We start from the raw sequence: 144,179 nt of genomic DNA, 5'->3' as shown, positions 1-144,179 counted from the left end.
ATAGATTATTATGCATGCATTGTAAGATTTTAATAACCCCTTTAAATAAAACACAATTCATTTTTTTATTGCATGTGAAGCCTTGTTTTCCTTTTGAACATTGATTTTCAAATATATAATTCAAAGCCCCGGAAGGCGAAGGTGGTAATACCCCAACAAACCCATCAGACATACTGGCAGAATTAACTGAATTTGTGAACAGCTACTTTATATGAGAGCATTTACAATTTGTGAACATACACAATAGGGATATTCCTTTGTGTTTAGTAAATCAGGTCTTCTGAACTTGTCTGGTTAATTCACAGTTATGTTTCTGGTTTTTGTACTGTCAGATCAAATATGAGATTTAATGGAGTCAATTAAACGAAATAATAAGGGGCGCATGCGTGGCGGGCTCCGGGGATGGATGCTCACTGACTGGAGCTCCGTCCACCCACCAGCGATAAACTGGCACAGTCCGGTCCCAAAGGCTCCACGGCACACAAGCTGAACAATAAGGGTCACAGCACCCTCCAAGGATCATGACCTGCCGCCGCAAAGCTCCGGGGCACCCGGGGAAGTTAACAAACGTCTTCCCTGCTCTCAGCTCCTGCAGCCAAGATGACGCAGGCTGCATGACAAGCAGCCTCCTCACACAAGCAGGGAGAACACGGCACAGACTCTGAATCCCAGGCTCAAGGCACCACTGTACCCAGGAGACCCGGGTGAGTCCTCTCCTCCCCTGTCTCCCTCTACCAGCAGTCCTGCTAAATCCAGACCTAGACTGGACACAGACACCATTCCTGACAGACAGGCTTCTTTTCCAACTACAATTACTGAGAATACTTCTCCATCTTTAATTGAAACCTTTCTCTCTGACCAACCTATCATTATTATTATTATTATTGTACAGTATTTATAAAGCGCCAATAGTTCGCTCAGCGCTGTACATTACAAAGGGGGACAGAACATGTGACAGAATAATACCAATACAATGCAAAACATGAGGGAATTGAGGGCCCTGCTCTTTCGTGCTTACAATCTAGGAGGGAGGGGATGGTGGCACAGGAGGAGATAGCTGTGGGGGATGGAGTGGTAGGAAGAGTGGAGGAGGTTGGCAAGTTAGTAGGGGGTGGGGTAGGCTTCCCTGAAGAGATGGTTCTTCAGGGTGCACCTAAAGGAGAGGAGAGTAGGTGATAATCTGATGGGTTATGGCAGGGAGTTCCAGAGGATGGGTGACACCCTGGAGAAGTCCTGGCGGCGGGCATGGGTGGAGGAGACTAGGGAAATAGAGAGAAGGAGGTCTTGTGAGGAGCGGAGTGTGCGTGCTGGGCGGTACTTGGATATTAGGTCAGTGATGTAGTTCGGGGCAGTATGGTGGACAGCTTTGTACGTCAGTGTTAGGATTTTGAATTTGATCCGTTGCGCAATCGGAAGCCAGTTTAGTGATTGGCAGAGGGGGGTGGCGGAAACGGAGCAGTTGGAAAGGTGAATGAGTCTGGCAGCCGTATTCAGGATCGACTGAAGCGGGGATAGCCAGCGGCGAGGCAGGCCAGTGAGGAGGCAGTTGCATGGAAATTTCTATGAAAAATATGCTTCTTTCTCTGCGACAAACGCTGCACAATGATCTGACAGCAACACTATCCCAAATCTCAAACACGGTACAAAAACAAGAACACCGTATTCGTCATATTGAGAACAAAATGGGAGAAATGTTCACGGCACACAATGATCTAATAGATGCACATGCAGACCATGAAGCCAACATAGAACAAATAAATCTTAAACTGGCAGATCTAGAAGACCGCTCCAGGTGGAATAACATCAAATTCTGTGGTATCCCTGAATCCATCACTATGGACGCCATAGTTCCTTATATCCAACAATTTATGAAGCACCTTATCCCTTCACTTACGGTCGTAGAGCTCGCAATAGACCACGCACACAGAATACCCAAGCCGTCATTCCGACCGACCGCAATACCCAGAGATACATTGGCGCGCATACATTTCTATCACGTGGAAGAGAAAATAATGATAGCTGCTAGAAATCCTACTTCAATTCCAGCATCCCAAGAGAATATCAAATTATTTGCTGACCTCTCAAAAGCTACACTCCTCAACCACAAGAAGCTTGTCAACATAACGAAAGCATTGCGGAATCACGGAATTGGATACCAATGGAGTTTCCCCAAGAAGCTCACCATCAAATACCAAGGAAGGCTCTACATGATCAGAACCCTGGAAGCAGTCATCAAACTCCTGAAAACCTGGAACATCATACCAGTGGACTCCCACCAATCCACCTCTAATCGTGCACAACAAATGGATGCAGAATGGTCATGATCCAACACCTACTTACACCACTAACCACCCAACAAACTGGGCATTACTTCACAAACCACTAAAGACTGGCAGACGGCCCCTATCCGAACATTTCCAGACCCCAAGTCTTCTTCCAGCATGACATCTCTCACGAGTCATGCTTGTTCAAACCTCCCCGCTATGCAGTAGCAAAATGTGCTACACATTGTAAGTGTTTTTTACCCTCCTCCCCTCCATGCACCACCAGTCAATCAAGTCAATCTTTCTCTCTTAAAAGACCTCCACCACAAGATGGAAAACCTCCCTCAAACCAGCAACCAAACCAAGCCCACAACATCACACTTCTAAAAGTTCACCACCTACGACAGAAGAAAACCTATTTTCCCTTACAATCTAAGAAACAACTCCACTACCCCATTCAACTCATCAACACTCAACAAAATGCTTAACATATCATCTTTAAGCATCTGTGGCCTTAACTCGTCTTACAAGAGATCTCTACTTCTGAAAGAAGCCCGCTCCCTACAAGCTGATGTCCTATTCCTACAAGAAACCCATATACATATACATCACTTTTCTCCAATATATATGGCAACAAACTCCAAGAAAAAGAATGGTGTCATCACAGCCATAACAGACTCCCTTCAATTTCAATACATTGTGAAAGCAGCAGACCCCCAAGGCCGCTACCATATTCTGATATGCAAAATCAACGAAATCCTATACACCCTGGTCAACATCTACGGTCCAAATACCAACCAACTCCAATTTTACAGCAAACTCAACTCGATCATCTCATTTCAAAAAAAAGGCAGACTACTCATTGGCGGAGACTTCAACATCATAGGCAATCCACTCCTGGACTCTTCCTCCACCAAACGCTCCTCCAAACACACTTTTAACCATTTTTTACATACTAACGACCTCTGACGATGCCAACATAGCACAGAAAAGGATTATACCTATTACTCCCCATCCCATCTATTCTACTCCATAATTGACTTTTTCATCACGGACAAATGGACTTTACACCATATCACTTCCTCAAAGATCGGCACAATAACATGGTCGGACCATGCTCCAATCACCATCACTCTCGACCACAATCAACACTCTCCGATCCCTCAAATATGGAGATTGAACTCGACTCTTCTGAAGAATCCAGACCGCAAGAAACACATACTGGTCGCACACAATACGTTTTTTTAAATTAACGATACATCTGATATCTCTATACCCATACTATGGTCCACTTATAAAGCATATATGAGAGGTATTCTTATACAATTGAATTCCTGCATTACTAAACAAAGAAACCAACAAATTGACAAACTCTTCATTTCAATTAAATCAAAAGAAGAAATAAACATAAAATCCCAGAGCCCTCAATTTCATCATCCTTCACCACAGACATAACCAAACTTAGATCCCTCTTATTGTATAAATACGACCTTAATCTTCAAAAAATTTAAGTAAAATTTTACTCCTTAAGTAACAAAGCAAATTCTCTACTAGCTAAAATGATAGGTCAAAGACGCCTAAAATCCAAAATATCCTCAGTCCAACACCCAACCAACTCATACCTTAACCACAAATCCACAAGAAATAGTCAACGCTTTCGCGAACTATTACCAACACCTATACAATCTCAAAAACGATCCTGACACTATCCAACCAACACTCACATCCATACAACAATTCCTACACACAACTAAACCTCCACAACTCTCCTCATCTCAACTTGATGCTATATCTATTTCGATCTCTCCAAAAGAAATAGAAATAGCTATCAAAACACTCCCACTCAATAAATCTCCATGAAACGATGGATACACAAACAAATTCTACAAACAATTTGCCCCCGACCTATCACCCTACCTGACCAAACTTTCTAACCATGCCGCCACCACAGGAACATTCCCTAGACATGCTACAGTCTATCATTACGACTATACCAAAACCTGGCAGAGACCCACAACTCACAGAATCCTCCCCTATCTTCCTACCTTAATACACCCAGACCAAGTAGGATTCATCCCAGGCCACCAAGCACCTGACGCCACCAGAATAATTATATCCCTTCTCCACAACCTAGAACTCACCAAACAACCCTCTCTATTCTTATCTCTAGACGTAGAAAAAGCATTCGACCGAATACATTGGCAATTTATGCAATTGACCCTACACAAATTTGGCATCACAGGATGGATGCTAACAGCCATCTTATCATTATACTCCCACCCCTCAGCCAGAGTACTAACAGATGGAACATTATCAGACCCGTTCAATATTACAAGTAGTACTAGACAGGGCTGCCCACTATCCCCCATAATATTTGCATTGCTCATTGAACCCTTAGCCTCTAAACTTAGAGAAGATCCAACGTTTACTGGCATCAAACACCTTAACACAGAACATAAAATTAGCCTATTTGCAGATGACATCATACTGATGGTGACCAACCCAAACAGATCCCTCCAAACAATTCGCACCCACCTCCAAAATTACTCGTCGGTTTCCTACTATAAACTTAACAAACCCAAATCTTTAATTCTAAATCTCCTTATACCATCCCAAACCCAAGTACTACTAGCCAAACAAATCCCCTTCTCCTGGGAGAAAAACAATATCCCCTATTTAGGAATCAGACTTACCGCAACAACAGACCAATTATACACTTTGAACCACAAGATGCTACTCGAAACTATCCCCCAAGAAATTGCCACCCTTCGCACCTCCAAACTAGGCCGAGTAGTGACCTTGAAAATGTACATTCTACCAAAAATTCTATATATTATGATGTTAATGTTTTATATACCATTATCAGTCCCAGCCAACTGGTGGGGTAAATATTCAATACTATGATGTATTAACATGTTTACCAATGAACCGAATATCCTTACCCTGTTATGTTCTCGAAAAATCTCAATAAAAACTATTGAAATATAAACTAAATAATAAGATGAAAGTTTTTACAGTTTGCATTAGAAGCTACAGCAAGCCAGATAAATCCCGCCCCATTTCCTAGCTAAAGTCATCCAGCATCATCCAACGCTTTTCTCCCTAGCTTTACTTTCACTTGCCTGCCATTTCAGTTCATTATATATAGCTCCCTGCTGACCCCTCCCACCTGCACTGATTCATTTGCCTTGCATAGAGAAGCACAATGAGCTAATAATGATGTTACTGGGTCTAAAATAAGGTATATTATGAAAACAGAAATGTTTTGTGTAATAATGTCATTAGCATGTTGATGGGGAGGCAGAGCCATATTCATTTGACCATTAATTTCTTAACCAGATTCCAGTTCATCAGTTTTTCTGTCTACTCAGACAAATTGAAATCAATTGTTATCCAACAAACAGTTATCCAACAATGTTTTTGACCACATTCCCATATACACTCAAACAATTATAGATGGTAAGATTTTATTTATTTTGGGTACTTATATAGAGCCGTCAATTTACGCAGCGCTTTACATATATATTGTACATTCACATCAGTCCCTAATCTCCAAGGGGTGTACAATCTAAGGTCTCTAACTTACATTCATACATACACATACTAGGGCCAATTTAGACAGGAGCCAATTAACCTACCAGCATGTCTTTGGAGTAGGATATATTCCTATGCTGGTACCAATAGCTGCACTGGGAACATCCTGAAACAGAAAGCAATTGGCCAGGCTAGCTACTAGATTTCTATTGTTTTGCCTGGGATAACCATGATAAACATGCAAAGCTGAAGAGCTCAAGAGAAGCTCCCTGTACTAACTATGCAATGTTAGTACAGCAATCTCCCTGCTGAGCTATTGTGTTCTGACAGGGGGACTGCCCCCGCCAGAACACACCAGTCAGCACTTGCAGCCATTGGCTTCCTGCACTGATTGGATGTCAGTCAGATGCTGGTTTTCCAGCATGCCATTTGGCTGGCTTCTGTTGGACTGGCTAGTGTACACATGGGCTGAGTGTCAGCTGGTTTCTATTTAACCAGCCGATATTTCCTGATATTCGCCCAGTGTGTACGGGGATTTAGGTCTATAGGCAGCTGGCAGGTTTAGGGCTCTCTGCTGCACAATATATACAGTACAATGGACTGGAAGGTGTATTATTAGCAAATATTACTGTCTTAAAGGTTTTCTTTGTACAGAAATGTCCTAGAATATTCTTGAGTATTCTTGGCTATGTGCTCTGATTGGTTGAGTGGTACGTGGTATGTGTTCACCCAATTAGACCAGAAGGTGGTATGCTAGAGAAGTTAGTCAATCACCTGTGTGTAGGAAGCAAAACCCAGTCCTGAGTTTAAAGGTAAAATCCCCAGACATTATGACTGTGCTCTAAGGATGTAATGGGCCACCCGGTGAGCAAGAATACTACGGAAGTTCTGCAGAATCTCTTCCCAGTGCTCCCACAAGACTGTCTTATATATCAATCAGAACCATTCTGGTAATGACACACTCACTCACTTCACCATTCATCGCAGAGATTGCAGATGTAACCTTCAGATGCGTTATCCTGCTGTGGACCTGTCACAGTGTGTTTCTGAGACTTCAAGTTCCACGTAGAGCATATCAATAAGACACAACTCTGTGAAGCTAGTCTAAAATATTCTGCTTAAGAAAAGTACCCCATTGAGAGGGTTTGTGGGTGAGCTGCGGTGCATGATGATCATTCAATGAGGAACAGGCAGGTAGAGCCACTGTGTTTCAGTAAGCCCAGTGCAATGCATTAGGAACTTCAGCCTTTCCACCCACACACACATTGTTTCCCCGCTGCTCACCTTATACTGTTCTGCAGAGTTAAGATACTCACCTAGCCACCAGATCCAGCATTGAGCTGCTGGGATCCTCCTCTCTGGAGCTGCTGCCACCATTTTTCCTGTCACAGCTGTTCCGGGTGCAGGTACCCTTAGACCCACCGCCCTGCTCCTTACTAAATGGGACTGCTTGTCTTGCATCGGAGGAGGCACAGGGGTCATTCACCTATGCAAATGCTGGAAGTTGGAAGGAGGGCCGAGACTTTCAAGCAAAGAAAAAAACAGTAGGTAAACAAAACAAACAAACAAACAAACCAAAAAAACTCAATATCAGCCCTGAGGAGAGGATGCTGCAAGGAGAGGAGGAAAGAGCAACGGGTGGAAGAAGGTCCGCTTTAAGCACTAGATGCCTGTGCCAGAGGTAATGGAGAAATGTAGTCAACATATACATTCTCCTGCAGTATACACAATTAAACAATCAAAATATTCCTGGGGCCAGCGATCCATTAACTGTATTTTATCATTTTACATTTTATATCAGTAGCATACATTTCATCAAGTGCTTCTTCTTCATATTTCTACATCTAACCACTGTGTTTCAGGAAGCAATGGCAATACTGATGTGAAAAGCCTGAGGCAGCAAGGAGCATCTGATGAGGTCAGTAACACCATAAATCTGTCTTCTGATTAAACCAAATTGCTCCTTTAGCCTACCATTATGCTGATTTAGTTGGCTCTGGGATAGTGAAACGATTTAAATGTTTTTCCCCCACTGATGGATAATTGAAAGTTTCTTTAAGCAATGAAAATCACCTTGTTACATAAGTAATTCAAAGTAATCCATACAAAGGTCTGCTCATCTAAAACATTTGATGAAAGGATTAGACTGCTTAAATAGCTACCACATTCTGTAGTCTTTGATGTAAGTCAAATAAACAGGCTGTCATACTGCATAGGAACATAAAACAAGATGTTTTCTGTGATTTTCTTGTCCAGTGCTTAAAATTTTGCACTTCATACAGGTGAGCTAAAGTTAAAGGATAAGTTCACCATTTGACAAAAACTAATAAATGCTCATTTTTTTGCAGGTAAAAAAAATGTATATTTATTATTTTTTGTTTTGGGAGCCTAGAAAGCATTGCGCCAGTGATCAGCAAAACGCTGGAGCCTTGCAGGACTCTTGCTGACCTGTCAGTATATGTCAGATTAAATAGGGGGGGGTGGACTCATGCACTGCCAACTATACTCTCAGAAGATGAAGTAACTGCTAACACCCGGCTTTAATATGATGTATAACAAATTGATAAAATAATGGTGTAGCGCTATGTGTACACTGTGATGTACTTGAAATGAATAATGAAAGGCAATAAAAATGTAACAAAAATTGTGAATAAATATAAATTAGTGATGTGACACTGTGTGTGATCAATAAAAAATGTTAATCAAACAGCTTAATTTCAAATATATATAAAGTATAGCATGATCCAAATAGTTAAAATACATACTTGTGACTAGGAGACAATTAAAAGTGAAATCAATAATGACCAAATCATACACTGCGACAATACATAAATTGCAAAGTCCCAAGTGTAAAGATAAATAAATAAAAAATCCAGATTTCAATTCTTCAACTTTATATATTTTGTGTGCTCAGAAACTAGTGCCAATCTATCCGTCACCGTCTGGCATGTGCGCTCACCTCAAAAATTTGACCCTCAAGGAGTCATAAAATATATTGTAGCACCGGATGATTCCAGGCAGGATGGATTTCTCCCTCAGACTGGACACAGGATCAGCTCCCACCGTGATCAAAAATTGGTCAAACACCTTTAGGGAATCTTCAATGGCTCATATAAAAGTAGTCAAAAAGAGAACTTCCACAGTGAAGTATTTATGTATTTATTAGCAAAATCCACAATGCCAAAAAGCTACTCACAATTTAAAACAGGGTCACAGGCCCATCAGGCATTTACTCTGTAAACCCACAGTTAGGTGTACAATCATGGAGACCAAAGATGGCAACTGCCGTCCATATGTAATGACGTCACCACGCTCTAGTCCGATGCGTTGCGTCACACTACCACGTGACTTCTTCAGGACCCTGAAATTAAGCTGGTTGATTAACATTTTTTATTGATCACACACAGTGTCACATCACTAATTTACAGTTGCAAGAAAAAGTATGTGAACCCCTTGGGATTACGTGGAGGTTTGCATCAATTGGGCATAAAATGTGCTCTGAACGTCATCTAAGTCACAACAATAGAAGAACACAGTCTGCTGAACATAATACTACACAAACATTCGATGTTGCCATGGTTTAATTGCACATAACATGTAAATATTCACAGTGCAGGGAGGAAAAAGTATGTGAGGCCCTAGCTTAACCTCCCTGGCGGTATGATTATTTCAGATTTTTGGTGCTGAAAGCGGTACCATTATTTTGCATGGAAATATGTAGTTTTTTTATTGTAGGCTGTAATATTTAGGAATAACTCACTGAAATCTGTCCAAACAAGAGTCTAGTAAACATCCGGGTATGATAAAATTTGAAACACAAAATCATAAATTATAATTTAATAAATAATCATAAAAAATAGTAATATAATAATAATACATTTAATTCAATAATATAATCAAACCAAAAACACTGAAATTTGAAATATAGTGCCATAATAAGTTTGCACATTGCTGAGCAAAGTCACAAAATCGTTTTCAGTGTCTGATGACGAATTTCCCCACAAATCATTATCACTCAATTCTGCAAGTGGTTCTGATTTACTATCGCTGTTCTCTAGCTGATCTAAACCCGCTTTTGACCTAAAGGGACACTTTTTGGACGCCATGGACGTTTCTCAGTTTCCAGGCAGAAAGAACAGACAAAATGCAGGCGGGGCGCAGGACAAAGCACTAGGGACAAAATGTATGTGAAATTGGTTGAGACAGCAATGTTTTACTATGTAAAATGTAAAAAAAAAAAAATGACATTATTTAAAATTTTTAAATTTCCCGCCGCCGGCGGCGCCCGTACGTCCCGACGTCACAGGGACAGGACACAGAAGCCGGATGCCGGCATCGGCCGAAGAAGATGGCCGGGGACGCTGCAGGGGACACATCGCGGGAGCGCTGGGTAAGGTAAGTGAAGACCAAATGCCGGAGCAGTGCCACATGGTATTCCCGAGTGTAGCTCGGGGTTACCGCTCTTGGTACTGAAATGTTACCCCGAGCTACACTCGGGAATACCACCAAGGAGGTTAATGACTTCTCCTAGAGCTAATTGGAGCCAGGAGTGAGCCAACCTTGACTCCAATCAGTGTGATGATATTGGATGTGTTGCTGACAGCTGTCCTGCCCTTAAAAAACACACACCTGTTTTGGGTATACTGGTTTCAAGAAGCACTGTCTGATGTGAACCATGCCTCGCAGAAAAGAGCTCTCAGAAGACCTACGATCAAGAATTGTTGACTTGCATGAAGCTGGAAAGAGTTACAAAAGTATCTCCAAAAGCCTTGATGTTCATGTGTCCACGGTAAGACAGACTGTCTACAAACGGAGAAAGTTTAGCACTGTTGCTACTCTCCCTAGGCGTGGTCGTCCTGTAAAAATGACTGCAAGAGCACAGCGCAGAATGCTGCATGAGGTAAAGAAGAATCCCAGAGTTTCAGCTAAAGACCTACAGAAATCTTTGGCACATGCTAACATTTTTGTTGACACATCTACAATAAGGAAAACATTAAACAAGATTGGAGTACATGGGAGGACACCACGGAGGAAGCCATTGCTGTCAAAAAAGAATATTGCAGCACGTTTGAAGTTTGCAAAAGAGCACCTGGATGTTCCACAGCACTACTAGCAAAATATACTGTGGACAGATGAAACCAAGATTGAGTTGTTTGGGAAGAACACACAACACTATGTGTGGAGAAAAAAAGGCACAGCGCACCAACATCAAAATCTCATCCCCACTGTAAAACATGGCGGAGGGAGCATCATGGTTTGGGGCTGCTTTGCTGCATCAGGGCCTGGACGGATTGTTGTCATTGATGGGAAAATGAATTCCAGAGTTTATCAAGACATTTTGCAGGAAAACGTACGACCATCTGTCCGCCAACTGAAGCTCCGCAGAGGATGGGTGATGCAACAGGACAATGACCCAAAGCATACAAGTAATTCAACAAAACAATGGCTGCAACAGCACAGAATACGCCTTCTGGAGTGGCCCAGTCAGAGTCCTGACCTCAACCCGATTGAAATGCTGTGGCATGACCTTAAGAGAGCGATTCACACCAGACATCCCAAGAATATTGCTACACTGAAACAGTTTTGTGAAGAGGAGTGGTCCAAAATTACTCCAGATCGTTGTGCAGGTCTGATCTGCAACTACAGGAAACGTTTGGTTGAGGTTATTGCTGCCAAAGGAGGGTCAACCAATTATTAAGTCCAAAGGTTCACATACTTTTTCCTCCCTGCACTGTGAATTTTTACATGTTATGTGCAATTAAATCATGGCAACATCTAATGTTTGTGTAATATTATGTTCAGCGGACTGTGTTCTTATATTTATCTTGTAGTTTTATTATTCACAGAGTGACACAGCAGTGTGGGTGGAGCCCCACATTGCCGCATTTTTTGTTTTTAAATTTTGACAGCTAGCAGCTACAAAAGAGAAGATCCCCCACGCTATCTGTCAAAGTGGTGGGGGGAGGGGGGCATTCATAACATGTTACACCCTGAATATGGTGAATTTGTCCTTTAAAAACGTACCTGTAGATTATACTATCATGCGGGTGAGATCACCTATAGTTAATAGTGCCCCTCTGCATTGTTTCCTTTTAAGCAAATGGGGCATTATGTATTAGAGGTATTTCCTTAGTGCCATCAATTTACACAGTGCTTTACATATATTCAGTAAATTGGACATTCACATCAGTGCTTGATCTCAAAGAGCTTCCAATCTAAGGTCTCTAACTCACATTCATAGGCATACTAGGGCAAATTTAGACAGGAGGACATTTACCTACAAGCATGTCTTTTGGAGTGTGGAGGAAACCCACATCTGAACAAAGAGAGCATGCAAAATTCATGCAGTTAGTGCCATGGTTGGGATTTGAACTAACCCTAGTGCTGCTTGACAGAAGTGCTTACCATTTAGCCACTGTGCTGCCTATGGGCACATGTGTAGTTAAATGTTGACATCACAGGATACCCCATGGGAGAAAGTTTGAGGTGCAGCTCCAAGTCAAGAAGCAAAAGGAAATCACCCTACTGGTACTGAAAGAGGGAGCAGCATCTGTGAGTTGTTCCAGTGACTAAGTATGGTAGAGAAATGGATGCCGCTCTGACCAGTCCCTGGAGTCCGGTGCCCGTGGCGGGAGTGGTGGCTGAGGCCATTCTGCACACTCCGGACTCCAGGGACTGGTCAGACTTCTCTGCCATTCTGGGCAAAACTTTAGCTGTCTGGCAACACCACTGAACCACTGACTTGAGAATGTTCTAAGTGGTCATTGGACTGGCACAAGTACATGAAACAGTAAAGATGGCTTCACATCTTTGCATTTTACTTACTGAGTTTTTCATTGAAATGAATGGAAACGTATTAAGACGTATGTCAATGCATGTGTTGACAGGTGTCTTGGTGCACATGTCAACACGCTTTGATGTGCATTGTGATGCATGTTGACATTCAATACAACGTGCATTTCAATGAGAGAACAAGCAACAGCATATGTTGACCTTTGTAGACAAGCATTTTGATGTGTTTCTATCGATTATAATGGAAAACACATCAGGATGTAAATACAGCCTAAAACAAAAATAAGGTACTAAATTATTAAAATAGAATCGGGATCCACTGCAATAGAAATGTACATATATTATAGCCGACTCACTCAAAATTAAGGGGGCGTCCTCAGTATCCATAGGGTACGTAACAAAAAACTGGCAAAAAACTCAATTTACTTTTGAGTTACCTTTTTGATAAAGCACCTGAGACTGAACTTTTTCCTCATAACTGACATTGAAGTTTTGACTGGACTTGTGTCATTTGTGTCATGCACTAATTGACCTGCATTCTCAAGTATTTTGCCAGATGCCAAGCTAAGAGACATTCTATGCCATCTCAGTACCAAGACTGAGACATGGTCAAGCAGCACTTTGTGGAGCCTCTGCAGCCTCATTCGGGAGGAACCTCACCAAGTCTTGCTGACTACTGCTTTGTCAAGGGTGAAGGTAAGTCACTTGGATTCACACCTCCCATTCTGGAAAAGTTTTACCCCTTCTGAGATGACAGCCTCCAGGAAGTTTTTGCTATTGGGTCACCTGCCAAAAAGGAAATGTCACTGTTTGGTAAAACAAGCAGCTCCCTGAGCTAAATGGGGCCTATCAACAAAAAAGTTATTGTTGTTGCTGCTGCTTATTTACTGCCTTTTAGCCTGACAAAATTGCTTAAGCCCAGCTGGACGATTATGTTTCATGTTGCCCTCTCTCAAGCAGGCCTTCCATCGGGCGAAGAATGAATGTCCTTATTACCTTGCTACAGTGTTCAACTGCTGCTGGAACATCAATGCTTTGGTGCAATTAGACATATCTGTATGAACTCGGACTATCGGCCTAGTGTGTAGCCATTTTCCAGCAACTGGGCAAGTGGATTTTCATCATGTAGTAGGAACACTTCACATTTCTGGAGAAACTAGCCTTACCCAAATCCTTAATATTTTACTGGATGCTCAGTTAGATGATCGCAATAATGAAAGGTTAGGTAAATGGTTTTTTTTTTACTTGTAGTGATTAGAGATGAGCGAATCGAACCTGGCGAAGTGGAATTCGTTTCGAATATCAGGAAAAATTCGATTCGCATCGAATCCGAATTTTAGCAAACTTCGGGTGCACGAATCAAATTTTTCCCGATCAGCCGGCAAAAGTGTCACTGCAGAGAGCTCCGCTATTTCTGACAGTTCTGACAGTTCATTTACAGCGGTTGAAACATTGTATCTATTTGTTTCCATTTAGGATACAGATGTTTTTATTCGGAAATAAATAGATACAATGTTTCTACCGCTGTAAATGTGAAGGAACTGTCAGAGAACTGTCAGAAATAGCGGAGCTCTCTGCAGATACACTTTTTGCTGTACTGGAATACTTCTTCTTTTCATTCTTCTTCTTCTTTTCATTCTTCTTCTTCTTTTCATTCTTCTTTTCATTCTTCTTCTTTTCATTCTTCTTCTTCTTCTTTTCATTCTTCTTTTCATTCTTCTTCTTCTTCTTTTCATTCTTCTTCTTCTTCTTTTCATTCTTCTTTTCATTCTTCTTCTTTTCATTCTTTTTCTTTTCATTCTTCTTTTCATTCTTCTTCTTCTTCTTTTCATTCTTCTTCTTCTTCTTTTCATTCCTCTTTTCATTCTTCTTCTTCTTCTTTTCATTCTTCTTCTTCTTCTTTTCATTCTTCTTCTTCTTCTTTTCATTCTTCTTTTCATTCTTCTTCTTCTTTTCATTCTTCTTCTTCTTCTTCTTTTCATTCTTCTTTTCATTCTTCTTCTTTTCATTCTTCTTCTTCTTTTCATTCTTCTTTTCATTCTTCTTCTTCTTCTTTTCATTCTTCTTCTTCTTCTTTTCATTCTTCTTTTCATTCTTCTTCTTCTTTTCATTCTTCTTCTTCTTCTTTTCATTCTTCTTTTCATTCTTCTTCTCATTCTTCTTCTTCTTCTTTTCATTCTTCTTCTTCTTTTCATTCTTCTTTTCATTCTTCTTCTTCTTTTCATTCTTCTTCTTCTTTTCATTCTTCTTTTCATTCTTCTTCTTTTCATTCTTCTTCTTTTCATTCTTCTCATTCTTCTTTTCATTCTTCTTTTCATTCTTCTTCTCATTCTTCTTTTCATTCTTCCACTTCTTTTCATTCTTCTTTTCATTCTTCTCATTCTTCTTTTCATTCTTCTTTTCATTCTTCTTCTCATTCTTCTTTTCATTCTTCTTCTTCTTCTTTTCATTCTTCTTCTTTTCATTCTTCTTCTTCTTTTCATTCTTCTTTTCATTCTTCTTCTTTTCATTCTTCTTCTTCTTTTCATTCTTCTTTTCATTCTTCTTCTTCTTCTTCTTCTTCGTCGTGCCCCGTGACTGCCCAAATGAGTGAAGTGTGCGGTGATTCTAAGATCGACGGCACTCATCTGCATGTCATACTGACTGACAGTATTATTTCTCTTCCCCAGCAGACTCCAAGGGCATTTAAATTAAAGGTACAGTGTTCTGCACTAATATAAAGGCTCTCTGAAGCCTAGAAACCCTTTTAATAAGTTAAATTCGCGGCGAATAAATTCGCATCGAATCGAATTTCTCCCGCAAATTCGGCGAATCAGCCCAATCGAATTTTTGAATAATTCGCTCATCTCTAGTAGTGATGTGATAATTTCTTTGCCCATTTTCCAGTGTATACTTCTGTTATGCAGTGTTTGTTTTGCCCTTTTCCAATATGGCTGCTATGCTCTCTGGGCAAAGCGAGGAGTGTGTTTTTCCTGCAGAGAGAGAGAGCTCAGACTGTAAGTGTTGCAGCCTCCCCTCACTGAGACATGCAAAAAAGACTGTTAATGCTTTAATGTTCCTGTTTGGAAGATACTTTATGTTGGATGGTTCACTGAATGTTATTTCTTCAATACACAGACTTTCATATACAATGCTGTGTGGATTACTGTCTATGTGGACGATACGTTTCTCAGTTGGGATTTCACTTGTTATCCACAAGCCCCAATTGGCGCTTGTTAGAGATCTTGTCCTGATCACACAGATTATAAGGACTCTGCTCCTAAATACTATACAGGTGGCGCCATTACACCCCAGTAGCTGCAAAGAGTGTACAAATAGTGCTACATACTGATATGGAAAGTCCTTTGGTTTGAAAAGATAAACTCACTGTTTGAAAATGTATTTCTATGTGATAAACAAATTTCCTCTCTGGCAACTGTGCTGCTGCTTTAGCAGGACTATGGGTAGGTAAGAAGGTATGTCATTCCATAGAGGAAAGTTGCCAGGAGAACTCTTTGATGTAACTGAGGACCACAGTTGACAAACTTAGGAAAGACACGATTGTTGTATGAATGAGTATTAGATGTTTGATTTGCAAACAAAGGGGGAAATGTCAAGGAAGCAGGCCTCAGAAATCAAATAAATACATAACTACACTGAACTCACCAGAACCTTTTAAGTAGCTAAAACAAGCAAGCTAAGAAGGTTTTATGACATGAACATTTGGGAACATATGTCAAAGCTTGCACTGCACCTTGTTTGTTGTCTAGTTCAGGGCTTAAAATTTCGAGTGTAGACCTACTAGCCAGGCACAAACCTTGCTCTCCACCAGTTGCCCCACCCAACCTTGCCCAGGTCCACCTCCACCCCCACCCTAGGTCCATTCCCCAACTCCGCCCCCAGTCCTGCCCCCAACCACGCCCCCTTAAAGCGTGGTTGGGGGCAGGACTGCTGAAGTAGGATTGAAAAGTAGATGTGTTTAATATACAAGCATGTAGTTAGACCTTACTGTAGGGAGAGCAGAACACTACATAGTGTTGGATTCAAAGTAGTGCTCTAACTGCCTTGGAAATCTAATACAATTTATATGACCTAAGATGGGTGGGAACCTAGCTATCTGACTGCTTTGAAGTTTCATTCTGGTTTCCTGGGGAGTTCATTGAAATGTAACTAGACATTCACACAGGTATGCTACTTCCAATAATTCCTCTAGATAGAGATTTTCCCAGCTGGAGGTGTAAATAGCATTCTAACACAAGAAATACAGCTGTTACACAATAAGACTTCTAATAAAATATACATTCAATATATCCACTTAATCAAAACTAAATGTTTGATATATTAAATGGCTATTCCATTTTCCCTCACAGTGCTGCTGCTGCTGCCTGTCATTCTCTTTAAGTGTATCATTGTTAGTGTAGATCTACTAAGAGTTGACCCTGATGGGAAGGCATACAGTGAAAAACATGTATACACATCAGGATTGGAATTTATAGTTTTCCAGAACCTCAAAGGCCCTTGGTTTCTCAGTCCTACTCAGATAAATAATATAAGTAAAAAGTTCATCCATGCTTTCAATCTGGCATTAAAGAAAAGAATGTGAGCATTACCTGAACTTCCAGTAAGTATAATCATACAAATGTGGCATCAGGTAAAAGATTCCTATGAAATGATTCACTGGATGAGCGTCATGTAACAATATCTAGGTGTCTGTCATCTGAGCCTTTGTGTGTGGCCTCATCCACTGTGGGCTTCTCATTGAATATTATCTCTTATGGACTGCTGATAAGGAATTTACAGAATGATCTGCAATGATGAAGTGAGAATATACTGTATGACTTCTAGTAAATGCCATTTAGTCATGATATAACAGATTAAATGAATCACTGTATTGTGTAATGGGAGCTGACATATTTACTTTTGGAGTTGGCATCTGAATGAAGGAGAATTCATGCTCATAAGCCTAATGAATATTGTATTTAATTGATAGCACTGATCATATAGATAATAAAATGTATGCAGCTCTATATACATTAAAGTGATACTAAAGGATAGTTTTTATTTGTTTTGCTACAATAAATAAGAGGTTATACTTACCTGCTCTGTGCAACAATATTGCATAGAGAGGTCCCTTCCATCGCTGTCCACTCCTTACTCCCAGAACCCCCTTAGCAAGCCAGCTGCTATGGAGGCACCTGTGCATGCACGCTCCCGTCTGGACACACACAGTGCTGCTAAGCCACACTTTGGCTCCCTCCTAACAGAATTTTGACTGACAGCAGCAGGAACCTATGGCCCCCCTGCCTTAAGTGCCTCCTATGAGACCAGGAACAGAAGAGAGTGGTGCTGCATCCGGGACAGAGCTGAATCTGTGACAGGAGTCAGGTAAGTGTTTAGTGATGGGGAATAGAATAGGTAGTGCGGTGCTTTTTAAATAGATAAACCCACATCATTAAAAACTATCAATGAATGCTGTATTATATGCTGTTCATGGTCACTCAGTCACTATGGGAAGCAGCCAGCCATCCCCAAAGCCAAGCCCAGTATCTTCCTTGTGCGGGAACTCTGCTTACACCCTCCAGCAGTGCACAGCCTCCTTGGATTCCATGGCAGAGCATCGGCAGTGCTTCATCAGATCCCCGTTGCTGCCACATGTATCCCTTAAAAATTGCCTCCCCTAAGTCTGACATATGTAAACAATTGGTCAGAGCTAGCCGTGGCATCACCACTAGCTCCGCCCAATGGTGCTGTGATTGGGTCAGGTGCATTGCTTTGGCCAATCATGTCTCTCACAATGCACTGTGAGAGTGCATTGTGGGGCACAGCAGGTGAACAGCTCCCCAAATGCCCTTGCCGTTCATGTGTTCGGCAAACACACGAATGGCCAATGTTCGAGTCGAACTTATGTTCGACTCGAACATCAAGCCCATCCCTAGTAATCAGGTCTTACTGGATACATGCAGACTGTGTGAGTGCACAGGTGTGCAGGTTAGTTATAACCGGGCATGACCATAGCTGAAGGCTCCCATTTTGAGATAGAACCTTTGTGTAGAGATAGTTGTGTGTTCCTGCCATGGGACTACACCCCATGTTTGGGGGGATTCCTTGTCTACAGGACTTGGAGAGTCAGGACAGCTAAAGACTGAGAAAGATGAGGAGACTAGGAAGTCCAGAGAACTGGAGGGAGTCTGTAAATCTTGCCGGAGTAAGAGAGCCCAGGGTGTCAGGAGAACCCCTATCCAGAGGCCAGTAGGGGGCCCTTGCAGTAAGGTACTGTAATGAAAGGATGAGTGAGCCTGAAGAACCTATTGGTTGGGAGACCATAGATGATAGCGGTGGTGCTGCTGACAAGAGAGCCAGATCATGTAGTATTTTTGGTTGATTGTTATTGCTGGATAAAATCCCATGCGGGGTCAACTTTTTTTAGACTTTCCTTTCCCAATAAAAGTTTAAACAAATAAAAAATAAAAGTAAAGCCCTTAAACTGCAGTTCAGATTGGCACGACTCATTAAAAAACGCTCACAATCGCTGAGATAAACATCCCTCAACATCACAATATATATATATATACAGTGATTTTTATAGTATGATTCTTTTTTTAGGCGTTGGGGAACAGAGCTACACAGCTTTGTCAGAGTTTATCCAAAATGACAACAAACATATCAGCTTGGTTGTGATAAAGGATCCCAGAAGGCACTGCTTCTTTGTGTTTGAAGGCCTGAATATTGTCATGTCAGACAGCAGGGAATCTGCACACTGATAAATCTCTATTCCTCTTATCTTATATATTTGTATCTTAGCTGTGTAGTGTTTTGTGCATTCACTATAACAAAATAAGGACACACACTTTATATGTTTGAAGTTGAGAAGCCTAGGGAGCCTGATAGACCCTGTACCATAAAGAACACTGAAAGTCTTCCTTTCTGAACTTTTTCCACTGATACGGCTTGTTTAGGCAGTTATACAATAGAAGGTAAAGCATTCTTCGTGTTCTCTCTTGTTAACTGTGTGATGTCATTAAATAGCACTCCATCAAAGTTCGGGAAGTGGGTAGAGCTTTTTATTTACAGCAGACCAAAGTAGAGTTATGCAGACACAAAACACTATCTTTACTCTCTCAGAACTAATCTAATCTGTTTTATTTCTGTTGTTTTAAGGCCCCAGAAATGAGCATACCCAGAAGAATACAGAAGGATAAACAAACAAATAAATAAATAAAAAAAATTCAAATAATTCCTTGTTCATTTTTTTTAACAGCCACTTTTGTCCTTCAAATTCTGCATTGGCCAGTCTCATCTTTCATTTGAGTATAACCGAGGGGGTTGATTTACTAAAGAATTACATCATTTCAAGCTGAACACCAGTAAAACATATAAATACACATTAATGCAAGTGTATATTCATTAACACATTCTTAATTGTGTTGTGTTAATGCAAGTAGTGTAAATACCTGAATTTGTGTTGGCATCAGACTTCTGCAGTACATTTACAGCAGAGCTCAGACTTGGGGAGGGAAGAGCAGCACAAGGAGCAAATCTGTTGTTCTGCAGTTCAAGTAGCATGCTGACAGAAAGAGAGAGCATAGTGACAGAGAGGTGACATTGTCAGTCTGCTGCTTCTCCTTTTTCTGTCCAATCACTGTCCAGTTAAGCCTTACATGCCTTCTATGCCTTCTAGCCTTCGAAACCAGACAGGACTTTGCTGTGTCAGAGCTTTAAAATATCAGGACTGAATGGACATAAATACAAATCCTTTGGCAAGTAAAACATCTCTCTCGCGTAAAAGAACAAAATTGTTACCTAATATGGTGTTGGACTACCTTTGGCATTCAAGATGGCCTGAATTCTCCTGGGAATTGACAAATATAAGTCTTGGATGGTGGATAATGGAAACTGATACCACTCGTAATGCAAAAATTATTCCAGTTTTTACAGATATGCAAGAGGCAGAAATCAAGCCCAAACCTTCTTCTTCAAAATTGACCATAGTGGTTCTATGCTATTGAGGTCCGGCAACTGCAGTGCCCAGGGGAGGTGCAAGACTTTGTCTGCATGCTCATAAAACTATGATTTGATAACACCCGCTGTGTGAATCAGGGCATTATCATCTTGGTAAATGGCTCTGTCTTTGAGAAACAGTGTCTGCATCATTGGTTGCACATAGTTGGCTTTTCAAGGTGATTATGGGACCTGCAGAATACCAAGGTATGGCTGCCCAAACCATGATTGCACTACCCCCATGCTTTACTGTTGAAACAAAACAGTCCTAGGAATATGTTGACCAAACAACACATAAATATGTCTGGTGGTTGGGAACATTGTGAAACTGATTCATCTGACCATCTTCCATTGATCGATAGTCTATGATTTATAGATGTTGCACCACTCTCTTCTCTTCTGAACATTAATATCAGTCATTAGTGGTTTGGCAATTGCAGCTCACCCTTGAATGTTTTGCTTATGGAGTTCCCTGAGCAAAGTTTTTGTGGACACGGGCTTTGGAAGACTGAGATTGAGCTCTGCAGTCACTTTTGCAGCAGTTGTTTCCTTAAACCGGGTCACAATCCTGCTCAATGTCCTTTTGTCTTTCAATCAGCTGACCATGTTGACCCCGATTGCGCTTATCAGATGAAATTTTTCCAGAAACGGTACTTTGATACGGTACCTCGTGACACGACAAATAAATTGGCAACTTCAGTGACAGAGGCCCCAGCTAAGCGGGCACCAACAATTTTCCCTCTTTGGAACTCAGTAAGCTCTGACATGACTACGTATTACTAGCAGCACACGCAGTGAATGTCAAAAGTGAGACTTCCCACCTGTCAGCTAGGTGTCTTATCACACAGCAGAAGCAAAAGAATGTTACAACACTTCTGCTTTCAACGCAAAAAATATCGTCACTTTCACACCTGCAAATCATGTAGTGTTTCCATATTTTTGTCTCACCCCTGTATTAAATCTGTGTAGCTGTTTGCCTTTTTGCCTCTGGAGTTTAGCTATAAACTATGCAAAGTAAATGCTCATGTAGCCAAGTAAATAAAGTGAAATTGCATTCACTTCAATCATCTAACTACATGCACATGATTTAATATCCAAGGTGAACTTGATGTTATCTGAGCTTCACTTTATGTTAATTCACAAGCATTGTCAATTTTCAATATGTGCACTTATAGTTGTACAGCTAATGGCAAATTAAATCCATTAACGTTTATATGTTTAACAGCTGAAATGTGTTCCTATTTACTGGTAAAATGTAGTGAACAGTTTGTGGTGTGATCTTCACTGCTTCGTAACATTGCCCACATGCTCCCGCCATTACATTGCCAACCCCTAAAGATGAACACAAGGCAGATATAAAGACAATAACTTTTAGCAGCTCTGTAATCATTAATGATCATTAAATGTATTTCTTAAATGCAAGCAGTGTAAGTACCTGAATTTGACCAAAAGGAGCTACTCAGTTCACGTGTTGTCAAAAATCATGCTGATAGGAGGAGAAAGCAGGTGTGATAGAGATATGAGCTCATCACTATGCTGCTTGTCCTTTCATTATTAGGTCACAGACGGGGGTGGGTCTAGGATGACCAGGGCTCAGAGGAAGTGGTTTAAAAGTTGCTAGGACATCTAATGGCAGAAAAAATGGTACCAATCTCTAGACTGAAGGTGAATTTGCTGCAAAAGCTGGTTTTGATAATGTATATTGCAATTGTCCATTCATCTCTTTTTGTTGCAGTTCTGCTTTAAGCAAAGCTTATGGTCCCTGCTCATTGCAAATTTCTAGCCCTGATTTGGCAGGAACATGTCAGACCACTGCAGAGAGAACACTGCTCACACACTGATCTCTGCCGCCTACTCTCTGGGGTAGAAGAGTTAGGTCCAGCAATATGGCTAACCAAGCTCATTTATATTCAGCTGGAATTTGAATTGACATTAAAATTAAATTAAATTGAAGTTCGATTGGACCTTCAAGATATTTGCTAAATTATGACTGCTTATTTTCCATTCACCATGTGTGAAATGAGTATCAGCTGCTTTATAATATAGGAAAGAAATATGGCTGTTTTGGAATTCTTGGAATTTTAGATTCTTAGAGGTATTGTAGAAGATTTACATTTGCCTTTAATTGTAGCAAGCCCCAAAGTATTTCACTTTTTAACATTTGTGAAGCATAAATTCAGATTTGCTGTAAGAGAGGCTGAGAGAGCACAAATCACATCTTCATTAGACTTGAATGTTTTCACTAAATCTAATTAATGATGTCACATGTTGGGATTAAGAGAGGTAGTTTCAGATATAACTGGGGTGTACAGGAAGTTTTCTCAATTACATAAATGTAGCACCCTCCTAGATAGCTGGGGGAAGCTAGTGCTCAATTGTAGAGGATAAGTAGCAGCCTTTGGAGATAGTCAGAGGGAGGTCAAATTCGGGACAGAGCTCAGAGGCTCTGCATGCCAGTTCCTTTATACCTCCCCTTGCTCTAGAATCTTGGAGAAGATTCTAGAAGCAGTGGGTGGGAGTGAGAAGGGGCTTGCCTGCACACTTGGAGGACCTTGACCAATCCCCAAGCAGGAGGCTTGGCATGGGACCAGGACAGCCTTCAAATGTGACAGAGCCTTCTCAGCAGTTAGGAGAGTTCAGGTGGAAGTTGAAGTGAGAGGCTGGAGAGCAGGAATCTGGAAGGGAGTCCAGTTGGGCCTACAGGCAGGGAAGCTGGAGCAGAGGAAATCTCAGAACCTTATTGGCTCCAGAGTGAGGACCATCTGTGCAGCAGGGAAGGAGCGGCCCAGTAGAAGGCCTGAGAGCAGCCACCGACCCATCAGCTCCCAGACAGAGAACTGAGTGAGTAAACCAACACCTCCCAGGTCAGAAAAGGGAAGGAGCACTCTAGTGGGAAACTGGATCAACATGCTACCAGGCACTGTGTTCTAATTGAAGTGACAGGCACTGGATCCCCTGCCCAGGGATTCACCCAGTACAGCTGGATAAAGGAGTATCTGGGGTTTGGGGTGGTACACCAGGAGATACTGGCTAGCTTTCCAGAAGATACTTTTTGCTGACTAAAGAGACTTGTACATAATTCCAGGAAGATTTTCTTCAGTTGCCATTCCCTTTGGGCATCCCATGCATCCCTTACCCCATCCAAGTTCAATTCCTCTAATAAAATCCAAAAAAACAAGCTCAAAGTCTGGTTACTGTCTACTGGATGAACATGTTCCATAAATATGTGCATACCGCATGTGTAATAATGGCATGTATGTTTAATTCAACAGTCTTCCCAAAAAAGTATTGCACTCCCATAGCTAAATGACAGTTCCCTAGCTGCTGCAGTAATATAATGGGTGATATCCAAATATGCTTTATTGCTAACAGATTTAGCTGAGGGAAACAATTTAGCAGCTGTAGGTTTTTTTTTGTTTTTAAATGTCACTTTTTTAGGAATACATTGTACTGCTGTGCAGCTTGCAACATGCAGATTTCAGGCATTCCCCAAACATGACAACCCCCACTAAACAGTGGCTAGTGACAAATGCTTTTAAACACACTGCCAGCTAAAATAGCTGCCAGGACTGTATTCAATACTGTCAAGCCAACTGTGGTCTTTCTGGTGGAAGTGATTCAAGTGGCTATAAAGCCACCCGATCATTTCCACACTCCCTCAGGTGTAGCACATGCTCTTCACATGACTATCACAATGATGTATCCTTTGCTCTTCTATCTCTGGGCTTGGTCAGTTTCATATCCATCCATAGGTGACATTATAAGTCTAACAGATCCCTGATGTCTCCTTAAGAGGACATGTAATCTCTAGTTTGCTATCATTGGTGGCATGATAGCAGTAAAGATAATTGTAAGCAAACATTAAAGTAACATAAGATAAAATTAATAAATCACACAAACATTTTTAAAATCCCCTCCCCCGCCCCCAAGTACATGCACATACAGACATAAATGCATGCTTTGGTGCACCTATGTAAGCAAAAACAAAAATGCACACATGTTGGGTATATGGGGCCAGGGACATCTTAATAACAGCATGAGCCATGGGGAATCATGAGAGCAAGAAATCTAGGGCCATTAACTGTAAATTGGTAACCTGCAAAAGCTTTTAAAGCATTTCCTATGGACAACTTGGGGTGCCGGCGTTTATTTCACAGGTGCGCACAATTTTAGGTTTGACATGTTTGGTATCTATTTACACAATGCAACCTCATCTTTTTTATTTGCCAAAAAATAGTACTATATTGTTTTTGTCTACAGTGAAATTAATTTTAGTTTATTTTGTACTGAAACTGTGGATTTTATATGTGTGACACAAAAAATTGCAACTACCACCAATATCCAGGGTCTCTGGATTCAGAAAAATATATAATGTTTGGAGGTTTTGCCATTATTCTACATGGTCACTGCTTTCAGAAAATGTATAATATTTGGGGGTTTTAAAGGATAAATTCATATTTCAGCAAAAAATAATAAATGCAAATTTTTTTGCAGGTAAAAAAATGTGCATTTATTATTTTTAGTTTTGGGAGCCTGTAAAGCATTACACCAGTGATCAGCAGACCGCTGGTGTCATGCAGGTCTCCTGCAGACCTGTCACTGGATCTGCTTCCTCATACATCTTACGGGAAAGCCAATACTTAATGACAGGAAGACTCAGTGAACAACCACAGTGCTCACAGTGCCGTGCTAGTTTATTGAGAACTGCAAGCTGACAGTCGCAAATGCTGCTGGGGCCAGGGACATCTTAATAGCAGCATGAGCTGTGGGGAAAGTAATGCACTGGAGTCCCTACCAGCCTGCCCTGATTTCCACATCTACTCTCAAGAATTAAAGTATACATAGTTGATAGAATTAAACATATATCCATTAGCACTTTCAAGTGCAGTGAGGAGGGCACAGTACAGGTTTTGAAACACTGCCTGGGCCATCCTGAGACAGCTTAGTAAAAAGCATGATTGTCCTGGCAAATTTGAGACAGTTGGCAAGTATAATGTAATGCAAGATTATCATGGTGCCCCATGCACCTGGTGCCCCCAGGCAGTGCCCAGGGGTGCCCATGCATCAAGACAGCCCTGGCTGGGGCTTGTAGTTTCTCATTCACAAAACACTATGAATGAGTGATGTGGCCAGGCGGGTGAAACCCCGCAAACCCACTTTTTTTAAAATTGTGACAGCTAGTAGGAGGAGAAGATTCCTCTCTAGCTGTCACAAAGGGACCAGTCCACTCATAGCGTGTTACATGTTACACCCTGAAGATTGGTGTAAAATGTAACATGTTAGAAAAGATGAACTTATCCTTTAACTAACCCTCAGGCCTTATTTGTACATTTTAACATATTTGCAAAAAATGAAAAACATCTCAGGTAGACAAGTGTAAAGAGCCGATGATGATGGATCTGTCATGTGATCAGCTGTGTCCAATCACAGCTGATCACATGTAAAAAAGGGAATGCTGACAGCGCATGAGGAGAGGAGAGCCGGTAATCGGCATTCCTCAGAGGGTACATCTACAGTGATCATCAAGGCACTGATGATCAGTGCCTTGATGATCAGTGTAGCCCCATCAGTGCCACCTGTCAGTACACATCAATGCCACCTGTAAGTGCCCATCAATGTTACATACCAGTGCTCATCAGTGCACATCAATGGCACATGTCAGTGCCTACCAATGCACATCAATGCCAAATATCAGTATCCATCAGAGCTGCCTTTTGGTGCCAACTATCAGTGCCACTCAGTGCTGCCTATCTGTGCCAGTCAGTGCTGCCTATCAGTGTCTGTCAGTGCTGCCTAACAGTTTCAATCAGTGCCGCCTTACCGTTCCTATCAGTGCCAGTCAGTGCCATATATGAGTGATCCCTTTCAGTGCCCATCAGTGATGCCTGTCAATGCCCACAAGTGATGCCTGTCAATGCCCATCAGTGCCACCTACCAGTGCTTCCTCATCAATGCCGCTTATCGATGCAACCTATCAGTGCCCATCACTGCAGCCTCATTAGTGCACATCAGTGAAGGAGAAAAATTACTTATTTACAAAATCTTATAACAGAAACTAAGAAAAAACTTTTTTTTTTCAAAATTTAGTTTTTTTAGTTTGTATAGCTAAAAATAAAAACCCCAGAGGTGATTAAATACCAAGAAAATAAATCTCTATCTGTCTAAAAAAAATTATACAAATTTTGTTTGGGTACTGTCAAGGTCCTACTTTCCTCAGACCTTGTGCTGCTCCATGTGCTGGCATCCATCTTAGGTGTCTGCAAAGCATTGTGGGATCCTTTATGCTTTCAGCCCTCTGTGGCTCCTCCCCCAGGAGGTGGCGGCTTATCACATATAAGTCTGCTGTTTGTGGCTGTCCATTGCATTCGTGTCCTGTCTGTTGCACAACAGCAAGCTCCTGTTTAGCTACTCATTGTTCCAACCCACCTCTGCCACCAGGGTACGAAATTCTATGGCGTACTCGGCAACGGTTCGTGAACCCTGATGCATGGACATGAGCAGCTTAGCAGCAGAGGCGGAGCAAGCAAGCACATCAAATACCATACAGAAGGAGGCAACAAAACCGGCAAACCCGTGAATCACAGAGTTATTGTTCTCCCATAAGGGATTTGCCCAGGCCAAGGCCTTGTCCGAGGGCAGCGAGATTAGGAAGCCCACCTTTGACCTCTCAGTAGGAAAAGCGTGGGGTATCAATTCAAAATATATTAACCAAGTGGGCATATATTTTGAATTGATACCCCACGCTTTTCCTACTGAGAGGTCAAAGGTGGGCTTCCTAATCTCGCTGCTCTCGGACAAGGCCTTGGCCTGGGCAAATCCCTTATGGGAGAACAATAACCCTGTGATTCACGCGTTTGCCGGTTTTGTTGCCTCCTTCCGTACGGTATTTGATGTGCCTGCACCAGGGGCGGACTGACCATTTGGAAACTCGGGCACTGCCCGAGGGCCCAGGGTCAGTAGGGGGCCCCATGAGATGCCCCTGGTACCTATTTCATAGGCTTTTTTGAGTTTGGGCAAGGACACAGGGGCCCCATGATCCCCTATTGCCCAGGGGCCCTATGAGTTGTCAGTCCGCCCCTGCATTGCACTTTAATATAATTTCTTACAAGGTTACATATAATGTAGGCTGAGGTTCCTGTTAACATTTTGGTTTATTCATTCAAGGTATGTCACTTTAATATAGTTTCTTATAAGGTTATATACACATTATGACTCATGTTAATAAAATTGTGGTCTGTCTATTTTTAATTGCACTTTATCTACATTGAGCACTGCACTTAAAATGACCATTCCATTACAAGCTTGAAATGAATTATTTGAGTAATTGTCAAGCTGTCAAGAAACTAATATAGAAAATCAGCATTTAAGAAGTGTGTATAGAGGCAGTTAAATTGAGCAGCAGAGATCAAGCTGGATTGGAGTGGTGCCAGTCTATTTGTTGGTAGACCACAGAGTGATAGAGGTCAAGCCAAAGTAATATATGAGCATACACTCACATTTTTAGTCTCACACATGAGGGAGGTAAGGATGTGGAATTCCTTTAAGACAAAAATGATGATTTAATGAGTAAAAGTGAGATATTAATGAGAAGAATAAAATGTTATTTCATAACAACGATTTTTGAGAGTTGGGGTTTTTGGGTCTTCTCGAGCAGTTGATATTTGAGTAGTGTAGAGAGAAATGGCAGAAAAAATACAAGTTTTTAGGAAGTGAGAGGACCCAAAAGCAAAAAAAGTAGACACACAGCTAGATACATGAGTCAGTAGGGAAATAAGATAGGGAGTTAAAAGTTAGATTTAGAGTAGAATTGTGACCAGGCTATGGACATTGAAATATAGACACATTCTTACTAAGCAGTAAATACGCTTCTAAATAAACCCTTACTGACCTCTGTAATTACAGACACTGTGCAGCCATTCATTATTATTAATATTATACAGGATTTATATAGTACTAATAGTTTGCGCACTAGGGAGACAATACAGTTACAATACAATTCCAGACAAGAGGACTAGCAGGGTCCTGTTTGTGAGAGTTTATAATCTAAAGGGAAGGGCAAATGGTACAAAAGGTATTATCTGTGAGGTAACAAGTCATCCAAGAAAGTAAAATTCAGTTGTTAGCTAGAGGCATGATAGGCTTCTCTGAAGAGACGAGTTTTCAAGGAACACCTAAAATGGGACAGTGTAGGAGATAGCTGGAGAGATATGGTTACGGAGTTCCGGAAGATAGGAGAGGCTCTGGAGAATATATCTTCCCAGTAGTTCACAACAAAATCAGTTAAAGAGGTTCTAAAGTCTCAAGGTTTTTTACCTTCATGCAGTCTATGCATGAAGATAAAAAACCTTCTGTGTGTAGCAGCCACCGCCCCCTTAACACTTACCTGAGCCCCCTCTTGATTCAGAGATGTCCACAAGAGTCTTGGTTCCTGAATGTCTCCCGCTGCTGTCAATAATAGCCAGTGAGCCAATCAGAAGAGGGAGGGGGCAGGGCCGAACCGAGTCCCTGTGTCTGTATGGACACGCAGAGCCGAGGCTTGGGAGTGCGCCTGCTTGGGTGCCCCCATAGCAAGCTGTTTGGGGCACCCAACAGGAAGGAGGGGCCAGGAGTGCTGTTGGGGGACCCGAGAAGAAGAGGATCCAGGCTACTCTGTGTACAACCATTGCACAGAGCAGGTAAGTATAGACATGTTTATTATTTTTAAGAAGAAAAAAAAGACCGTATTATCACTTTAAGTTCAAGCCAGCATGTTTTCTTTCTCTTAACCTGTTGTGTTTACTGCTGGGAGAGGAAGCTTCTCACAGGAGACAGGATTGCTCCTTCACCTCACCGATACACTGATCCCTCTGTATTCCAACGCTACTCATATGTGTCAAGTTGATAACATCTGTATTTCTTAATTGTTTAATGTGAACAATGTTTGTTGCTATCAGTTCATATTACCTGAAGAAAAATCCAGAGTGCTGTGAATCTTGCACTATGTATAATTACCTAGTCAATAAAAAGTATCACCTACATCACTGACCTAATATCCAAGTACCGCCCAGCACGCACACTCCGCTCCTCACAAGACCTCCTTCTCTCTAGTTCTCTGGTCTCCTCCTCCCATGCCTGCCTCCAGGACTTCTCCAGGGTGTCACCCATCCTCTGGAACTCCCTGCCCCAACCCATCAGATTATCACCCACTCTCCCCTCCTTTAGGCGCACCCTGAAAACCCATCTCTTCAGGGAAGCCTACCCCACCCCCTGCTAACCTGCCGACCTCCTCCACTCTTCCTACCACTCCATCCCCCACAGCTATCTCCTCCTGTACCACTATCCCCTCCCTCCTAGATTGTAAGCTCCAAAGAGCAGGGCCCTCGATCCCCTCATGTTTTGCATTGTATTGGTATTGTTCTGTCACATGTTCTTTCCCCCTTTGTAATGTACAGCGCTGAGCGAACCATTGGCGCTTTATAAATACTGTATAATAATAATAATAAAAAACCCAAAAGTCTTTTTTTTGGTTAGTGGCTAACATGATACAACACTCTGCTGCTGTTACAAATATACAGTGGAGGAATTTAAAAAAGCTGCTGCACCACTTTTCTGGTGTTAATCCCTATTGTTAATGTATTTCACCAAATTCATGAAGCATTTTACAACACTTTTGGTTCTGACAGCAAATTGTTCACCAAATTCAGATAGTTCTAAAAGGCGCCACTTTACATTGTGTTGCGTTGAATGCACCAAATGTAAAGTGGAGCTAATTAAGAACAACTAATTTTGGCCTACAGAGGGAAAAAGTGCTCAGACAAATTTTTTGAAAGTGTTTTATGTGGATTCTAAAAGTGGTGCAGAATGAGCCAAATTCAAGTACAATTTCTAGGCAGGTACCTGAATTTGGTGCATTCTTTACAATTTTTGAATGCATGAGGGACACTTTCACAAAATCTGCCTGTGCCAGTCTTTATGGATTCCAGAGAGTATGTCTAAGCCACACAGCTATAATAAGGCTCCTTTGTTTTACACAGTCCAACATTAAACAAAATAAAATCACCAACAATGGGATATACTGTATAAGCATTATTTGATCTGAGTGCAAGTCCACCTGGGAATTACCAAAAAAGAAACTAGAAAGAAAATAGTCAAGACCATCTTGCTGAATGGTAGAGCATCTGATGAGGATTACTTATTTTTAGAGCCCCTTTAATTGTTCATGGAAAGCTTGTCAGACTGGAAGCATCCTCCTGGCTGAGCAAAATTCAGTATCCGATCCACTAAATCATTGGTAGAGTGTTTTTTAATTTTATTTTTCTCACCGCTACTTTAGATTTTTAGGAATTTTATCATACAGGGCTGTAAACGACTTTCACATTATTAAGTGTAAATGTTGAAATGGTTTGGATATACCAGAATTTAGTTTTTTCATATACACAATGGGTGAGTTGGAGATGAAACTCTGATATGAGGCACTGGTTGTGGTTGCAAGGGTTAAAATATGCCCCAATCTCTTACTAACCTTTCACCCTGTAGGGTAGAAATTTGACTACAGGCTACAGGGCCCCTATAATGTAACACAGGGCCCCTGTTGCAGCACACTGAGAGAATACCATTACCAATTTGTTTTCTATCTCAGGCCAACATGTGGTAACTTGTAGTCCTTTTCAACATGCCCCCCACCTCCCCCTCCCTGGGGTCCCCACTGTAGACAGAATGGCACACTAAGCAGGCTACACTTCTTAAGAAACCCACATATAACCCAGCCAGGCATGACTAGTGTGCAGTTCCATCACTCGCCCACATATGCCCCTTCCTGTGCCAGCCCCACTCACTGATCCCCAGCATAGATGTATGCCCAGGAGTAGTTCTCCAGTAAAACAGATTGAATGGAGTCCACATCAAAGTTTCCCTAATAAAGTTTATTATCTTACAATGATGGCACAAGGCCACAAGTTTTCAATAACTTTTAAGTATGGAGATGTAGTGAGAGAAGAAGGTGAGTTGAGCTAAGACTTGCCCCAAGGGGTGATTCTTCCAGATGAGGAATGCAGCAAGTTAAAACTCCCATCAGAGAGAAGTCCGTACACTCTCCCCTTCTAAGATGGGAACCCTATGTGAAGGCATATGGCCCTCCAGAGACACTACCGACAAGTTCAAGCTTCTAGGCAATCAGATGCAGGTCGCCAGTCTAAAGGCATTCTAACTCTACCACTACCCAGGTCACCATAAAGGTAATATCTAATGGAGATTTACTCTGCGTGCATCCTAAAACCTCATGCACACCTTAGTCAACACACTTCAGAAGCCTGCTGTCTTGCAGTCTTTGCTGCCAACGAAACCTTTAGCAGTCAAACAGGTACTCTAAAACAGGTTTTTAAACCTCTTTAAAGCATCAAGAACTACCTTGAAGCTATAATATACATTAGGAGACAAAAGTATTACAAAATGACATGCAAAACAGTTGGAAAACAAGCAAGAGGCATTAGAAAGTGCCTATACTTAGACGTTAATTCAGTGCAGTTTTTTCAAATCCCAATGCTGGAAGGAAAGTTATGATTACTAATTGGATGAGGCCGAACTAGTATAATAGTTATCATCTGTAGTCCAAGGATTTTTATATTCTCTAAAAAAGGTCAGATAACAGACCACTTCCCATCAGTCAAGAATGCAATGGGTGGGTAGAGCTAGGTTTTATGACCTTTTATGAACATATGGATTGACATAACATTTAAACTGTATACGAATGTGTAAACAAGGTACAAAAATGAATATGTATTATTATTTCTTAAAATATGATTATGGTTTCATGCATAGGAAACATCGACAGCATACTCACTTTCAATGTCCAAGATTTCAATGTGAGATATATTTAATTTAGCACTTGTTTGATGGCTGCCATTACATTGTTACTGTAAAGCTTGTGTCACATTTGCGCAGTAGTGTATATGGATGCTGATGCAATTAAACAAATATATTTTAATAAGTTAAGATGATGTCTCTGTGACATCCAAAATGAACTGGCCAGATCAGAATTCTAGTCCATTAATATGTGAAGCTTTTGTGGCCAGACATGGACAGTTCGTCAAATGGTTGACATGTTTATTGGTGTATTCAGTGAATTTCAAGGCCATTTTTTTTATAATGTTACCAAAATATTTTTCAAGCAAGTTAACTTTTTCTTGATCCTTGAGCTGATGCTTAAAGAAAAGCTCTACTGACAGAAAAACAGAATGCAGTTGATGACCTCCTTTTAAAAATGTTCCTTGCTTTCTGTCTCTAGCTTAAAGGATAACTATACTTTTGTATAATTTCTTTAATTTACCTAGATTTAAATAAGAGCAGAAATCTTCACAACATCAACAAACACCAGGTATAAGAAGGTGACCCTGAATGTTATGAGGAATCCTTCCAATCCGATATGGATCGTTTTTTCCCCTCCTTTCAGGTTGGAGGTTATGCAACATTAGGACTAGGACCACCAGGCTGTGTAGCAGCTTTTTGCTTGATGCTCTGAGGTTGAAAAATTCTGCATCACCCTGAATTATACCTTTATTGAAATGACAGTACAATATCTTTAGCATTTTAAAAAAGCCATTTCATTGGAAATAAACCAAGGGCAAAAAACTATATTTTGTCAAAGCCATGATTATCTAGGGAAATGCTAAGCTTTATTGTTTATAATTTAGTTTATTCTTAAATGAATAGACTTTATCTTCAGATTTTCATCTTTAGAAGTATAGGATTTGCTATTAATTTTACACAGTAATATTAATAGTAAAAACACAGAAATAAATTTAGGTACACATATTTGTAAAGTACACTAACACTAACCGACACATTATTATTTCTGTATTAGTCGTAATTACTCAATATCTAAGAACATTTAAGGGGGCTGAGGATTTTGCAGACGTATGGCAAACAGTTCTCTTGCTTGTCTGACCTATTTCTAGTAAATTCCTCTGCCACAAACCAATTTCTTTATTTTAGCATACAAAATCACCACATCAAATGTTTCTAGGGAAAAATGTTGCAGAGAATCCATTTACCATCATTTCTAATAAAAGAGCAGGGTGAATGCTACATTTTTTTGTAAAGCCAATGTTATAAGCAGAGACTATGCACTTATATTTACATATAATTCATCATAATCCTAGCATTCTTTTTAGAATATTTTTATATTTTTTAGATTTTATAGAAAGAAAGGATGGGGAGTAAAGAAAGGGAAGGGGAGTAAGGAAAAAATTAGAAGGAAGGAAATAAGGAAGGAAGGAAGGAAGGAAGGGAGACCAAGAGGGTTCACCTATGCTGAGGATTTAAGACGTGTGAAAGAAACTGCAAAATTGCAATTTATCCCAAGGTTACTGTTTCTGCACACTCTAAACTAATTTCTGCACTACAATGTGGCACAGATATTAGCCGCTGATCAGCACATAGGGCTGATTCCCTCTGATAAGCATCTGTACAGATGCTTGCCAGAGACAAAGCTTGGAGAAGCTGCCTTTTCCTTTTGTTCTCCTTCTGCCTCGCTGGGCTTCCTGAGAACGTCTGGTTAATGATGAAACACGTAGGGGCGGGACTTCTGGTCTGCCATTGCATCCGCTGATTGGAGAGTATGCTGACTCCAGAAAATAAGAGGTACAGCTGGGCTGAGAAACATGTTTTCGGCTGGCTGGTTTATTTACTGCCAGTTTAGGAACTTTTAATGTAAGCACAATTTTTGTGTTTAAATGGGTAGAATGAATAATAAAGAATTAAGCAATGAAAATGCTTCTGGTTTGTGTTCCCTTTGAATCCTGGGCAATTGATGTGCATTCACAAGGCCACTGGGGGCCATTTAAGTAGATTTCCTGTGAAGTTTGGAGACAAATTCAGGTAAAACTGGTTCTGCTAATAAAAGCGTGTTTGACCTACTTATTCCAATACAAGGGCCCATGCACACTGGCTTAAAAAATGTTGCTTCTACAGGAGTTGTGTGTTTTGCCTTTAGAAGCAGCTCAATGTTATCCTACTGTACTCTTAGCTGAGAAAAACCCTCATCCCCTCCTGAAGACTCCTGGCTTGTGTGACATCATTTGCCTAGGCATGAAAACTGAAGTAACTAAATAAATGTAAATAACTGTTTGAAATAAGTAAATATGATATACTTTCATATCTATTTACTAATACTAGCAACATGAGATTTCAAAATAGTCAATGTTGATTGAAAGAGTGAAGTTCCAGATATTAAATATTTTTTTAAATTTTTTTGCACAGACGCTTTTTTTGGTTTGTGCACATGGCAAGTGATTAACTAGAAATTTGGTATTTCTTTCAGTATATGATAACGTGAGTGATGTTCATATGTTTCGAAAAATTGCCTATAACACTCAAGAACGACATGTCTGATACAGCAGCTGGACAGTTTTTTTTTTTTTTTTTTACCAAAAAAAAAACGTTTATTGAGAAAGTGCATAATAATACAAAAGAAATGCGAATGATAGTCATATACAACATTAGGCAGTGCATACCGGGAAATAGTAGGAATATTCTTACAAAGAACCACATATGAAACATGGTTGTGCCAGTCCACGACGGGGAAGTCTGAAATACTCAGGCAGTATAGTAGTGTGCATGGGAATATTATCGCGTTGGACCTCCTTAGTATGTAATTCTCATTGGAGCGTCGCAGAAGGAGGCAGTGTAGATGCAGCACAACCGTTAAGGACGAAGCTAGTTGTTTTACTAGAGTGAAGGTGCCTGTAAGTAAGCTTAGATCGTCGTGAGGGTCGCTGATGTAAATAGGATAAGTATGACAATGGCATGCCTAAAGTTCTCTAAAGAGGAACCCAGTGGTTGACTGGGCGTGTAACAGGAAGATAAGACGAAAGAAAAGGAGAACAAGAAAAGAGAGAGATAGAAGAGAAAAAAAAAAAAAAAAAAGGGGGGGGGGGAGGGAGAAGGGGGGGGGGCGAACTGGGTTCGTATTGTCGTCAACACCAAGGGTCTTCTATGGGTGGATTCGAGCATAAGTCTATTAACCGGAGCAGGTAGGTGGGGATAAAGCCCTGAAGGTGAGGAAGTCGCCTACCGAATGAGCTAAAGTGTGGAGTAACATACAATGGAGGTTAGTATTCAATCAGGCGTGTTGGTTGGATGGTCCATAAAGGACCGGTACGTAGGAGTGGTTTTAAAGTGAGTCCAGCAGGCCCAAGTATGGGAGAATTTAGTGGGGGAATCGAGTGCAGTCGCAATCAGTTCTTCCATTTCCGCAATTTTACCCACACGGAGCAGCCAATCGCGTATGGAGGGAGGGCGGGTGGAGCCCCAAAGAGTGGGAAGACAGAGTCTGGCTGCGTTGACCATATGCATGGCTAAAGATTTGAGATATTGTCCCCTGGGCAGGGAGGAGTGATGGAGAAGAAACTGCTCAGGAGAGAAAGCTAGGGACAAGGTGGTCACAGACACTACAAGCCTGTGGACCTCCTGCCAAAATGGTTGGATACTGGAACAAGACCACCAAATGTGGAGAAAGGACCCATCCGAAGTTCCACATCTCCAACAGCTGTTGGGGACGGAAGGGTTGAAACGAGAGATTCTCGACGGGGTTCGGTACCATCTTGAAGCCAGTTTATAACCGTTTTCCTGAGTCGAAACATTGAGGGAGCATTTATGAGTATGCATGAATATTAGGTCCCAATCGGCGTCCGCCAAGCTGTTTCCCAGGTCTCTGTTCCAAGCACGGCAGGCGGGTAAAGAATCATAATCCCTACTCTCAACAAGGAGAGGGTAAATCTCCGAGATCAAATGTTTGCGCGGTTCAGCTCTAGAGCATAGGGATTCAAAAGGAGTGAGGGGACGAGTCCAGTTATGGAACAGTTTGTGTGAGAGCAAGAAGTGTCTTATCTGCAGATAGGCCCAGAAAGGAAAATCCCGGCTATCTAGGCTATCAAGCAGTTCGCGGAATGATTTTACTTTGCCATCGCGGATAAAGTGTTTAACCAAAATCTGGTCATGAGGCCAATGCTCAGATAGGAATGACTTGTGCATGCCTGGGGGGAAGTCAGGATTGAGACGAATGGAGGTTAAGGAGTTCGGTGACTCAGAGATAGATGCCGTTTTACAGTTCAGGCGGAGAATATTTAAACTGGGCCCCACTAAAGGGTGGGTGAGGAGCTCTTGAGGTGTATGCTTTGGCAGGAACCATGGAATCGATGCCAGGGGTGAGGGTGAGAAGGCATTTTCTAGGCAGACCCAATCCTTAGAGGTAGAATGAACATGCCAGTCCACTATGCGTGTAAGGTGGCATGCCCAGTAGTACCGGTGAAGATCAGGGAGCCCAATCCCACCTCTAAGTTTAGGGAGAGTCAGTTGGGAAAAAGCAATACGCGGACGCTTATGGTTCCATAGGAATTGTGAGCAGATTGTTTTACAAGATGTAAAAAAAGCAACAGGTACGTGGATTGGCAGCGTTTGAAAAAGATAGAGGAGGCGTGGGAGTATGTTCATTTTGATTATTGCTGCCCTTCCAAACCAAGAGAAACAAGGACGATGCCATTTATGGAGGTCCTCTTGGAGAGAACGGAGAGCGGGAAGGAAGTTTTTTGCATAGAGGTCATCGAGGTTGCGGGTAAGTTGTACACCGAGATATGAAAGGGAATCCTTTTCCCAACGAAACGGGAAACGAGATTCACAGAAAGAGACGAATTCTGGGGGCAGGAATATGTTAAGGGCGAAAGATTTGGAGAAGTTGATTTTAAAGTTAGACAAGAATCGAAAGAGGGCAAAATCTTTTAGCAAATTAGGCAAAGTGGTGTGCGGATCAGCAAGGAAGAGAAGGATGTCGTCCGCGTAAGCAGCGAGCTTGTATTCCCTGTCCAATACCCTGACCCCTTTGATGTCGGAGTTCGAGCGGATTTTGCGTAATAGGGGCTCAAGGGATAGGACAAACAAGAGTGGGGAAAGGGGGCAACCCTGACGTGTTCCGTTTCCTAAGGAAAAAGAGTTTGACAGATGTCCATTGACCCTGACTCGAGCGGTGGGGCCTGTGTACAGGGTCATGATGAAGTTGAGCATCTTCTCCCCCAAACCCAGGGACACCAGAGACGCTTGCAAATAGTCCCATGCAATTCTATCAAAGGCCTTCTCTGCATCCAGGGAAAGGAAAAAACCAGAAGTGTTAGATTTGCACATCCAATGGTGAAGGTTAAGGGCCTTAATGGTATTGTCCCTTGCTTCCCTTCCCGGTATGAATCCAACCTGATCCAAATTGATCAAGGAGGGAAGCAGGGGGAGAAGTCTATTAGCCAGGATCTTCGCAAATAACTTAACGTCCACGTTCAGCAGGGAGATGGGTCTGTAGTTGGATACCTGCGTGTTATCTTTATCACCCTTGGGGATAACCGTTATGTGGGCCTCCAAAAGACGATGTTGAGGTAGGGGGGATTTGGAGAAAGTATTAAACGCCAAAAGAAAGGGGGTGCCTAAGATATCCAAGAAGGATTTATAATAGGCTGCGGAGAAGCCGTCGGGACCCGGACTCTTACCAGGTTTTGTCTGCTTCAAAGCACACTGCAGCTCATTCAGGGTCAGATCCGCTTCCAGAGAGTTGGCCAGGTCTTCCGAGAGAGCCGACGGACCGTGGAGCTGGAGAAATTCAGAAATCAAAGAGGCCCTGGATTCGTCAATGTGCGGAGGTGGGCGTTCAGGAGGAAGGTTGTATAAGGATCTATAAAAGTGTTCAAAATGGGCTGCAATATCAGGATTAGATGTGGCCATGGTGCCATCGGGACCTCTAATTTTATGGACCGTCATACTGGATCGTTTCTCGCGGAGAGCTCTGGCAAGGAACTTTCCGCTCTTGTTAGCAAATTCATAGTATAGTTTTTGAGAGAGAATGAACCGTTTCTTAACCACCTTCCCCAATTCTGTAAGAAGCTGTGAACGTGTACACGTAAGTTCGGATAGGGTCGACGCAGCCAGAGAACGCTTATGTGCCCTCTCTAATGAATGGATCTTATCTGTGAGGCGTCTCAAACGCTCTTGTCTATCTCTTTTACGCTTCGACGCAGCTGCTATGAGGACGCCCCGAATGACACACTTATGAGCCTCCCACTGCGTGAGTGGGGAGGTATCAGGGGAGCAATTGAAGGAAAAGTATTCAACCAGATTGGTGCGGATCTCTTGTTCGATTGCAGAGTCTGCAAGAAGGGAGGCGTCTAGGCGCCAATATTTCGAGCGTGTGTAGGTATCTGGGAACCGTAAAGTCATGGTAATGGGATGGTGGTCGGAAAGAACCATTGTTTCAATAGAAGCGGCATGGAGTAGCGGGAGATCTGATTGCGACAGAAAAAGATAGTCTATCCTGGAGTACTTATTATGTGGTGCGGAATAAAATGTGTAGTCTTTCACCGTGGGGTAGAGAGTTCTCCAGGAGTCGTGCAGTTGTAAGTGTTGTAATTGTATGTTTATTTGTTTGAGGGCCTTAAACGGTAAAAAGGAACTTCCGGAGGAGGAGTCTAGCAGAGGATTTAGTGGGACATTCAAATCGCCCCCTAAGATCAGAACACCCGAATGGAAAGCAGCTAGGGTGTCAGTTATTGAGCGCGTGAAAGAGACCTGCTTGGTATTAGGGGCGTACACATTAGCAAATGTGACGGGTCTATTGGCGAATGAACCCTTTATGAATAAGTACCTGCCTTCAGGGTCAGCAAGGGAGTCTGACATAGTAAAAGGAAGATGTCTAGCGAGTAAAATAGCTACCCCTTTCGACTTGGCCAGAGGGTTAGTGGCATGGTGGACTATGGGAAAGTGGAAATTAAAAAGCTTGGGAATAGAGTCCTGACGAAAGTGCGTCTCTTGAAGGAAGACTACATCTGCCTTTTGTTTATGCAGATATGAGAGCAACATGGAGCGCTTTTCGGGTGTGTTCAGACCCTTGGTGTTGAGTGAGAGGATTTTCAGGGACCTTGGTCTCAAGACTGAGGTGGGGGATGGCATGTTTACCAATCAGTATTGCGAGTGACCAAAGATGCAGATGCAGCGCCCCGGGGGGGGGGGGGGAGGGAAGGGAGAGAAGAAAAAAAAAAAAAAGGGGGAGGACCGAGAAGATAGTAAGAGTAAACGGCTAGAGGAAGAGACCTGCTATTCCACGTGAGAGAGGAAGAGAAACCAGAAAAGAAAAGGACAGAAAGAGAAAAGAAGAGGGGAGGAGCACGTAGAAGAGAAGGAGACGAACAGTATGAGGCAAGTAAAGAGAAAAGGGAGAGTCAAGATAGTGAAGATGGCCGTAAAAATATTCAGTAAGAGCTCGCAGAGCCTACTGTGTTGGGAACGAGGTAGACGACGAAACGAGAATAGAACCACCGCCGGCCGGAAACCACCGTGAGATGTGTAAAAATTTGTTTATAAGAGCGGAATTTGAAGAGGGAGGAGTCTACAGAGACCCATATTATAGAATAAGCTCGGGGTACGATATGTAGCGCAGGGCCCCAGCCCTCGCTGTAGAGTAGCAGGGCACATAAGAGGGAAAGCAGGGGGTACAGTATGAGTGGGTTAAAGCCAAACTGAGGCTACCTTAATCATAAATGCACCTAGAGCGTCAGGGTTTAGAGGCCACAGCTACTTGTGAGCCACCAGGTAATTTTGAGACATTTGGCAGGCAAGTAAGGGGGAGAAGGCAATTTGCGGAAATGTAGGAGGCCGTATGAGTAGTATAAGCATCCCCTCACATGAGACATAGTATCAACAGGACAACATGTGCAATAACAGTTAAATCAATGCAAAAACAGAAAAAACAGCGTTGAGTCCCAAGCATCCTGCAAAAATATCTGGGTTACCCCAGGATCATCACCAATCAGTATATCACATAGAGTAGAAAGGCTAAGTGTCAAAAAACACAAGAGAAAAAAAAACAAACCCCACCTGTGGCATCCCCCTATAAGTCCCAGCTTCCTCCCCGCACCCAACCCCCCCTCCCTCCCAGGCCCCCAGCACCCCCCCAAATGCATCATATACTGTACTAAGTCTGTCAGGGTCTCCTTCGAGGACACCGATTAAGCAGAGCGTGTCGGGACGGGCAGCAGAGAAGCAGAGGTCATCTGGATACTTCCACGGAGAAACAGGTCTTCTTCCAATAAAGTGGGAGGAGGCTCCGGGGGAACAAAAAGGACAGGGACAATGGAAGACAGACGACTCAGAGGCCCACATCATATTGGAGTGCGTGGGGGTCTAGCTCATAGGGCAAGTCGGTTCGAGGTCCGTTGGGTAAACCGGGATGCTGAATGTCGACAGAGAAGAGAAAGCTGAAGATTAGGTCATCTGTCCAGGAGGAGGAGCCATTCGTATGATGTATAGATCTCCTATGACCACGGCGTAGAGACGATCAATAGGGGGCTCACAGAAATCCACCATCCGTTAGTTGCGGAGCAGACCTCAGGGGCATTGATTCCCTTTTGGGAGGTCAGATAGTGAAATGAAAATAATGAAGGTCCACTGATCATTGCGTGGGAGAGCGAGGAATCGCCGGGACTCATGTGGAAAAATGGTATAGAAACAGGAGAACAGTAAAACTGCAGGCACCTGATAAAAAAATGCGCATGAGTTGCAGAAGTAGATGAGGATGAGGTAGGATTAGGTCTCGTGCCGAGACTTTCTATGCGCAGGCGAGGCCGTAGGGCTAGGAGCAGCCGCAGTACCCCCTGTGGGGCGTCTTGGAGGAGTCGACGGGACTGTCCGATGTCTACGATGGGAATGGCCTTGCCAATCCATTGAGTCTTCCGCAGATCCCGTGTCCAGGGCCGGCTGCAGTCCCAAGAGACCGTACCAATCTGGCAGGTCTATCGATTGGATATTCAAAGAGGAACAGAAAGACGGTAGATCTTCAGGGTTTCTCAAATTAAAGGTGTGAGCACCAGCCTGTACTGAGAGGCAAAAGGGAAATCTCCACCTATAGGACAGATTTCGGGAGCGAAGCGTGTCTAGTAATGGACGCAGAGCTCGCCTTTGGCGTAAGGTCATGCTGGATAAGTCCTGGTACAGTTGTATTTCCGCCCCTTTGTAAATTATATGTCTTCTGTCCCTTGCACATCTGAGGATATCTTCCTTGATTGGGAAGCTGACAATGCAGCATACAACATCCCTGGGTGGGGCCGCGTCACCCCCCCTAGGCCGGAGGGCCCTATGTACGCGCTCGATGTCAATTGGAGTTGCTGGCGGGCGGCCTAGGAGGTCATTAAAGATGGTAGTTACGGCCTTCGGAATGTCAGTGGCTTCCACGGATTCCGGCATGCCACGGATTCTGATATTGTGTCTACGGCCACGGTTGTCTAAATCCTCAATATGCTTGTAAAAATCCCGGATAGTCGAGGTGTGCGACTCTGACTGTCGCTGTAAATATACTATGGCGGTCTTAGTTTGCCTAGCGCCCAGCTCTACTTGTTCCATTCTGGACCCCATAGCGCGGATATCCTCGCGCAGGTCGTTAAGGGCAGTGGTCAGTGTAGTGGTTAGTGTGACCTTAATGTCTGCAGCCACAGCCTGTAAGTCCCTTAATGAGAGGGACTGTGTGGCAGAGGAGACATCATGTTGTGGCACTGTATCCTGGCCAGCGTGTGGTTCAGAGCAGGGAGAGCAGCCTGTGTCCTCGGCTGCAGAGGGAGGGGGAGAGGGGGACGGAGAGAGAGATGGAAAAGGCTGCGGCCCTGCTCTCTGCTGGTGGGAGCTGAACAGCTCCCTTATGTTCCTCCCAGTGGAGCTAGGGCCCCTTGGGGACCGGGACCGTGCGCCGGAGGGCATCCTGTCGGGTTTCCCCATAACGAAGGGGCACTGTCTCACCCGACTCCTCTGTGCGGTGTGGTGGATCGGTCCGGCCGGCGGGAGCTCCGGATTTAAGCAGCCATTCTCGTCGGCGGCTAGCCACGCCCCAGCTGGACAGTTTTTATGTTATTTTTTTCTTATGTTGTTATATTAATCCCCCTGGCGGTATTCCCGAGTGTAGCTCGGGGTAAAGTTTCAGTACCAAAAGCGGTAACCCCGAGCTACACTCGGGCTTACCATGCGGCGCTGTTCCGGGATCCCTCGGTCACTTACCTTGTCCTGCGCTCCCGCGACATCCCTCCTGCAGTGTCCTCGGCAATGTAATCCGCCGGATGCCGGCATCTGTCATCTGGGTTCCATCCCCTGCAAGCATCGGGATGTACGGGGACGGAACTGGCGGGAAATTTGAAAATGACATATTGTGACATTCACTCAATACACTAAAATCACATAGTATAACATTACTGCATCAAACCATTTCACATACATTTTGTCCCGAGTGCTTTGTCCTGTGCCCTGCCTGCCTTTTTACTGTTCTTTCTGCCTGGAAACTGAGAAACGCCCATGGCATCCAAAAAGTGTCCCTTTAGGTCAAAAGCGGGTTTAGACCAGCTAGAGAACAACGATAGTAAATTAAAACTACTTGCAGAATTGAGTGATAATGATTTGTGGGGAAATTCGTCATCAGACACTGAAAACGATTTTGTGACTTTGTTCAGTGATGTGCGAACTTGGCGCTCTATTTCAAATTTCAGTGATTTTGGTTTGATTATATTATTGAAATAAAATTATTATTATATTATTATTTTTTATGATTATTTATTAAATTATAATTTATGATTTCATGTTTCAAATTTTATCCTACCTGGGATGTTTACTAGACTCTTGTTCGGACAGATTTCAGTGAGTTATTCCTAAAAATTACAGGCCTACAATAAAATAAATACATATTTCCATGCAAAAAAATGTACCGCTTTGAGCACAGAAATATAGACATAATCAGACCGTTAGAGAGGTTAAGTCACAGATTTTACAGATTTTGCAGTTTAGAGATACAAAGCACTACGTTTGATTGTAGGAGGTTTCATAATCAACAGAGCAGGTTTCAAATACATATGAATCTGTTGCATACATAGGAACTATCTTCAAATGCATTACATGAATCTGGCACTAGGCTCCCTAACACCATAATAGCACTAGAAATGTGTCATAAAAGCTATATTGAATCGTATTATTAATGGAAGCATTTTCTTGTGAGGGTCTAATGGCCTTTAGTGTAAATTCATTGCAGATATTTCTGATATTTGCGTGGCAATTATTAAACCATCTATTACAAGGCTACAAAGGAAATTACTCCAAAGCTGTCCAACTTGAGAATTATAGGCCTAGTACTCATAAGCTCATCAGTGCTAAAATGTGTTTCTGAACCTGTGGATTGTATTTCTAGAACCACCACCCATGAAACTCATTTATGTATAGGACAGAATGTTTAAAGCAAAGCAAAAATAGAGCTAGCGTCTGTTTAATAAAACAGATGGAACACAAAGGAAAAGCACATGTAAATAATTTGCTGTAAGTTATAAAATTTAATTTTTATGACTAACAGACTTTCTTCACTCATCAAGAAGGAAATTCTACAGAATTGTTTGCCTTTAATTTTAATTGCACCACTTAAATGTGGCACTCATTATGTATTATTTACAAATTTGTTTCTCAAAGAGACGGTAAATAAAGAGTCCTTAAGGAGGCCTTAAAAACCCTCATTATGTGGAAAAAAAGAACAAAGAGACGAGATAAACTCTCCAAAATATTATTTCACTCCCTTTCTGAGTGAGGAGTACATCTCCAAGGATAGCAAAGGATGAGTCCCCATGAGACTAATATTTCAGCCTTTGGCAAAGACTGAAAAGGTAAAAAAAAACTAGATTTCTTAGATCTCTCTGGGACTATGATTTTATTTCTGGGCCTGCATGCCTGCCATGGCTATTACTAGAGGGTCCTTTATATCCCATTTTAATTTTTTATATCTTTTGCATTTTAGAGAATGTCACTTGAGATTTTTTACACATAAAGGGGTTGATTTACCAAAGGCAAACATTCTGTGCACTCTGCAAATGCAGTTGCTCCAGAAATTAGTAAATGAGGGGAAGCTCTGTTGACTTCCATCATCCAATTATGTGTAAGCAAAAATGCAGTTTTTTTTATTTGGCCCTCTGATCCCTCCTGTATTAAATTGTATTGTAATTGTACTGCCTGCCCATAAGTTGTATAGTGCTGCGCAAACTGTTGGCGCTTTATAAATCCTGTATTATAATAATAATTAGAATAATTTTACTTGCATGTGATTAGGTATTCTTTGCAAAGTAAAGCTTTACCTCACTTACTAAACTCTGGAGCAACTGCACTTGCAGAGTGCTCAATATAGTTGCCTTTAGTAAATCCACCCCAAAGATATGCAGAACCAGTCAAAGCTCCAAGGAGGTGGCAACAGAGCCATGGAAAATCTTTGTGAAATCTCAGTGCCACAGCTTCCAAAAGATATAAGACCAATGAGTGTCTCAGTTTTCCAGACTCCACAAAACAAAGAATTAATATCATTCTTCCACTAACCCCTTTCATAAACACTTTTCATTAGTAATAAAATACTGTATGTCTATTGTAAAACCAATTCATATCATATATCCATCATACACTAAATTCCATACCAATCACTTGTTTACACCTGTTTTGGTTTGTAAAAAGCAATCTGTGGTGGAATACTTCTCCCAGAGCAACACAGAAGTGTCTGACAGACATTTATTTATTTAAGCTACTTATATAGCACTGTCAATTTATGCACTGCTTTACATATATATATATATGTACATTCATATCAGTCTCTAACCCTCAAGGAGTGTAAAATCTAAGGTCCCTAGCTCACATTCATACACATACTAGGGCCAATTTAGACAGGAGCCAATTAACCTACCAGCATGTCGTTGGAGTGTGGGAGGAAACCAGAGTACCTGGAGGAAACCCATGCAGGCACAGGGAGAACATGAAAAATTCAGGCAGGTGGTCCCATGGTTGGAATTTGAACCAACAACCATTGAACTGCCAGGCAGAAGTTCTAACCATTTAGCCACTGTACTGCCCGTTCAGGATGCAATATTGCCACCTCCTAAATGCTTTTTTTTATTTGACAGCTGAACTGGCTTTTTGAATGGGAATATTGTGCTTCAACCATGAACCTAGTGTTAGATTGCAGTTGCTATATGGCCTGATTCACTTGAATGGGTTGCATTCAGCTGTGGTGGTACTCTCCACCAAACATGACAAGGGTATAATTTTTGCCATGCCACTATGCACACCTTTGCAGCCATGGCATGTGTGCAACCCTGTCCAGCTGCTTTCAAAGCTTATGGGGGCACTCTGGAGGGGCTATAACCACGGTTCAACCATCTATTTTTGCTGCCTCACCCACAAATCATAACCTTTAAAAAAAATTACCTAAAGCAGTTTTTGAGCTACCTGTATCCATCCTGTCCCCTTGTACTGCTGGGCAATTTCTACATCACCCAGGCAAAAGAAGGAACCTCAACCTCTGCAGAAAGAAAGACGCAAACTCAAGTGACTTCAGGTAAGTACAGTAAAAGGCGCTTTTGGTTTACATTTGTTTTCTTAACTAACATATTAGTTAGTGGGTGGAGGTAAGGAGGAAAGAAATGTCTGGGAAAGAGCTTTACAAATATAAATATTATATCAGTTATAATTTTAATATATTATTACTAATATTAATATTTACAAGTTTTTAATCACCTTCTTCATTTTTCCTGGTGATCAAAACAATATGAAATCCAAAATTTCAGAGCTGCCATCAGAAGTGAGGGTAAATCTTCCAATTTGGACATATGTTTCAAAGACAACAGTCTAACAAAGGAATTCCACTCACTTTATAGAGAATACCTCCATCTTCCTGTTGAATCACATCATTGGCCTAAACTGCTCACAGAAAAGCTTTGTTAATGTTTGTTTTATACATAGGCACTTATTTCAAAGCATCTTTAAAATAGCTGCTTTTCGTCTCACTATAATCTTTATGACACTTGTCTTACCCTTTTTCGATTTAGCAAAAGAATGACAACATCCAGCTTTACTTTCAAAGTGCAATGCGTGCTGAAAAGTAAACAGTTTAGCAAAAAAGTCAACTTGGTAAATTTGTTTATGAGGAATTATGCTTAATTTAACAATTTATACTTATTGCATTTTTCAAGTATACACACAGGGGATGACTGATCTGGGAAGGAGAAGATTAACCCCTTGGCGCCGACGTAACACAAATATGCGGCCTCACAGAACTGGGCTTTTTTCTGTGGGGCTGCATATTTGCATACCTATCTTTGTGCTGAGAGAGCAGCGCACGGTGCGCTCCCAGCACAAAGACCGCGGTGTCACTGAGAGCACTGGGTCCCATTCTAACGATTGGGACTCAGGACTCTCGATTCCAGGTCACATGATCGCTGTGATAGCCTCTGATTGGCTATCACAGTGATCAGTCACTGTACAGCCCGGCCCCCTTGTTTTTTTTCTCTCTCTATGAATGGAGGAGAGAGATACATTATCTCGCTAACTCCTGGCATAGAAGGGAAAAAAATGTTTGTAAAAAAAAAAAGATACATAAATATTAAAAAACAAAAGAAAAAATACCTAGATCAAGGTTTGATCTAGTTTAGTGCCAGGGTTAGTGTTTGGGTCAGGGTCAAAGGCCAAGGTAAAAAGGTCAGGGTCAAAGGCCAGGCTTAAAAAAAAATTGCGCCCTCATGTGGTGAAAGTGTGGTCCAGCAGGTCAGAAAGATGCCAATCTGAGAAAAGTCTCCCCCGTCCTAGAAGATCCTGAGGGGCTGTGAAAAGGCAAGAAGCTCCTCACAGGAAACACAGGGGAGTACTCATAGTGTAGTAGATAGTAGATATGGCTTTATTTATAAAACATCTGTGCACAATGAACAGGGTATAGGCAGATATGGATGAAACACACTGACCCCTTGATAACAAAGATGGCCGCCGGGCCTCCTCGTGGCGCCGGCGGCTTAGTGTCAACGACGTCCTGGGTCCCACTGACGCGTTTCGTGCGCACGCACTTCTTCAGAGGTAGGAACAAAGGAACCGCCGTGACCGTCTTTTCTGACATTTATACCGTAACTGGCGCATGCGCACTGATGCGGCGCCATCTTGCCGAAGTCCGGGCGTCCGCACTTATTCAAGTGCGCATGCGCGAGTGCCATTTTATCATGGGCCAGGGGTGAGTGCAGAAATATAAAAGCGGCTCGCTTCTAGTGGAGTCCGGGCGTCTGTATTTGCGCAAACGCGCATGCGTAGACGCCATTTTGCCATGGGAACAAGAATACCCTACTATTGTGGGTTTGAACCCCCATATGATAGGTATTTACAAACAATTTTAATGCCATTTTATCATGTTGCTTTGGCCTAATGGATAGGATTATACCTAAGATTGGGGCGTGACATTTTATCAAAATTTATATTCTATCATCGGTTTATTTTATGGGGTTTTGAATATATTGGCCCCCCTAGTTATGACAGTGGTTTATTCACCACTCACTCTATGAGCCCTTGTCCTGGCTATTTTATATTGTTTGGGAATTCCTTTATTCAATTTAAAAAATTTTTTCCCCCATACAACGTTTCACATTGTATATCTCCTCTAAAGAGTCTTTTCCACAAAGACTATTCTTTTTTAATTTTATCACAGCGCATATGACATCTGTCCTCATCAAGACGGCCTTTGTCAGCGCTTGGCACCATGGCTTCTTGTTCCCATGGCAAAATGGCGTCTACGCATGCGCGTTTGCGCAAATACAGACGCCCGGACTCCACTAGAAGCGAGCCGCTTTTATATTTCTGCACTCACCCCTGGCCCATGATAAAATGGCACTCGCGCATGCGCACTTGAATAAGTGCGGACGCCCGGACTTCGGCAAGATGGCGCCGCATCAGTGCGCATGCGCCAGTTACGGTATAAATGTCAGAAAAGACGGTCACGGCGGTTCCTTTGTTCCTACCTCTGAAGAAGTGCGTGCGCACGAAACGCGTCAGGTGGGACCCAGGACGTCGTTGACACTAAGCCGCCGGCGCCACGAGGAGGCCCGGCGGCCATCTTTGTTATCAAGGGGTCAGTGTGTTTCATCCATATCTGCCTATACCCTGTTCATTGTGCACAGATGTTTTATAAATAAAGCCATATCTACTATCTACTACACTATGAGTACTCCCCTGTGTCTCCTGTGAGGAGCTTCTTGCCTTTTCACAGCCCCTCAGGATCTTCTAGGACGGGGGAGACTTTTCTCAGATTGGCATCTTTCTGACCTGCTGGACCACACTTTCACCACATGAGGGCGCAGGACACCTACCTTTCCCGGCTATTCTTCTGACCAGATCCGAGTGGAGAAGGCGATCTCATAGGATATATACACACATGCGTTTTAATTTACGCTTTCTGGTTAGTGTAAATTTCCACCATTTGCACTAGGAATCACGGAGCACTCCTTTCACCGGACTGTGTTTATCACTCTTAAGCGCTGCATTTATATATTTATGTATTGTGGGACTTCTTATGCGTTTTCCTATATGTTCAGCTGCTGCCACCAGTATTGAGCGCTTACTGTTTATTTTATTCTACATTCGTTTTAACCATATTTATTAGTATAGCAGCTCTCTAATACTTTTCCTCATGGGAGACATTTTTGATATTAGAGCCTCTAGATCTCTAATATCGGATGATATCTTTACACAAGTAAATGATACGGAGGATCTCAGGGGGTTGTTCATTCATCTACACAACCTTACTACCTCTGAAATTAAGACCATCTGGGATATCTCCTTTCTGGAGAAATACGTTAAAGACCAAATGGTCCCCAGATCCCTTAGATGGGACATTTCTCCTGACACTGATGATACTTCATCACTGCTGGAATGGTACCACTATTTCAACACGGTTGGCATTGACATGCTTAAATTTTTAATTGTCAGGAAAAAGAAAAAATTGTCCTATTTGGATAAGGAGATTAATTTGGTGAGGGATAAACTCACTCCTTATAAAGCCAATGATGATTATATCACCGAATCCAACAAGCTAAAAAAACATTTAGAAAATGTAGATTTGGAGCAAAAAAACAAAAAAAGAAAGAAATATAGTAGGGACTCAGCTGACTACCAAACACAACAGGTGTTCAAATGGCAAACTTTGGACACCAATACCATGGGGAGTACTGGCGGATCTCTTCTACCTTCTACTCCAGCTAACATATTCAGCAAGCAAAATCCCATTAACCCTAATAAAGTAGGTTACAACATCACCACCCAAAATAGATTCCAACCACTATCGGATTTATCCGACAGGAATATTGGGTCTAGGGACAATAGATGGCATCCTAATGCTCATCCTAAACAGGGAAATTCTAATGCTCCCCTTAAACAGGGAAATCCTGTCCATTATAACACCCAGTATAAACCCAACAAATCCAATAAACGCAGAAATAACTATAAGAATAATCACCACCAGGGCCCTGCTTATTCACAGAGGAATTCCTCGGACTATCATAATGATTACCATTACTACAATTCCCCACAACAAGGGTACTATAGAGACCAGTACCCCCGTGATTATCAAAATCAACATTGGAGACCACCTTATGATGAATATTATGCACCTCCCACCCCCAGAACTCCGGATACCCGCACTAATAATGACAATCGTTTTTTAGAGAGAGGCAGGGTAAGAAAACGAAGCGACAATATAGAGGTAAGAGGGGAGGGAGGAGAATCAACAGATCCAACAAAGCGAAGAAGGACTTGATAGGGAAAGGCATTTTTAATCTCAGTGCAACTCCCCTTTCTGACAGTGAACTCATTCTCCTTAATAAGGGTTTGAAATTTGCTCCTGCTAGGCCTATGAATAAATTCCAGGCTTTTATTGATATTCAAAAATTTGTTAGAAGGTTATCCATCAAAAGGTACTTCCTGAATAACCCCATTTCTAAACAACCCTCTGGTCAATACACCTCCCTTGCTAACGCATCCACTTTCAACCCTCCACCACAGAATAATTCTGCTGTAGGTTTATTCAAAGACCAAGTATTGAAAGACCTAAAAAATCTCCCACTTAAGAAAATATATAAAGATCCCAAGACTGATGTGGCTATTAAATCCCTCTTGGAGAAAAAAGATCTTGTAATAAGACCAGCGGACAAGGGGGGAGGGGTTGTAATTTTGGATAAGAGAGATTACACAACGGAAGTGTATAACATTCTCGGGGATGCGTCAACTTATCAGTTGCTTCATAGAGATCCCTTGCCTGGGTACAAACGTACCCTCAAGACCATTATAAAAAATGGTTATGAGAGTTCTATTATCAATAAAAAAGAGAAGGAATTTTTGTGCCCCAAAGCTCCCCGCCTTCCAGTTCTGTACATTTTACCAAAAGTACATAAGAACCCATTGAAACCACCGGGTAGACCAATAGTGAGCGGTATCGATTCACTTTGCTCAAGAATAGGCGCCTATATTGACCAGCATTTACAGCCCTTAGTACTTGACACCCCTTCCTACCTAAGAGATACTAAACATGTTCTCAACTCCATTAAAGATATCTGCATCCCTCCGTCTGCCTTTCTGGTCACAGCGGACGTTGAGGCGTTGTACAGCAACATCAATCATAAGGATGGGATGATTGTTGCCAACCACTACCTTACACATGAGAGTTCGTTACTCCCCCCACATATTGAGTTCATATTAAAACTCTTAGATTTTGCCATGTCCAAGAACTATATGTGGTTCGATAGTAAATATTATCTGCAGGTCAAGGGCGTTGCCATGGGGGCAAAGTTTGCCCCCAGCTTGGCAAACCTGTTTATGTCCTTTTGGGAGGAGGACAACATTTATGCTATGGACTGGCCTGAACTGCTTTTCTATAAGCGGTACATTGATGACATACTCCTTTTTTGGAATGGTACAGAACAGTCCCTCATTAATTTCTTCACCACTCTCAATAACAATACGGTCAACATCAAATTGTCATATAAATATAGTAATACGGAAATTGACTTCTTGGACCTCACTTTACTAAATCTAGAGGGGCGTATTGCTACTAAATCTTTTTTCAAATCCACCGATCGCAATAGTTTCATTCCCCTTGGAAGTTGCCATCACCCTAGCTGGTTAGCAGGAATACCTAAAGGACAATTCCTCAGACTTAGGAGAAACTGCACTAGTGTTGATGTCTTCCGTACGCAGGCAAACATTCTTAAAGACAGATTTCTTGAAAAGGGCTATGATAAGGAGAAGCTGGATAGCACTATGGAATTAATAGCCAACATGGATAGACAGGAATTATTGAGTACCCAGACTAAACCACCTAAAACTTTGGTTTGTCCATTCATCACCACATTTTCGACTCAGTACAGATCCTTAAAACATATAATTACCAAAAACTGGGGGATCCTGAAGGCCGACTCCACGCTCACTAAGATTCTCCCGGATAAACCCGAGGTTATCTTCCGCAGATCATCTACTCTGCGAGACAAAATAGCTCCTAATGTGGTCTCTCTGCCTACACCATCTCCCTCCCTGTTTAACTATACTGGCTTCTACCCATGTAATAATTGCATTGCTTGCAAGTGCAACGGGGTGAGGAAGAGAAAGATTGATACTTTCGCCTCTAACCAGACCAGGAAATCATACAACATTGATAAATTTATTTGCTGCAATAGTAAATATGTTGTATACTTACTAGAATGTCCCTGTTCCAAACAATACATTGGAAGGACAACTAGACGGCTTAGGGACCGCCTCCGGGAACATGTCAATAACATAAAAAAGGGATACAAGGAACACTCCCTGTCCCTCCACTATAGGAAGCATCACCATAGAGACCCCTCCAGTCTGAGATTTGTTGGTATTGATGTAGTCACCTCACACTGGAGAGGAACTTTCAAAACCAGGGCAGTCTCACAGATGGAGACCAAATATATCTTTGAATTGGACACTTTGTATCCCGCAGGTTTGAACATTGAGCTTGATGTCAACTGTTACATTGATAACAGCTGAACTTTTGTGGGTCTTCATGAAATCATGCTGATATACCTTTGAGTTCACTAGGAGCCATTTTACATTTATTCTTTTATTTCAACTCTATGCATGATAATTTACTTTTGCGCATCCATTCTAGTAACTTATTTTCAGCCATTTGTATGACGGTTTTTTATTCTGCATTTATGTTACATGCTTTTAATATATGCCCGTTTTAGCATTGCTATTATTTTGCTAGCCAATTTAAACGGATATTTATCTCACTTTGGAATACCCTACTATTGTGGGTTTGAACCCCCATATGATAGGTATTTACAAACAATTTTAATGCCATTTTATCATGTTGCTTTGGCCTAATGGATAGGATTATACCTAAGATTGGGGCGTGACATTTTATCAAAATTTATATTCTATCATCGGTTTATTTTATGGGGTTTTGAATATATTGGCCCCCCTAGTTATGACAGTGGTTTATTCACCACTCACTCTATGAGCCCTTGTCCTGGCTATTTTATATTGTTTGGGAATTCCTTTATTCAATTTAAAAAATTTTTTCCCCCATACAACGTTTCACATTGTATATCTCCTCTAAAGAGTCTTTTCCACAAAGACTATTCTTTTTTAATTTTATCACAGCGCATATGACATCTGTCCTCATCAAGACGGCCTTTGTCAGTGCTTGGCACCATGGCTTCTTGTTCCCATGGCAAAATGGCGTCTACGCATGCGCGTTTGTGCAAATACAGACACCCGGACTCCACTAGAAGCGAGCCGCTTTTATATTTCTGCACTCACCCCTGGCCCATGATAAAATGGCACTCGCGCATGCGCACTTGAATAAGTGCGGACGCCCGGACTTCGGCAAGATGGCGCCGCATCAGTGCGCATGCGCCAGTTACGGTATAAATGTCAGAAAAGACGGTCACGGCGGTTCCTTTGTTCCTACCTCTGAAGAAGTGCGTGCGCACGAAACGCGTCAGGGGGGACCCAGGACGTCGTTGACACTAAGCCGCCGGCGCCACGAGGAGGCCCGGCGGCCATCTTTGTTATCAAGGGGTCAGTGTGTTTCATCCATATCTGCCTATACCCTGTTCATTGTGCACAGATGTTTTATAAATAAAGCCATATCTACTATCTACTACACTATGAGTACTCCCCTGTGTCTCCTGTGAGGAGCTTCTTGCCTTTTCACAGCCCCTCAGGATCTTCTAGGACGGGGGAGACTTTTCTCAGATTGGCATCTTTCTGACCTGCTGGACCACACTTTCACCACATGAGGGCGCAGGACACCTACCTTTCCCGGCTATTCTTCTGACCAGATCCGAGTGGAGAAGGCGATCTCATAGGATATATACACACATGCGTTTTAATTTACGCTTTCTGGTTAGTGTAAATTTCCACCATTTGCACTAGGAATCACGGAGCACTCCTTTCACCGGACTGTGTTTATCACTCTTAAGCGCTGCATTTATATATTTATGTATTGTGGGACTTCTTATGCGTTTTCCTATATGTTCAGCTGCTGCCACCAGTATTGAGCGCTTACTGTTTATTTTATTCTAAAAAAAAATTGGTATCAGTGTCCGTTAGTGTCAATGTCAGTGTCAGTGTGTTTTAGGTAAAAAAAGACAAAAACAAAATGTTCACTATTGTTTCTGGGCTGTACTACTGGTACAAACAACAAATAACATACACATATATGGTATCGCTGCAATTGTCAAGAGCTGGAGAATTTATTTTGGGTTGTTCTTTGGTGGTGGGTTATGGTAGTAACAAGAAACACAGCTAAATAAAAAATTTTTTTTTTTTTTACTATTTTGGGCCAGTTTTCTTTTGATAATGAAAAAAAATCAGGAAATATCCATTACCATTTACCACCAAATGAAAGCCCAATTTGTCCTGAGGTATAATTCACCTGGATGTACAAAGTAGTTGTGATGATATGTACAGTTTTACTAACACATATCAACATTGCAAAATTGTGCTTAGGCATTTAGATTTTTTTTACCCTTAGGCGTGAAGGGATTAACATGTCAAAATATGTTCGACACAGTTGACCACCCCCTCCTCCTCAAAATACTACACTCCCTCGGCCTCAGAGATTCTGCTCTCTCCTGGCTCTCATCCTACCTGTCACAACGCTCTTTCAGCGTTACCTATAATGCTACCACCTCCCCCTCACTCCCCCTCTCTGTTGGGGTCCCTCAAGGCTCTGTCCTTGGGCCCCTTCTCTTCTCCATCTACACCTCCTCCCTTGGCCAACTCATACACTCTCACGGCTTCAACTACCACCTCTATGCCGACGACACACAAATCTATCTCTCAACCCCCCACCGCACCCCCTCGGTCTCTGCCCAAATCACACACCTACTGAGCGACATATCAGATTGGATGTCGCTCCACTTCCTTAAACTGAATCTCTCCAAAACCGAGCTCCTTGTCTTCCCCCCAGCCCGAACCCCACCCCCCATTGACTTCTACATCACATCCAACAACGCCAATATCAAACCCGCTCTGCAGGCCAGAGTACTTGGTGTCATTCTGGACTCCAACCTATCCTTCCAGCCCCAAGTCCAATCTTTAACAAACTCGTGCAGACTCCACCTCCGCAACATCGCCAAAATCCGCACGTTCCTAACCCCAGAAACCACTAAACAGCTCATCCACTCCCTCATCATATCACGACTCGACTACTGCAACTCCCTCCTCACTGGCCTGCCTCGCCGCTGGCTATCCCCGCTTCAGTCGATCCTGAATACGGTTGCCAGACTCATTCACCTTTCCAACCGCTCCATTTCCGCCACCCCCCTCTGCCAATCCCTCCACTGGCTTCCGATTGCGCAACGGATCAAATTTAAAATCCTAACACTGACGTACAAAGCTGTCCACCATACTGCCCCGAACTACATCACTGACCTAATATCCAAGTACCGCCCAGCACGCACACTCCGCTCCTCACAAGACCTCCTTCTCTCTAGTTCCCTGGTCTCCTCCTCCCATGCCCGCCTCCAGGACTTCTCCAGGGTGTCACCCATCCTCTGGAACTCCCTGCCCCAACCCATCAGATTATCACCTACTCTCCTCTCCTTTAGGCGCACCCTGAAAACCCATCTCTTCAGGGAAGCCTACCTCACCCCCTGCTAACTTGCTGACCTCCTCCACTCTTCCTATCACTCCATCCCCCACAGCTATCTCCTCCTGTACCACTATCCCATCCCTTCTAGATTGTAAGCTCGAAAGAGCAGGGCCCTCGATCCCCTCATGTTTTGCATTGTATTGGTATTGTTCTGTCACATGTTCTGTCCCCCTTTGTAATGTACAGCGCTGAGTGAACTATTGGCGCTTTATAAATACTGTATAATAATAATAATATGTAGGGACAGAAAATTAATAAAAGTTCAATAACAGGAGATGGAATATGATTTCAATCTTGCAAAACTCAAACTTTGTACAAACACAAAAAAGCACAGCAAAGCACATACAGTCTGAACTTACAAAGGAGCCTCTAAAGCATTGCACTTGTGATCAGCAGATCACTGGTGCCATGCAGGTCTCTCCCTGACCTGTCACTGTATCTGTGTGCTCGTACATCCCATATGGAAAAGCAGCTACTTACTGACAGGAAGGCTCAATTAACTACCACGTTGCTGTGGAGCACCTTGATGAGCTGTGGTAGTTCATTGAAAACTACAATCTGACAGCTACAAAGGTTGCCGAGGCTTGTAGTATTCCCAGTCACAGTATGGGAAATGCATAGCCCTGCACAATCGCTTTTTTTAAAAATTGTGGCAGCTAGTGGGGAGGAGAAGACCCCCCCACTAGCTGTCATGCTGGGATCGGGGGAGTGCGGGGCCGGTCCAATCATAACATGCTGCATGATGCACCCTGAATATGGGTGTAACATGTAACATGTTATGAAAGGTGAACTTATCCTTTAAAGATTTTTATTCATCCAGGTCATGGTATAGTTAGCAGCAGTTAGTCACATTCAACTAGACTGTCCTGCAATTTTGAAGACATTTCACCATTTGTCCAATTCAGTGTTGACAACATATCCCAGTGCCTATACCCATGTAATTGTTCAAAGCATGAACAACAGAATATAAAAAAAAGGGTAACACTGCAGAGGTGGCTGGACTGACATGGGGGGGTAACAGTAGCCTTTGTTTTTGGGTCAGTGCTGCCAGAAGGATTTGGGTGGCTGCTGTCTTCTGTAGGTCTAGGAGTGAATTTTCAGTCATAAACTCAAAATATTACAGAATTGCAAAAATGGCAGATCTGCCTCAAACCCAAAGTTTTGAATTCAAACCTCATCTCTACTTGTAGCACCTCCAGCAATGAATGTATGCAATGGCAAATGGCACTGGGGTGTGCTATATTGGGTTGGGCTTCATGTTCGAGTCAAACCTGGGCGGTTCGTATGTTCGGTGAACACACGATTGGTTAGGGCAATTGACAGGCTGTTCGCCCCACAATACACTGCGCCTTGATATTGCATTGTGATTGGCTAAAGCAATGCACCTGACCACAGGTCAGGTGCAATGCTTTGGCCAATCACAGCACATGATGACATCACAAGGGGACGGGGGTAACCTCGCCTCCTTGTGCTGTCATCGCAGTATTTAAGAACTATCATCCCGGCACAGCTTTCAGATGGAGCCAGCATCGAGAGTGAAGTGGTTTTTTTTGAGTCATCGGTGGCAGCAGGCATCGTGATTTGATATTGGATCTACTTTGGGGGACTTTTTTTCTTTTTAATAAAGGATTTGTCAAAGCCTGTCTCCTTAATACAAAGTGCAGCTTTAAGATAAAAAAGCAAAAGTCCAATGGAGAAATCAGAGAAAGATATCATTGCAGGGTAACAGGACACAATCTGTGATGAAATGTATAACGTGCATAGATATCCAAGTGCAGATGGTGTACACTCCCCTTCACCAAACAAAATTACAGCCGCTCACCTCCAGGGTATGACCTCTGAATTAAAAGAAATGTCAGACATTATATTTCCCCACTGGGGCATATATACTGAAGACTCCAATCAGTCTTGAACGATACATATTCCAATCAATCCAAACCCCATATGGAAAGAGGAAAAGGCAAAAGAATAGTGCTCTCAGTATGATAAACTTTTATAAAAATAATAAAAACACTTACAAAGAAGGCACTTTTACCCAAAGTGCATAACCAAGCGCTCAGAATCACAAAGCATGGATGCAAGATAGCCGCAGGTGACGTCACAGGCGTGGCTCCTTCCTCCCGTACACGTTATGTCCTAGGGCCGGACTTCAGCAGCGGGAACGGAGCCATGCAATCACCCACATTGCTTATGAAGCATCACCGCTGTCATAGCGACACGGACACACTCATAAGAAAGGGAAAACAAAGCTGGGGCAAGCATGGGGCCCGTATAACACACACAGAAAATTCCCTTGCCGCCACAGCTGCATATAATCATTAATATAAATTCTGGTGTATTTGTATAGCAACTTTACCAGTGTCTCCTACAAGCTAATAGCTGCCTGTCACAGATTACATAAAAAATTATATAAAAAAATTAACTAACAATCCAAAATAAAACAATTAAAATCAAATTCAACATTAGATGTCATAACCTTAGTGACATCTGGGACCAAATATAATTACCCTTCCCCAATGTTGACTCACTTTCTCAATAGCCCAAAACTTTAAACCTTTTGGGTCACGATTGTGACACAATCTAAAGTGCTTAGATACACTATTGGTTTTCACCCCCTTTTAATGTTGGTAACATGCTCCCTCAATCTAACCTGAAGGGGTCTACAAGTCCTGCCCACATATTGGAGGCCGATACTTGGCTCTGTATTCTCTAAAATGGGTAGTTGCTGGGAGTTGGGTGGGGATGGAACCAAAAGATGGTGCTTGGAGGTGGGTAGGGAGTGGAGACAAGGGGTGACTTAGAAGGGAGGAGTACCTGCACCCATTTTCTGAAAAAAAAAAAGCCCTGAAAATATCAGTGTATGTTTTGGGAGTGTGAGCTCTAAAGGAATGGGTAATTTTGTGAAAATTGATGGCAAGATGAATGCAGCATGTTATCAGAAAACACTGGCAGACAATTTGCATTCTTCTTCATGAAAGCTGCGCATGGGACACTATTGAACTTTCCAGAAGGACAATAACCCTAAGCACAAGGCCAAGTTGACTCTTCAGTGGTTACAGCAGAAAAAGATGAAGGTCCTGGAGTGGCCATCACAGTCTCTTGATCTTAATATATCTGAACAACTCTGAGGAGATCTCAAATATGCGATTCATGCAAGAAGAGCAAAAACGTTGCATGACCTGGAGGTATTTTTCCAAGACAAATGGACAGCTATACCACCTACAATAAATATTATACAATAGATAGATAGATAGATAGATAGATAGATAGATAGACAGACACAGAGTATATTTACAATATCAACTGTACAAAATGGTTGTTAAATGATTCTTTATTCATTTATTGTATTGTTTTGGTTCTGATAAAGAGGGCCCACGTGCACTTCCAAAACAAGTTGGTTAAAGCTTATCACATGGCTAAACACAGCTGATCTTGAATTTCAGATGAACTGAAATTTGAACCAAATTTCATGGATTTGGATGGCAAACTCCAAATCTAAATTTATTATTTATTATTATTGGCGAGTCGAACTTCCAAAAGGCTTCTAGGAGAAAGGAATAAAAAACTGCTTCAACTGCTGTTTCTGACCTATATTTGCTTTTGTTATTTCCTGAGAACCTTTAGCTTGACTGACAGTGCCACCAGGTCTCACCTTTTCATCTTAATATTCCTGGTAAAAATGTTAAGGGAAGCGACTCAGGTAGGTCTTCTTGGAGCTTCCCAACCATTCTGCACAATTCTGTATCATCCTCTACTCTACAATGCAAACATTCTAAGAAATTCCAAGGTTCTGAGGTTAGCAAATGTTTTGATATTTTGGCCAAACCACTGCTGATTGAACTTTTCAGGAGTTGCTCATCTCTAATTATACATTTTTGGACTTTGTGGCATTCTCATCTCCTTTAATGAAGATTATTTCCTAGGGACCTAAGGTTACAGTACTCCAGCTGCCTATGAACTATACCAGTGTCAAGTTTGGGGATTTTTTTCTCTACTAACCACCAATGTATTGAGGTAGGTACGGTATGTTAAAATGCCCATTTTATTCCTTCTTCACAATTCTTCCTACCAAACCTAAAGTAATTCTGGTAAAAAGTAATTGTAAAGAATGTGAAATGTATTATTGATACAGAAACTAACAACCTTATGCCTCAAAGAAAAAAAAAATTCCCCAAAATTTACAAAACACATTCATAGAACTCATAGATGTTTATTACAATGTTCTAACAAATTTTATATATGTTCAAGGTAGTTCTTTTAAAGGTATCCTGTGGAGATAGAAATATGGGACCATACATTATTGGCCTGATCTTTCTGCTATAATGCTAGATATCTAATCTTGATACAACCATTTTCAGCTTGAACTGCAGAGCAGCCACGGATAGAATTCACAGAGAGACTGCCTAACAGAGAAACTAAATAAGAAGCCAACAGATCATGTAGCTCAGTGTCCTATTATTCTTCTAGAGGAACTGGGCAACTTCTTAAATTCAGATGTGCAGCACACTGAGTGGATTCTGAATTGTTGAGAAGTTCGCCCCTTTCCTATTAGGGGCTCTATAGTGGAATCCCATCATGACAATCAAAACCCATGCAGTGTGAGATGACTGCAAGTCAGGCCCTTTTGAGATGGATGAAACCTAAGACCAAGACCATACACTACTATTCATTAAATGGTTTTTACAATACTACACCCAGATGGCACTTGTTTTTTTCCTCCTTTGAAACAGTTACTTTTGAAACTTTGTAGTACCAACGAGTTAAAGTTGATTACTGATTACGTGTTAGCAGTACGTTAGGGATTAATTAAATTTAAATTGTAAGCTGTTTGTTGCAAGATAGAAGTTCTCACATACTGTACCTCTGTAGGAAATCATCTTGCATAACTAATAGTGGGGAACATTGAGTGAGGGGAGTACTGGTACCATGAGATAAGAAGAGAGTTTTATTATCATGACATAGAACAAGTGAAAACAAGTTATGGTCATCTGTCTTAGTTCAAAGTATAGGTTATGTTCTTTTGCCTTCATTCAGGACTGGGATGCTCTCTTGGACATCCTTGGGCCCCTGGCCAGGGTTCAGTTTGTGCAATAGGGCCATCATACTTGGTAACCACCATCAACATTTTTAATAAACTTAAATCAGGCTGTTGCAAGGTATAAAAGGTGGGTATTCCCTCAATCAGATTGGAGCCTTACCTGCGACTGGATGCACTGTGCAGGACTCATTTGTTCCTGATTGAGATTCAGGCCTGGCTCTAATGGGGCTCCCCAGATGAAGTATGGGCCTGGATGTTGTTTGCAACTCTTTCAGGGATGTAATGTTTTCTAACTTATGTATTGCCCTACTAAGTATATGCATAATTACTTTATTAATAATATGTAGCACTGTTTCATTGACTGTATGTAGATGAGGTTGACTGTTAATCAAAGGTAAATAAAATGAATAGTTGATTCCTGAGTTACTTTGTTTCAAGTTCTGTTGATTAGGCAATACAGATTTTAAAATGTAGATCTAAATAGTTATCAAAATAAAAAAAACACTAACAATTTGATGTAATTCAACCACATTTTATTGAATATTTGTTTAAGAAACAGAGGTATACAGGCACACCCAATAGCTTTTTTTAAATTTCTTTAAATAGAAACTAATATTCTAAAACAAATCTTTAGAAATGTGAAAGAAACATTTTCTGTAAACTTTTCTTAAAGGAATGTAGTAGGAAAAAAGTTAACAACCACAAACTCTGGTGTTCACCAACATTTAATTTAAAAAATAAACTAGCTAGTGGTGCTTAGATTAAAAATCCTACCAACCTTATTCAGAAAGGCAGCAAAGATTACGTTTGAAACTGTTGACAAAAAAAGCGCTTTGTCTTTCACACTCTAAACCCAAATTTAATTTAAATTAGTTTCAGTTTAAAGAAAAAAGACACAGGAATGTAAAGTAATCACTTCTTCCCTAGCATCCTTAGTTGCATTGCAACAACTGAGATAAAATTTAAAAACAAAAAAAAATAAAAATAAGCAAATGACTCTATCGTTTTCTGCATAAAATCAGAGTTACAAAAATTGGCATAATTTACAAACAAACCCATTTGAGTTAGTACCAGAAATAAGCACTGAAGGTCTTGGTTTAAAAAAAAATATGAAAGCACCACATGATGTAAAATGTTTTAAACACAGAATCCCTGAAAAAAAAATAATTTGTTTGAACTGCAAGAATACAGAGATTCAAGATTTATGTAAGAAATGGTGGCCATTCATGAAGTGGTATAGCTTTGTCTACGTTTTATTTCCAAACGTTTGTATATAGCACAAGATCACAACCTATTGTAGGTAATTGTGGAGGGTGGTATATTAGGAACTATTCATTATCTTTTATACATTCAGGGTTTTTTTGGTTCATGCTCAAAAATGCTCCACCCATAGAAAGAATTTTATACAAATATATTTGTGCAAGATGGCAGACAATCCAAATGATCCTTATTCCAATGTAGCATACTCCTTGACAAGTTCACACACTGGTCTTCTAGAATTCTGATAGCAGTAATCGGTTCTCATGAATTTATGACTTGTGACTTCTCCTTTGCTTTCTTCTCACTGTTGGTCCTGTTAAAGATTAGTAAATAGGATCAGTTCACAGTAAAAAAATATACGACCACAGTCATACACAGGAACCCATCACCAGTGTTAGAACCTGTTCAAACAGTTTTTAGTTTACAGACATTTGGGTTCTATTTTACTAAAGTGGGAAATAAGGTGAAATACAGTTTAATGAGTCTATTCTCATTCTAGACATCCAGTAATTTGGAAAAGAAGCTCTATTTGTTAATGACTGGCTATTTGTGATTACACCATTTCACTGATATTCACTAACCTTTATAGCTACAGGCACTATGGAGTAATTATTCCTAAAAAAATTACAACAGTGAGACATTAGGTTGCAGCTGGTTTCTGAACTGCTCACAGCACTTGCTAATTGTTTGCATTCGAAAGTAGACAGGCTGCCAAGTCCCTGCTTGCAGAGGTAACAAAGGGGCTGAGCTGAGAATTCATTGTTTTTGTTATGAACTTTGAGGATTCATTTATTCCAGTGTGTGTAGCTATATAGATCAGTGAAGGCTTGATTTAAATCTCTCCTACTGCTATGAAGTATAACTAAATATTTGAATGCCCATAGCCTGGTCATATGGTCACATTAATGATTGGACAGTTCAGTCTTTAGGTCTGCCCTTATAGGGGTGTGCTGGCTTTGTCAGCTGTTGCTGTCTGTCGCCAGACCCCTGTTTATCACTATGATGAATAAGGCTGCCCTTAGGATCCAGTGTATAATAGGGAAAGATCTGACAATCTGCATACACAAATAGCTACTGATTAACACCTGCCCACGCATGTTGAAATATAAATGACTTATCCTTTGAAAAAGCTGCTTTTAATTGGTTTCTCTAATTTGAAAAGGTTGACTATTCATAAGGCGATCAGATAAAACAATATATAAATACACATTACAGACAAAAAAAAGACTGGCATGCTGTTAGGGCAAAAGCATAGCATTAGTGAAGCTCTACCTTATACTGCAAGGCCATGTGAGTGCAAATTAGCCTAAAACACAAAAGTAAGAGTTCAGTGATTGGATTTTCCAGTATCAGTGTAGGAGCACCTCTAGCTCTGAGTCATACACAATTATTCTTACAAGATGGTTCTTAGTTAAATACATTTAAGCACAGTCAATGTTATGAAAGAGGTCAGTGATGTATGTCATTTTAATACAGTTAATAATTAGCTCTTATCTCCACCATAGTAAGAAATACAAATGTTCCAATTTCTTTGATATGCATTCTTTCGTCTGTATCATGTATCATTAATGAAAGGAGAAGTACAGTCAAAGCTTGGTCCAGGCTGGGGAAAGATTGAGACCATATGGTCAGGATCCATCGAGAAGAAGCGAGCTGCTGAGAGACTGAGCCAGTCGCTCCCACCACCTCCACAGCCCGGGGGGGGGACGCAGAGCAGAGAGCTGTGACTGGCATGCTCTCTGCTCAAATCGGTGAGGAGAACTGAGTGATCAGTGGTGTTTGCTTGCTCAGTTCTTACCCTTAGAGCCGACGGGGACATATGCAGCATTGAATTGATGCTGCATCCACCTAGGTAAGTATGATTTTTAAAAAAACAAAAAATATTTCTCTTTTAAAGATACATACAACTGTCTGTTTTTGTCAAGAGGGTAACGTTGTGATTTTTACATCGTATTTTTGGTTGTTATGAGCATGAACATTTTTCTTTTAAACTTTTTTTTAATAAATTCACTCATACACTCAGTGATGGAAAAAGGTTTTTTTGGGCAAAATAAATGAATCTTATTTATATGATTATATATTGCATGCATCTTACAATGTGTAAATCTCACTTCTAACTGAAACCTTAAACATATGGTTTGATATTTTGAAAAGAACTGAAACAAGCCTGAAACAAGATGCAAATGCAAATAAATGATTATGTAAGCCACAAGCTGTACTGTATACCAGTAGTTCTTATTGCATAAGTAATAGCCTTAAGGTATCATTTGCAATGCTTTGCAATTTAGACAGAAATGAGGACTAAAGCTCTTGCTTATATGAAATACATTCTACATGTATCTTTTGATTAGTTTCAGAAGCTAATTTGAAAATGTGACAATTATACGTTAAAGGCAAATTGTTTTATATTTGATAATAATAAATCCAAAGAAAATAGGAAATACAAACTCCAAATCCCAAATGCTCAAGTCAAAAGCCAAAAGCAAAGTACTCTTTCTGCAATATAACTTCATGTATAGAAAACCAACAGTATAAAATAATCGTATTCAAAACATGTTGCATATACAGTACCTTAACTAATACTAACCAATTGTAAATTAACTTTCAATAACCCAACTAAGTAGATGGAATAGATGGAAGGCAATATTTCACTGCTTAATATTACAGCATATTATAGCTTTTTAAACACTGTTAATGGATGAAACTTACATTGGTTTCCAAGTAATGTAAAAACAGTGTAATTGGTGTAAAATATATATTTCATAATATATATTTGTTATATTTAATTAGTGTAAAAATATATTTAATATCCACTTTGCACACACTTACAATTTATTTGTTTGTAGTTAATTTGACATAAGTACTGTTTAGCCACCCAAGTCACTATCCTCAGAAGTGAAATATTACAGAACCGAAGAACATACAATTATACGGATTAAACAACTTTCAAGGTTTCAGGAACTGATGACTAATAGGAATGACTTTATTCATCAAGTCATTTAAATATTCCATTGTATCTTTCCAAGTAGGCAGTATTTCAAAATGAATGTTATTTTCCTTTTCTTTTCTCTATATATCTTTTTTCTGCTAATAAAAGTGAGTCTCACATCATTATTCCTAATAGTTGCCTTCTGTTATCTTACTTTGCTACGTCCTGAACTATTAAATGGGATATCCATTATTTTCTTTGCACACCTCTTAAAGACACACAGTCAACAAAAAAGCTGTATGCAGCTGCTGTTTGAGTATTTAATTTAAAGATACTTTTTACCTTGCAGGGATACATTGAAACATAAGATCAGTAGTGCATGTGACCTCAATTTTGTAGGGTCATGGAATTGAGTCCTCCAATATCTATTTAACTCAGTACACAGAGAGAGGGTAGCAGTTACAATTTTTGGTTCAATGTTGGATAGATTTGTGCACCTTCTCCACAATCATATCACTATTGTTCCATAGTGTACAGTGTCACCTCATGGTAAAACATGTATTTCCAAGGCAGTTAATGAATGTGCGAAGCTGAGTCTTGGTACAGTCCCAAGTCCTTAGCATTATCTATGCCACACAATATCAGTGGCTGCTAAGTTAATCATTTAGAAGATATCCTCATTGGTGCACAATGTGGCCTATTACTAGCAGTCCAAAAATGTTTAGCAGATACTAATAATGTAACAAGCATGTTTGCCTATAGTAGCTCAAATTCCAAGATCAGTCAAGATCTTGTCATGTTTGGTCAAGATCAGTCAAGACTTTTTATCCTGGTGCAACACACCGGATTGGTAGTTATCTTAGAGGTTGGTTTAATAAAGGCAAATAGACTGTACATGTTGCAAGTGCAGTTGCACTCTGCAAGGGTATTTGCTCCAGAAATTAGCATATGAGGTGAAGTTTCACTTTGCAAAAAATACCCAATCACATGCAAAGAAAATTAAAAAAAAAAGTTTTTGCTTGCACATGATTGGATGATGGAAGTCAACAGAGCTTTCCCTCATTTACTAAGCTCTGGAATAATCGTCTTGCAATGAAGCTCTGTTGGCTTACATCATTCAATCATGCGCAAGCAAAAACACAGTATTTTTTCTTGCATGTGATTGGGCATTCTTCGCAAAGCTTCATGTTGTTTGCTAAGCTCTGTAGCAAATGTCTTTGCAAAGTGCACAGTCTAGTTGCCTTCAGTAAATCAGCCTCTCAGTTTACACCATCATTTCTAATCCTGGCTTATGCTTTAGGAACAATAGCAGTTCCTAACAGCTTTGGAAGGTATCTCTTCTGGGACACGGGGTTTATTTATTAAAGGTAAACAGACTGTTCACTTTGCAAGTGCAGTTTACCCCAAGGTAAGAAAAAAGGTGATTCTCTGCTGACTTCAATTTCCCAGTCATGTGCACGCAAAAATATTTTTTTACTTTTCCTGCACATCATTGGGTATTCTTTGCAAAGTGAATTTTCACCCCAATCACTAACCATAGGTAAAATTCCTTTGCAAAGTGAACAGACATTTTGCCATATAGTAAATCAATGCCAATGTGTCTAGTGTACCTTATGACGCATAAAATCCCACCTTGCATTGGCAGTTCAATGATGTGTGGAACTATTCTTCACATAGTGAGTACAGTCTGCTTGCATTGCTACAGCTCAGCTATCCCTCCATGATTTTGTTCTAAATAATATTTAAGCATGTATTACCCCTGAGCAAATCTTCCCTTATTTTATGCTATATCAGTTCTCTCATGAAACATTTTAAAACATGTTTTAGCTTGATTTCTGAAAGGCTTGTAGGCAATAGTATACTTTATTTACGATGAATAAATATCTTTGAATCGCATAAAACTATGAGTCTGTCCTCCGTATCAGTGTTAATATGACTGATTAGAGCTTTGCAGATTAATCTATGCTAAATGATAATATTAACAATCATGTAAAATGCTCAGGATTAGGAAAGAAGCAGTGCCTAGCTTCAGCCAGCTCTTTACTATAAACATACCAAAAAGCTTCATAAGTTTCCTAAAACATTTATTATCCTAAAAATAATTAAAACATCTTATTCTACCTGCATATACTTGATCAATTTTGTATTGGCGATACACTTATAGTTGAAATCCCTCATTATTACAACTCTGAATATTGAAATATTTTTTTTTAAATAGAGTGGCGGTTTAAATTAAAAATGTTTACACAACTGATACGGAAATTACAGTTTTGAATTGTGAAAGAGAGAGACTTGGTTCTCACAGTTCATGGTATAATATGTGAGTTAATATTTGAGTGGCTCTTTGTATCAGAAGGTATATTGTAACTACCAGTGAGGTAGTGGTCCCATCGGTTGTTGGAGCACCAGTAAGCATTGCAACATACACGAATGCCACCACAAAAAAAAAATGCTTGATCACAACCATGCACAGACATTCTTTTAGCACACTCCCTTGGCAATGAAAACTTCCCTTTTTGGGGTATAACATAATAAAGATGTTAAATTATAAAAAATCAAAAAACATAACATACCTTGTATCCTTCTGACAGTCTGTACTTTCCTGGTCTGAGGTTCTAGATAAAAAACGAACAGAAGAAAGAATAAGACAACTGCACTAAGTGCGAAAGCAATATCATTATCTAAAAGGACCATAAAAAGCCTGATCAATCTTTTGTAATAAGACTAGGAGATGTCTTCTGCTTTCTCACGGTTTGCTTACAAAATAAAAAATAAACACAGGGCTATTTTCCTGTTGACGCCGAGCAAATTGATATCAATACATTCTGCCCAATTGTTAGACTTACTAGTTTAAAAGGTTTTATAAAAACATGATGACACTATTTGATAATATTTCTTTATAGTCCTTATTAATGGTCCTAAATTTCTAACCTTACCAATGTTTCCAACCTTCAAACTGATTTATGTCCCAGTTGACATAATATAATAAAATTTTCACAAATTCCCATTTGTTTACACTTCTTGAAATCTAACATTTTCCAATGCCAACATGTTACATCTAACAATCTGGTATGTACACCTATTCAGACAGTTTCTGCAATATATTCCTGGTCACTTATATACATCTAACCACTAATGAAGAGAAACTATTAAAATATAGATTTTTTTGGTTAGGTTAAAACTTTATATATAAGCTTACCTAAGGATTTGAGCGACATTTTCTATCCTGGGTATGCAGGAATAGCCACCAAATAGTTATATTAGCTCAATGTGTTTAGATGCAAACTTAATATTTGCCTTCAGACTATTTATTACTGTCAATGTTTTAAAGAAAACATTAAGGTGTATATATCAAGCTTAACGCTTGTAAAGTTGATGTGCCTGCTCTAAGAACATTCTATCGCCAAATACATACAAAGTGACCATGGCCATGTATAAGAATCAATCTTACTTTTACCTATATTGATATCATTCATTATTAGATATTAGTATGGTATGGGCTTTAGTAGAAAACTACAACACTAATAGGATGCAAATGAAAACATACTGGTAATATCCAAAGTTCTATGAAAACTTTGTCCTGTGTTTGATGACATTCAGGGTACCAGTACTCCAGAAGGGCAATGTGTATTCTATCACAGCACTATACACACACACACACACTATATCATCACTGAATGATTGTTGTGATTATAACAAAAGTTTTGTTTTGGTTTTTTTTTAAATTACCATTTTACTTTACTGTCATGTCACCAATATCACCAAGCTTACCTTTCAGCCTCTGTATATGCTCAATTGGTGGGAGTGGTTCGGGCACACTCTGCTGTTCTCATTTTACATAGTGCCCCGTTCTAAACTAGATTTACCTTGAGTGGATTGTGGGCAGATTATATAGAGGAATGAGTGACTCTATATGGTTATTGCTGGCCAGTCTGCATTGGTGTGATGACAACTCCCCTTTTGGTCCAGATTGTCACTGGTAGTTTGGCTGAGGCTGGAAATACTGCATGAAGCTGGCTGTCATGGAGACTGGAAATTAAAGTTATGTATAAAATTCAGGAGAAGACTATGAAAAAGTCTCCTTAAAAAAAATGTACAGCACCAAGGGAACCATGAGGGGATAAAACAAGGTAAGCTTGGAGTTCTGATTCCAACATCCTATGGATTGTGTGCATAATATAAACCTTTTGTGGAATACTTGCTCCTTGTAGCTTATACATTACACTTTTATAGTTCAGTTTTAAAGGGCCCATAGACTTTAGACGGTGGCTAGATATGAGCAAACAGTGGCAGAATGATCCCCCCCACCTAATCCATATATATGCATACATATTATATTAGTATGCTTATGTATATCACAGCTAGACACATCTAAAAAATATAAGCCACACTCCAAAACTTGGCTTTTTTTCTGTATTTAATTTGTCAAAATAAGAAAAGAATACATACATTGTTGTCTCCACCCAAAGCCACCTTCCTTGATGAGTTTCACCACTGCTGGCTTGTGAGTGTATGTAGTTTCTTCCTTTTTTGACAAATTACATACAGAAAGAAGAGCTAGGTTTTGGTGTATGGCTTATATTTTTTATAATTTGATTGAGTGTGGAGATAGGCTGTGAAAGCCAGGACCTGGACCATCCTTGTGGGTTGAAAAGAGCAAGTCTGAAGTGGAGCCATTGGATTGGGTATATTACAGCTAGATAAATAATATGTTTTGGGCCATAAAAACCAATACATAAATTTTTATCCCAATAAAACTTTGAGAATGTCTACCATGGTTTGCCATATCCTACAGTCAACCTAATTGTGATCTTTTTCTTCCTGTGATGAGCATTTTACATCAATGAGCACCTTTACAAACAAGATCATGTTCTTTAGGTACAACTGCATATTATGATTATATAACAGCACGTTAGCACAGAAATATACACTGGTTTTCAATTGTTAATTAGTTATGAATCATTTTGTGTTAGATACCAAAAATAGCGAAGTTAAAAAATATTATGATTAATCAACATTGGCAACGGTCTACCAAACACATGCTATAAAGAGGGTTTAGGGGAGGAATGAATCCTTGTTTTTATTATTCTTTTTAAAAAATGTTTTTATTTCTTTCAAATATGTCTTTATTATGTTTTTCAATTAAAAAGACAAAAAGATGACGCAAACAAATGTTCATTGTCCCCTTTTGTTAGTTGTTTTTTTAAAGACTAAATTGCATCACAAAGGAGCTCCCAAACAAATTAAATTTTTTTACTTCTGAAATTGTTTCAATTGCTGTGAATAACTGTATAGAACTGAGAAATGTAAAATCTACAACTTTAGTCTTTAAAAAGAAGTGATTTCACCAGATAGCTTACCATCACCAGCATATTCTGTGTTATGTGTTATTAGTTGCTCAGTTTCACTTACTAACCTCCCTGGAGAAGCCTTTTCAGTTCTTCATCATCAAGTAATTGTGTTTCACCTTCAATGTACTTGGATACCTTGGTGACTTCTGATAGGATACATGTTTATGGCATCAATGTTCAGGAATGTATGTATGAACCAGAGGGTTGACATAACCCATACAGCAGTATTTATTGCATACAGGGCTCAAAGAAAAGGAATTGGAGACCCTATTATTATTGAACCTAAATATGCCTATTTTATTAACAGACAGATGGGGAATGCATACTCAGCCATGTAGGTATGTTGGTCCTGGAAAAACAGAACTCTACACATGGAATGGAACATCTGAATATAAAATTAATTTCAACATGACACCAATAATACTATGGTAAACCTCATATGTACTTACTGAATGAGTTACTAAATATTTGCCACACCAGTAATCTTAGTAGAATCAAACAACCAATCAGACTATTACACGGGTTAGTGTAGCAGATATTTTGTTATTTATTCACAGAGATTCTGAAACTAAGATGAATTTTTTAAGTCTCCATCCAGCCTATTGTACCAGTCAATGGAAGCAACAAATCATTGATCAAATAAGATAGGTCACCAATAACCTACATCTAATCTGTTAAAACAATTTTAAATAAAACTAGAATGCTAAAGTAAAGTGTTTTGTTCATTACAAACAATTCACTTTATTATCACATGCTAAAAATCTCACTTTTTTTTAGGTGATGGATTACTTTTGCCTTAGTTTTGTTTACCTAAATTGTCCTCTATATCTCCATAAAGACACTATTATTGTTTATGCATACTAACTATAGGGTATATTTACCAATGGTAAACCCAGTGAAGTTTTGTTCGTTTTAATATAACAAGTAAAGGGCATTCAAAATGAAATTACTTTTGGGTGATGGATTGCATCCACACATTGGTGGACATATTTGTGACGGGAAAATAAAAGACATTAAAGGTGATTGGAAACTGTTTGTGCCTCCCAATACATCACTAAACAGATAGTGGATGTGATGTGGAGAAGTCATGCTTGGAATTAATAACAAAACACATTTACTCTGTGAAGTCCTTATTAGAATTTTTAGCATCTTAACTCCCTCCGTGACATTTCTCTATTAGGAAAAGGTTGAATGGCTGCACCCATAGGTGTCCTAAATTATTTTAAAAGCAATATCATGTTACTATGCTATTTCAATATCCATCTCCCATGTTCCTGCTGATGAAGCAGACCTGTGGTATCAAGGATTTTGTATCTTTCTTTCTCCATGAGCTTGAATATGATTAGGAGACTATGTGAATAAAGTAAGGATAACATAGATGTAAAACACTGAAAGCTCAGGGATATATGGTAATTTGTGGTAATTTATGATTAAATTGTTGTTTTAAGCATATGCATCATTTTTTACTCTTGGAAAGGAATAGTATATAAGGATAGGTTTTTTTAATTTATGTTGAAAATAAAGTGATATCTCTTTTAAGCACCTAGCTTGAATTATTCTAGCTTACAAATTCACACTTTTTTTACAAGTTTGTTATTGTTTCATTCAAAATTTAAGTGAATACAATGTTCCTTAATATATTGCTGATGTTATTACAGCACAGCTTACTGGACCTGTCTCTCCGTTTTGTGGTGGCTCAAAATCTTGATTTAAATAAGCAGACTGATCTCTTCACATTCAACTTGTATGCAACAAACTGGTGTTGCTTTTTTCTAGTTTATTAGCTATAATGTAATATTACTATCAGAGGCAGACTGAGGGGCCCCTGGGCAATAGGGAATAATGGGGCCCCTGTGTCCCTGCCCACACTCAAACCACACCAAAAAAGCCTAAGAAAGGTACCAGGGGCATCTCATGGGGCCCCCTTCTGACCCTGGGCCCTCGGGCAGTGCCCGAGTTCCCAAATGGTAAATCCGCCCCTGAATACTATTAAAACACAATTCAACCCCAGTTACTTTTTAAAAACTGGATCTTCTCTCGCTTTCTGTCCTGGTGACACCTGGTCACACCATTATATAAAGGGTGTCACTGGAACATATGAGGGTCCCTTCCCTAATAGAGACACAAACAGTAATACAAAAAACTGTTGGGGGCTCTAAGTAAGCAATAAAATTGTGTTTTATTGCTGCTTGCATCTCTTTTGGGGAGATTTCAGATGACAGGGAATAACACACTTACAGGGTCAGTATCATTCCCCCATTCTATTTAAGACTAGAAAAAAAGTGTCTGGACTTTAAAGCACACCTGTGAAAAAAACCTATGGACATTACATTATTTACATATTCCTAACACACAGCAAATCAGCTTTAAACAAGGCATTCCTGGCCTTTCTAGCTGCCTGTCATATGGAGTTTTTGCTTCTCATATATCCTCAAAGATCACAACAAGGACTCTTGGAACTTGGAAACATCTTTCAGAGTCTTTTGCTGTGAACACTGAAAATGAATTACCCCAAAGTAAATATAGATACAGAGATAAATGAGGGCTGGTTTTGAAGTGTACTTATTGCTTTTATGAATATATAAATACTTTAGTCTGCATAGTCTGGGCACAGGTTCAATATAAGGATAAACCAACCTCTTAGTTTGTAAAATATCCATAATATACAGTAGACTACATGTGATGTGATAATATACACCACATGTGACTACTAAATAGCTAAATTGTACTTTTTCCAATTATAGGATCATAAAAGTATACAAACCTTCCTCTAGTCTCCTTTTGAGTTCATCATCACTAATATCACCTCCGAGACCAGTGGAGACACGAGTGTATTTTATTTCAGGGCCTGTAAACAAATGAATCAGCAAACTCTTAATACAGCCCTGTGCAGCCATCTTTTTACCAAAAAAAGCTAATGGTGAAATAGATAGAAATGTAATACTGGGGAATGTTTTTTTTCCTTTAAGGCAGAAAGAAGTATATGGCTCACCATTTTCTTGGTGGTATACACTTACTTAGCCTGAAAATGCAAATTCTTTATATACTAGAGTGTTTTCGTACTGAAATCCTCAGAAGAGATGATTGGAGAACAAAGTTATGAAAGACCTATCATTTTTACTTTACCTCCTTGGATCACTTTGGTCATTTGAGTTTTGCCTTCCTTTACCAGTTTAAAATCTGGCTCACCTTCAATCACTCTAGTGATCTCAGAAATAGTGGATTCTAACAAAGTTGATTGTAAAAAGGAAAAACAAGAGAACTGAAATGTTTAACATATAAATTTGATTAAATATAATTGTTAAATTAAAACAGAAAAAGACTGTAAATAATTAATAAAGGAGATTCAGTTTCTGTTGTCATACATTTCAGTCTGATTAGGCAGCTGTGACTTTAAAGTGGTTGTAAAACCTTACATATACATACAGTACTGCATACCAAGCTAATCGACTAGTCTCTGGTGATACCCAGGGATGAAATAAATCCTCCTACATAGGTTTCCTGGCTGTAATTCACAGGCTGTGTTCTGGAGCTCTCCTCCCTGCCCCCTTTGATTCCCAGCAAAGCCTGTCTGAAATGACTCATACAGATAGCAGAAGAACAAGACTGCAGACTGAAATCAGACTCAGTGCTTTGGATTAAGGCAAGTAAACACTAAAGAAAGATATGCTTTGTTAATTTTTCATGTTAGAGATTTACAACCAGTTTAGGAATACACAGCTGCAAGTTTTGTGCTCTTGTCTAAGGAAAAATTAAATGGATGAAAAATATAATAATCCATATTAAAAAAAAAAAGTATATAATTTACTCTTGTCTGTACAAATAAAGAGAATCAGAGATCCTGCAATTTTACACTTTACCTTCAACAAACACTTTATTCAGTTCTATTTTTCCTTTGATTACCACCTTCAATCACCCCAGTGGTTTTAGTAATTGTATATACTGATTCATTTCTTTAATAAGTAAAATTATACCATTCCTTGAAATGATTTCTGTGATTACATGTAGTACAAATAGGCATTCCAGCTATTACTAAAGATTATTATTTGGGACTGAAATATTTTGTGTGAGAAAAAAGAAATATAGATTAAGTTGTTATGTTCAAATAAAGGAAGGCAGAATAGACTTTCTTTCTTTTTACTTTACCTCCTTGACTTAGTTTTGTCTAATACGTCTCCTTAACCAGTCTAAATTCTGGCTCACCTTCAATCACTCTAGTGATCTTAATCATGATGGCTTCTGATCATTTTATTTTGAAACAAAAAGTAAAATAATCACACATTTAAGTTACTTTTTCATTTTTTGACGGGACGACAAAGCGGGAAAAACAATGCTAGTAGAGCTTAAGGGTTCGAAATTTGACTTGGCTCAATCCCTTTAGCCACTAGCGACCAGTGTAATTGTGGGTTTATTTTAACTGACATTCAAAGGAGGCAGATCATTCACCATTTCCTATTAATCAAATGCAAAGACACACACACACCAGTATATATTGAACACAAATATGTTTTAAACAAAAACAATGTCTAATTATTTCAGGAATTACAGTATCTCCAGTACAAAAATAAAGTGAATTTCAGTTAACCAAATAACATGCATGTGGATATTACTATAATACCCCTAAATTAATAAAGCATCTATTGCATAAGATGACTTGCGCTCACTATCTCATGTATCATGCAACTGTAGAAGGTAGGTGAGAAAGAAAAAGAGAAGTTCTATAAACACTTATATCATGCCAGCCTCTCCATGTGTCATCTATACAGTCAGTGAATCATGGGTAAATGTTATTACTAGATTTCTGTGGGAAGTGAATAAGAAGGAGGCTTAGTATTAAGCACTGATCATGTACACTGGTGGCAGAGCATTTGAAGGATTATGTAACAAACATTTTAAAGCATACCAAGAACAGACCTTCATTGTTATGAAGATCCTAACTTTAATGTTTACATTGTGCATAAGAAAGTTAAAGGGAGAAATGGTATGAATAGGGAGAACATGTATGTTATATGCAGCAATGGGAAAATGTATTATTACCACCTTGAATGACTTTGGTTATTTTAGTCCCTCCTTCCTTTATCAAGCTGAATTCTGGTTCGCCTTCTACAACTTGGGTGATTCTGGTGATAGAGGGTTCTGAAAAGATGGTTATAAAGAATAAGCAAGTGTAATTGGATGGCTAGATGAATGAATGGCTGAGCCCATGAAGAGATGAAGATTTTGATGATGGCATGATGATAAAGAAGGATTGAAGAGTTCAATGACTGTATAACTTGATTTTAATGAGTGAATTCACTATTGTATGTGTTTTGCCTCAAGGTAAGTTCATGAAAGATATTACTATTAAATCAAATTTTTACTGGCACTGTCCATTGAGATATTATTATATCTCTCCTCAGTGGTGATGTTAACTTACCTCCATGGATAACTTTAGTAATTCTGGTTTCTCCTCCAGGGATTACTCTGACTTCAGGTTTTCCTTCAACAACTTTTGTAACTCTAGTAATGGTTGACTCTAAAATAATAAAGAAAAAGCATTATTACATATACTTTTCCATGCAGTTTTGGTGAAACCTCCCCCCCCCCCCCCCGGAATGGTTTCTGATTGCTTTGCAGAAGGCCATATTGGCATCCTCCTGCCCAACCATCCTTTGATTAAAAAAAATCAAAGGATCCACACGGAAAATTATTTGCAGATGCTGTTTGGGTACTCTGACATCCACCAGCCTTGAATGTCAGAAGATAATAGACATAGTGGGTGATTCACCCATCTGTACTGTATATCATAAATGGAGGAACCTGGTAGATGTTATAGGTGTGTATTTCCAGCCTTATTGCCTCAGAGGGCTCCATACTAGCAGATTCTAACCTTCTTTCTTGCCCTCAATCTCCATGTCTTGGTATGCATAGAAAAAAGACGGCAGTGATGCAAATCCCAAACCTTTAATTTTTAAACATGGAAGAAGGATAATCTGCAATCCTTTTTTATTAGAAATGGAGGCCACTGACACCTGCAATAGAAGAACATTTATACTTAATTCTCCCATGGTGTGTATCTCCTATCTTTCTTCATTTCAATGCTGCAGCTTCTGTAAAACCTTTTGGTATTTAACACTTCCAGGAGTGTCTGATAGCTGTATTCCCTGTTCAGTTCTGTGGTTCCATCCTCCAACTCCTACATCTCTAATGAATATTGTAAAGATATAGAAGTCCAAGAAATAAGCTGCAGCACAGAATGGGGTGCACAGGAGTTTGACATTCCCAGAAATATTGAAATCCACAGTCTTGCAAAAGTGGAGGAAAATCAGGAGTAGCCATCGATAAGGTGAGTATAAATATTCTTCTATTACAGTTTTTGTCTTAATCTAAAAGGGGTACTTTAATGATGATGTAATTTTTATTCTATGAATAGGATGTAGAAATATGCAGGATAAAGCTGCAATAGTATTTTGAATGTTGGACTTAAATCTGCAATGGTACATGTTTTAGAAGTAATTTAGAAAACAAATGGAATGGGATTATTTAAGTCAATCTGAAATAATTTCTTTGCATAAAGTTGATTTAACTGGAATCCATTCAATGTGTCACTCCTTTTTGACCAATGACACCATATTTTTTAAAGAAAAAAGCGAGGCTGATTGATGGAACAAAGAAAGCTAGCAAAAATAAGGTCTACAATAGACAATAGATTACATTTTAAGTCAGATTTGTTTTGTTTCAACTTTCATAATTCAGCTTTGTTGGTTATGCAATGAGAACTTGATAAAAAGTTAAAAAATAGCTATATTTATTTAGGATAAGGGTAAAAAGTTTTTTTTGAGAATAGATTTAGAAACTTTTATACATACTACTGCAATTTATGTTTTTCTTTTAGAGAAAAAGTAAATTTTTTAATTCTAGGTTTACTCAAGTAGGTTCTTTTTTTTAATAAGGTATTTTATTTTATACATTACCTTTATGCCACTTATTCCACATTTCTGTCCATAGAACGCACATTTTATTAATCTTATTTCAAATAATGTACAAAGTAAAATTTTATTAGTACCATGTGGTCATTCTGTGACTTTAAGAGCAAAAACATCCCACGTGAAGCATGTGAAAGCAGAAAGAATAGAGCAGTGAATATTGGTTGTCACTCCAGCTTTAGAAAACAGACACAAAGAGAAGACCTGGAGATTCAATTTAATAGAAAACTTCCATACAATGTGGTGCCTATTAATGGTGATGCATGCATTGTAATAGATAGTGAACACTTGAGCTCATTGCACTATATCACATGCAAACATACTTGTGAACAACTCATCTCAGTAAAAAACAAATTATAGTTGACATTTAGGAAACCAGCAGGCAAAGAGATGATAGTGGCAGCAAAGAGAACATTTGCTTCGTGGTTGTGAGACTGCCTGGCCAACGAGCATGGTGTTTCAAAAACCAAGCGGAAAACATTTTCACAGTATACCTGAGTCTCCTTCCACAAAGAATTCTTGATCCATAAGCCCATCTGATGATTTTGTAAAGTAATATATATTAAGCCTCTTATTATAATTGGTTGTTGGGTTTAGCAAGGGTATCCAACATAGATTTTGACAGCCCCTTTACACCAGACACAGAAGACCAGTCACAGAACCTCCACTGGATTGCCTATAGTCATGAATGTATGGTTGAACTGGACTAACTATGTAACTATGTAGTGTAAAATCTGTTCTAAACTTCAGGACTGTTAGGTGCAGGGGCTTACAACAATGGCATCACTGTATTTTGTGTTTCATGAATACATTATATTTACATTGAGGCTGGTACTATATGGACAATAGAAGTCTCAGCTGTGCAAATGTGCACAGTTCAGAGATTCAGAGGTTACTAAAGATGGTAAGAGGTTTTGTTGACCATTCCTAATCTTAGATGCTTTTTTTGGAGTAGGAGGAGCAGTGGGTCATTGCATGCCTCTTGACTTATAATACTAGCAATGTTAACTGAATTACTTATAGGAAACACAACTGAATTGTATAAAAAGCCTAGCAATGTTAACTGAATTACTTATAGGAAACACAACTGAATTGTATAAAAAGCCTAACTTCAACAATTATATTTTTAGTCTTAGAGCTTTGGGGTTGTAAGGTGCAGGAGCTTACAACAACGGCATCACTGTATTTATTATTAGATAAATAAATTCTATTTACATTGAGGCCAGTATTATATGGGCATTGGAAGCCTCAATTGTACCAATTCTGAAATTCAGAGTTTCAGAGGTCTTGCTGACCTTTCCTATTCTTCGATGGATTTCCTTGAGTTGGGGACTCCATGTTTGTCTATGAACTCACTGGAGAGGTTTTCCATCCCTTCCTGTTCTGTCAGGAAATGAGCAGAATGACAACTACGACAATAAAAATCTTAGAGAAGATCTAACTCTTACATGCTTATTTGAAAATTAAAAATCTAAGAAACATTATTGGATGGAGTGGGCATTTATTTCTACAGAGAGCATGATGTAGATTCATCTTACTTAAAATATGTTATAGACATTATTACCTACAGCTCTTCTAGTTTGTTCCTCTAGATAATACAGAAACAAAGCCGTTTAATAATTTTGCAGATACTGCTAGTCATCCAGGTAGCTACTTTAATCTGTTTCTGTCTTGGATCTGAAGGGACATTATGGGGTTGATTTACTAAAACTGGAGAGTGCAAAATCTGGGGCAGCTCTGCATGGTAGCCAATCGTCTTCTAACTTCATCTTGTTCAACTAAGCTTTTAAATAAAATGAAGCTAATTGGTTTCTATGCAGAGCTGCCCGAGATTTTGCACTCTTCAATTTTAGCAAATCAACCTCTATGTTACCAAACAGTATTTGCTACTGAACATAATGCTATCTTTGTTAAAGTGTATGTACAGTATATATATATATTTATAAGTATTCTGTTATCTTCTATTTCTTTTCCAGAAAATATGAGGCAGATATTAATTAATTTTTCCTGGTCAGATGTTCTGGTTACCTATAGTCTTATAGCAAACACAAAAACTTAGCAAAAGTGCACTGTGACCTGTGCTGTTACCAATAAGATTTCAATATACTGCTGTTTATCATTTGCACTTTGTTAGGTGAATAGCTTTGCTTTGTCTTTTTTTAATATAATAAATAGATTGATATATAAATATTGTATAAAACAAATTATTTTTAAACAGCGAGTACTTTATTAAAATAAAAGAATGCAGCATTTTACTCAGTAATTTTATTGCATACCTCCTGGGATGACTCTGCGAATTGTCTCAGTCCCGCCACCAATTACTTTTGTGATTACTTTTGGCTCTGTTACAAAGAAACAAAGAAATCAATCTCCGATTGATTTAGTTTATGTATACACAATTTGATTCATGAATTACCCCTAAAACTGAAAAAAAAATCATAAACCTTTGCAGGTTTATAGTCTGGACTGTGCTATATCTAGGCCAGGGACGGACTGACAACTCATGGGGCCCCCGGGCAATAGGGGATCATGGGACCCCTGTGTCCTTGCCCAAACTCAAAAAAGCCTATGAAAAAGGTAGCAGGGGCATCTCATGGGGCCCCCTACTGACCCCGGGCCCTAGGGCAGTGCCCGAGTTTCCAAATGGTCAGTCCACCCCTGATCTAGGCCACTATGTAAATGTAATGTCCTGCTTCACATTTTCATTGATTTTAGAGAGTAATGCAAATTAAACATATAAAATTACTAATTTAGTTCATGTGTGTATTATTTTTTAAGGCTACCCTCAGACTTGTTCATACCAAGCAAAACACCATGCATTAACATGGTAAGAATTATTAACTTGAGTAAACACCATAGCTAACAGTAAAATTCATATAATTCCCACAAGTCACAATGGATGCTCAACTGGCCTGTACAGGCATGACAGAGCAAGAATTGTAAAGAATATTAAAACCTCTGATGTTGCATCGACTGGGTAAAAAGTCATGTATATCCAATATGTAGTGAAATATACCATGGTAAGCAATTTTTAAAAGTGGCTTTACACATACCTGAGATGACCTTTGTAGTAATAGTTTTTGTGACTGGAAGAAAGAGAAAATGCTACTTTTGAAAAAGAAGTTCCTTTGTTACATTTATTGATATATGTAAATTACCATATGTAATAAATGTACATGGAAATATCAGTGCAAATTTTTATCTTTGGTTACCAAAGCACTACACATAGTAAAAACCCAAATGAGCCTTCAATTTAAATCAGCTAAATACATTTCAGATGCATTAAAAGAAAGGTGTGTAAAGTAGGGACACACCGATACTATTTTTTGATCAGCGATACTGAGTACTGATACTTTGCAGTGCGATTTCCATCCATACAAAATGTATGGATGCAAATTGCACTTCAAAGGAAGGCATGCGATTTGAACAGGAATGCTATTCCTGTCCAAATTGTTTACAGTTTCCCCACTGCTCCTGTATCAACCCAGGCTTGTTCACACAGGAGTAGTGCCAGAAACCTCCCTGCACTGATCCAAAGCTGAGCGGAGAGTGGGAAAGAAGGAATTGTGGGGATGTATACCTTGGTGTCGGCCATTGGAGGCAGATGCTCAGCTGTATGAAAGGAAAGAAAGCTGTGCAATGCTCCAGATTCTCAGCTGTAGGAGAGGAGAGAAAGACACAGAATTTTAAATCCTTGTGGCTTTCTCTCCTCTCCTTGCAGGGATGACTGTACAGGCTAAATGACTTTTGATTGGTCAGCATCGTCACATTGCTGACCAATCAGAGGCTGTCTAGCCCGTACTGTCATCCCTGAAGGAGAGGAGAGAAAGTCACAGGGATCTGAAATTCCCACGGCTTTCTCTCCTCTCAGTGCAAGGATGACAGTACGGGCTAGATTGCATCTGATTGCTTAGCACCATCACAGTGCTGACCAATCAAAAAACATCTAGCCCATACTGTCATCCCTGCAAAGAGAAAAGAGAAAACCGCAGGGATTTAAAATCCCTGTAGCTTTCTCTCCTCTCCTACAGCTGAGAATCTGAAGCATCTGCCTCCATCCTGTGCCTGATAGCCAACACAGTGTATCCATCTCCACACGCCCTTCTCTCCAACTCTTCGCTCAGCATGGGATAGGTGCAGGCAGGTTTCTTGCATCACTCCTGTGAACTCTAATCCTAGGGTATGACAAGCTTTGATTTACACAGGAGCAGCTGGGAAACCACATGCAATTTGGACAGGATTAGCATTCCTGCTCAAATCACATGCTATTCTTTCTGGTGCAATTTGCATCCATACATTTTGTATTAACACAAATCACAATGCAAAGTATCGGAGCATTTTCACAAGTACCCGTGAAAATACTGAGTATCGGTGCACCCCTAGTGTAAAGTCCCGTTTTCTATACAAAGCAACCACAGCTTCTTTAGAAATGCCTGTTCCCTGCCAGCATGCTATAGAGAAGGACTCTGTCTGTGTTTGGAAGAAGTTGTCTCTCTGTACAGGTCTGATATGTCCCATGCTGAATCAGACCCATAGCTTTGCAATAAGCAAAGCTCATGCTCTCTGTGTATTGGAGAACAATAGATTTGATTCAGCAGGGGGCATGTTGAACCTATGCAGATCGATCATTACTTCTTCACAGATAGAAGGGGTCTTTCTCTACTGCATGCTAGCAGGGTTTCTACTCTGGTTGTGCCTGCTTTCTAAAGAAAACAAACTGTAAGACTTTGCACTTGAAATGTGTTTAACTGATTTAAGTTGGATTGGTTTTAAACTAAACATAAATTTGACACTGCTTTTCCCCCGTTACTACATATACTACAGAGTCTGGCAGCAAGTATTCCTTTTATATTTAAAACAGAAAACACATTTGGATCTGTAGGTCATGTAAGCACTATGGAGCTTATGTATCAATGCATGCTTCTTAAGAACTGGGGTCATTTGCCCATAGCCTCCAACCAAATGTTTAAAGCAGGTCCTATACTAATTGGTAAGTGAATTCTAAGTCCTAGTTGATGCATAAAGCCTACTAATTTTTAACTATGAAAAGCATATACAGGTAGGTTTTTTTATAGGACAATAACATTGATGATATTAATAAGATAGTTAATTCCAATTATTCTTAAAAATTTAGCCCAATGCAAAACACAACTATGCTGTAAAAGTTCTGAAACAGTATTGCTTCACCTGTCTTTAGTATGAAAATGCCTTTGGATCATTTTATCAAAGTTGAATGCCAGAAAAAAATAATTATACGTTGTAAGCTGCATGGTTTCGGAGCTTGGTCAAAAAGCAAATATCAGCAATTCTTTTGTTTGTGGTATCATTTTCCAAGCTGCAATTAAGGGCAGTTATCAAACATGCAAGCTGCCAAACTAAAATCTTCTCAGTAAGTTTGAATAGAACTTTATAAAGAGAGGTTGGGTTAAGGAATTGCAACTCTTATGAAATTAAGGTATTACTTACTGTATCTGGTCAGGGGGATTTCCTGGAATTTGAAGCCCCGGTCATACTAAAAAGAAAAAAAAGGGGATACAATTGACTACAGAACTAAGTTAAAATTAAGCAGTAACCAGTCAATTTTATTTTAAGGCCCCTTTCACATGGGTGATCCAAACAGCTCTGCCAGTCAGTTATTCAGGTGGACATGATCGGATCATCCATGCAGCCCTGTGGATTTAAACAGACATGTGTCCTTTACACCCACCTGCCTCCAATCAAATCTGGTCCAGTAAACAAAACATGAAAGGGGATATGTCCCTCTCCCTCTAGGTAGATCAAAGGATAGTCAGTTGTAAACAGACAGCCGGTTCCTTTACTCCCGACCATCCACAGAGCATAGCTGTGTATGTGTCCGCTCTGCATAAACTGCGCAGCCATGGACCAATCATCCGCCCTTTCTGCTCTGCAGGGGATCAGCAGACAGATGCCCTGCTGAGCAAAGCAGATTCTGCCTTGTGTGTAAGGGACCTAATCCTCCCGGAAAAGTCTGCTTTCTAAAGCTAGTCAAACCCTCGTAGAATTTTGTTCAATATTCTAATAATTAGTGGAGTCAAATTGATTGTATTTAACCATATTGATGAGTAAAATCAAAGGAGCAGGATGGAAATTTTTCTTGACAGAAAACATTTCTAACAACGAATGCAGTTTTCGTTTTGGAAATTAATTTCCAAAATCAATGTTGAAAGCAAATAATGGCATCACTGAATGTAGTGACAACATTTTTCCTATAAACGAATATATGAAAATCTACTGGTATTCCTGGTTTTAGACATGCCAAAACATTGAAATATCTGAAAAGTGAAGTATGTGCAATGACATGATATGGCTATGCATGTCTATGCTGTCTCATGTTTTGGGATGATCATTCAGGGTTCTAATTGTAAATTCAAATTTGACTGCATAGCCTGCTTGTGGGTACTCTGGTTCACAGGTATTGTGCACTTCAATGATGTATTTGGATAATAAAAATACTCTACATGGAAAATTAAACTTGCTTGTAGGCAACATCCAATTGTACTTCTAGGTAGTTGTGAAGACACAGGAGGTTTACTAAAACCAGAGCACTCAGAATTTGGTGCATCTGTGCATGGTAGCCAATCAGCTTCTAACTTCAGCTTGTTCATTTAAGCTTTGACAACAAAACCTGGAAGCTGATTGGTTTCTATGCAGAGCTGCACTAGATTTTGCACTCTCCAGTTTTAGTAAATCAACCCCATTGATCATATACTTTAACATCACAACAGAGATACAAAAGAAGAGAATTACGGATAAATGTTATTAGGTCCACAATGTGAAATTAAGGTCACTTAAATGTAATTTACCCTGATTGTAATGTACTTGATGATTTTATTTAGAATTCCAAGCAGTCTATCATCACCAATGGCCCCATCTGAAAGATGATAACAGTCTCTTAATAATGTAATAATATCTTGGCAAGCAAAACACAATGCAGCAGAGAGAACTTGATTATTGAAGGAGAGGCTGGTCCTTTAGCTTTGACATGTCATATGACAGGAATCTCTTTTGGATTTTTTGTTTCTCATTCATTGTAATAGCACTCTACAGTAAACACATTTGTAAAGAACAACACTGTAACTCCCTCTGCTTTCCAGTAATCAGTAGAAACTTCTGGAATATAGGTGTGGGACTATGGAGATGGTAGCCTGAATAAATATAAAACTCTGGCCAATTCCGGTGAGCTGGGCACTAATGGTATGCTGGGTAACTGTATATATTCTCTGAGCACACTGAGCTCAGGATCTTTTCCTGTAGGAGAGGAACACAGCCTAAGGGAGGGCTGTATGTTCCCCTGGGCTATCCTGCCATGTGCTCACTGTTCAGGAATCCACAGGAGGGCAGCCTGAGGGCCTGGATGCTGAAGCTACTGAGAGCTAATTTAAGGAATGTCTACTGAAGATCTGGTCTAGTATCACTGGAGGAAAGTGTCACTTGGAAGTTGGAAGGAGGCAACATGCTGTCCCTGGACCTTTTGTGAATACAGACTGCTGAGAGATCTTAGAGACTTTTTGGGCTGCTACCACCCCATCTCTCTGGTGCTAGAAAGTCAGCAGAGTGTTTGCTAAAGGAGACATCAGCTGATGTTCTGAAGAGCTTAGCTTGCCTTGTTCTCTGTGAAGGGATTCTGCTCTTGTTTGCTCTACAGAAAGAAGCTTGTGTGCTTTATCAGTCTTGTTGCTCTAAAGAAGGAAGCCTCAGTGCTTTTACTATTCTACTACAAGCCAAGTCCACAGTTTGCCATAGACAAGAACTTTTGCTTCAATCCTATAGAAGGAGTTCACTGTCCTCAATTTGCACTTAGTTTCTGTTTTTGGACTATCCCACTCAATTCCATTATCCCTATCCACGCTCTCCAAAAATAAAAACAACACTCCTAGACTGTTTATTGAGGAAACAAGTGACTGTGTTCGTGTGCCTGGTTGTAGGCAATCCATTTGGGAGGAACCTGGGCAACATTCCAGCTGCTCCTACGAATAAATGCTACACTTTCTATTTAAAAGACCACACAGGAAATGAGGAAAACTTTCCCCAATGGCTACAGTTATAAACAACAGTAGTTATAACCCTTCCCCGCTCTGTCCAAATTTAAACATATAAAGGATTTGGCTGAAGTTCCACTTTACAAACAAAAAATGTCAATCTAATATACCCCTCTTTTGGAATGTGTTGAACCATTTGCTGGCCAGAGGAACCAATAACACTACCACAATCAATGCAGTGTTAACACATTCTTTCACTCTATGGGCAATTTTTCATCTACAAACCAACAATGAAGAATGTCAGTGATGATGATGTGTAATATTTTTTAATATCACTAACCTGCAGGGAAGAGAAGCTTATCTACTACATGAATCACACCATTGGTAGCCATTAGATCTTTCTCCTTAGAGGCAACACCATTGATGCTAATGGAGTCATTTACCTATGAAAAAAATATATGCATCAGAGCACTTGATTTATTGTCCATTTACCTGCAATAAATGCAATACTGTGTTATTAAACTATGACTTAATGTACCCATAGAAATCAGGCAGTAGTAGATAGCTAGATAAATGTTCTAACCACTAAAGACATATTTTATTCGCCTTGGTAACATACACATATAGATTAGATTCCAGTGCACATGGAGTTTCTGTTGTATGGATTTCATGCATACATACTCAACTATTTAACCTAAGTACATACTTAAAATGTACTCAAATGAACAAAAAGTGCTAGTAGTAGTCATGGAAGCAACTATGTGTGTTGAAACCCCATTGCAATACCATTGAGAGCTTTCCAGTTTTTATTTACGTTTATCTCAAAGGCAATATCTCTAAATATACAAAATTCTAATTGCCCTCATATAAACTATGAAGAGTTTATCAATTATAAAGAGTTTATCATGATTTTCAAATTATTATAATTTATTTGCCAATTGCTTTTTCTACCGGAATAGTTCATGATATAACCAGACAGCTTTCGGCACCCTGTTACTGTATACCTTTAGTAGGGTAGTAGGGATGTCAACATCAAAGTCTGTCTGTCTAGCTATCTATTGTATTTTCTCACTGCTCTTGACAAAGCAGCCCAATAATGATTTTGAAGTAGAAGAGGAATGGACACACAGCAATAAATACACTTTACTGTAGGGTATGCAGTATGCTTTAGGGGTGCAATCGTTGTTAATGCATTTATGGTAAACAAGATTTTAACTTACAAGTTTAAACATAAGGTTCTTTCCTTGGAGAGATTTCACAATGTTGGTTACACCAGGCTCAAATCCACCACCAATGAATACTCCTGGGGCCAGATGGTAGAGAAGAATGTTCTGCAGGGCAAGCTTGTTATCTAGTAACACATCAGACAGAATATATGAAGCAAACAAGAATTCATTTATCTATTAAAAAGGCAAAATAACTAAGTTGGTGTCTGCTATATATACACAGTATATATTAACTTTCCTCAGTGGTCAGTTTGTTATTAAGACTTAGTACAAACAATACTCATTTATACAGTAACTGCATTGTTGTTGAGAAAAAAGCAACCCCCTCTGGTTGATTAACGTGCATTGCAATGGTTTTAACAAACTGTTGCAGAGTCCTATCTATTTCTTCTCTAATGAACAAAAAAGTTTGTTGTCTGCAGAGTGAATCTGAATAGTAGTGACTTTTTCATTATTAGTCATAGTAAGCTGATGCGCTTGCAGGGTTCAAATGAGGTAATTTCAGTGTTACCACCCCTTTAGAGGACATTATCTATCCCTTAGGGAGCATCTCACCAAAAAATGATTGTTGCAGAGGATGTCTAAAATCTGACTTGTGTCTTCATGCACACTTCTACGAAAATCAGTAAGCCAATCACATAGGCAGGAAATTATATTTCTGGGGGTGTTCCATCAGTGGTGTATGGAACGCCTTCAGGTTGCCAAATTGCATTGAATTACACAGAAAAGTGCAGTGCTATAGAGTGAAAGGAAAGGTCATTTAATTACAATATGGCTTCTGTAGCAACTGTTATATACTATATCTTTCTTTTTCTATATTTTTTGAGTTACCCCTTGATACATAGTTTCATATTGCTTTTTGCATATGTTAAACTGAAAATGTTTAACAGTATTACTAGTTACTTAGTTAAACGATTTCTGAAAGATATTTTTTTACACTCAGCCTGCTATTGTCGGCACTGAAGGCAATCTTTGGTTAATATCTATAAAGCTTCAAGTGACTGATAGTAACACAGAATATTAGGCTGCCCTTAACCCCATAGGACATTTAAAAATATATTATATATATATATATATATATATATATAAATATTGTTATGGGGAATACATACAAATTTGTTAATCCTTTTAAACCGTAGATGTTTCTTAATACATCACAAAATCTTAACAGCTTGAGGTTTTATTATTTCTATTCCTTGTAGGAATGAACTTTTAATGGCCATTCATCACAGACATCTTTCCTTAAGATTTTATGTTCATTTAAACTATTTTAGGCATGTTATTTACTTGTAATTCTTTCCATTGTGCAGAAAACCTAAAGCACTGAGACTTCTGCTGGGTGCAACTATCTTGGTTGTTATGTTATCAGCCCCAGCAGACTCAGAGCTCTCATTCCCAATCACCCTTCTACCAGCAGCTACATACAGTAAAAGGCAATGTAGTGAGGTGAGGAGTGAAATTAATTAGACACTCCCAGAACAGGAGAGAGCTATGGCATGAAGGAGGGGGCTGTGCTAGGGAATTGACTTTATTTAAAGAAGCCACATTTTTAAAAGCACATTGCAAGTCAATAAAAAAAGGGATTACAAAAAATAATTTATCTAAAAGGTGTGCAAAACCAATATCTCTATAGTGATCACTACAAAATATGTGTGTGAAAAAATAAGGTTAAAGGATAAGCTCACCTTTCATAACATGTTACATCTTCTCCTCCCCGCTTGGTATCATAATGTTTAAAAAATGCAGCCGTGCGGGGTTCCACCCGCCCGCGTCACTCATTGACAGTATTCTGTGAATGGGAAAACTACAAGTTCCAACAGTCTTTGCGGCTATCGGCTTGTAGTTCTTAATAGACATTGAGCCTTCCTGTCAGTAAGTATCTGCTTACGGGATGTACGAGCAAGCAGATACAGTGACAGGTCAGAGGGAGACCTGCATGGCAACAGTGATCCTCTGATGGCTGGTTCAATGCTTTGGAGGCTCTAGAAACAAAAAATAATAAATATACATTTTTTTACCTACAAAAAAATGTGCATATATTATTTTTTGTTAAAAGGTAAACTCATCCTTTAACTCATATTAAACCATAACATATAAATCACTTCTTCATAACAAAGAAGTAGACTTCAAAGAAAAATATATAAAAGTCCAAATGTGAAATCTAGGAAATTATGAAAGTACATGTGTAAGAATCCCAAACCACCTCACAGACAAGTATGTCAGTTCCCCTGCAAACATGATCTCCAAATGATAAGAGATTTTACAGCACAAAATCATCCAATTGTGGGGCCACCACTCAGGATACTACTGACTCCACCACCTCCACAATCCTGAATATCCCCTGAAGACGTCCGTTGCACACGCGTAGGGCGAGGCCAGTGGCATATGATGTTGTACACCCACTGTTGATCCCTCATGTGGTGTGTTTCGCCTGTGTTACTCTAACTTTTGTGAGCATACAGTGGGGTAAAAAAGTATTTAGTCAGCCACCAATTGTGCAAGTTCTACCACTTAAAGAGATGAGAGAGGCCTGTAATTGGCATCATAGGTAGACCTCAACTATGAGAGACAAAATGAGAAAAAAAAAATCCAGACAATCACATTGGCTGATTTGGAAAAAATTTATTTGCAAATTATGGTGGAAAATAAGTATTTGGTCACCTACAAACAAGCAAGATTTCTGGCTCTCACAGACCTGTAACTTCTTCTTTAAGAGGCTCCTCTCTCCTGCACTCATTACCTGTATCAATGGCACCTGTTTGAACTTGTTATCAGTATAAAAGACACCTGTCCACAACCTCAAACAGTCACACTCCAAACTCCACTATGGTGAAGTCCAAAGAGCTGTCAAAGGACACCAGAAACAAAATTGTAGACCTGCACCAGGCTGGGAAGACTGAATCTGCAATAGGCAAGCAGCTTGGTGTGAACAAATCAACTGTGGGAGCAATAATTAGAAAATAGAAGACATACAAGACCACTAATAATCTCCCTCGATCTGGGGCTCCACGCAAGATCTCACCCCGTGGGGTCAAAATGATCACAAGAACGGTGAGCAACAATCCCAGGACCACACGGGGGGACCTAGTGAATGACCTGTAGGAATGACCTGTAGCTGGGACCAACGTAACAAAGGCTACCATCAGTAACACACTACGCCGCCAGGGACTTAGATCCTGCAGTGCCAGACGTGTCCCCCTGCTTAAGCCAGTACATGTCCGGGCCCGTCTGAAGTTTGCTAGAGAGCATTTGGATGATCCAGAAGAGGATTGGGAGAATGTCATATGGTCAGATGAAACCAAAATAGAACTGTTTGGTAGAAGCACAACTCGTCGTGTTTGGAGGAGAGAGAATGCTGAGTTGCATCCAAAGAACACCATACCTACTGTGAAGCATGGGGGTGGTAACATCATGCTGTGGGGCTGTTTCTCCGCAAAGGGATCAGGGCGACTGATCCATGTACAGGACAGAATGAATGGGGCCATGTATCGTGAGATTTTGAGTGCAAACCTCCTTCCATCAACAAGGGCATTCAAGATGAAACGTAGCTGGGTCTTCCAATATGACAATGATCCCAAACATACCGCCCGGGCAACGAAGGAGTGGCTTCGTAAGAAGCATTTCAAGGTCCTGGAGTGGCCTAGCCAGTCTCCAGATCTCAACCCCATAGAAAACCTTTGGAGGGAGTTGAAAGTCCGTGTTGCCCAGCGACAGCCCCAAAACATCACTGCTCTAGAGGAGATCTGCATGGAGAAACATAGGCATGCATGGGCCAACATACCAGCAACAGTGTGGGCCAACCTTGTGAAGACTTACAGGAAACGTTTGACCTCTGTCATTGCCAACAAAGGATATATAACAAATTATTGAGATGAACTTTTGACCAAATACTTATTTTCCACCATAATTTGCAAATAAATTCTTTCCAAATCAGCCAATGTGATAGTCTGGATTTTTTTTCTCATTTTATCTCTCATAGTTGAGGTCTACCTATGATGCCAATTACAGGCCTCTCTCATCTTTATAAGTGGGAGAACTTGCAAAATTGGTGGCTGACTAAATACTTTTTTGCCCCACTGTATCTACTTTTAATCATGTGGTTTTAGCATACTACTCTATGGACTTTTGTTCTTTCTACTACCATTTATTACTTTGAGGTGCTGGCTTTGGATAACCAGTGAAGGATTGTGGAGGAGGTGGAGTCAATAGTATCCTGAGTGGTGCCCCCCCAACTGGATGATTTCTGTACTGTTGACCCTGCCCCCTTGACCCTGTCCCCACACATCTCCTACGCTCCCTCACCCACATCTTCAATCTCTCCCTTTCTACTGGCGCATTGCCCTCCCCCCTAAAGCATGCGCACATCACTCCCATACTCAAAAAACCCTCCCTGGACCCCACCGACCTGAACAACCTTAGACCCATCTCCCTGCTGCTATTTAAATCCAAACTCCTCGAGCGCTTAGTCTATAATTGCCTAAGCTCCCACCTCAACGACAACAACCTCCTTGATCCCCTACAGTCTGGCTTCCGTCCCCTACACTCCACCGAAACCGCCCTACTCAAACTCACCAACAACCTGCTAACCGCCAAAGCTAATGGCCACTACTCAGTCCTCCTACTCCTCGACCTCTCCGCGGCCTTCGACACAGTTGACCACCCCCTCCTCCTTAAAAAAACTATACTCCCTTGGCATCAGAGACTCCACTCTCTCCTGTCGCTTCTCCTATCTATCCCAGCGCTCCTTCAGTGTTACCTATAACGCTGCCACCTCCCTCTCTCCCCCTCTCTGTTGGGGTCCCCCAAGGCTCTGTCCTCGGGCCCCTTCTCTTCTCCATCTACACCTCCTTCCTTGGCCAACCGATACACTCCCACGGATTCAACTACCACCTCTACGCCGATGACACGCAAATCTACCTCTCTACCCCTCGCCTCACCCCCTCAGTCTCTGCCCGAATCACCTGCCTACTGAACGACATATCAGACTGGATGTCACTCCACTTCCTCAAATTAAACCTTTCCAAAACCAAGCTCCTAGTTTTTCCCCCAGCCCGTGACCCCCCCCCCCTCCTTTCCATCACGACCAATAAAGCCACCATCAGTCCCACCCCGCAAGCCAAAGTTCTAGGCGTCACTCTAGACTGCAATCTGTCCTTCCAGCCCCATGTCCAATCGCTGGCAAATTCATGCAGGCTCCACCTCCACAACATCTCCAAAATACTTTCGTTCCTAACCCCAGACACTACTAAGCAACTCATTCACTCCCTTATTATCTCACGACTCAACTACTGTAACTCCCTCCTCACCGGCTTACCTCATCACAGACTATCCCTGCTTCAGTCTATCCTGAACTTAGCGGCCAGACTCATCCACCTTACCAACCGCTCTGTATCCACCACCCCCCTCTGCCATTCCCTCCTCTGGCTTCCAATTGCCCAACGCATAAAATTCAAACTTCTAACATTGGCGTACAAAGCTATTCATAATACTGCCCCAAACTACCTCACCGGCCTGATATCCAAATACCACCCAACACGTACTCTTCGCTCCTAACAAGACCTCCTACTCTCTAGCTCCCTAGTCTCCTCCTCCCATGCCCAACTCCAGGACTTCTCCAGGTCTTCCCCCATCCTCTGGGACTCACTACCCCAATCCATCAGACTGTCACCTACCATCCTCACCTTTAGGCGTACCCTGAAAACCCATCTCTTCAGGGAAGCCTACCCCGCCTTCACCTAACAGCTGATCTCCTCCACTCCTCCTACCTCTTCATCCCCCCCAGCCATTTCCTCCTGTACCACTATCCCCTCCCTCCTAGATTGTAAGCTCCAAAGAGCAGGGCCCTCGAACCCCTCGTGTATTGTATTGTTACTGTATTGTCTCATGTACTGTCTCCCACTATAATGTACAGTGCTGAGCAAACCTTTGGGCGCTATATAAATACTGTATAATAATAATAATAATACTGTTGATATTTTATCATTTAAGGATCATTACTGTTTAGTAAGGGATATGACACACTTGTCTGTGAGGTGGTTTGTGATTCTTAGACGTTGACTTTCATCATTTTCAAGATTTTACATTTGGACATTTATATATTTTTCTTTGAAGTTCACTTCTTTGTTACGTATAAATGAATTATATTTGTAACTATCAGGTTGTCTAAACCCTCTGATCTGCTTTTCAAAAACAGCGAAGTAGAGTATGCAACCTAATATAAATGGAAATTAAATTTCATACTTTAAACCAGTCTTTCATAGGCCAGTCCTCAAAGGACCAATGCTAGGTCATGTTTTCATATCCTTTTATTGAAAGGAATTATTAAAATTAAAAGTTTTAAGCTGGTATTAATTAGCACAGCTGTGAAAGCTCCCATAACTCTGAAAATTAAAATCTGTTAGTGGTCCCTTAGGACAGGTTTAGGAAACCTAACCAAACCAAACCTACTTTTCAGAAATTCAATATCGCTGCTGCTAAGGTCTTTGAAGGCATCATTGGTAGGGATGAGGAGGGTCCAGGCTCCAGGTCCTGAAAGAAGCTCTTTCAGATCTGCATGTTGGATCAAATCTAGGAAAATGCTATAAGCAAAAACATAAATAAAAGGTTACCAGTGCAAAAAATTCAAATGAATATTAATATAATGCACATCATCATAAGGCAGACACTAAATCCTGGAATGACCTCGAAGATCATCAATGCTGACAAAAAAATCAGGAACTGTTGAATTGTCAACAAATGGCAATAAGCCTTATTATTTGTTATTTTCTAGATGTTTGCCAGTTTTAAAATATATTAATATATATCAATGTCAAAACTACATTAACACTGCATCACAGGCTGCAGCACTTATATACTCATCTGAAAAGGAAAATGTAAAGTGCAAAGTGTAGTTACTAATAGGAACTGATGAGAATTTATATACATAGACAGCAGGTATCTGAAATCTCAATAGCTGAGAGACTATGGGGTTGATTTACTAAAGGCAAATCGACTGTGCACTTTGCAAAGGGCAGTTGCTCCAGAGCTTAGTAAATGGGCAGATGCTCTGCTGACTTCCATCAGCCAATCATGCACAAGCAAAAATGCTGTTTTTTAAATTTTCCTTGAATATGATTGAGTATTCTTTGCAAAGTGAAGCTTTACCTCATTTACTAAGCTCTGGCGCAACTGCACTTTTAGAGTGCAACTGCACTTTGCAAAGTGCACAGTCTAATTGCCTTTAGTAAATCAACCCCTATACTTTGCTTTCCTCAGCGGTTCTTGCTCAGCTTCATTGCCACTTGCAGTATTTATAAATATGCCTTTTTTGTTATGTTCTTTTGTTAGTAAAGAATATTTCATAGAACTTTATAAACAATTGGATCCCCTGTTTCCTGTTTTATGACAAGGAGGTGGGGAGGAATAGAAAAAGCAGAATTCAGTTTAGTTCATTTATACCGTCATGTAAATAAAAAATAAAATATTTTAATATGCTATCTTAAAGTTAATTTAAAATAATTTTCCAAATAATAAAAGCCTTTCCTAGAATACAGTTTGTAGGTATTTTCTTTTCCAGCAGCATGCCATTATTTTATACACATGATCAATCCAAGCAGCACTGTGTACAATAAATGGGGTCATTGTGGTATACTGTAATCTAAAAGAAATGTTAAAATTACTGTACGAACCACAAACCAAAAGTCTTCTAATAAAGCTCTGCCAAACCAAAATGAAGTAAGCTTTCATAAATGGCTTTCTAGCTATGTCAAAAGGCTCATAGCGGTTTATGAAACGTTTCATAAACCTGTGCTGTAGAAATGATTGATGAAAACTGCTCAATCAGCAAATCTAAATTAGATGTTTGTATTTCCAGCAAATGAGCTCATGCAGAATACATTTGAGCAGAAAGACATTTCTTCCATATCTGTCTTTTAACAACCAAACCCTGTTGCATTCATTTGATGCATATATGCAGTGATGTGGTTCCAGAATAGCTACATTTGCTGTTTGGTGAAGTCTTATTATGAACTGTGAATAGTCAAGAACCCATTGCTCCCTGTGGTGGCTGTGAGCATCATTGTTTGTCAATGTCTCTATAAGCAAAGCTCATATGAACACTGCCTCTGCAACTGTAGAAGATAATAGAATTGTGTAAGAAAGATAATTGAATTGTTCTTTTCTGTTGTCATCTTGTAAGGGATATCTTACCTACCTATCCTACCTTTAAAGCAACAATAAAAAGTAGAAACTAAAGTTGGGTACACACATTTTTTTTTGTTCAACCAGTGGACTGTATTCTGTATCTACACAAGCGATATGGATGCAGAAATCCCCCCTGCTGTGAAATTGTACTCTGACAGCGGGAACTCCTCATCTGAATCAGAATACACTGATCAGCACTACTGCCAATTGGCTGCAATCCTCTGATCGAAGGAAGTTTTCCAGCAGGATTGTTCAATAGACACTGATCTAACGATTGACTTCTGTCGAACTGGAAGGGCTACACATATATCAGAATTTCGCTGCTCCCTGCTGAACTGGCCTATTTTCATTCCATATGTACCCAGCTTGAATAGGTTGAATGATCCATCTAATGGAACTGATGAACACTAGGTCCTTCTAAAAGAAAGTATCTTTCATTCAACAGTAACTAAGTTTACTGGGGTACAACTGATTCCCAGCGTCCTCAAAATGTAGTGACGCCAGTCACGCCAGTGGTCTTTGTTATGCTATAAACATAATGTAGGCTGAAAATTAGCTAATATGGAACTAGTATACTTGGACAAGCTACATGGGTCTTCGATTAGGGGAGAACTTATTTTCCATTGAAAAAAGACTGTTTAGGAGGTTTGCATAAATGCATGAATCCATTGCTTTAGGGGATTAGGAAGAATTTTTTCCCTATTGTACCAAATTAAACCATGCTTTATAAGGGCTTTCTTACCTTCCTCTCAATAAACTACAGGCTTGGGGTTCTGAGGATACAAGTTTAACTGTATTTATTTTTTGGGGTTTGACTGAACTCAGTGGAGATGAGTCTTTTTCCATCCTGAATAACTATGTAAATATGTAAGCAGGGCTAATAAAAAATGTAATCATTAATCAGGAAGTTACAGCCATGACCACCCTGACAGCAAGTAGTCTGACCAATACTACTGCAGGGAAAATACCACTTGCTCTTTTACTACAACAAGTGGTTTCAAAGTGTAAAATGATATCAAAGTAACTTTTTTCAAAAACCAGATACTAATAATGCAGCGTACGCACATTTGCTGTTTTTTTTAAATTAGCTTTCTCCTCTGAGCATTAAAAATGTCCCCTGGCCACACTGCCACACTCGCATTCTATTAGTGCCAGAAAACAAGGAACAGAGGGCACACCAGCCTTGTGCACTACCTTTGTGATAGCTTTGTTGTATTAATAAAATAAATATATACTCACAAACAACTCAATAATAAAGGCACACAATGTACTCAAAGTGACCTGATCACTTAGGCAAGTCCCAAACATAAGCAGACCCTCCAAAAGGTTGGCGCGTTTCGAGGGCGGATTACCTCTTCCTCAGAGCCAATCATGGATGTTACACTGAAAGTCCTTATATAACAAATGGATCAAATCACAAGATTTATTTCTTGCCAGTGCACTGCTCGTGAGCACAGGAGATTGTTCTTCTTTGTTCTATTAGTGCCCCCTGTGCTGTGTGCTGCCAGAAATTCTGTAGAAGTCTCCTCAACCTCCTGCCTAAAATTCAATTGCATGTGCACACAAAAGCAGCATGAGAGCAAAACAGCGCAGTTGTCACTCACCACTGTGTCCTGCTCATGCTACCTATGTTTGATGCACTTTGAATGGCTGAATGTACAATTGTAGTTCCAAGCTGGAATGCACACGCTAAAGAGACTCCTATGAGACTCCTATAGAACTCCATAGATCCTGGCGGTACAGGGGGCACAAACATAATAGGAGTGTAGCAGCATGGATGGAGGACAATTCAAAAGGAAACTCAGAGGAGGAAATGTATAAAAAAAAAATAGCAAAAGCATGCAAGTTATATTAGTATATAACTTATATTATATATAAGTATGAAAAAAATACTTTAATATCACTTTAAGTAATATCCTACAACCTATATTTTTTTTAACTACAATAGCAGTGGTCAGGTGTTACTGTAAGAGTGAATATGGCTGTTAATATTTGATATTAGTTTCCAGGAACAGAAGCTTCAGTGTCTGGCATATGACATACATTTAGTCATTGTAAGAAGTCTGCACATCTGAAGTATTCTGGTGACAGCCAGAGCAGTAAAAGAGAATAATAAAACCTAAGGCAAATAAAATCACACTAAGGCACTAAAGTCTAAGACAAAATGAAAATATTGGTTTTGATTTACTAAAGGCATATAGGCCGTTTTGCCTTTAGTAAATTAACTCCATTAGTTCTAAAAAAGCTATCATAAAGTAGAGAACTCTACCTGAAACGCCTATCAAGGCTCAAGATGTCAAAGAATGATTTCTCAGCAGGCTTGATGATTTGTTTGAAGGCGTGAATGGCACCATTTCTTCCCTCTTTGCTTCCACGAATCATGCAGGAGTTTTCAATGCATACAGCCTAACATTTGAAACAAATGGAGAATGTTAGCACTACCAGAAATAGAATATAAAGTTGGTAGGTAAGTAAACTGCAGATCCCATGTTTCCCCATTGGATATCAGTATGGGGGACAGTAAACAATTCTGTTTGCATAGTAAGGCAACTTTAAACAGTATCAGTGAGACAGATTATATAACAGATTTACTGTAAGAGCTCAGCTTCATTCATAAATTCCTCTCTCTGCTGATCCAGTGTAGCACAGAGACAAGATAAAACCTGCTCCTGACCACTTCCTAATTGTGTCTGTTTGGAGTGAAAGTCTGTCTTATCTTCAGTGCTAAATTGGTTACTGACCTGTGAAAATCTGTCTTACTTGCTGCCCTGGGTTGCAGGCACACGGGTAGTAAAAACATAGAAAAAAAAAAATGTTCACTCTGCTAAATTACAGGAATCCTAACTACTACCTGTTACTAAGAAGCCTAAATCATATAAAGAATTGATATATTTAGCAAAAAGTTAAAGGAGGTTAAACTTACAGTGCGGTAGACAAACACTCTCAGAGTCTTTCCACCTAGGGTTTCCAAGACCTGTCCATTGTAAAGGCTATTAAGAACAAACTTTTGCTTGATGATGTGATTCTGCAGAATGAGTTTAAGGAGACGTTGATCCATTCTCATTGTTTCCTCTATAAATAAGACAAATGCAGTTTTACTTTTACAAAACAATCCATACTTCTACTAAATATAACCTTATGGTGACTGCATTCGAAAATTTAACATATCCAAAGTAACAGTTCTTAACCCAACAATAAGCAGATATTTATCTGTGTACAATTCTTACAGTCTTTTTTTCCTACTTCACAGCCCTAAAAGTTAAAGTAAGCTCTCTCTGACCTTGGTGGTTGCAGACATTCTGGAGCAATTCATCTTCATCTCATAAGAGAAGAACTGTAGTTGGGATCTAGTCAGTTTCTGTGAAGTTTTAGCAATGCCTTTCCAGCCTGCTCTGTGTTTACATTAGAAAGTTAGAAGGCTGCCAAGTCACTGTTAGGAGAGGAGAGTGAGCTAAAGCTGCTGAGAAACTGACAAGAACTTAACTTCACTCAATTTAATTTGCATTTCACTATCAGGATTTAGGGACAACTCAAAATGTTCTGCATAGTGTTTGTCATTGATCAGTTGAGTCACAAGAGCTGATAATCTGAAGGAATGGATAAGCCAACCACTTCACTATTCAAAAGTGGAATCACAGAAGCCATATTGTGAATGTGTGTGTTGGAGCTTAGGGAGCTGACTATTCTGTGTTGGAATTTTGTTTGTGTTTTTATATATATATGTCAGCTCATACCTCATACGTGCAAGCAGATACACTCTAAAAGGAAGTATCAAGCACTGCGGTAGTTCATTGAGAACTACAAGTCTACAGCCGCAAAAGGCTATCACCATTTCTCTGCTTATTTCTCACCAGGAATACAGTTGCAAGAAAAAGTATGTGAACCCCTTGCGCTGTGCTCTTGCAGTCATTTTTACAGGACGACCAAGCCTAGGGAGAGTAGCAACAGTGCTAAACTTTCTCCATTTGTAGACAGTCTGTCTTACCGTGGACACATGAAAATCAAGGCTTTTGGAGATACTTTTGTAACCCTTTCCAGCTTCATGCAAGTCAACAATTCTTGATCGTAGGTCTTCTGAGAGCTCTTTTCTGTGAGGCATGGTTCACATCAGAAAGTGCTTCTTGAAACCAGTAAACCCAAAACAGGTGTGTGTTTTTTAAGGGCAGGACAGCTGTCAGCAACACATCCAATATCATCACACTAATTGGAGTCAAGGTTGGCTCACTCCTGGCTCCAATTAGCTCTGGGAGAAGTCATTAAGCTAGGACCTCACATACTTTTTCCTCCCTGCACTGTGAATGTTTACATGTTATGTGCAATTAAACCATGGCAACATCTAATGTTTGTGTAGTATTATGTTCAGCAGACTGTGTTCTTCTATTGTTGTGACTTAGATGACGTTCAGAGCACATTTTATGCCCAATTCATGCAAAACTGCCCGGAATCCCAAGGGGTTCACATACTTTTTCTTGCAACTGTAAATATATTAAATAATAAGAAAGAAATATGCATGTAATCCTACAAATCCTAATAAACATGCACATTTTGCTTACCAGAGAAAGCATCATTTAATGGTGCCAGGAGAGTGAATTCTGAATCTGCCTTTAGAGAGGCTGCCAGTCCCATTTGGGCCATGAGGTCAGTGAAAGTGGTCTGTTGGCTTCCTGCCAATTCCAAAACTTGCTTAGCTGAGTACAAGAAGAAAGAAAAATTAAATATAAAATACATATATTTTATGATTTCAAGTAATAATATAAATTAATTTTATATTTACTAATGCAAGAAAAAATGCTTCATTTAGTAAATATGGAAAAAAACCTAATATGAAAATGAAAAACATTATGTAGAGATAAGTTTTATGGTAATTTGCTAACCTGTTAAAATTGAAGATCCTATTCAGTGTCACTTGCAGTGATGGACCTATTACAATAACAAGTCTTTGGTGATATTCTAATGTACTTTGTGAAATCTGACTAAAGAGTTAAATATACCTATGAAGTGGTTAAATGTGAATCAGTGGTGCAAAAGAATTTGCTTAATTTTGTTGATTAAGTTCAAATACACAGACTGTTTTATGTAACTGTTATGAAGTGCATATATACAACTAGCATTTGCTACAAATTAACCCATTTCTTCATACTGGAATACAAGTGAGAAAAAAATGGCACCAATCGGGGAGGAAGGGGGACTGCCCAGGTAATTGCTTCATGCCTTGTCTTTAAAGTGGTTATACATTTTTACATAAACTCACTGAGGTGACTAGCCTCAGGTGATACACAGAGATTAAACAAATTCACCTGCATAAGGTGTACCTGTTTATCTGTAGCTATCTTTCCTCCGAAAGCATACATGTTATACAGCACCTCTGAACAATAGAAGGCCAAGGGCAGGGATCTGACATCACACACTGCACAGCATAGAGCAGGGAGCTGAGTGTATTCTGAGACTTGAGTTGAGGGAATGGACTCACTGCCCTCTACACAGTCTCATAGAGAAACATGCGCAGCTGAAGTCGTCAATTACATGCTGTGTGCTGGAGGGTGGGGCTGTTTCCTAGAATTGTCTGGTGTTGCAATAGAATATCAAAATTGACTCATGCAGATTGCAGACAAATGACAGAGCCCATATATTTGGGCCTTGATTTTGATAAAGACAAGTACATGCTAAAGAGGGATATGCTTTGTTCATTTTTAAGATTTAAACCACTTTAAATTGATATCCAGCAAAATGCAGCTACTCACCAGAGTCAGGAATGAGAACCTCATCAATCAAGTGAATGACACCATTGCTAGTAACTATATCCTTCCTGTTGACCAGTTTCTTGCCATTTATAGTCAAGCTGTCTCCATCGCATCCAATCTGCAGTGGGCTTCCTTCCAAGGTATCATAAACTCCTCCTCCCATGATGGCCTCAGAACACTGGACAGTGTCCAGAATGTGATAGTTCACCAGGGCTAAAAGGAGTACAGAAGACCTTCATAAACTTCATTGATCATATGATTAATGTAACAGATGTAGCAATGACATCCCTACTACAGTAGAAATATCTATAGATGCAGTAATGTAACTAGAACACTCCTAAAGGGTCTATAAAGGTATTAAATGGCTATTCATTTTCACACAGATTATATTGATCATCACTTAAAAAAGATCCATGTTTTTAGAGCCATGATCTGTATCATCTGTTTGTGTTTATCAACGGTTTGGGTGAATGAACTTTCCTTATCCTGGGGCCTGTTTCACATGACATATTCCATTCCTTGCTGTTACTACTTTTTTCCTGCTTGTGGGGATTTGGTTGGACATGGGATACCATTAAAAGTAATGGTAGTGATGAGTTTTATTATATTTTGTGAAATGCACTTATAAACTAAGGGTATGATATTTATTTATGTATGTAGATATGTTGTCCATAAATAACAAAGCTAAGTATGTGCCATTGTGAATGATACAAACACAGCTGGAATATACCACATACCCTCAGCTGCCTTTTTGTCAGCCATAATCCTTTCCAGAACATTTCGTGGAAGCTTCTCGAAAGCCTCATCAGTAGGAGCGAACAGAGTGTACTGACCGGGTTTTCCAAGTTTCCCCATGAGATCTGAAGCAATAGCAGCAGTCTAAAATGTAAATAGAATGTTATTTTTTTTTCCTCTTTTCAATTATTTTTTTTAGCTTAAGGCTATTTTTATGATGCCAGCTCTGCTGCTTTTTAAAACATTCAACTGTTCCCCTGTAGGCAACCTCTATGATACATCTATCATGGGTCCTCTCCTCCTAAATATTATCTGAACCTTATCTAACAAGCACACAAGACTGCCAACATCAAAACGAGACAACTAGTCATCACAGTCCTGTTGACTGTCTTGGAAACAGTTTTCACTGAAGGACTTAGATCTGAATCTAGTATCTATATCTAGTAAGATATATTTTCAAGTAGAAATCCTATAAAAATAATTATTTGTCATTATTTTCCTTTATTTAAATGGTTTTGGTGCATTAATATTGTAATATATTACATTAATTAAGTAAAGCACTACTACAACTGCAGCTACAACTAGTGTGGATACCTAAATTTAAATTGGGTAATAGCCTCTTGCAATCTTTGGTGTAGGGTTAGAACTGCAAAACGAAGAAGTAGTACTAAGGGCCGAGTACTTTGTTGCAGTGCATATAAGTTGGCAAGGAACCTTCAGAAAGAAAGAGAGGGCAGAGTGAATAGGACAACCCATTACTGTGCTGCTGCTGTCCCTTTGCTGTCCATTCACAGCCTGGGGCCAGGAAAGTGAGCCAAACTGACTCTACTTGTAAGAGTGGCTTCATGGTTGGTTGGCTTTGGTGCCCAAGCACAAGGCCCTACTCCTGCTGCTACTCTGATATCCACCTGCCGAGGCCAACCCCTCTGCCATCTTGTGCTGTGCTCCTTACTGTAGGCCTCCTCACTACATTCCCAGCCATAGACCTTTATATCATGAAGAAAGAATGTCCACACAATAAGTAGATTCAATGCACTGGTGTTGTTCAGGGAGTGGCAATACACTCACATCACAAGAACATATGTTCCAGAGTCACATGACATACACAGTCAATCACATATAGTTGACAGTCCACAGTAGCCACAGGTGAAAGCATGTGCAGCACCTCAATAGCCATCTCCCTACACTCTCTTCTCTGCCCAGAGTCATCAGTGCTCACAGGACATTCTCTGTAAACACCTCCTAGCTTGGTACGCCTCTCTTGGGAAGCAGTCTCATACAGGGATCTCCAGCCTAACCTAAAAGGCCTTTTGCAATCTTTCCTTAGCCAAAACCTCCTTAAGGGACAGAATGTCTACAGCAGGCTCCTCCTGCATAAGTCCTCTCCACCCAGCCTCCTGCACTGACCAGGGCCTACGTTTGTCGGCTACATGCTCATGGGTGTGGGGTGTATGGCTCCCATGCCCCAAGAAAGTGTGTGTCCCACCCCTCTTAGCTTATATGTGGGTGCCGACTCACCCCTGAAATCACTGTGGGAGGGTTCTACCTAAAAGGGGCCTAACACCTAATGTCACTACCTGCTGTACAAAGCACTAGTCTGGTACAGAGCCACCTAGTAACAAAGTGGAAAACCGCACCTGCCCACATGCTGTCTGGTAAGTATTTGTAAATCTCATGACTGGATTGACAAAAATACAATTACTTTTGCAGTAAAATAGCCCCCCATATGCATTTTACTAGCATATTTAGCTGTTAGCTGGTGCTCAGCTTTAAATAATAGTTGAGTTGTTATTAATGACGGGTAGTATTGCACTTAAATCCTCCCTGACACCCCTGTGCATGAAATGCCATCAACACTAACACTGGATTGTCATGGAGACAGAAATTTGCATTGCATGTTAACATTTTTTGCCTAAGTATGGTAACTAGAGATGCACATTAGTAAATGAGCTACAAAACTCTAATGAATATTGATCTTTCTAGACATATTTCCTGATCACATAAAATGTGAAAGTCCAAAAAAATATTTGTGCTGTGACAACGAACATAATACATATAATCATATAGTACATTATGTACTGTATGTCCAAGAAGATACTTACTCTAAGAGATGACAGATCATCCTCAGCATCAATAAAGTCCTCAATGGTGTTTCCAACAGCTGTGACAACACGGTCAATTACATGAACAACACCGTTTGTAGCAATCTGGTTACCATGAATAATTCTTGCACAGTTAACTGTAACAATCTGTAAAATGTCCAAACAAAATATACAGGATGATAAAATATATCAAGATTTAGGTAAGAAAAAGTTTAATTTTAAATAAATATGTTTCATGTCAAAATTTGTAGTCATGCCTTAGTTCACATATTAGTCCTCCAAATACAGTATAATTCAGCATAATTCAGCATAATGAAACATTTCAGGTTGAAGTGGTAGACCTAAAGGTTTACTGTGATGTCTGGGGATTTCTGGTGTCATAAAGAAGTGGTATGCTAAGCACATTTTGTAATATGCTAACATGAATATAAATTTTAATATAATTTTAGTAAATGACTCTAGCCTTTATGTGCAAGAAGCCTGCTAGTAGTCCTCTAACTATAATAAACCATTTGGTTTTTATTGTTGTCTTTGTACCCACTGGGGAGATTTAGTTTTACTTTATGTCCTGTCTTCTGTTGTCACCAGCACAGTAAGTTAAGGGAAACCTTAAATTTAATTGCTGTTACTAGAAATGGTGTGGAGAAGAAATATTGAAATGGGGACACCTGTTTGGTGACAATGGTCAAAAGTGTTTAGGATCTTTAGACTCATAAGCAAGGTCCTCTTATCCTTCTTGGCCTGAATTGTATTGTAATTGTACTGTCTCCCTTTAGCTTGTAAAATGCTGTGTAAACTATTGGAGCTATACAAATCTTGTATAATAATAGTAATAATGATAATTTATTAAGTAAAGACACTGTAGCTTATCAAATCAGGAAATATCCAATAGTCTTGGGAGATCAAAAAGTTTTTTTTTTCACTGTTAAACCACATTTGTTAATGTTTTTTTAATCTTCCTTTACATGAGCAGTGGGCTGAGGGTTCTGTAGATTTAATTTCTTTTTATCCAAACATTTTTATTGTAAATTGTAAACATTTATATGGCACAAAGAGAAGAACAGGTACATACATTGACTGACTGGTCAAGTTTGTCACCAGGAAAGAATCTTAGAGCGCTTTTCCAGACTTCATAAGAACATTACATCCAATGATCATACGTTAACATCATGACAGTGAATAACAGAGTAGACAGTAGGCATCTTTTGTCAAAACAGTTTTGCCGAAGACTAGTTTACACCAATTTCTGAAGGTCATCTAGCCAACGCAATATGTCTGAGGTAGGCATAGTAGGGAATCAGAGGCCGTATAACCTGTGAGCAAAACTGGCACTAGCTCACTCACACTGGAATGTAAATGCAAAAGCTACATGGTGTAGGAGGGTGCTGGACATGGAAGGCCTTACATTGTGGAACAGACATTGGCCAATGGGATCCTCCTGATCAAGGGCTGGTCCAGAAGTCGACCTACGCTATCTCGGTGTCAAGTACATGTTGGTCTGGATAGAGAGAAGTATAAAGGTGACAAAGCACTAGAGGAAGTGCAAAAGGAAAGGGAGAAGAGAAAAAGAAGAGAATAAGAAAAAAAGGGGGTGTGGGGATGGGTAAGGATAGAAGGATGGGGAAGAAGGGGTATCTCAGTGGGAACATGAATGTAAGGAACCCGGAAGGCCCTCCAGCAGGAAACCTCCTTTAACCCGTCCAGCAAGTGTGGGAGAGCAGAAGAGCTCAATAAGGTGTCACAACAGAAGAAAGTGTCATACATGCTTTCGCGATGCCTGATTGTGTGGGTCATCATGGGGGAGCATCCATTACTTGAAGGTATTCGATGGGTAATTGCAAGTGAATCCAGCAAGCCCAGGTGGATGTGAACTTGGAGGGGGATTCTTTCAATATACAGAGTTCTTCCATTTATGCAATCTTATTTAGTTGTCTATACCATTCAGATAAGGAGGGGACCTGAGTTGTTCCACAATGTATACATACGTATGCACATTTTAGCAGCGTTCACCATCTGCATTGCAAGAGTAATTTTTTTTTCTTATTTATTTTAAATTTTCCTCTGGTTTAACTTAACAGACATGTGTCTTTTCTCAACCTAACAATGTAACTAACATAACTATGTGTAATTTACCCTCATTAATGGAAGATTTCCTCTCTTCCTGTCTGGGACTAAAAGAGGGGAATCTCTCTAATGACAGATTTTCCAACTCTTTCAGCTCTGTATGGAGCTATAAGAAAATATTTTGCTGTTACACAAAATAAGTTACACACAAGGGCCATTATGTATACTGTATGCAGGAAGAATGTAAACACTAGTAAAGGGATCAGTTGCTGCAAATAAAGCACAAAAAGTAATAGTTTGCAAAATGTACATCCTTTATGTTTAAATAATCAAAACGTTTAGGATGGTGATCTCACCATGCCTCTCAAAATTTCAAGTTGGGTGCTCAATATCCCAGAACAATATATATTCTCAGGTTGAGGAACATTCTTTACAAAGTCAGCGGTTAGTTAAGATGATGTCACCAGCACTTCCCATAAGACTTTGAAGCGGAGACATAATTTTTGAAAATTATTTATTGGTAAAATTTTATTTTTGTATTTTTAAGCCATTATCTATTTGAGGCGGGGGGGGGGGGAGGTTAGCTGTAAGTGCAGTGGCCATTCCAATTTGATATACTGTATGGCCTCTTTAGTAAATCTGCAAACAAACTATTAAACCCCATTTAATTTCATTCACATTGAAAGAAAATGTCAATCTATTTTAATGGCTTCTCATTTTAAACAATATCTGCCTATAAAGTAGTTTAACATTTTCTTTCAACTTTATCAGAGTGCTGAAAATTTTCTTTCAACTTCATCAGAGTGCTGAAAAAATAATTACTTGTAACAGATAAGGTAAGTAAAGAGGGATGGGGGTAACAAAAATAGGTCATACATTCAGATACATTGGCCTCAGCAGTTGTTTATCTACTGCCTTAAAATGGAATGTGGTGAAGTGAAAATCTTACCCCATTAGTGTAATGGTTTATCTGGAGAGGTTGCTTATTGAACATAGATATCAGAGTCATTCCATTCTTAAGATCCTTGGTCAGCATTCTTCTGTCCAGCATATGATAATGCAGAGCATTCAGCAGCTCAATATTCACATTGCTCAGCAATGATGCACGGATTTCCTATAATATTACATCATAAGATAAAATTAGATGTTATATTTACAATGGCATACCAGTATTTACATTATTTTAATGGAATGAAATATTATGCAACAATTCACTGAAATTATTCTATTATTAAATATTGATTAACTGAATAAAACATAGAAAAAGAATTATAAACTAATCTATGTACAGATAAAACATATACAAAAATTATAAGCTAATCTATTTACAGGATCCAGCAGGTCCCATGCATCATTGCTAGGTGCAAAGAAAGTAAAGGAGCCAACTCCTTCAATTTCACTCTTCAGTTCAGACTTCTCTGAGTAATCTTGTGTTGTTCTAGCCCCCACAATTCCAAGAGTTCCATATACGTGGTCAATAGGAGCAACTAGAAATAAAGAAAAGGAAATCACAGTGTATATTAAATGTTACTATGTCATCATATCCTAAAAATTAATTTTAGAGGATCTTCTTTATTAAATCTCATCTACCAGTTGAGTTGTTACCACTTGACCTATCCAAAAACAATAGCAGGACCCACAAATCCCTGTTTACTGCCTAAAATGATAGTGTTGAATGAACTGCAACTAGTCTTACTGTCACAAAAATAGATAAGGAATGTGTAAATGATTGTATACTGATCACTCGGAGACTTGCACTTCATTTAATGGGTTTGCTAGTGACATGGAAAAAAAAAAAAAAAATATATATATATATATATATATACATACATACGCACACAGTGTATATATGCTTATGTCAAATAAATATTTGATTTGGCCTAAAAAAAAAGAAAGGCCCATGGCATAGCATGTGTCCGGATACAGTAAAAGAATTGAACCATACATTTTTTATTCTGCTATTTTTGAATAAGCTTTTATGTCCTTTAAAGTGAACCTCTTTCAAATATTTGTACAATAAACTGGGCTTGGGATTAAAAAAAAAACATACTGTAAGCAGAGCAGACATGTACAACCAAAGAATCAGTAGACGTAGTTGCAGTTATTTGAAACTTGGTCAAGCTTGGTCTCATCTAATTACACCTCTATTGGTCATGTTGGCGAATCATCACATTAAAGGTACCAATAGAGAAGCTCAGCAGTTGATAGTGGGTAAAGCCAAGCCTTCCTTGTAGAAAAAGCTGAAAAGTGCACATAATTTCAGATGTCTATGTTTTTTTAATCCACTGAACACTGAATGATGCATAACTGATTTTCCCAGAAGGCAACCTTTGATTATGTATTTATGACAAGTGTACTTTATGAAGATTCATACTAAATGTACATATACATAATATTCCATGTGATTTACATATTTATACACTAATACTTGCCCAGGAACATTAACTGAATCTGTATTTTGTTCATACCTGCAGGACATCCTGGTTGACCATTCATAGCCATATATCCAGGGCAACATTCATACAGGACAGTCCTGTTTGGAAGAGAATTTGAAACTTAGATGAAGTGGGCTGACAAAGTGCATTTTTCTCAAGCAGCACAGAAGCAATGGGGGAGATTTAGTAAAACTGGAGCACTCAGAATCTGATGCAGCTGTGCATGGGAGCCAATTCACGTCTAACTTCAGCTTGTTCAATTAAGCTTTAGCAATAAAACCTGGAAGCTGATTAGTTTCTATGCAGAGCTGCACCAGATTTTGCACTCTCAGAGCAGTTTTAGTAAACAACCCCCAATGTAATAATTCTATGTCAGTATGATACAGATTTTGTAAGTCTTTTTAATAAAAAAAATCTACATGATTCTACATTCATTCTTAAAAATGATAGTCAATGGTACGGGCTGTTTCCTGAACACTTGATAAAATACCGAAGTGTTTTTACCACTGATGCACACTGATGTCAAAATACACCGTTTCCCAGTTTTTAAACTTTTCTTGCTGGAGAAATACAGGTTTAAGGGGGGTTGCTCCCTGTTAAAAAAGGTGGACTCATCCTTTGATAGGGGAGATATGTCCTACAGTGCTGGTGTTTTCCTTTCAGGATTCCCATTGGTAAGCTGATTAGAACCTGTTCTGGAAGCTCTGGGTTGCTCAGTACTTAGCAAACAAAAACCTGACACAAAGCAGACATTTTCCTTATCTAATATATGATGACACAAAAAACACTTAAAGCAGGTAGTCAAGTCTAAAGTCTGAGCTCTGAAGTTAAATTTCAGAGTCTGAACAGCCAGAGGAAAGCTGGCACAAGTGCTCCATAACTACTGTGGGAACTATCACATTTGGATACTGATACACAATAAGACAGTAAAATAAAACTCAGCTCACAACTACAAGTTTTATTTTGGTTACAGGATATGGCCTAAGCCAACCTTTCTTAACCAGGAATCTTTCAAAGATTGCTGGGGTCCTTTCAGCAATGAGCAATTTCTGCCTCCCAGATAAGTAACTACCAACGCCAATGATCTCTTTAGACATTTGTATGGGGGACAGGCATTATTCCCACTGACTTTCAATGTAAGGAACATTCTTCCTGCTAACCAATAATGTAAAGTGTCCCTTCTCCAAATAATCATTAGTGTTCTGTCAATAAATACCAATGTAAGGTGGTTCCTCTCCCACTGACCACCAATCTAAGGTTAGTCCATCTCCACTGGTTATCAATATAAGTAGGCACTTCACTGACCACCAGTGTAAGGGCACAATTTTTCATGTACCACCAATGCGAGGAAATACAGTTTTCACTGCCTGATTTTCTGGACTTTTTTTTGTTTCATTCTCATTAATCATAAAGGATACACCTGGGAATTTGAATATGCTAACTATGGAACATTCTTTGCTATATTTCAATTTACTGTTCATGCCAAGAGTTGTATTTATAGTAAATATTAGCAAGAGTTTCCTGGGATCTGAAAACAATTTCAAGGTTTCCTCCATGTTACTAGGTTGAGAAAGTCTGGTTTAGGCCTCTACTTGTCAATGTATCTAACTTATAGAGGTTTTTGGTCACTTTTGGCCAGTGATTACATGTATTTAATCAGCACAGATATTGTGTAACTCATTTACTGTATGTCTGTAACTAAATATATTATTGGTTAAGTGTTAATAAACCCACATTTTAAAAATGAACATTACATTACAATGCTTACAGTATATTACATTCTTTGAGAAAAGACTCAAGTTCATCTGCGTAGTCCAACCAATAGAATATTCTTGCTTGGTATATGTAACGTACAGTCATTCCAGTTCAGCACATATTTTTTATTGTTATCCTTACTAGCAGTGGCTCCTATTACTAGAGCTGTCTAAGGATCCCACACTGCATGTGCACTCCTCCCAGGGACTGAACTGATGTGTCCAGCCTACATACATGGGCAGCACAGAGAAACTTGATCTGAATGGGTTGTTCATTCCTCCCAACTGCTATAAGGTGCTTCAGCACATCAGACAGAGAGACCAGGAAAAATTCCCAACAATTCATTTCACAACCTCATTGCTGATGTGTGCAAGGGATGATAGAAGTAGTTCTGCTGGTCATTAGTGAACCCAGACCAGAAGCTAGGGCAAGGTTCATGAAGAACCTGAAACTGTGGCAGTGGTATTATTCAACTGTACCTTTTTACTGGTATTGTTAAACATAATAATGTCTAATCCAGTATTTAAAAAAGTATGGGATAGTACAAATCAATAGCATCAACAGCCCTCACCACAGAACAGTTTTTCTTTCTTTCCTATGTTGCTCTGTTTTGACTGTATCCCCATTCTAAGTCCTGATTAGGGCTAAGTAACGGTCCTCTTCAGGTTTGAAAGCTTAGAGTAGGTGGTTACATCTGGAGGGAGCGGGCCCCCCTCATCCTCTCCTCCTTTAGTTGTCAGCTGTGACCTCGCTTTCCTCACAGAAACACAAGCTGGAATGTGCCTACCTGCCCTGTGCCTCTGTTTCTAGGACTTCACGCTGTCAACAAGAAACAGAGGCACATAAAAGTACAGCACAGTAGCTAAATAGTTAGCATTTCCGCCTGGCAGTACTAGAGTTGCTGGCTGGAATCCCAACCACGGCACCACCTGCCTGGAGTTTTCATGTTCTCCCTGTGCCTGTGTGGGTTTCCTCCGGGTACTCCAGTTTCCTTCCACACTCCAAAGACATGGTAGGTTAATTGGATCCTGTCTAAATTGGCCGTAGTATGTGTATGTATGATGTGGCAGTGCGGTATCCTGCCACGGTCTAAATCAAGCTTATATCCCAGGATTCTCAACCATACAGGTTGAGGGGCTCCAGGCGGGTTACTTAATGCAGAGGAAACTGGTTTGTCAGTTTCCTCGTTGGTTCTTAAAGCCTGTTTTGGGACTTGGGGCCTAGAGATTTCTAAGTGATTTGGGAGGGATGAAATCTCCAATCCTGGGTCCATGTTTTCAGAACCCCCAGCACACTGATTGCACAGGTGTTTGCAGGCCTTTTTGTAGAGGCCTATCCATGGTTTTGGGCTCCACCCCGGCAGACAGGAGGTCATTGCCCTGGAGTCAGGAGAACTCCACCTAGGAGAGGTGGAAGCCAGAGCAGAAAGGGGCTGCTAGCTGTGTGCAAACAGCCATTCAGGAAGGAGTCTGTAGGAGACAGCTGTGAGTCTGAAGTGGAAGGCCAGAGCGGCAGAAATGTGTGTACAAGCCAGGAGGCTGAATATTTGTTTAATTTGTTTTAATGGTGGATACCCTTGTGTGGGAAACATGTTTTGGAACTTTCCTTTAAATAAAATTGGGCTAAAAAAAAGGAGTGGCTGTGTGCTGTAAAGCTCTACCCTTGGTGCTAGTGCCCACAATGAATATAAGTTAGGGACCTTAGATTGTACATCCCTTGAGGGTTAGGGACTGATGTGAATGTACAATATATATGTAAAGTGCTGCGTAAATTGACAGCGCTATATAAGTACCTGGAATAAATAATCAATAAATAAAAAAGTATGCCAAGGGATTTGCAACTCCAGGAGACTGTTCTGTACAAGAAAAGAATGAATAAATGTTCTTCAGCTGCTTCTCTGCTTCACTCTGCAGAGTGAGAACTCCTGAGAAAGTTCAGCAGTGCAGAACTTCTCCATGTCACTGACAGTGAGAGCTCAGCCTGGACAGGTGGGGGAAGGAAGGAGGAAGCAGCTACATGTCTGTAAGTGTAACTCGGACTCAGAATGACTTTGATAGGTGGAGGGGTGGGGGTAGGAGGGTGCAAGAAGCTCAAGAACAGTATGGATGGGAGAGGTGAGTGAGCAGAAGCACTGCTGAAGTCTTGGGGGCATGCAGACTGTCAGGAACCAATGTTAGTCATAAGAAGGGGGTGGATACCGACTTTATTGTCGGGATGACGCTACATGAGAGACCACAGCCCCTCCCACAGGTATTTTCTTTATTTATTTATTTCAGGTGCTTATATAGCGCCATCAATTTACACAGTGCTTTACATATATATTGTATATTCACATCAGTCCCTAACCCTCAAGGGGCGTACAATCTAAAGTCCCTAACTTACATTCATACATATACAGTACATACTAGGGCCAATTTAGACAGGAGCCAATTAACCTACTAACATGTCTTTGGAGTTTCTTTGACTTCAGAAGAAACGTTGCACATTTCAGAAGGCAGAAAATCATTTTTCATGGTAGCAGCTTACCAAGATTCAGATAATGCAAAAAAAAAAAAAATGAACCCGTACTTCTCTTTTAAGTGATCAATTAAGAATGTTTTTATTGTAAAAACAATCTTTGGCTTTAAGACTGCTTTAGCACTTCTGCCTTGCAGCACTGGGGTCCTCAGTTAGAATCCTGGCCTTGCACTATCTTTATGGAGTTTGCACGTTCTCCTGTGCTTACATGGGTTTCCTCTGGGTACTCTGGTTTCCTCCCACATGCCAAAGACATGCTGGAAGTATAGCTGGCTAAAGTCTAAATTGCCTCAAGTATGTTTATATGTATGCATGTGAGGCTGTAGATTGCAAGCTCCTGGAGGGCAAAGACTGATGTGAATGTACAATATGAAAGGTGTTGCATTAATGATCAGTATTGTATAAATATTTGAAATTGATAAATTAAATCATTAGTGGAGCAGTTGTAAAATTATATTAACCTTTGTAGATGCAGTTTTATCGCATTCACCCTGCTATCTCTTCCCCTTGCTGCTATGCTGTTGCCATTGCTGTCTCTTTGTCTATCTAAATGTTAATATTAATTCCACTTGAACAATGCATAATCTGCCATATACCCCACATACCAGGAAATTGGGCAGTAAGTGAAGGAGCTTAGAAGGAGCCTACATAGCAATAGATCCTCACTTTAGGACAGTAGATGCGATCATATTTTTACATGCCCCATAGCTCTCCACCAAAAACAAAAGCTTTTCACTGTGGATCTCCAGTAAAGTACTCATATGTATTTTTAAAGCAAATGATAAACTACGGGGAAATATGGTAGATTATCACTCACTGCCCTTTCTTCATGAAAGTTTATTTATGAACGTTTTAGGGAAAGGCTGTTAAAATGGCCTCTACCTTATCAATTGATATCCTACCTTTCATTTCATGAAGCTTTTTTCATATTGAATGTTTAACCACTTCAATACCAAGCACTTTTACCCCCTTCCTGACCAATTTTCAGCTTTTAGTGTTGTCGCACTTTGAATAACAATTGCGCTGTCATGTAACACTGTACCCATAACAAAATTGTATCATTTTTTTCACACAAATAGAACTTTCTTTTGGTGGTATTTAATCACCACTGAGTTTTTTATTTTTTGCTAAATAAACCAAACTAACCTGAAACTTTTGAAAAAAAAACTCCTTTTTCTTCGTTTTTGTTATACAATTTTGCAAATAAATAACATTGCTTCATAAATTTGAGTCAAAATGTATTCTGCTACATTTCTTTGGCAAAAATACCATAAATTAGTGTATATTATTTAGTCTGTAGGAAAGTTATAGAGTCCACAAACCATGGTATAAATATCTGACAATCGATCAAGCAATGTACTGAAAGCCAATCTCATTTCTTGAGGCCTGAAAACGCCAGCATAGTTCAAATACCCCCGAAATTACCCATTTTTGGAAAATAGACAGTCCAAGGTATTTAGTAAGAGGCACGGTGAGTTCCTTGGAGGTTGTAATTTTTTTGTTAAAATGTTTTGGAAAATGTATAAATAAAAAAAAAATCACAATTTTTTTTTTTTTTACATATTGTCACAAGTCCAGCACAGCGTAATTATAAAACTGGTGTGGCGGTGATCTGGGACACTGACTGGTGGCAGTATGTAAAAAAAAATACAAATAATAATTTAATTTTTATTTTTTCAATTTTTTCAAATTTTTCAATTATTTTTTTTATTGCATTCTTTTTTCTTTTGTTTACTAATTTTTTTCAACACACTGTGACCAAAGCAATACAATGATCAGAATTTTTTTTTTTACAAATTATGGTTGCTAATACCGAAGTATTTCATTGATATTTGCAATCATTGTTACTGAATGAAACAGATTCATTCAGTTTTGTTGTGATTGGCTGTGATTGGGCAAAGCTCATCACATGATACAGATGGGCTGTGATTGGCCCTGTCTGTACCATGTGACTGCTTTGATCAATCACATCTAACAACACAATTGTATACAATGAATGGCATGACAGGAATCAACATGTGATCTGCTGTGATTGGTCACAGCGGTCACATGTCACTGGCAATGGGCCGGTGTAGTGATATGTCTTTGGCTGTGTCCCATGGCCGCGTGAATGGCTGCTTTTGACAGGACGTCATATGACGCCCAGTCATAACAGCGAGTAATTTAAATAAGAAATTTGGGAATTAAAAAAAGCAAGAAGTAGAAGCAAGAAAAATAAGCAAAAATGCTCACTTAGATGGCTGCAGTACTGATTCCAGCTGCAGCTGTCCCCCGCCACCTCTAAGACCAAGAACTGAGTGATCAAATACCACTGATCGCTCCATTCTCAGTCTTCAGTCTACAGAGAGCCGGTGACTGTCAGTCACTGGCTCTCTGCTCTGCCCCTCCTGCACTCACTGGAGCGCTGGGCTGTGGAAGGGGAATGAGCAGCTGGCTCAGGCTCTCAACAGAGAGGCTGACTCAACTGCTGTTCCAGGCTTTTAGGCAGATCCCCACTGTAAAGTTGGGATCAATCTCGATCCAAAGCCTGGACTGGCTGAGTGATGTCAGCCGACAATGTACTTTATCCTGCTGTTGAGTGAAAACAGGTCACAGGCATGCAGAACAAAGTGCACTCCTGTGATTTAAAGGAGAAGTAGGGCCAAATAAGCTTTGTCACTACTTCTTCTTTAGGAAGGCTGTTTGTACAGGTATGCCACATCTTAACTTTCCTTTCCCCACTGAAATAACACTTTATACATGAGCTATCCTGCTCCATTCATTAAAATACTATAACAATGAAACACACTCTATGAATAGAGGAGGCGTGTCATTTTTCTGCCTGTCCTCCTTTATTTTCATTACTGGAAGCAATAGTACAGCTATTTGGCCCTTTTGATGAGTGACAGACCCAGTATTAAATCCCACAGCAACAGAAGATCAAAGCTGCAGCTTTATGGGGGACAGAGGAATGACAATTTCAACAAACAGTAGTCACAAGGACAATCATGCTTCTCATTCAATGTACGTTTTGTCACTCTTGATAATTTAGAAAATAAATAAATGCTTTAAGCATCACTTTACAGAGAGTGTACAAATATTCAAAGACCTAATCAGTAACCATACTGCCACAATACACAAGTTATGGAATTGGAAATGTCACAATTGTAAGTCTAAATGAGATCTATATATTTTTCTAGAAAAAACCCCTGCTTTGCAGGGTACCAATAAATCCCAGTGGACAGATAAATGCACTTTGTAGTAATGTATGAAGAGACTCACTGGGAAGAAAGAATTTGTAGAAGTGACACACCCCTTGACTAATGTAAGTTGCGAAATTGCCATGAAAATAAACATACCGGTAAGTGAATTATTAGAGTAAATTTTTACTCATTTAGTAAATCAACCCCACCGAACGAATAAAAAGCTATGTGGCATGGGGATATTATTTAAAATCCTGCAACCTGGAAATTGCTTTGTAAAAATGTAGCATAGTATAAGACTTTTTTCTTACTTTATTTTCTGTATAACCCAAAATATATACCCCCAACTGAATGCCCATTTTCTTGGGTTTACTTCATGTTACTAGGCCTTAGAGTTTCACAGACATATCAACTTAAATTCGGGTTAGTTTTTTCTGTAATTTTTTTTTGTTTTGATTTTGGAAGTCAGGAAAATAATTGGAAAAGTAAGTAATGATGGGTTTTGTGATGCTTAAACCTTCTCATAGCAAATCCATAATACTATATCTAACCTCTAAATTATTCCTTTTAATTATAACAATTCTATTATTTATTGTTGTGCCTTGTTTAGATTTTTGCCATATAGGTAGAAGATCCTCATTAACTGGTAACCTATCTGTGAAACATAACTCTTAACACTGAACCTGATCCTAACACTTAAGTCATGACTTCATCCTAACCTTAACATTTACCTAACCCGAAAATTGAACCCTTAAAACTAAACAAACCTCTATAGTAACCCTTATAGTAACTCAAAACAAATCATATATGTAAGCTGCCCATGCCAGTAAGATTGGGATCTTTGTTTTTCTAAGTCCCTCCTGGAAAATTTTTCAAATACCTGTCGAGTAGAATCATTGGATAGACACTTTATTTGGTACAATGACAGCGCTCTTTCTTTTGCAATCAATCAAGCCACTGTAGTGTTGTCAAAGTTGTTGCTGCTGCAATAGTAATTTAGATGGCGCACGGTTGATAGTCTTATCAATGAATAGCCACACCTACTTGCACTTGCAGCATGTTAGGGCCTATTCACATCACATGTATTGAATGTGCTGGGCAGCCTACTCCAACACAGTCCCAAAGCGCAGACAAGGAAATTTGTACTAAAACGAAATGGGAAACACGTAATGCGTGGCAAAACGTGTATTACCAGTCATGCAACAATGCACAGTAATAGTGTGAATAGGCCCTAACTTTAGTCTAACCCCTAACTTTAACCCCCTAATACTAAGTTGACCCCATCGAATCCATACTTCCCTTCTCTTAATCCAAGGGTTGCCAAACTTTCTAAACAAAGTGCCAGTTTACTGCCCTTCAGACTTTAGAGGGGGCGGATTGTGGCCAGTGGATGTAGAAAATATCCTAGCATCAGTGAGAGTAAACAGTGCTTCAGGCTTGATTGACATTTGGAGCAAAGAAAACTACATAGTGGCTGTGGTCAATAGGAGGTGAATTTATTCCTCATCATTGGTTTAATTGGGTATACAGCGCCCCATTCCTGGTGTCAGGGGGAGGAATAATGCTCCATCATTGGTATCAGTGGGAGGAATAGTGTCTTATTGTTGATATCAGTGGAAGAATAGTTCCCCTTTGTTGCTGTCAGTAGAAGGAATAGTGTCCCATTGCTGGTATCAGAGGGAGCAATACTGCATTGTATCAGTGGGAGCAATAGTGTTCCAAAGCCCTAATAAAGGCTACCAAAAGGAAGCAGTTTGAGGACCACTGTCCTTATCGAAACAATGAGTATAAATGCATTCCCACTACATCAAAACAAAGCAGTGCCAAGATTGTGGTGCCATTTTGACTCACACATTTACAAACATATACTAAGCATTATGAATCTCATGATCTATAACACAAAATACTTGTTGCAACTTACAAATGCATTTTATTTCACAGTCCAACGTTATGTTATTGCTAGCAAATACAGGGTACAATCTTTCTGAATAAATATTTTGCCTCCATCTTTTTTTTTTTCTTTGGAATGTAGCACCCATACTTTGTAAAAGAAAGGTGTGTGTCTGGATTTCCCCACAGGGACTGGATTGTTCTGATGGGAAAACATGCCATAACAGAAAGATTGTACTATTCTACTTGTGTTTTTTATCTCTGTTAGCAATACAAAATGTACTAAACGCCCTTTAAAAAAGACCTTAGATGACTGTCTGGAATGAATAATATCTTTCATCATTGCTGAATTTACAGTAAAACAATTAGATAACATGGAAACAGGCCAACTAAGCAAAATTCTCCACAGCTGAAAAAAATATAAGACTATGTTATAATACTAATTAAACCCTTTTATCCAAAATACTAAAACAGATGAAAGACAGCATTTCTTTCTTGGGGATGAGAGGCTCTTAGGCGCTTTACTTGCATTATGCATCCCTGAATGGCATTTCTTTGTAACACATAGTCAACATTTTGAAATAACTTGTAGACGCTATCTGAACAAGATGCTTAAATTATCCATCAAACTAAAGGTAAAATCACCTTGGTTGCTATTGGCAGCAACTCCATTTTGTTTTAATTTTAATTTCCCATTTTTTTAAGAACAGAAAAAGGTAGAAAGTGGGATAAAGACATTTTATACCCCTGATGTGTGCCTGCTGTACCATGTACCTGTATAAAAAATGATCCTGTTCTTTTTGCATTGAATTCTTTGTGTGAAATCCCTGGTGTTCCTACCAGTACCTCTGCTTTCCTATTAAAGCCTGACCATGCTAGGTAGGAGAACACAGCATGGTCAGTTTTGTAGCTGTGCTAGGAATTGCTTTCCTGCAATGATCAGACTTGTACTGAAATGCTCCCCCCCACCCCCCACCACACAGCCATTCAATGGGAAGATCAGTCTGTTCCTGTTTTTCCTCCCCCAGCTCTTTTAGCTTTTTATGCAGCTGAGCACAGAGGGTATGTGATCACTTATTAACTACTTCCCCCCAGAGGATTTACCCCCCTCCATGACCAGGCCATTTTTAGCGTTACGGTGCTGCAATGCTGCACCCAAATTAAATGTACGTCCTTTTTTATCCACAAATAGAGCTGTCTTTTGGTGGTATTTGATCGCCTCTGTGTTTTTATTTTTTGCGGTATAAAAAAAAAGACTGACAATTTTGAGAAAAAAAACAATATTTTTGACTTTTTGCTATTAATCATGTCCAGTAAAAAAATTTTAAAAATCAAATCTCATCATAAATTTAGGCCAAAATGTATTCTGCTGCATGTCTTTGCTAAAAAAAAATCACAATACCTGTATATTAATTGGTTTACGTGAAAGTTATAGCGTTTAAAAATGGCGGTATATATACTGAATTTCTAAAAAACATTTTTCACTAGTAATGGCTGCGATCAGCGACTTACAGCGAGACTGCAGGACTGCAGCAGACATTCTGACACTGAAGGGAACTGACTTGGTATCACTGACATCCCTAGTGACACCAATATAGTGATCAGCGCTAAAAACTATACTATGGGCCCGTGTATATGTGCTTGACTGTAAGCACACTGCTTTGTATGGCTATGCAAAGCAGTGTGCACGAGCTGACAGGGAGGAGAACTGTTTTGTTTACAAACAGTTCTCCTTCCCATTGGAGATCCTCGACATTCATCAGGTGCCAGCGAGTAATCACCAGTGATTGACAGCTGTGGCTGCCAATGGTGTAATGGATAGGGTCCCTACCCGGAAATGCAAAATCAAGTATATATACGTGATTTTGCACAACCGTGCCACCCTGTGCTGGACAGAATGCGGTTAAAAAAAGGACGAAAAAAAGTATTTTACAATGATTTTTTATCTATACATGTTTTGCCTTTTTATTTCTATTTTAAGCTGAATGGGCTTTTTCAAGGTGAGGGTTAATATATACTTTAATGCATTTGGTATTTAATGCATATTGCATTTAATGTTTAATTTATTGCAAGCAATGCCATTACCTGAACTTGACTTGGTATCAGCCTCTTGCAGTTCCCTTTCTCTACTTTTTTCAGGAAGGAAAATGGGGAAAGGGGGATGCACAAATAGCCACTTATGGTGCAGTGCTAACAAGGAGCATGTTGTTAGGCGGAAAAAGCAGAGTGACAGAAAGATGAGCTCCTCAGTCTGCTTCTCATTTACCATCCAGTCACAGGGAGGGGGTAAGACAAGACCTGCGAGGGCTCATTCATACCATGGGGTGCATCAGAGAGAATTTTTTATTTTTTTTGCACGTTCCTGCATGTTGCATTTAGGACAGCCCATTAATTTCAATGGGCTGCCCTATGCCCATTGAACACACAAAAATAGTGCAGTCACAATTTTTAAAATTGCGCTACACCAAACTACATGGGGAGAATGTCACCAGCACACCGAGGATCACCAATATGGGTCCAAAGGTTTTAATGAACGATCACATAGTTACAGCAAGGCAACGTTTCCAAGTCTCGCAAGACCCCTTAATCATGCCCGATGAAGGGATCCTGCAAGACTCGGAAACTTTGCCTTGCTGTAACTATGTGATCATTCATTGAAACTTTTGGACCCATATTTGTGATCCTCGGTGTGCTGGAGACATTCTCCCTTGCTGATTCTGTTGGGTTTCAGCCGACGGTCGCTGCAGCACCCACTTATACACACAGCCATTTTTAACGCAGGAACGTGTGCGTTTGGATTGTACACTTACACCAAACTAAATGGTACGCAGCTGCGTTTGCCATTACACACATTTGCACACATTCATGCACAGCACCTGTTGTGAACAAGCCCTCAGTGTTACTTAACTGAAAAAGAGAAAGATCAGGTCTACTACCCTGCCAACCAGGGGATTTACTGTGTAGTAGACCTGTGTAAATGTGTTAATGTTAGAACTAGATATACTGAAATATAAATCCTTTGGCAGCTCCCATGTATACATTTCATCTATGTTTGAGTTGATTGTCTGGAGTTTAGCGTTGATATAAAAATTTGTTTTTTTTAAAAAATATATTATATAGATGTATCACATTAGGTTTTGTTTGGCCCACATAGATCAGTATTTTCAAAAATGAAATAGAAACATGTTATCCTGACAAATGACTTTATCTTGGATTAATGTAATCCACTTCAGAAAGGAATTAATTACACCAAAGCTCGGCTAAGATCCAACCTAAGTTGTGGTGTAGAGAGAAGGAAGAGGATCTAAAGCTGTACAGAACAGGAAAGGCACGTACTGCCTGCAGACACATATCTCGTGTGGTTAGAATCACATGGGAACATGTTTGGTACTAATTTGATGGAATGCTCAGGGCTCATTGAATTTTCATAAAATTGTGTTACAATATTATTATTTTTATACAGGATTTATATAGAGCAGGGGCGGACTGACCATTTGGAAACTCAGTAGGGGACCCCATGAGATGCCCCTGGTACCTTTTTCATAGGCTTTTTTGAGTTTGGGCAAGGAGACAGGGGTCCCATGATCCCCTATTGCCCGGGGGCCCCATGAGTTGTCAGTCCGCCCCTGATATAGAGCCAACAGCTTACAAAATGAAGGTAGACATAAACAGTTACAATACAATTTGGTACAAGAGGAAACAGAGGGCCCTGCTCGTTAGAGCTTACAATCTAGGAAACTGCACATCACCCAAGCACTGGAAAAGCATTCCTTCCTAACCCAATGATTAAAAAAATGATCTGATCCTTGCATACCATTGACAGTCTGTATATACTGTAACAACAATAGCCTTTAATTGATATCACATTTATAATAGGTTTCCTACATTTTCTAATATGGTAACTCCCCTCCAATTGTATTCAGGCCATATATTTCATCAATTGTTAACAGTAGACATGCCTTACAAAGCAGCGGGTTTCTTAGGATGGAGCTTCATTACAATGAACAGGTTCCAACAACTTCTATCATTGTAGCCTCAGAACTACTGTTTAAGACAGGAGTGTCCAACCTGCAGCCCACGGACCTCATTTGGCCCAAGACAGTTACGAGTGCAGCCTGACACAAAATTGTAAGCTTACTTAAAGGATAAGTTCACCTTTGGAACATATTACATGTTCCACCCATTTTTAGGGTGGAACATGTAATATGTTCCCATAGCTGCAGCCGCTCCTGCCTCCCCTTACCTCTGACAGAAAGTACGAGGAGAAGTTCCCCGTACTATCTGTCAGATTTGAAAACACAGCGGCCACTCATTCACAGAGTTCTGTGAATGAGTGCCTACAAGTCCCAGCAGCCTTAGCAGTTGTCGGCTTGTAGTTTTCAATGAACTACAACGATGCTGTGGACGGCGTGGTCGTTAATTGTAGCTTCCTGTCAGTATATCTGCTTGACCATACATCCTGTACAGCAAGTAGATATTCTGACAGGTCTGCAGGAGACATGCATGGAATCAGTGATCTACATATTGCAGATGCAATGCTTTCCAGGCTCCTTTGGACAAAAATAATAAATGTACATTTTTTTACCTGCAAAAAAGTTAGCATTTATTTATTATTTTTGTCCAAAAGGTGAACTTATCCTTTAAAAATTTAGTTTTTTTGGAATTTGTTGTAAAAATGCATTTACACTTAGAAAACCCATGTGGTTGGTTAAAAATTTGACAGTGTCTCTTTACTGGAGTGATGTAAGTTTTATCTTCCCATAGAAAAATTTCCCATTCTTACCTATCATGCCTTATTCATGTTATCAGTTTTCAGCAACACCTATTCTTGTGAGCAACTATTTTCAAGGATGAAGCACATGAAGGGCAAAATAAGAACCAAATTATCTGATGAGCACCTTGACAATTCATTGAGAATTGTTACAACATCCAACGAACCAGATATTGATGTGTTAGTTTATCGCATTAGATTTACTTTTATAATAAAAAATATTACAAAAAAATTAAGTGTTATTCCTCAGATAGGGACATTTTCTATATCATGTATCATTAACTTGTGATCTGCCCAACTTTTTCTGTTCATCAGCTATCCTTATTGTTAGTGTATTTTATGTGTGGCCCAAGACAATTCCTCTTCTTCCAATTGGCCCAGAAAAGTCAATAGGTTGGACACTCTTGGTTTAAGGGAAAAGCAACAACCTTTTCATGGGTATCCCAGCAGACATCATTCTGTTCTAGACACACATAACTTATGATATCCAAAAAACTGTGTCTTTTTTGTCACATTGTTGATTATATGAACTCTAACATAAAAGTGTACATTTGGAGCCAAAGTGTTAATTCACATGTAATATCAGCTGTACAGTCCATCAAACAAAAGAAAAGAAGGATGTTGCTTGACCTACAGTTATGTGACCCCCTCAATAAATCTTGCACCCACCCTCAAAATTATTTTTCTAATTGTATGTATAAAGGTGGCCAGAAAAGAGAAAATAATTAAATCGTAACAAATTTGGAATTTGTGCTGATCTCTGCAACCCTGATGGGAATGACCCACAAAATTCCTTATGGAAAATACATTCTTGACTGCCCCCGCCGCTTATCAAGCTACACATCAAGGGATGTTCCATTATAAATTCGTTAAAATGGAAAACTCCTCCAAGAGAGAAATGTGCACAGACCATATCTACTAAATATAAATGCACATTATTGAGGTTTGCAGATTGCTAACACTATTATGTAATATACTCCAGGCTTTAGATTGTCTCATAGTTATATATGTTTCATATGATATATAACAAAGATTCTTAAGCTATGAAGCAGTGTTGGTAGTGGTCTAATGTATTAAAGTTAAAGATAATATAAGTCACTTTAATAAAATAATAGCATTGTCTGTACAGCTAAGTATAAAAAATAAAGGTGAAAAAGCTAAAGGAAAATCTACACTCCCACTAAAGTAATCCAGTCAACTTTAGCACTTTGGGAAACAGTCTTGGCAACACCTCAAGACTCATGTCTGGAAAAGCTCACATTTTCAGGAGACTCATGATGAGATCATGTTCACATGCTTTAGCTTTCCATGAAATAAGTGGCAACATTATAGTTAATTTTTTTTCCTTCTCCCATTTTGCCTTCCATAAAGTGGACCCATAAAACAAGAACACTGCAACAATCCAACAAAACATTCACCAAGCAAGATCTATTACATCTGTCTGAGTTCAGATGCAAGCTCGCTCTCACCAAGAAGCAGAAAGATGTGTCCTATGAAGCAAAACCATTTAATGAATCTACAAGCACTGGGCTCCTAATAGAAGATCTAATTTAGCAAATTAGCTTAGAAAACTTCCAAGTTTGCCCCATAGAAATAAATTAAACTCAACTCTGGGAGCTGGAGAATGCAGGTTTAGATGTATTTGATTACTAGGTGACAACACAAACAGTTCTTTTTGCCAGACACTTAAAGAGGAACTAAACCCTTCTATCCTTTACAGTCAGGAAGCTGCCATCTTAGCTTCTGTTTGATCTGCAGTTCCCATGGTGCTGCACATGTGATCAGGTATGACACCAATCAAACATGCCCTGAAAAAATAACTGTTAGTGCAAATAAAGAAACAAAAGGTATCTCGGGCAGTACTCAATGGTTTTGTTGCAAGTGCACTAATATGGCCACAAACACCTTAGTCTGTTTCAGAGAGGTTTTTATACATTAAAATGCTGATATAGATAAAGTGCTTATATAGCTTATTCTCCACAAAGGAAGTTTTAAAGTTTTATTAAACCCACAACAGTAAAATCAATCTATATATGCAGTAAAGCATGCATGTTATACTCACTATGGAACCAAAGGGGTTAATCCTCTGCATTGCATAAAAAAGCCATTTGATCCTTTCTTCTTTGCCCCTCCTTTTTTTCAAATGTCCATGCTGATAAGACAGACTGAACCATAGCCACATGCACATGCTCAGTTTGGTGTGTGCAGCTAGAGAGGTTTTTTTTTTCTTGGGAGAGTGCATGTGATCAGCACAGGGCCAATCAGCACTGTCCAAATAGAAGTCAGGGGTTTTGCATCCTCCTAGAACAGAAAGAAAAGTCCTCCACTAAGCTTTTACCAGTGCTCTGCTGGACACTGATAGAAGTCACAAGACTGTTCTAACTGCTGATGAGAAAAGGTATTTAGCAGTTTATCTTTACTAAAATAATTGCACTTCCATGTTCTGTGTACTGTGGGAGACCAGATATAGTGAATGCGGGTCCTAGGTTTAATAACACTTTAAATTATTTCAGATTTCCAGGTCTGAATATAGACATACATTTGTAAAAGCATGCTTTTCGTATGTCCCTGGGGAAAAATGGGATATTTGAATCCCCCATCTCAGTGCTAAGTTGATCCAACAACATGCCTTTCATGCTTGGGCAGGTATATGTATGCTCTAGAGGCAAAAGGCAAAGTTCACCAATTCCCCAGTAAGGTGATTTGGCCCAAAAGGCATATGAGGCTTTAGTCTGCATGTAATATAATGTGAAAACATGCACAATACATTACAGAAGGAAATCCATCTAGAAAATGATGTAGAGCATGTTATAACATTTTATATATTTCTGGTAGCAATAATTTAAGGAAGTAAAGGTTAACAGATAGAAAAGCCAATGCAGGGGCACATTTGCACAATTTTGTAAAAGGAAAGCGCAAAAGAAGTCCACAAAGCACATCTGTTTCTAAGGTTTTTCATGAATTTCTGTACTGGCCTGTAATCTGGCCAATAAGTTCTTTGTGGGTGTGTGGCTCTGGTGCAATACAACAAAAGGGAGGTTTGAAGCCCAAGTAGGCTGGGAGAACAGGCAGAAAACGGTGGGATGTGAGAGAAAGGAGAGACAAGGTGATCAAGATGATATTGTACATATGCGTTAAAGCAGAACTTAAAGGATAAGTTCACCTTTGGAACATGTTACTTGTTCCACCCATTTTTAGGTGTTAGGCTCCATGTACATGGGACATTTGGAAAACACTTTTGAACGATGGAAACTGACTGCTGGAAAACGTAGGTTAAAAAACGTCTGTTTAGCTGCGTTTATATACCGCGTTTATGCACGTTTATGAGCATTTGCATTTAGAAGCGTTTTTTAAAGATAACCTCAGGAGACCTTCCAAAATGCCCAGAATGCACTGAAAAATAGTAAAAAATTAACTCTTTCAGACATTTTGAGAGAAATAGAGAGAGCAGAAGCAGAGAGAGCAGTATGTGTTGAGATTAGCTGTCTTTTTTTTTCTGTGGTGCTTGGATGTGTTCCATTTCTGTGCAGAAATTATTGCAGCAGTGTCTAACATATTTTCTTGCATGTGAAACCTCAAGGTATAGTGTACCGGGTCCATTTGAGCACAGGGAAAACACTTTGCATGCATTTTTCATGATGAAAAAAGGCTCTGGACAGCATCTGGAAATGGAAGAGTTAACAAAATTTTCCAAAAGCAAATGCTTAGAAACGCGGTTAGCCGCGTTTACACAATTTTACAAGTGTTTGGCGTTTGAAACGCTGATAAAATCTACTCCTGAATGCAAGTTTGGTGCATTCAAAAAAAACACTGTAAACTCAACTGCCTGTAAACAACATAGTGTACATGAACACATAGGAAGACATTAGGGAGAGTTCACGGGCTGCTGAAAAAAACACAGAAAAGCTCCTAAACGTGAGTTTATCAGCTGCAGTGTACATGGAGCCTAACACTAGTTTTTCCCATAGCTGCAAACCGCCCCCCCCCCCAATCCCCACTCCCTCTGATAGATAGTACGGAGAGCAATCTCCCCGTACTATCTGTCAAATTTGAGAACAGCGTGGCCGTGCAGGGCTCCTCCCTCATGACCGCGTCATTAATTCACGGACGTCTGTGAAAAAATGAACTGGCAAGCAGATATTCTGATAGTTCTGCAGGAGACCTGCATGGCATCAGCGATCTACTGAACCCTGGTGCAATGCTTTACAGGCTCCATTGGACAAAAATAATACATGCATATCTTTTACCTGCAAAGTGACCTTATACTTTAACTCTCACAATCAATATCTACTTGAAATCCTTATACTGCTAACATTAGTAAATAGATAGGAACATATACTATATTTACTCATTTTAAATAGGGTTGCTACTTCATCCCTTTAAAACCAAACACATATTAATTGCACAGATTATGTGGTTGATTAAGGTGGTAAACTCACCTAGTGCCTTATCTGCATTAAATTAGCCTCAGAAACCTGTTTTTTTTTTACATTTCTCCTGTTGCTTCCTTGTTTCTGGCCAAAATGATGTCATACATCCCAGGGGTTTTCATGAGCATGATGGGGAGAAGGGTCTTCCTCAGCTAAGCACACCTTCCTGCCTGCATGTCAGAGCTAAGGGAAGATGGATTCCAGGAAGTAAAAACTACAAAAATCATCTGCCCTTACTCAAGATGGCCACAGGTAGAAATACTAGGGGGGGGGGGGGTGTTCAATGTGATTTCTCAACTAAATAAAACATGGAGACATGGATGGATAGGTGAGTTTGCTTTGAATATTAAGAATGAATTAAATAGCGATTTCAGTTTGCTGTCCTCAAACTAAGTTTAGTTCCACTTTGAAGCTGAATAACAGGCAGATATAGAAACAAATTACTGCAGCTCTGTGTTATTGTACATCATTATTATTTATTTATTTATTTTAATGCAAACAGTCTAAGTTCCTCAGTCTGACATGGTATTAGCCTCTTGCAGTCCCTGTATTGCACTTTAGAAACAGAATCACATGAAAAGCCATAGTGATGACATTAGATGACAACACATGAAGTGGAGATCTGCTGCCCTAGAGTTCAGTCACAAAAGCAGGTCAACATTGGCAGCAACATTTGCATGCGTTTATCTATGAAGTAAAGAAAAAAGGCCCTGAGAGCAACACATGCCACAAAAATCCTGTTTATTTAGTGTGTCCTTCTATGAGTGCATGAAGTATCCTGGGTCAGATCACAACATGCCTTCTTCAGCTCAGAAAAAGAGAAGGGTGTTCCAGGTCCTTGGTGGTCATATCCACACTCACAAGACCATGAGGAACCATTTCTCTACCTTATCCATACCTCCCAATCTTATCTCACTTGGACAGGCCGTCCCATTTTTACAACCAAATCCCTCTGTCTTTCTTTCCTTCTCAGTTGTCCCTTTTTTTTGCCTGATGTACAGATATCTATGAAAATGTAACATTCAACTACTAAAAGTACTATTCTGCATTAAAGTGTTACTAAACCCACAACAGTAAAATCAGTCTGTGCATGCAGTAAAGCATGCTTGTTATACTCATTGAGGAACCTAAGGGGTTATTCCTTTGCATTGTGTAAAAATGCTGTTTAATCCTGTCTTTTATGATACTCCCCTTCTTCCAGTGTCCCCCTCTTATCTCCTGATAAGACATATCGTGTGTAGTCACTCTTTACATGCTCAGTTTGGTGTGTATTGTTAGAGAGTTTTTTTTCTTGGGAGAGTGCATGTGATCAGCACAGGGCCAATCAGCACTGTCCAGATAGAGGTCAGGGGTTCTGCATCCTCCTAGAGCAAAATGAAAACTTCTCCTGCAAGCTCCAGTGCTCGGCTGGACAATGATAGAAGTCACAAGACTGCTATATACGGCTGATGAGAAAAGGTATTTAGCAGTTTATATTTACTAAAATAATTGCATTTCCATGTTCTGTGTACTGTGGGAGACCAGATATAGTGAATGCAGGGTCCTGGGTTTAGTAACACTCTAAACTTTTATCCTATCTGTTAATTATCTTGCTTTCTATTTAAAAGCCCTTATAAAGAAAAAGTAAAGGTATTCTGGGTATTACCATTTATTTTGGTATATACATTCTTAATGTTCTGCATAATTGATAGCGTGACAGAGGTGTGTCCATTGCCCAAATATCTGTGCTGGAAGGTATGCCTTGTTCTCATCTCAGAAAGTCAGAAAGTTGGGAGTTATGCCTCATCAGTGGCCACCAGTGGTGGTCTTGATCCTCAATGCCACCATTTTAATAATGTATACTAGCAGAGAATATGCACTACTCATAGAATGCATTAGCAAAGGGGCTCCGTGCTGGGCAATGAGAGTATTAGAAAATAGATTGCATCTTTACCCTTTGAACTTTGGACTATGTGCTGATCTGCCTCTCTTATTTCAAAGAATAAATGCAATGCTAGACTTATTTATATTCATGTTATCCTATGCATTTACCTATAATCATCAGATACTTTTCTTTTGAAAAAAAAGTCTTTGATTGTGTATTGCATCACATATTCAGTAAATCAAAGGCATGACATATGTTTGTACTACATACAATACTAACTATTTTGGATGATTGATTGTACATATATGCAAAGGTCAGATCAGAGAATAATAACTAGATGAATGGTCATCAACCCAGGTGGAAACATTTGCTCCTTCACTGTTAGAAGAATCAGTGTAAGTACGGTAGATGTCAACACATATTAAGCAATTGCTCACCTGCATGCCCCAGGATAGGAACAAAAGATATTGCATTTACCTTCTTGATGTTTATGTGTTTGGCTGATACAACTAGCCAACTTAGGATAGATTGTGCAAAGTAAAATTTATTCTAGCTTTTTCCTTGTTATATTTTCACACCATCAGTCTGCTGCACATTTCTATGACTGTTTTCAATAAAACCTTCTTTGATATAAAAAGAAAGCATTTGGCATTTAACTGACAATCATGCTTCATTGAATTGGCATCTTTACACTTCCATCAAAACCGTACGAACATGGCTCACGTAACAAAAAAATGACTTTGTGACAAATGACAGATGGCGCCATCAATTACCTGTGATTTCCTTCAATCAAAACTAACTTTAATCAATTTAGTCAAAAAAAGTCCTAGTAGATTTTTTAAAATAAATGGCATTTTTCTAAAACTTAAAGTAAACAGAATGTTAAAACAAACTTGTATGCTTTTCGATTCTCCAATTAAACTTAATTTAGAAATGTGCTAACAATATGTAGCTTTGTAGGTACAATTTGTATGGATATGTGATTATAATAGCAAACAGATGGTCCCTTCACTGTGAAACAGCTCAAATCTTAATTTCTTAGTACAGTTCTCCATTACCCCTGGGATATTTTACAACAGGAACTCAAGTAGAATTGCAGACTCACAAATCTTCACAAAAGAGATCAAGTTTCAACAAAGTCTGCAATCCAAGATGCCATTATAAAAAATAAATTTAAATTGATCTAAACTGAAAAAAAAACAGAACTCCAAAGAAGATATCTAAAAACACTATATATATTTATATATATATATATATATATATATATATATATATATATATATATATATATATATACATACATTTAAAATATGTAATGCAGAAGAATATCTTTTCTAACTAAAAGGAGTGAGTTTATCTACCTATAAAGGGCAATGTGATTAATTTTACAAAGAAGTAGAGGCTGTTGACTCAGTAAAGTACATTTTTATTTTGCATTGTCCATCTTAACTGCTTAGTAAACAAGGTAAATCTGCATTCACTTTGAATACCCAATCATGTTAAAGAGAAATTTAAAAATACTTATCTTTCTTGCAAATGACTGGATAAATTTGTACAGTCTTACCTTACTTACTAATAAGTTAAAATTCACTTTAGAAAATGAATGTTCACTTCACTAAGTGAACAGCCTCTGCTCCTTTAGCAAGTCAACACAAATAAGAGCAAGCCATTTTTCAAACTGTTGTATAACTCAAGCTTTAAATCAAATTGCAAATCCTTTATAGAATTTTTCTTTCCTTAAAGTTAATAGTCATATGTGACCTTAGTGCTAGATTATGAATGATGCTCAAGCTAGGGGACCCAAACTCCCACAGTCACCAGGGGAAAAGGTGCAGGCTGCTAAAGGTGCTCATCCTAAGCAAAGCATATGTAAAATCAAAGAAGTGCTGCACTACTCTTCAACCAACCTAGTGTTGACTTGAAAATGACTTCAGCCCTTGAGTCTCGTGGGCTAAGGCCATTTTCAAATCTACACTTGGTTGGCTGAATGCCAGTGTGGCACTCCTTTGATTTTACTATTAGTCATATGTTTTGGCAAGTTATCAGTGACAGAATGGACCAAAAACATCTAAAATTCAAAATACATCAGCTAATTTGTGTGTATTTTACCAAACCTAGGATAATCTAACAGAGGAAACTTGTTCTGAACTGAAGCCAATCAAGAGTTTAATCCTCCATCACGTCCAAAGAGGACTATATTTATGGAGCTGTGTTTATTGTGCAATAACTAGGGTAACTCATTTCTAGCACACAGATAAATGTCTGAAAATGCAGAATATATAAATGTAGTGAATACATACACATTCTCTATTTTTTCAGGCACACATGGACATTTGATGGCACCCAGATCTGTCTCTCCACTCCCCAGCTCACCCCCTCAATCTCCTCATGTATCACAAATCTACTAAACGACATATCAGCATGGATGTCACACCACTACCTTAAACTCAATCTTTCCAAAACCAAGCTTGTAATATTTCCTCCTCCCCGATTCCCCTCTCATGACTTTACCATTAAGATCAACAGCACAACCATTGGTCCTTCCCCTCATGCCAGGGTACTAGGTGTAATCCTAGATTCTGATCTCTCCTTTGGGCCCCACATCCAATCATTGGCTAAATCCTGCCACCTCAACCTCCAGAACATTTCCAAAATCCACCCCTTTCTGACCAATGACACCACAAAACAATCTATCCATACCTTGGTTTTATCCCGCCTCGATTACTGTGACTCCCTCCTCATTGGTCTACCATTACACAGGCTATCCCCCCTTCAGTCTATTATGAATGCTGCCGCTAGACTCATACACCTTACCAACCGATCAGTGACTGCTGCCCCTCTCTGCCAGTCCCTTCACTGGCTGCCACTAACCCAACGTACAAAATTCTAAATACTAACCACAGCTTACAAAGCCATCCACAACATTGCCCCTAGCTACATTACTAACCTCACCAACCTCATCCGCAGATATCATCCAAATCACCCGTTCCCAAGACATCTTGCTCTCTAGCTCCCTCGTCACCTCCTCCCACGCTTGCCTCCAGGACTTCTCCAGAGCCTCTGACATCCTCTGGAACTCACTACCGCAGTATGTCCTGTCAGCCCCCACCCTGTCTGCCTTTAGGCGATCTTTGAAAACTCACTTATTCAGGGAAGCCTACCCCACCTGCACCTAAGAACTGTACTTGAGCCACCTCCATCAGAACATTGCCTACAGCTATCACCTTCTGTACAGGAAATGTATTGTAATTGTACTGTCTCCCTTATATTGTAAAGCACTGTGCAAACTGTTTGCACTATATAAATCCTGTATAATAATAATAATGATTATTGCTTTTTGCACAACTTTATTGAATACTCACAATATAAACTTGATTTTTGCAAAGAACTCAGCAAGGTTGTGAACTCACTCATTTAAATAGTTGCAAATGAACCATATACTGTCTGTGCAGGTTCTTCATTTTCCAGATCATGGTACAGCTAGTAGTAATTAGTCATATTCAGCTGGGTTTAATCTCTAATGCTAAAGATTTTTGCAGGTGATGCAAGCAGCTTTTTCATTTCTAATGAACAACTGAAGAAGCTGTTTGAATTGTTTTAAAAACACCGTCAACATTACAGAACAAGTCCAGCTGAAAGTGGCTAACTATTTACTAGCTGAACTAAATAAATTAAATTAAATATATTAATCTACTAAGGCACTGACTAAGGTACTGACTGAATCTAATTTTCAAAAAAATCTGCATGCCCTAGATATGTCAATAAAGTAGTGATTTGGCAACTGAAGAACTGACCCAAGTGTTAATGTATTAATCAAGGTATACTTCCATAAGCAGCCTAGTAATTAGTAATACAATCCTATGTATACATCAATGGGAGTACTGGTCACACTAATTACCCCTGTGACTGAAGGTATCAACATTCCTAAATTAAACTTAGACAAGGGAATCTGCTCAACTTTTGGATTCCCTGAACTTTGAATGAAACTATGACGATGACACCCACTGCCAAAATATTTGTATGAAAAAAAATGAATCGGTTTTCAACAACCTATGTGTCTTAAGTAAATCAACCCCAAAGACTTGTATTGTGAGAAGAATAAGTGATGTACAACCACAGTAGAACTGCAAAGCAGAGAACAGAGTCGGCATATGTATTGGCTGTCCCATATACATAAATAAGAAAATTATACATGAAAACAAGGTTTTAAAAACATCATAAGAATATTTATTAAACTACAGATTGTACTTTCCTTGTATGATAAAGTATATGGTTACTGTGAACTGGGGAATAAAAAAGAAAAACATAAGCTAGACATTGTTAGCTTTGTGATGCTGTCAAATGTCAAGAGTATACTTTTGCACATATTAAAATATATATCACTGGCTTTGTTTGAACTTTTTGAAGGTTTGATGTTTCTGTAAACTTCCCCATAGCTGAAAAAACAAGACTAGAGAGCGTTGATATATCATAATCCCCATTCAGCATAACTGACATAACCTTAAAGGTCAAAGAAAGTCCAGCAAATGACTGATCCCCTGAGATTCTAGGTTACCAAAGATGACTGTCATACCACTATGATCTCTGCCAAGCTTTTAAGGAAGTTCCTAAGTGAAAAAAAGAAAGTAAAAAACAGTAATTTTGTTGACATTTTTAAGGTTGGTTTTTGGAATCTAATCTATGAATTAAACTCTGTTTTGCTCTGTTAATGATAAAATAAAAAATATAATCTCACTTAAATTTGCAGGACAATGTAGTGAAGGTCATCCTTAATAGCAAAACAATTTACATTCTTGCTTCCTAAAGATGAAAGACTGATTGCAAAGGTAAGTACGTTATACTTTATTACACTCAATAATGTATATAAAAAACACTCAATATAGGGGAGATAACTTTTTTTTATCATGGTCAACAAATAGACCTGGTGAAAGCTTAAACACCTGTGGGCAGGGGCGGACTGACAACTCATGGGGCCCCTGGGCAATAGGGGATCATGGGGCCCCTGTGTCTTTGCCCAAAGTAAAAAAAGCTTATGAAAAAGGTACCAGGGGCATCTCATGGGGCCCCCTACTGACCCCGGGCCCTTGGGCAGTGCCCGAGTTTCCAAATGGTCAGTCCGCCCCTGCCTGTGGGATTATTGTCGATAAGGTCACTTATGTGTAACCTTTAAACCAATTATGTAAGAATTTGGCTAAAGTGCTGCAATCTGATCAAGTCTGTAAGACCAGACCACAAATCTCTTCTAATTATTAATAACACCCATTCTACAGGCACATATCTAACACTATATAGCAAACTTGTACCCATGAGAGCATCTTCCAAATGAGCAAATCAAGGTAATTCCTCATTTGCCATAGGAAATGATAAGGAGAAGGGTCAGGGCTCAGTCCCTACATGAGTCCATTACTACTTGGCACTGCTGCTATTCCTTTTATACTTCTCATCAGTGAATAAACCGCCTTACAAATTGGATATTTTGTTTAATCTTTAAGCTTGTCCTATAAAATGATGTAAAATGTTTCCCCACTTGAAATTATATAATTGACCTATGGGTATCGGTCAGGTTTTACAGTCACTGGACTATAGGCATGCTGGCTAATCAATTAGTAATCCTTCTTTGCAGCTCCTGGCCTTCTAGATTCAACTCCCACCTGGGACATTATCTGTATTGAAATTACCCACAGTTACCTCCCAAACTGTACTCATTGAGTGTAGTAGGGACATTTGACTTTGAGTTCATTCAGGGGGCAGGGACTGATATGATTGTTTTTTTGTAATCTGTTAAATGCAATTAAATAGGTAAATGCCATAAAAAAGAAGAAATAAATAATAGTCAGTTGATCTGCCAGCTTTTTTTTTTTTAAATTGGCTTCTTAAAGTAAAACTCAAAAGATATTGTGATCTCCCTGAAATATTAGGTCAGCGGGAATTCAAAAACATTAATCTGAGGTAAACACCATGGAGGAACCACAAGGTTTATTGAAGGAACATTAACCACCATGACAACAATGGTGCATGACTAAGAGGCTATGACTAAGCCCTTTAGCATGAAACACATGAAGGTGTCCATATGCTGATGGTGGGGTCTCTTTCACTGCTTGCATGACACAATGATGAGGTGCTTCTTTTGGTGTCCGTGCCACCAAAAAAGATGCTTACATTATACTCTCAAGATCCAGAAGATGGCATCAGCAAAAATGGATGGCGTGGATTGGTCATCTCAGATACACTGTACAGAGTACATCTCAGGTAAAATGTGCAGAGTACTCTAACGATTCCAAGAGGACTCACTCTGATCTGTACAGTTAACCAGTCCATTGATGGTTCAAATTTCAGCTGGATCAGCAGGGACTGGCAAGGATTCAAATTATCTATGGGCAGGCTGATTGTACACAGTTGATGGTTATATGACTTGGGTACAAACTGCATGTTGGTTTTTAACATGCGATTATTGTCAGTGGCTATAGCCGCTTGCAATAATTCTTGTGTTCTCCTGGTGGGGACGGCTCCCTGCATGCCCCCCTCCAGAAGAGAACAGAATAGTTCCTCGGGATGGATTCCCCCATCAACACTGACTGTGCTGATGGGGAAATCAAGTGATTTTCTGTCCTGCAGCACATGGTTGCAAGAAATAAAACTGCACTGTCTGTGGCCTGCTTTATTTACTGACTTTTAGGGGTTGATTTACCAAAGGAAATGTTCAATTGACAAGGGAATTTTCACTCTGTCTACACTGCAATATGCGTGTTTTGTGTTTATGTGTGGGTAAGATTACCAATTCACTTTAGATATGTTGGGGTTGATTTACTAGAAGAACAGGGCGTAATCGCTTTGCTTTATTTATGTTCACTTCTATCATCCAATCATGTTTGTTTTTTAAATTTTACTTGCACGTGATTGGGATTTCTTGGCAAAGCAGATTTTCATTCAGAAAGTTAAGGGAAAATTAGTTTGCAAAGCAAACAACCCGTGTCCTGGGAAGGCTCCGTCTGATGTCATGATCCTTCCCAGCATTCCTGAGCAATCACTGCCTTAGCAACCACGGCGTGAGAGTGAGGCGTGGCCGGGTGAGAGGTCAGTGGAGAGACACCGAGCCAAGCAGCGGGTGACGGCTCGGAGTCACCAGGAGGAGGATTACAGAGGACCATAAAGGCTTTAAATGGGTACGAGCAACTGTAACCCCTTCTAACATCTCTTCTCAGGGTTCTAACAAGACTGGTAAAGTCACTGGAAAGTGGATGACATAGACCTCATGGTTAGGATATACATTCTACTGACCAAGTAGCTTTCTGGTGAGTGCATAGTGGTGGAAGACCTTGCACTAGATAAAGAGCACTTGGTGGGATTGAACACTGTTTGTCCTGATTGTGATTGGCATCAGCATTCATACTGGATGGACTATATTGCAGATCATTCTGTTGTTGGTTGCATTGTGACACTTCTGGATTTCATTTATTTTGTTTTAGTTATTGATTTGGTATACCATTCACTTTGATAGTTTTTTTATACGCTGCACTGTTTTACTATTTAAAGCAAACAACCTATTTGCCTTTTTGCGTGTACAAATGAAGCTTGAACAAAATAAAACTGAAAAGCGAGCACAAGTGTTGCAGCAGTTCATTTGTTACATTTTTACCTTTAAATGATGAAGATATAGTGCCACAGCAATGATCTCTTTGCAACACACAGGCTGGATTAAAGAACAAGCTGTGTCTGTGTATCTCAGGGCTTCACAAATGATGGCATGCTGACACAGCAATATGGCTACTCAAACATCCTCCCACAGACTAGCTCAAAGCTTGGGTGGTCATTTGTTTTCTACGCCTATACTACAGTCCAGTTGAAAATAGCATCTGCTATAAGATTCCCCTAACTTTGAACACTATGATGGACATTTAACAATCATCTGTAATTGTGTATTTGCTTTAACAACAAAAGTGTGTTTTTCTTTGAAAACATTAAAAATTGATCTTTTTGAGCTGTCACAAAGTGCTCTGAAATGGTGGTTTAAGTTAATACATTGTACGGTTATTTTAAAATAACAGTATAAAGCTACAAACTGTCTTGCATCACAGACAGTGGGGTTGATTTACTAAAGGTAAGTATACTGTGCACTGAGTGCAGTTGCTTTAGATCCGAGAGGAAGCTCTGAAATGAGGCTCTGCTGATTTCATCCAATCATGTGCAAGCACAAATGCTGTTTTTACTTTTCCTTGCATGTTCCCTTCAGACCTGGGGTAACTGCACTTGCAGTGCACAGCCTATTTTCCTTTAGTATATCAACCCCAGCATCTTTCTTTGGAGGTTTCTTTGTAGACCCTCTGCAGATTTTCTCTGTTCAGTAGTTCTAAATATTCGTTATCTCCTGTTTTTATATATATAGGTGAGTGTAGAGGCTGCTCTTGCATCCTATAGGTAATAATGGCCTGTAATAGTGAGGAATGTAACTACAGACAACATAAAAAATGACTCAGTTGATGCAGTCTGTCACTAGTAATAGCACAGAAAGAATTTTTTAGAGGAGCTGGGTTTTCTATGCTTAGTTGAAGGTGAACCAATGGCGTACAACCTCTCCACCCTCCCTGCCCTTCCCCCAGTTCCTGCTGTACTTATCTCCAGGGATGCTGACCCGTAAGTGTCCACATTGCTGGTCCAGTGGTCCTGAGTTTGAAATCTCATTTCTACTCCTTCTTTGTGCAGAGCTTCCAGGAGAGACCAGAGCAACTTTGATTGGTCAGTGCCTACACAGTGAAATGTTCTGGTCCATCCTGGAAGTGCTGCATAGAGATGAAGAAGAAGCGTGGGGATTTCAAATCCCCAGATCACTGGTTCAGCTGTGTTGGCAGTGATAGCTTAGCATCTTCGGACATAAGTATAGCAAGGACTGGGGGATTGGAAGGGTGTACAATATTATTTCACCTTTTCACTTTTTATGAAAAAAGATGAACAAATGCTTTTTGTGTTTTTTGCTTGCTTTGTAGCTTTGATGAAGGGGTGTTGTTGCCCTGAAACATGTTGGCTGCTTTTTATGCTTGAATTAGGAAATATTATCTAGTCTGGACTCTTTCACACCAATGTTTGTTGACCATTTGTGTACGTTTACATCTGAATTATGAATACATGCTGTATGCACCCCTATCAGTGTTCAATAGTTTTCCCAACCCCTATAAATGAAACCCTTGAGGAACAACGTGGTGTGCTAAAGGAAGTGGAAAATTAATGGATCTACTGGCATTATACTGTGGGGTTGATTTACTAAAACTGGAGAGTGCAAAATTGGATGCACTGTGCATGGTAGTTAATCAGCTTCTAACTTCAGCTTGTTCAATTGAACTTTGACAATACAACTTGGAAGCTGATTGGTTACTATGCAGAACTGCACCAGATTTTGCACTCTCCAGTTTTAGTAAATCATCCCCTGTATATGTCACTTTTACTTCACCCATAGTAACAATGGAAACATACTGCAGCTTGCTCTGGACATACAGCTGCTTGCAGCTAAATTATACAGTCTCAGCAGTAAAGTGTCCCTCAAATTTCATTCAAATGTTAGCTGACTCATAGTAACATTACTAATTTAACAACCTTATGTGCATTGCTGGCAGTTTACTAGTAGTTAACTTATACAATTTCAGCGGTAAAGTGAAATTTTAATAGCAAAATGTCTATTAGCAAAGTGTCCCTGGAATTTTATCCAAATGTTATCTGACCTAAAGTAGAATTAAATGAATTTAACAATATGATATGCCGCACTGGGTTTTTTTTTTATACCTCAGAGAGTTAAATGTGAACCTGACAGCTTTGAAGAGTTTACATTTGTTACTTGATCAAAATTTTGAAAGCAAAAATAAATATTGCTAAGTGCTTTTTTCTTCCATTCCCCCAAAAAAAGACAACCTGAACTCTATTTAAAGCAGTATCACATGCTAGATGTAATGTAATAAATGCAATTTAATCTATCATTAAACATATATAATGCAAATCATATGTATCTTAGAAAGTCATTCAAAGAGTAACATTATTGGTGTGCCTCGATGAGTAAGGTATAAGAACTCCACCTAGTGGCTTAAACTCATAAAAGTAATGTACAGCAGTCAATGTTCAACATTGGACGTTCACAAGAAAATTAGTGCAATAAAAAAGGCAATATATACAGTATAAATTTAGGTGTATCCTGAGAATCTGAAATTACACAGTTAAATTACACAATCAAAGCACATGGTGCTTCCTATTCCTTGCCTTTGGATTTCACTGAACTCTATGAGTTGTGTTTGCAAACTGCATCCTCTTGTCCTTGGCTGTTTTGCAGAGCACAGTGGAAAATATCTGTATAGGACATATTCTCACTGAGCTCCCTTCTACTGTACTCTGCAAAACAGCCAAGGACAAATGGACATCATAGGAGTGGTTCTCATACGTTCAATGAACTCTAATATTAGTTGGTGGATACACACTTGGTCTCCTAGAAGCAGGATCAAATATAGTCTACACCTACCTTTAGACCAATCTCTTTGACTTTTTTGCTTTCTGTGAAGCATTTGATTTTACTTAATACAGCGGCCAAAAGCACAAAGTCAACATGCAAAGTGTATTATTGACATAGCATAAACTCACAACAGGATGCACAGGTGTGTATGGAGCACTGCATCCATCTGCACATAGACATGGCACTCTATACTGCCTTATGAAACAAATCCTTATGTGATAAAACAGTCTTACAGCCAAGTTAGAGATGTTTACATTCAATTTAAAGCAAGAAAGAAGGAAAACTTTGTGAGAAATGTTTGTGTTGAATGGATTGGACACAGATCAACTGGTCTGAACATATCTGGATAGGTCCCAAATCACCTTTGCTCACAAACTGAGGAAAGTATGGAAATGTAAAGATTGTATTATCCTTCCATGGTAATAACACATATGGAGATCTATTTACTCCAGACATACCCAAGACACACCTTAGATCAGAAGTGTTGTCACTCCATAGATGCTCCCTAATCTCTAGTTGGGTTCTACAGGACACTTGAGCCAATTAACACACAAACTTTACCATATGGGCTACTTACAAAAGGAAACATTAAATTAACCCAGCCTTAAAGGCAGATTCTAACCTAAACTGCCTTCCTTAGTAAATCATACTTCAAGCTTGTGCATTCAAGATTTCATGGGTTTCTTTATGATTTTCAGTTAAAGACTTTCCAATAAGAGCTATTTGCCTTAAAGTGGGTCTCACCAAGGTCACAGTCACCTTACAGTGACCTAAAGTACTTAAAGTACAGTATGCCTATACAACCAATTATAGTAGTCTGATCAGTTTAAAGATTGTTTCCTATTGGTTGCTATAAGTTACAGCATTTTTGTATCATTATTTCTCTTTCCTTTCCCTAAAGAGAACCTGTCAGTAACTTTGTATATCGCAACTAAGACCACCTTGTAAAAGAAGAAGATAAATACTTCACTTTCCAGGTATTCTAAAATGTTGCTCCTTTGTAAATCTTAGGTTGCCACTGATATCCAACATTTCTGGGAGTGTCAAACACGTGACCCCCTACCAAGTGCTGTGATTCCTTTTGCTGACCCTATGTCACTTCTGTATCCAGTAGTGATATAGGGGCCAGGAGGGGGAACCACAGCACACAGTGGCAGAGACTTGCAACTCAGCAAAGTTTTAAGACAGCATAAGAATCCTAAGTATTTATCATCTTCTTTTATAGGGTGGTCTTAGTCGCAATATGCAAGGTTAGAGATGAGGTCTCTTTAAAGGATAATTCCATATGTGTGTCATTCTTGCCCAAGGTATAGAGTGGTTTCCAGAGGTATGCACATAAAATGTATCACAATGTCCATTACTTTTAATTGATTTACATCCAGCATCTGCATAGTAAGCTCCTGTGCAAGTCTATGCTAAGTTTGTAAAGCATCAACCTAGAGTGTCCATATTGAAAATATACGACTTTGGTTTCTATTTTTACATGTATAAATGTCTAACTACAATAAATACAACTACTACAATAATTAAAACTTAACATGTTTGCTTAAACTTGACTAGTGGTGAAGTCAAAGATAACCTAAAATTGGGCTCAATTACATACATTTGGAAATGTATCTAAAAAAAAAAGTAATAAAACTAAGATGAGAATAACATTTAGATATTATAGATTTGGAAGTCTGACAGCCATAATTTCCTTGGCTTTACATCTGAAATTTAAGCATGAACATCAAAACTTGGATCACAGGATCTATCTTTCTCACCGCTGTAAATTAGCACTATACTAAAGGCACTATACTTGTGAATTAAATCATAAAAAGAAACAGGAGTGTCTAAAGGGAATCCACACACTTCAGCAATATGTACAAATTCCACCTACCTATTGGCCTGGCTGCAACTGAGCTTAAATCTCCAATGTTATGGCAGTGCTAACAGCTGTATCACTACTCTAGGCTACCCTAGTCATATTTAAATTGTTTCTCTACATTGCTTTCTGTGGAGTATCTGTATTACATACATTAGAAGTAGCAGCAAACACTTGGGGTGTGAATGCAGAATTCAACCTTACATTTGCAATCTTCTCTACGGCACTTGTATTAACATATACATCAGTACTGCATACAAGTATACTGCTATGGAGTAGTCAATATAGCATGATATACCAAAGAGTCACCTGAATGAGTTCCTTGAATTAAAGAGAAGATAAATAAGAAATGTTGCTCATTTCATCCTGGTTTCTGCTACCTTTTAGTGTTTTAGAGCTGGCCATGACTTTCATAATTCATGCGCCCAAAAAAAGAGGGTAAGTGTATCAGGCCAAAGAGTTTAATGCCTTATAGCACGATTTAGGTATTTCATTTGATGTGCACAGTATGAAAGTGGCACTCACCTACTCTCCAGACTACCAGCTCTAAGCCCTGGATTGATCTACTTTGTGGTTAATATATATTTTGCCCCTATTTCTATATGCCTGACCCACACAAGTCTTTGCGGAAAATGTCTGAAACTAAGATTTATACAGTAGTCCTGGATCAAACCATGGAATCTAGAATTCTTCTTCAATGCAATACTTCCCTTCATATTTCTTAATTTCATAATGCACATATTCTGTATCCTCAATGTTCACCCTGTGACTTCAGTATTCTAGCCTGCCTAAGCAAACAATAACTAGCTACCATATGAGCTGTAACCACAATTGCCACAGCTCCCACTAGCTATTCCACAGCCACCATTGCTGTTATGCAAGGCATCCAGCCAGGGACATGTTTTCCACAATCACTGTTTTAAAGTTTCATGTCAGTTGGGTGTTTAAGGAATCGAGTACAGTACAAGGTTCATACATTTAAATCCCATACAGAAAATAATTTGAAACACATTTCATTTTCCACAGGAAACCATTATTCAATGTGTCATTTATTCCAGGCTGCTTAGAAAGAACTTAAGTGACCCCAGACATTGTTATGTTTTAATCTTGTAGGATCACTTCTGTATTGTACTTTAAACACATTATTAACATGTCATTCTCTTGTTACTTTATTCCCCACAGTATAGAGCAGCCATTCTCAACCAGGGTTCCATGGAACCCTAGGATTCCTTCAGAGACTGCTTGAGGTTCCTTGAGCTGTGTCTTATTTACCTCCCATTTGATGGTACCTATATAGTTCCAAGCCAATGCCACTTGGAGAAGCCAGTGGCATGACACCAATGATCTTTTTAGCTGTCTGTAAGGGGGTCATTCTTACCACCACTGTAAAAACAGCATTCTTCTCATTGACCACCAATGTAAAAGGCATTATTCCCACTGACCCCCTCCCCCCCATGAATGGTTTCAGGAGGGGTCCTCCAAGACCTTAAAATTATTTTAAGGGTTCCCAGGGGTAAAAAGTTTGAGAAAGGCTGTTATAGAAAATGAGGAGTTGTGATCATAATTATGTGGAAATTGGGACTCCAGTTGATGAAATTCCCAAAGAAATGCATTGCAAATCTAACGAGGTAATGAGCTTTGAGGATAATCTCAGTCTTAGTTGCACACCTTCAGTCGACAGTTGAACTAGTACCTAGAGTATAAAAAATTTCCCTGAAACTTACGCTTTTTTGCCACAGATTGCCCCTTGGTGCCAGTTCTTGCATGTACTGAAGTACTTCTTTTTGGTTCCCATAACTTGCTGCAGAGCGCAGACATTTGGGCTAAACAAGGGAAAAATTAGGAAAATGTAAAACATATTTTAATATTACCTTTTCATTAATGTATTACAATACCATTTTATGTGTTCACATAGTATCTATAACATATTAAAACAAATACTTTGTAAAAATCCCTATCCACTCTATTCCGTTTCAGTGCTTTAATTAGCAAACAAAGGCAGCTTTATGACTGCTGAACTTTACAGCGGTCACCAGGTGCCCTGGAACGTGTTAGCTGTGCTTTATAGCAGTTTACAGGGGGCTCCCTTCCATCACCAGTGAGGCAGTAAACCACACCAAACTCATTTTCCTTGTACAATTGCCATGTGCTCTGAAAAGTAGAAGCTTGCTTCTTTGTTCACAGAGCAGCCAGTGTACTGAAAAGCCATCAGTGGCTGCTAAGACCCACCTTAAGCATCTTCAATACCAAACACAGCTAAGCAAACAATGGATTAAGTGCCCTAAATGACTGTAAATTTGCAAATCACTGTTAGTCAATAACATTTTATTGCATATATAGGTGATATTGACTTACAACTGTTGAAACACATTGTATTAAGTTTTAAAGGCTAATTGTTTACATGGGGAATATATTATCTTTTTCCCTACCTAGTGAACAAAGTGAAACTTGCTATAGTAAGGTAAAAAGAAAAAAAAAGAAAAATAATAAATATATACATATATATATATATATATATATATATATATATATATCAAAGAGAATGACTAATATACACAAATGCTCACTGCTGATGCTGCATTGAAAGTATGCAGCTGCTGGATCGTTGTGATAACTGACAATACAGGAAAACTTTTACAGCTAAAGCTACATCAATTGGTTAGCATCTTGTCATATTGTTAGATGCAGTAAATGTACAATGGAATGTCAGAAGAATATGCATTGCCAAAACATGTTGGAATTTTATAAATAACATAAATCAGAAAAATAAAATAAAAATCACTTGCACTATAAAAAATAATAGTAACAAAGTCTAAACAAATACTGTTGGAAATCAATTTTCTGTGCTACAGACTTCCAACATACAGTAGCCTGCTTTGTAACTGCCTGATTGAGAATTATAGTTGTGGGGAAGTTCAAGAATAAACATAATGAATTAAAATACATTTTGAAAAAGGAAATTATTACACATTAAAAAGTATTGAATATCAGTGTGTATAATGTAATTGAAAAAAAAAAATAAAAAATTAGCATGGGATAAAAAAATAATGGAAATATATGTATCTACTTTTTATACTATAAGTAAAAATTTAAATACTTACCCCTGTTTTTTAGCCCTTATACGACTGTGTGACAAAATCTTGTCATAATACCCATTACTCTCTGCATGGTCAAATGCAGACAGTAGGAAGATGGCAAAGAAGGATAAGAATATAACCTTCATTGTATTAGTCCCCCCAAATGCTCCGTGTAAAAGGAGAACTGCCAAATGATATGAAGCTGAGGGCAGATTATATACAGCCTGGAATTCTGTGGGAGGGGACCAATGCTTCAACCTGAGCCTAATGTACCACCCTCCACAAAGAGATCAGCAACTGCTGAAATCAGTTACGAAGTTGAACTACTTCTAGCCAAGTGCAACTTTTTTTTTTCCTTTCCAGGAAATAAATATCACTCTGGTAAAAAATATGAGTAATTCAAATCTGAATCATTTTCCTTGCATAGTTGGTGCATATTTGGCATGTTTTTAAAGTTATTCACTTTTTAATGTTGTCCTGCAAGTATGAATATTAAAATAATAAGATAAAAGAAAAAATAAAGAATAAAAGGGAATTCTCTATACAACTCAGTCTGATTTAGCAGTGGTTTCCCTACAGCAAGGTGAAAATGCAAACTAGTAATTTACTTAATTTTTTTGCATCCTTTATTTATTTTAAATGAGCTCTTACATTCTGTTGTCATCACAACCACCTGCATAGTATTTGTTTATTTATTTATTACAGGTACTTTAATAGCCCCATCAATTTTCACAGCGCTTTACATACATATTGTACATT

The 144,179-nt window shown here is 39.5% G+C and overlaps 1 protein-coding gene across 14 annotated transcripts; it reads right to left on the bottom strand.

Moving 5' to 3' along the window:
- Positions 1-61,106: 61,106 nt before the first annotated feature.
- POSTN (periostin) lies at positions 61,107-143,616 on the bottom strand. Of its 14 annotated transcripts, XM_089690827.1 has the most exons (27): positions 143,445-143,616; positions 142,068-142,166; positions 107,618-107,682; positions 106,479-106,636; positions 106,099-106,263; positions 103,086-103,232; positions 100,986-101,127; positions 100,249-100,461; positions 99,061-99,195; positions 97,431-97,579; positions 96,777-96,913; positions 92,774-92,904; positions 86,321-86,451; positions 85,441-85,543; positions 83,925-83,992; positions 82,567-82,612; positions 80,154-80,186; positions 79,377-79,442; positions 77,595-77,636; positions 75,552-75,650; positions 75,176-75,271; positions 73,262-73,360; positions 72,900-72,983; positions 70,201-70,281; positions 67,358-67,399; positions 63,128-63,161; positions 61,107-62,168 (listed from the first exon to the last, which is right to left on the bottom strand). In XM_089690827.1, exons 1-26 carry the CDS (start codon positions 143,564-143,566, stop codon positions 63,157-63,159), a joined length of 2,658 nt encoding a protein of 885 aa, XP_089546953.1. In that variant the 5' UTR covers positions 143,567-143,616; the 3' UTR covers positions 61,107-62,168; positions 63,128-63,156. The 14 variants fall into 14 exon arrangements, with proteins under 14 accessions (XP_089546953.1, XP_089546958.1, XP_089546952.1 ...); XM_089690832.1 differs by lacking the exon at positions 70,201-70,281; XM_089690826.1 differs by lacking the exon at positions 63,128-63,161 and having other exon boundaries at positions 143,445-143,615.
- Between the last annotated feature and the right edge of the window lie 563 nt (positions 143,617-144,179).

The sequence above is a fragment of the Staurois parvus genome, unplaced genomic scaffold, assembly GCF_062004578.1.
Source record: "Staurois parvus isolate SC_StPar_1 unplaced genomic scaffold, SC_StPar_1.0 ptg000544l, whole genome shotgun sequence".
NCBI lineage: Eukaryota > Metazoa > Chordata > Amphibia > Anura > Ranidae > Staurois > Staurois parvus.
This window is presented reverse-complemented; position numbering and strand designations above follow the sequence as displayed.

Coding starts and splice junctions, on each gene's coding strand:
- POSTN (XM_089690826.1), bottom strand. CDS start 143,566: ATGAAGGTTATATTCTTATCCTTCTTTGCCATCTTCCTACTGTCTGCA. Junction 106,264..106,478: donor CATGGGACCTGCTGGATCCT/GTAAATAGATTA, acceptor GTAATATTATAG/GAAATCCGTGCATCATTGCT. Junction 83,993..85,440: donor TAAGCTTCTCTTCCCTGCAG/GTTAGTGATATT, acceptor ATCATCTTTCAG/ATGGGGCCATTGGTGATGAT.